This window comes from Zingiber officinale, chromosome 8B (genome assembly GCF_018446385.1).
Source record: "Zingiber officinale cultivar Zhangliang chromosome 8B, Zo_v1.1, whole genome shotgun sequence".
In the NCBI taxonomy this organism is placed as follows: domain Eukaryota; kingdom Viridiplantae; phylum Streptophyta; class Magnoliopsida; order Zingiberales; family Zingiberaceae; genus Zingiber; species Zingiber officinale.
This window is the reverse complement of record NC_056001.1, coordinates 1,677,670-1,821,848: the sequence shown is the minus strand read 5'-3', so window position 1 is coordinate 1,821,848 and position 144,179 is coordinate 1,677,670. Positions and strand designations below refer to the sequence as shown.

The window sequence follows — 144,179 nt, the reverse complement described above, 5'->3', positions numbered from 1 at the left end:
AAAAAATTGTATATGAAAAGTACCTATAAATAAAGTACTAATCACTGTTTTATAATTTTTTGAATTATAGGTACTTTTTTCAAAATACGTGTATGGCAATTACTTAGACTATAGTATTAAGTTAAAGTACGAGTAAAAAAATATTGAAAATATCAATACACATCTATCATATAAAATATATCAATATTAATCCTATATTAAAAGTTTTTATATAATATTATATTATATTGTTTGATATCAATACAAAATTTAATATTTGTTTATATTTCAATATATTCTAAAATATAAAGTTGTTTTTCTTATAAATTATATTTTTTAAATAGGGTTTTAAAGTTTTATATTAGACTTTAACTTTTAAATAATTAAATCAATCGGACCTAAATTCTTTTTATTTCTATTCATCTTGTAGCATTTGTTTTCTAATTAATAGGTAATTGATAATATAATTTTTTTTCTATTATAATTTTGATATAGACATATACTTAAATTTTTTATTTGAACGATATGAAATTGATATCAAATTTTTTTTGATAATTTTCATATGAAAAATTTAACTCACTCCTTATTGCTATCATGTGTAAGGATCTTAAATTTTCTGGAATTTCAGGGATCTTAGCAATATATCTATTCTTAAATTTTCTGGAATTTCAGGGATCTTAACAATATATCTTGTTCTTGAGAGTAGGTGATCTCAAATATATTTCAGTTAAGTCATATATGAAATGTTTATTTACCACCACAAATTATTAATGGAATATATAAATTGGTCATAGAAGATAAGTCCTGTATAGTATATAAGATTTTTCATATAAAATCAGATAATAAAATCTATTTCAATATCATACACCAAATTTTCAATATAATGTATTGATATGGTATCGGTGTAATATGTTTATATCAAAATTATAAAAAGAAACATATTATATATCCAGTTGACTATGTGGTGTTGGATTTTTGAAATTTAATATCAAATTCTAACACTAGATTTTAATTAATATCCTAATTAGAAAAATAAATAGGATTTAATTAAATTTTAAAATAATTAAAATTTAAATTCGATTAGTTAATAGGATTTAATTAAATTTTACGCACTCATGCCAACAATGTAATTCAATCGCTGAGTATATTAGTTCAAATTTAAAGTCTCAAATTTCATAATTTTCTTATTTTTTATTTAAAAACAAAAAAATAAAATAAACTTGTAATGATATTCATTGCTAAGCACTAAAATTTTAATTAATTTAATTGATAATTTATCAATTTGATTTATTTAATTTTTATACAAAGATGATAAAAAAATAAAAAATTTAATTTAATTGGTTGTTAATAATTACTCACTCCTAATCGTATTTACAAATTAAATTAAAAGTCAACTTGTAAATTGAGTTTATTGAGTGATGTTACCTATAAATTGCTTTCAACTTTTTTAATTTTTTTTTTTGGAATTTCAGGAATCTCAGCGACACAACTATTCTGAATTATGTTATTGAGAGTAGATAACCACAAACCCATTTCAGTCAAATTATATAGGAGATATTTGTTTGATATCACAAATTTTCCACTAATATATAAATTAGTTCTAGAAGATTAGGGCTCTTATGGTACAGTATATTAGATTTTTCATATGAAATCATGCATTGTTTTAAAAATTTTAGTATATGAAAATTTTATATCAATATCATAAAGAAAATATGATGTGTTATAAATTCATATACAAAATTTTAGTATTTAGAAAACTTTGATACTATATCAATATAATCCTATCTATATAAAAATTATAAAAAAAAATTTATATTTGTCTAATTACCCCACTAATTAATAGAGGTAAATAACATTTGACTAAAATTTAAAAAGACTGATAGAGGAAAGTAATGTTCGATTAAAACTGAAAAGATCGAATTTAAAAGTTTGATTAAGTTATTTGAAAATATTTTTAAAAAACAATACATCAATTTTTTCAGATTAATTTTAAATTTTTAATTCAATTAAACTAAATAAATCGGTATTATTAACCGGACCGAATAGGAACTTCATGACTATAATATTTAATTTTTGAAATCCAACATCAAAATACAACATTATAATATGGTGTTGATTCTAGCCGCTATCTTAATTAGAAAAATAGTAATTATATAAGAAATTTGTTTGGCATATCACTGTGGATATATATAAAAAAAAATAATAAATAATAATTTATTCAATTTTGATTTAAACAGTTTGATAATTCAATTTTGATTTAAACAAATTGAATTATAAATCATAAAAAACTTCCGGAGCCAGAATAGGGTTAATAAGTAGCACCTATAGCGACCATTAATATCTCATTATTAAAGAAAATGAGAAAAATGAGAAAATCTGATTTGACATTCACCTGTAAATTACTCTTCAAATTTCTTGAATTTTAAAACCATTCTTATGAATTATATTGCTCTTGAAAGTGGTTGTCCACAAACACATTTCAATCATGTTATATAGGAGATGTTTGTTCCTCGTCATAAATTTCCACCAAAATGTGTAAATTGATCATTGGGGTTAGAGCTCGCTTTGTACAGTGGATTGAATTTTAAATTTGATTAAATAAAATTAACTAATTGAACCGATCAATTTTAAAATTTAGTTTGGTTATTTTTTTTTTTAAATATAAATTATTTCAGATAATTGGGTTGAATTTTGAAACTTCTAATTAGGTTAAATCAAATAAATAGTATTATCAACTAAATCAAATTAAAATGACATGGTATTAATTTTATCCCATAATAGAAAATTTGATGATTATATAGTAAATTTATTTGCTATTTCGGTATTAGTATATACTGAAATGTAAAAAATATTAAATTTTATATCGATATTCAAAAATTGAGCACGTATAATAGTATATGGAAAATTTTGATATATTAAAGTTTTAATATTTTTCTTACCATTTAGAAGGCTAAGAATGTTTATGAAAATCTTGATTAAAAGGTATAAATTAAAAAAAAAATAATCCGGTTGATAAGTACTGAGCAACCATCCAAAACCTAATCAAAATAGAATAAATTAAAAAAAAAAATTAATTGAGTTGACTAATTTTTTAATAAAATTAAATAAACTAAAATTGATAAAATATTGATTAATTGATTTTTAATCAAATTAATTATTTTTTGTAATAAAAAATATATTTCTATCCAATTTTAACTTTTAATCATGATTTTAAAAATCTATAAGAAATTAAATTTGGAGGGAAAAAAATATATGTATAGAATGTATAGTACTTATTATAATTTTTTAAATGGTAGGTTTACTTAAAATAATTGAAAAAATGTTAAAAATTTCAATATATGCAGATATCATATTGTCTATATCAACAATATACTAAAAATATTTATATAGTAATATATCATATCAAATTTTTTAATTTTGTTATGAGATTTATTTTCTTTTATATTTTAATATATATTGAAATACTGAAATAAATTCTTTTAAAAGTTACATAATCACATCAATACCGAATCCGTCCTAAATAGGAACTCACTCATTATTCTTATGTAGTGTCATATCTGATATTTTGATGACTCAATAAAAATGTTCTTTTACACAGTTTTATTGTTATTTTTGCTTAAAAAATCATCCATATTGTAAAATATAATCTTACTTTAAATATTATCCATAATCATTTTGCTCGCATTTTAACTATAAAAGTGCAATACATATTGTTGTTATTTTTTTAAAAGATATTGCAACATGTAAGGTAAAATATGAAGTTAAATAACATTTAATATTATATAATATAATCAAATAAAAAATTAAATATTATCCATAATTATTTGAATATAACACATCTTGTTGTTTTGACTTTAAAAATATAAATTAAGTTTGTATAATCAAGATGTTCAATTATTTATTTTCAATAGATAGTATCATCAATCTATTTAATTTTTGTTATGATATGGTTGGTAGAAAATAATTACATCAATCCGTCCTAAATAGGAACTCACTCATTATTCTTATGTAGTGTCATATCTGATATTTTGATGACTCAATAAAAATGTTCTTTTATACAGTTTTATTATTGTTATTTTGCTTAAAAAATCATCCATATTGTAAAATATAATCTTACTTTAAATATTATTCATAATCATTTTGCTCGCATTTTAACTATAAAAGTGCAATACATATTGTTGTTATTTTTTTAAAAGATATTGCAACATGTAAGGTAAAATATGAAGTTAAATAACATTTAATATTATAAAATATAATCAAATAAAAAGTTAAATATTACCCATAATTATTTGAATATAACACATCTTGTTGTTTTGACTTTTAAAATATAAATTAAGTTTGTATAATCAAGATGTTCAATTTTTTTTTTTCAACAGATAGTATCATCAATCTATTTAATTTTTGTTACGATATGGTTGGTAGAAAATATGCTTTAATAAAATTCAACTTCGAAATAGATGTCATTATAACTTGTATGATCAATAAATTCAATAGACGGCATGAGACCTAGTTATCCATAGTTTTTCAAATAATTTAAAATGTTTGCGGCTCTTTTTGCTTCAATTGGTAAAGATTTTTTTAAAATTGATAACATTCCTATCAATGTTTGACTTGCTATTATATTTCAATATTTCTTCGTGAATCGTGAATTCTGTTTCGTTGTAATTAAAATTTTAATATTAAATGACATAATAAATTATAAAATTTTTAACCCCTCTAGAAAATGAGCTTGAAACCAGTGTCTCTTGGGCCTCACCTCAGATTCAGGAGACATTTAGGTAGTGTGAAGGTGCGAACTATTTTGCATAGCTTCAGGAGAGAATTCTCATACTGTTAGCGACATGCTTTCTAAAGGAAGGGTGAGTAGAAAGTAAAAACTAGCATATACAGATACTTATTTTGTTAGAGAAAGATGTTGAATGCATCTCAGATCCCTCTGTTCTAAAAGACAATTTTATAGATAGAAGATTCTTCAAAAAAGAAAAAAACAGGTAATATATTATGGTTTTCATCTTAATTATTTTTCTTTGATTGCTTAGGCCAGTAAGTAAAAGTTTTTGCTAGCAACTTACATATCCAATTCCGGAATAATTGGTGGCTTGATGACCAAGTTATCCTTGCCACGATGGAAGTTGATCTTACCCAAGGAAATCAACTTGTTTATATTATTTCTGACATAATGTTAACCATTGGGGATTTTTACAGAAATATCCAAATTTCATCCTTACACGAGGATATGAACGGTGGCAAAATGACGAGATAAATCTCTTAATCACTAGGGGGCTTGTTGGACGACTCTCTAATACCTCTAATGTCGGATTTGCTTATGAAGTACAAGGTGTTGTCGATTTTTTAACCAGCCATGGGGTTCGAGCCTTGTCAGGACGACGATACTCTACAAATAATTTACAAGTACTAGACTGGATCATCAAACCCCCACAACTGTTCATATCAATGCAACCAGCTGAAGTTAATAGTAGAAATCTAATGGATGGACGAATTTCGGTAAGCTTCGATAACTACAAAGCTTCTTCATCATCAAGGCCATTAAAATACAATCAAAATGATGAAGACACCATTCAAGCATTGACTGTACTAATTGAAAGAGAAAATGGTGTCCTCGAAGAAGTTGACATCCCAACAAATCCAAAAATTAAAGGAACATACTACCCATATTTATTGGTACATAAATTATCTCCATTTGCAATTTCACCTGCTAGAAAAACTGTTAGTGCTGCAGGACTGGATTTAGCTGCAAGTGAAGACTGTATCATCCAACCTCGAGGCCAAGGACTTATATCTACAAGCCTTAGTATGGGAATACCATGGGGAACTTTTGGTCGAATAACAACCAAATCAAGTGCAACATTCAGACTTGGTCTTGATATTGGGGCAGGTGTTATTGACTGTGATTACAGGGGGAGATCAAAATACTTGCTTTTAATCATTTTGATCAGTTTATTCACATTCATAGAAGAGATTGTGTTGCTCAACTCATCCTCGAGCATATCGCCATACCTGATGTATATGAAGTTCAAAACCTCACACCTACCAACCGTGGTGCAAAAGGTTTTGGATCTACAACTCATATTACTCAAGATATATCACGCAAGAAATCGGAAGCATGATGGGACACTTTAGGCGAACCAAGTGGTAAGTATGATTATTATATTAATTATGCAATTCCTAAACCACTTCAAGATTTGGAACTTCCTACACCCTCATGGGATGATGGACCACAAGAAATTCCACTGCAAATTGCCCCCCTCCCCTAAAATCATGGCCACTCTATTACCTAAAGAGCGCTATACCATTTTAGCACTTACTCATGAAAAGAATCATTGTCAAGGAAGTTTTAAGAAAGACCATGCAGGAGCTACAAGCCTAGGGGCCACTATACTCCGGTCCATGGACACTGCTCAAGATGACTCTGATGATGATTTCTTTCTTCAAATATAGTATATGACCTCTCTCACCCAACCAATGATTATGAATTACAATAATGAGGATTCTTATGAAAACTTAGAGGAAGATTTTATTAATCCATTCGCATCAGAAGGCGGTGGGGATGAATTGCTTGCAACTGATTACTAAATGGATTGCCTAAGTCTACAACGTCTATTAGAAACCCCTCAAGAACAAATCTATTCTACTAGTACTGTGATATCTCTCTATAATTCACCCCATGAGGCCGCTATGGGTCCCCCTAGGTATCCCCCAGTATCGGCAGTACGATCCACTCCTGGACCCTCATAGTCAATTTATTAGCAAAGACCAACTGGAACAAGATTTAAAAGAGACACAAGTAATGAAATGTGGACTTTCCTTCAGCGCAACAATAAACATGCGCTATATTCGTTATACCAGAACACCTGGGTATGTTTCATGATGTATTTTCCAGATGGGAATCAATTACAAAGAATTATGTAGCAAGTCAAGATTTTACGGATTTAAGAGACAAAATAGAGTTTATAGAAAATCTATTTGGTAAAATTGAGAAACTAATATGGATCCAATGGAGAATGTCTTATCCTATTGAATATGAGGCCCTTATAAACATCTCTAAAGGGCGAGAAGGAACACAAAATATTCTATCACAAATGTGTCGTGTATTTGTTGGTGCGATTAGCACTAACGGTTTAACTCAGGTTTTGATGAATGACAAATTAGGTTAAGTTAGGTTTGTCATTGTCTAACACTCTGATCGAGTGTGCAGGCGAAGTCCAGACAGGTAGACGAGCTGACCGGATGTCTAGCATGAAGCCCAGCTAGGTCAACGGGCCGACCGAATAGTTGGCACGAAGTCCAAATGGGTCGAAGGGCTGACCAGACATTTGGCACGAAGCCCAGCTAGGTCAACGGGCCGACCGGATAGCTGGCGAGAAGTCCAAGCGGGTCGACGGGCTGACCAGACACTTGGCACGAAGTCCAGCTAGGTCGACGGGCTGATCGGATAGCTGGCGAGAAGTCCAGATGGGTCGAAGGGCTGACCGGACGTCTGGCAGGTGAGTAAAGGTAAGTCACTGGAAGGAAGTGACTGTGAGAATGCATTCCCGGGAAGGGAACTTAGGCGCCGATCCGACTTAGAACCATTTCGGAACTCTAAGTCGAGATCTTGACTAGATTCCGGTCTCGGAAAGACGGAATCTAAGTCATATTCTTTATGTTGAATTTATAAATTGTGCTAATACATTGTGTTGCAGGATATTCATTATATATTTGCCTCGGACTAACCTTGTCTTGCAGGAAAAGGACTTTTTTGGAGAAAGGTTGTAGGGGCGCTCAAAAGGGATCCGGGCCCCTGGAGGCAAACTTTATCCTGATCGCGGCGTCGACACCTGGAACTCAATGGTTGGGACTGCTACGTCACACTAGGGCGCCCGGAAGGGATCCAGACGCCCCGAGCATCCTATAAAATGAGGGTCAAAGGCGGAGCTCAAGACAGAACTCAGAAAAACCAACCTGCTCACTTGTGCTCTTGCGATGCCGCGAAGATACTCCGACCACGCGCTACGTTTGTTGTTCCTCTTTTGTTGTCGATATTATTTTTAATTTACTTAGCATTCTTGTACTCAATTTGTATTCAAACTTTCGAATTGCTAGTAATTACCCATCGAAAGCACCCTCGTGTGCGGGCCTTGGAGTAGGAGTCGCCAAAGGCTCCGAACCAAGTAAATCCTTGTGTTCCCTTTGGCTTGTCTTTTGTCTTTCCGCTACGCTTACTCTTTACGAACGTTTTTCGATATTCACCCCCCTATCGATTCTTCACGATCCAACAGTATTCTCCTCAAAAGACCCTACTTCAAGATCAACAATAATTCAAGATCAGGCATACAGAGACTTAGAGAAATTATCTTGTGACAATATTAAAAATATCATCCAATATCTTAATGATTATATGAGGCTAGCATCCAAGACAGACCGATTATATACTGGACCAGAGCTTTCTAAAAAACTATGGCTCAAAATGCCTGGTGATCTAGGAAATAAGATAAAGACAACCTTTGATGAAAAATATACATGTCTTACTATTGACGTCTTTCCCAGAATACCATATGCTTATAAATTCCTAAAGAAGGAGTGCAAAGATGCTGCATTCAACAATCACTTAAAGATCTTTCTTTTTTTAGCCAAATTCCAATACCTGGCTATTATAATACTGAGAAGAAAAGAATGAGTATTAGGAAATCAAGGACTTATAAAGGGAAACCACATGACACTCATTCTCGTATCGAAAAGAAGAAACATCTGGTAAGAAATAAAAAATGCAAATGCTACTTATGTGGTCAAGAAGGACATTCTCAATTTTTTCAAAAATGGCTACCCTTTTTATATTTCTTTTTTCATTAGGACATTCTCTTGTAAAATGTCCTTCTTGACCACATAGGTAGCATTTGCATTTTTTTATTTCTTACCAAATGTTTCTTCTTCTCAATCCGAGCATGAGTGCTATGTGGTTTCCCTTTATAAGTTCTTGATTTCCGAATACCCATTCTTTTCTTCTCAGTATTATAATAGCTAGGTATTGAAATTTGGCTACAAAAAGAAAGATCTTTAAGTGATTGTTTGAATGTAGCATCTTTGCACTCCTGCTCTAGGAATTTATAAGCATATAGTATTCTGGGAAAGACGTCAATAGTAAGGCATGTATATTTTTCATCAAAGGCTGTCTTTATCTTATTTTCTAGATCACCAGGCATTTTGATCCATAATTTTTCAGAAAGCTCTGGTCCAGTATATAGTCGTTCTGTCTTGGATGCAAGTCTCATATAATCATTAAGATACTGGATGATATTTTTAATATTGTCACAAGATAATTTCTCTAAGTCTCTGTATGCCTGATCTTGAATTGTTGTTGATCCTGAAGTAGAGTCTTCTGAGGAGAATACACGGCGCATTTGTGATAGAATATTTTGTGTTCCTTCTCGCCCTTTAGAAATGTTTATAAGGGCCTCATATTCAATAGGATAAGACATTCCCCATTGGATCCATACTAGTTTCTCAATTTCGCCAAGTAGATTTTCTATAAACTCTATTTTGTCTCTTAAATCCGTAAAACCTTGACTTGCTACATAATTCTTTGTAACTGATTCCCATTTGGAAAATACATCATGAAACTTACCCAGGTGTTTTGGTATAATGAATATCGCACCTGTTTGTTGTTGCGCTGAAGGTAAAGTCCATATATCAATACTTGTGTCTCTTTAAATCTTGTTCTAGCTGGTCTTTACTCATAAATTGGTTGTGAGGGTCCAGGAGTGGATCATACTGCTGATTCAGGGGGATACCCAGGGGGACCCATAGCGGCCTCTTAGGGTGGATTATAGGGAGATATCACAGTACTAGTAGAATAGATTTGTTCTTGAGGGGTTTCTAATAGACACTGTAGACTTAGGTAGTTCATTTAGTAATCAGTTGCAAGCAATTCATCCCCACCACCTTCTGATGCGAATGGATTAATAAAATCTTCCTCTAAGTTTTCATAAGAATCCTCATTGTTGTAATTCATAATTATTGGTTGAGTGAGAGAGGTCATATACTATATTTGAAGAAAGAAATCATCATCAGAGTCATCTTGAGCAGTGTCCATAGACCGGAGTATAGTGGCCCTCGGCTTGTAGCTCTTGCATGGTCTTTCTCAAAACTTCCTTGACAATGTTTCTTTTCATGAGTAAGTGTTAAAATGGTATGGCGCTCTTTAGGTAATAGAGTGTCCATGATTTTTTTTTTTCGAGGAGAGGAGGGAATTTGCAATGGAATTTCTTATGGTTCATCATCCCACGATGGTGTAGGAAGTTCCAAATCTGGAAATGGGTTAGGAATTGCATAATAATCATACTTACCACTTGGTTCGCCTAAAATGTCCCATCGTGCTTCCGATTTCTTATGTAATAGGAGTTGTAGACCCAAAACTTTATGCACCATGGTTGGTAGGTGTGAGGTTTTGAACTTCATATACATCAGGTATGACGATATGATCAAAGATAAGTTGAGCAACACAATCTCCTCTATGAATGTGAATAAATTGACATTCACCGCTGATTTACCTCCTCCTAGGATCCCTGTGGGGCCAGGCCTAGGGGGCCGCTGGGCGGCGGGACCCGCCTTTGCACAGTGAATAAATTGATCAAAATGATTAAAGATAAGTATTTTGATCTCGCCCCTGTAATCACAGTCAATAACACTTGCCGCACTATCAAGACCAAGTCTGAATGTCTCACTTGATCTGGTTGCTATTCGACCATAAATTCCCCATGGTATTTCCATACGAAGGCCTGTAGATATAAGTCCTCGACCTCGAGGTTGGATGATACAGTCTTCACTTGCAGCTAAATCCAGTCTTGTAGCACTAGTAGTTTTTCTAGCAGGTGAAATTGCAAATGGAGATAATTTATATACCAATAAATATGGGTTGTCTGTTCCTTCGATTTTTGGATTTGTTGGGATGTCAACTTCTTTGAGGACAACATTTTCTATTTCAATTAGTATAGCTACTGCTTGAATGGTGTCTTCATCACTTTGAATCTCTTCATCATATTGATTGTATTATAATGGCCTTGATGATAAAGAAGCTTTGTAGTAACTGAAGCTTACCAAAATTCGTCCATCCATTAGATTTCTGCTATTAACTTCAGCTGGTTGCATTGATATGAATAGTTGTGGGGGTTTGATGATCTAGTCTAGTCCATGTAAATTATTTGTAGATTATTGTCGTCCTGATAAGGCTCAAACCCCATGGCTAGTTAAATAATCGACAACTGTCACGCCCCCAGAAGAGTCCCTGTCCGAGAAAATTTCGGCAGCATCTCCCCTGTACGGCGGACAATCAAAATTTTCTACAAGCACTAAATACTCAGCCACAGGCGGCTGGAATAATAACAGTAATGAAAATCAATCACCACGCAGTTTATATATATATATTCAGCCTCTGGCTGACACAACCACGCAGTAATAATACTCTGACTCGAAATCAACCCTACTCAACTACACTCGTAAAGCCCAAATCTGATTTTTTTCTTACCTCTTCTGCCGTTCAGGCAGGCATGTAGTAGAGTAAATCCAAATCATACGAAAAGTTCATCCAACGGAAAGATTCCATACAATATCCATATGTAAGTCCAAAACAAAACTAAAATAAAGTCTGATAGCGAAAAGCTAAAATGAAACAACTCAAAAACCAGCAGCGGAGTAGCACTACGTGCAGTGGGGACTAGCGACTGGAACTCCCTCCTGACAGCATCAACCTGAAAATAACAACAATGGAGGCGGGGTGAGTCCAACACTCAGTAGGTACAGTTGATATGCAAAGTAAAGAAACAACACCTAGCACTAATCATGCGTACAGTCTCCTGATAAGAAAGATAAGAATGCATCTGAAATAAACAGGAGAATACTGTACTAACCAGATCCTGAGTATAAGGTCAAACAGTCCGAGGGATAAGGTATCCTGTATGCATGTCAAACATAGGTATCCAAACAATATGCAGCATACACAAACACAAGCAATAAATGCATCATGCATATGATGCCAATGATGCGTCCTGGTCACCCCTGACGCCAGTCGATCATCTCACACACATAGTGAGGCCGAGTGGGTAGGGCTGTGACAACCGTGCACTCTGTCGTCACTACTCCTGATGAGTGACCGAGTGGACGGGATGCTGTCGGAGTACACCTATCCTCCTACCCCAAATCATAGATGGGGGAGCGTAATGCTCTCAACTCCCGGTACTCAAAGACGGGGAGGAATCCCTGCCGGATAACACGTTGTGTCACACTACCCATGAGCGGACCAACGGTGCCTAACAGAGTCCCTGCTGCAACACACACAGCCTGAATCGACCACTAACCCATGAGTGGTGGTGTGTGCAGATCCATGTAACTGGCGATGTGCTCAACAATAATGGAGCGGACTATCGCACAGCATGCAATCATGCAAATGGTGCATGGCACTAACCACAAGAATATCCTGACCTAATCCACATATATATAAAAATGCATCAAAGGTCAACGAATCCAAAACAATCCAAAGGTATACAGAAGGTATAAAACCTAGGTCCTGAACATGGTCAAGCATGGCATATCACTACCCCTATAAGGATGTATAAACAGGTAAAAATATACCTGAGATGCAAAACCAATCAATCAATCAAGCATGTAAGATTTGGGTAGTGATTAACCGAAACAGATAAGAAACACAATTAATGCAACATGTTAATTTAATTACTAAGCATATCAAATGACATAAGTCAAAAGTACCCGCCTCCAATAGGAATGTCCAAATCCGACATCGAGATACTCGTCTCGCGTCAAAATCCTGTATCCAATAAATACATTTTTATTTAGCTAAAATTTGAATGAATTGCTAAATAAACCCTTAAAACCATTTAGGGCAAAACCCTAAATAATAATCATCAACTTATCTAAATAAAGTCTAACGATAAATTAGGGTTAGTTACCTAATCCCCAATCCACCATTAGATCAATTCCAAACTACCTAATCCTATCTATCAATCAGCAACAACATGATTAAAGTAAAACCCTAAACCTTACCTCAGTTCACAATCCAAATGACTGCGGTGAAAGGTTGCTTGCTGCTGAAAAATCCTCCACACTACCAGGATCAAAATAAAATCCACAACAATAATTAAATACCCTATACTATCAATTAGGGCAGCACCCAATACTCTGTAAATCTGAGCCTCCAACCAAAAATACCTAAATTTCCTTACCTATCTTCTGAATTCCGGCAATCTAGGGCAAAGTGGCCGGCTGCCGGCAGTGCAAGGGCACAACTTTAGCAGGGCTCGGCTAGGGCAGAAGCTCTGCTCGACGATCGGAGGGAAAGCTCTAGGGCTGAGGAAGGCCGGCGGCAGCGCTGCTCCGGGCGGAGGGAGAGGCGATCGGCGCTGTGCCGAGACGCGGCAGAGAGGAAGAAGGGCACAGAGAAGTCGGACTTGGGAGAAAGGAGGAAGATGACCGGCGCTGCTCTGGGCGTCGCCGACGGCAGGGGCACCGGGGAAGGAGGTCGGCGTCGGGTGGCTAGGGCAAGCAGAGGAGAGGAGGAGAGCGGATGAGGGCAGGGGGGTTTCGGCGAGGAAGTGAGGAATAAAGGAAAAAGAATTAAAAGAAAAAGAATTTAAAAAGAAAAGTAAAAATCAACTTTTCCTCACTTAAATGGGGTAACCCAAACAGACTTTTCTGGGCCCCGTTTTTATCCCCGTTAACTCGTCCGTACGAGCTCCGAAAAATTCCCGAAAAATATCCAAAAATTCCAGAAAATTCCCTTATTAATTATCGTCATTTTTTTTCCCGGTATTTTACAACAACACTTTATACTTCATAAGTAAATCTGACATTAGGAGTATTAGAAAGTCAACCAACCAGCCTCCTAGTGATTAAGAGATTTGCCTCACCATTCTGCCACCGTTCATATCCTCATCTAAGGATGGAAATTTGGATATTTCTATAAAAATCCCCAATGGTTAGCATTATGTCAGGAATAACATAAACAAGCTGACATCCTTGTGTAAGATCAACTTCCATCGTGGCAAGGATAGCTTGGTCACCAAGCCATTGATTATCCCGGGAAATGACTATGGCCATGATGCCCTCTTCTTGTTGATGAAGAGCTTGTATGTGTAATTGTAAAACACCTAAATGGATATACTGCATATGGCTTCTTTGGAGGTGGTTGAAACTTTCTTCTTGAATAAAGCTTCTATCTAGCTAGCCTGGTAATAAGTACAACTTCCTCCGATCGATGAACATACACTCGGTAGTGTACATCATCGCGTTGAGAATGATATAGAGCTTCAGTAGGGACTATGACAGCTCGTTCATGCATTGATAAACGTAATTGTATATGGGGATCCAATTGTTGCTCCAAAGTGTACTGTGAGTCTGGTTGGCCAGTGAACTGCCTCCGTAATCTCCCGGTTGTTCGTTGGAGATTATACATTCGGCGTTGATTTCACCTATATTCTTATATCTGGTCTTCAAATAATGGTGTTGTAGCTGAAGTTGGCACTAGTGTTGATACAATCTACACATTCTCAATTTTTTCGACTTGGCCTATAATTGGTAGTCGGGCAACTTTGTTAGTCGACCTACTTGATAGTCGGGCACACAACGACTTGACACCCCTGCTCCAGTACTATACGACTTGCTCAACACTCAATCAATTTGGCACTTAGAGACTTAGATAAGTCACTACTCGACAGTCAAGTGACATCCCAACTTTGTACTCTGATTTTTACTATGTTCGGACAACCAAAGCTTGACCAAATCAACTTCACTGACAGCTTGAGATTACCAACTTAGGTCATCTGACAAACAAGACTAATTTTAATTCTATAATATCAAATTCAACATATTTTCTATATCTTCAACTAAATTGTCCAACACTAAATAACTGTCGGTACAAGGCATATGCCTAGGGTCTCAAATTGATTGGGACCTAATTTTTTTTATATTTTTTTACATTATTTATATTTATTTAAAAAAAGATTCACTTTAATTTTAGATTAATTTACTTTTTTAAAATTTTAGATTACTTCAATTTTATTTGTTAATTATATACTTTATTTTAAAAAATCTAAGTCACTTTTTTCGATTTTAATCTCGAAAATATGTATGCTCTCGTAATCATCCGTGATCTCGTAAAATTTCCCACTCTAGTCGATGTTTTTACATTTTTTTTTTCTCGTTTATCGATCTTGTGTCCTTCTCTCTATTAGTCAAGGGCAAAAAGATGATAACCCTCATCCCGAAAACTATCCCACACATTAAAACTAAGATAAATCATGAGACCATTTTAATCTAACAAAACGACCCTCTACGTTAGCAAAGTATTTTTTCCTTTTTTATTACACTACTATCAAAGGATGCTCTGTTTCTCTTCATTCTCTTTTCCTCAATTTTTGTTTTTTTAGATAAGAACAAAAATTAGAAAATTTTCATTCATTTATCTTTTATATTAATTTTTTATTATATAGATTAAAAAATGACTATCTTTAGTTTCTCCACCTATTTTTTAGATGAAATCTTTTTGACAGATAGCATGTTGGAACACTTTTTCAAATATGAAATATTATTTGATATTAATGATTTAGATTTATTTTTAAAATTAAATATTTTTAAAAATAATAAATTCAGAATTAAATACACTTAGATATATATTAAATTGTATAAAAAATATTTTTTGATTAAAATTAATAAAGTTTTTAATAATGTTTAAAGATTAAAAAATTTATATTTTATTGATTAAAAAATTTATTATCAAAACTTAAATATATAATTTTCTTAGTAATTTTACTACTAAAAATTATTATTATTATTTTAAAAAAAAAGACGACGGCCCTGCACTAAATTTCATTTATCAGCAAAGTACACTATCAAGCAATTGCAAAGTTTCATTAGTTTACCGGCTCCGTGTTCTATTTTTTTCTGTTTTTTGATTGCTTACTTGTCTGATATTGTAATTATATGGTAAAATATGAGTCACTCTCCCTCAGGATCTTCATCAATTTATCTTTACGTGGCAAAAAAAACGATTTCATTAGTGTAAATGGCCAAGACATAAGAGAGGTCAAACTCGGTCACGTCGAATTTCGACCCCAAGATTTTATGTGATAACACCCCATATCTTAACCATCTCACCGCCCCAAAGGAACTTCATCAATTTATCTTTAAATAAATACAAAAGAGTTAAATTATGGATAATTACTAACTATTAATACATGTAACAAGGCATGGGAAAAAAGTATGTTTTGATGTGCCGATTTTTAACTCCAAAAATCTCATATAACAACACCTCATATCTCAACTACTATAATATTATAAACACACCTGATACAGTAATTATGCTTCTAGCGGTAATCATCTAACATCCAATAACTAGAATGAAATTCTCTCATTTGTAGTTTAATTACGAGATTATTGTTTTCTATTATGCAAGCTGACAAATAGCCCAGCTTTGTCCGTTTCACATTTTCTCTGTTCGTACAGACATGCACGGTTAGTCGGTTGGAACTTAGCAGAATCCAGCTCAACACCAATTATAAAATCCAATTTATAATGAAGACCTAACCATGTTAATTATATATTAAATTCTTTAAATTGATAGAATTGATGACATGTTTTGTTGGGGTTTTTTTTTTAAAAAAAATTTGGACAGAATTGATCTTCAATTTTTTTACTTACTTAGTTGAACAGATGTATCTGACCCCAACTTAAAAAAATATTATTTTTCCTCTTTGAATTGACTTTTATTCCCTTGAATGTTTGACTTTTCCCTCCACTTGTCCATGCCCATCAATTTATCGTCATTCATTCTGTCTCAGTCGTTGTCTTACTCGATCTTTCCTACTAAATTCTCGCAATATTTTCAAGTTTACTATTTGCTATTTGAATTAACATTCAGAAAACTCAAAGTTTTACCATTCTCGTTTTAAATGGTTTGAATAATTATCATTTAGACTAATCATATCGACATAATTAGTTGGTAAACATTGAACAACGCCATTCTATATCGAAATATTAGAATATATAGTGAGTTGATAGAAGGATTGGAACAAATCAATAAGACTTATTGTAAGTCTATTTCTCATTTATTGATGATATTGAATAACTTTTGAAAAAGATACATTCAATGATATTATTTTGGTAAAAAATAATTAATGCTTCGAGATGTTATGGATGATTTATTATTATTATTATTTTTTCTAGAGTGCCAAATTCTATGTAAGCTAACTAACTTCACAAATTATTACAACCGTATATAGCAATTACATTGATATTTTCAAGGTCCCTCACTAAATGAACAAAAATATTTTCAGTCTCAAAGAGAACGAGTACAAGAGCGATAGACAGAATAGGATGTTTTGATCTTTTATTTTCATCAGTTAAGTAGAGCAGATGTATTAAAAAATTTAAGGAGCTGTTTTAAAAATTAAAAATTGTTAGCTTAGGGTTGAAAAAAGTTATTTTTTTAAAAGATTGATATATTTTGATTTTATGAGTATTAAAATACTATGAAATATTATTTTAACATTAGTGAATGATTTAGATAACAACTTAAAAGGCAACATATATATTTTATCTTAAGAGCATTTTTACTAATTTTTTTTTTAAAAAAAAATCCCTTTAGCGGCCACATTTCCATATTTAATAAAAAAACATCCTAATTTTAAAATTACAAAAAAGAGTATAAAAAATAATATTATTTCCTTCCTGCCCCTCTTGTCAACCTTCTAAATCTCACACTATTTTTTAATACATGAGTTTGATATTTTTCATATCATGATACGAAAAATATCAGGTTCAGATTATCCTAATATGAAAAATATCAGATCTACATTGAGTTTGACATGGAAAATATCAGGCTCAATATGTGATTATATCATACCTTAAAAACATTTTTAATAAAAAAAATAGAAATCATAAACTTCACTTTAAAATTTGAATTACCTTAATTGCTCTTTTACCTAAAGTAAACGAGCTAATGAATAAAAAAAACCCCTAAAATAACTAAATAGATAAGAATTACAATCTTTATATATTATTATTACTCTTATTATCTAAAAAATGATTTCTCAATTAAATCAAATCCTTAATTTCCAATTTAATTTTAATTAAAAAAGTGTGATTATCATAATTGACAGTGTAAAATTCCATAGTTCCTTTAATTCTTATTAAAAGAAAAAATAGACTTTTAACGCTCTACTTCTCTTTGACTTCGAGCGCTATGTGAACCATGCGGTTGGTAGGTAGCAACATTCAATAATAATAATAATAAAATAAATAAATAAATAATAATAATAATAATAATTCATAGTAAAAAAATTGAAATTGTCATCTCGCGACTCCTGTAGGACCAGTATGGCCCTTCAATATTTAAAAGGAGATAAATCAGCTTCTTCACCGAATAATAATAATAATAATAATAATTGATTTTACTGAAATTATTTGCTTATATCTATATAAACACAAACACAGTGCAGTCAGTTCCAACTATCTCCCTGTAAAAACCTTCCATCTGTCCTTTCTCATCCTTCATCTCGTCGAAGAATTGTTGAGATGAGAGGCATGACAGCGGCAACGGCGTTTAAACTCAGCCCTCATCGTCTCCTCGTCCTCTCCTCTTTGCTCTTGGCTCTGGGCTCCTTCTTGGACCTGAGATGCAGAGCGCAGACACAGAGACTGGTTGATTCTGAAGGTAATTAAATCACCGTTTCTCGATCAATGGTTCAGTTGAGGTTTTTTCAGATCTTAGTTTTGTTCGTCTCCTTGGGATTGATTAGAATGGTTCTGATGAATGCCATGGGTTCTTAAAGATAGACACTCCTTTTTCTTCTATTGCATATTTCTCTTCTTTTTCTGCGACACTTTAGGATTCTAATGCTTTCTTCTCTGTAAGCCATAAAGTGAAAAAAGATTTCCTTTTGTCTTTTGATGTGCGTTTCCTCGATTACTCTTCGATTTTTTTTTCGGCATAGTTCAAAAATATGTTGATATTTTAAGACTGTTTAATATAAAAACATCACTTGGACTTTTGGAAATAAGACAGTGGAGTCAACCTCTCAAAGAGTAAAATAAGGAATCACGTGTTACTCGGAGATGTCTGCACAAATCAATTATTTGATTTGGTGGCTGTTCATCCTTTTCAATTAAAAAGTAGACTTGGTCAATATCAAATGCTTGATGCATTTGATAACAAACAACAGCATGATCAGGTTTCAAAATCGGAGGCCATCATGATCTCAAATCTAGTTGAGTCTATCCTCTGAGGATTTTGACTCCACTGCGTAAGTGCTATTGCTGTCCTTATCTGTTCATACTAGTCTTGTGTCATAGCCAACTAAGCAATTTCAACTTATTGAATCAACTTCTCCAATTTATTTATTTGTTTAAATTTGCTCACGGCCGCTAGAACACATGACGAAGGTGGTCACTGGTCATGGAATCATGGCCGAACTGGTTGAGCGGCTACTAGCCGTGCAATTTGCCCTACTTAGCTTTATGTGTTGTTGGCCGTTAGCATTTCATTAGGAATAGTGGCAAGTAATTAGTGGTCTCTCTATTAGTTAAGCACACTTATCAAATTGGCTTATATTAATATACATTCTACTGTGACCTAATGGTGGACTAGTGTGTAGTGCCAATCTCTCATCTAATTTTAAATTTAAAATTTAAAATTTTAAATCTACACCAAACTCTGTCAATTATCTGCCAATTTTATGAGATTTAAATTAGCAAGGCATGGCTCTCAAGTGTTAAATGCTATAAATAACGCGTATGCTTGGAACAATTGTGGACCATTTGATTTACAGTTGAAGTTCTACGAACCATTGGTTCAAAGTTGAACAAGAACTGGAACTTCAGTGTGGACCCTTGCAGTAAGGCTCCAGGATGGGTAGACCCGGAGAACAAAACGGCAAACTATGCCAACAATGTCACTTGTGGCATGTGCAACACCACAACCAATGATTGTCATGTCACTTCCATGTAAGCAACTTCTTATTCTTGCCACTTTTACTTGCTTTTATTTCTCTTAATCACAATTAAGAGGAATTGAATGGAAAATTGTTAATGCATTGTGATTGTACGTAAATAATGAGATTTTGTCGATTGGTTGTTCTTAATAATTTGAGTGCCTTTTTGCAAGAACTAAACTTTTGTGAAGTGTATTGATTACTACTAAATTAAGTCAACGTAACTAAGAGCATGATACTGTTGCTAGCGCCTTCTTGGACATCCAAGTTAACTACATCTTGTTCGAAATGTAAACTGATTTGTTGGAACTAAACTTCTTGGAATCACAATTTGTTAGTAAATCAAGTTGGCTTGGAATCACAGCTTGTTGGAAATGCAAATTCACTTTTTGGAAATACAGCTTGTTGAAAACTCAAGTTGGCTTCATGGAAGTTGTAAATGCAAGTTGACTTCTTGGAAGTACACTTTTTTTTTTACTACAGTTTGTTGGAAACTCAATGAAATTACATCTTATTGGAAAATTTTCAATGTAAAAATAAGGGTCTAGATGGAAACTCAATGAATTTTACTTTTGTGTTTAAAGTAAAATTCCTCTTTCTCTTGTCCTCTAGATGGAAACTCAAGATTTTAGAATTAATTGTCAGCCAATAAACTTTGACAAAGACAAGATAAAAACTAGTTAACAAATTTGTTTATTTCTTTTGCAGCCTGCTGAAGGCGCAGAATTTGAATGGAGAGCTGCCGGCTGAGTTTGCCAACCTTACTTTCTTAGATACACTGTAAGTCACCAGTGATTAACTAATGCCTTGTTTTTGATGAATGATAAAGCCATAGCTCAGCTATTGTGTCTAGCAGAGATCTTGCAAGGAACTATCTGAATGGAACTATCCCAGTTAAATGGGGAACTCTTCGTCTCACTGATCTGTAATTTATATACTTTTACACTCTTCTTCCATTCCTTTTTCTGATTTGCATGAGGGTTCTTTTGCAACAAAAGATTTACAGGACTCTTTTGGGAAATCGGATATCTGGGAGAATCCCCGAAGAGATTGGAAATATCACGTCACTCACATCGCTGTATATTCCTTTGTCCTCCGCCATACTTTTCTTTTCTTCTATAATATTTTATGGTGCTAATTAAATAAACATATATAATTTGTGATAGGGTATTAGAAGCAAACTTACTAGAAGGTTCAATTCCTGAAGGCCTTGACAACCTCAGCAATTTGACTCGCTTGTAGGATGGATACATGCATTACATATATAATGATACACACAGTGTCATTTGATTCCTGCTTTTGTCTTCGTTGCAGATTTCTTTCATCAAATAATCTGACAGGGGAATTGCCAGAATCACTTGGAAATCTCCGCAACTTAAAAGACTTGTATGTTACATCTCTTGTATCTTATGGATATAGAAGTACCTTTTTGTGCTCAGAAACATGAAACTTTAGCTGATCAGGTTAAGCATTGAAATGGAACATCCATCTAGAAACTTAACAATGTACTTGTGTGACAAGATTTTGCCATTAGTGTTTCATAAATAGAAGCTTAGCAAGCTACACATTGCCCATTCATCAATAAACTTAATAAGTTTGTGTAGATTTTTGTCATTAGTATTAAACCTTATCAATTAAAACAAGTTACCATGGTAAATGGTGGAAGTATAGGTTTATGATTTATCTTCACAAATCAAACTGCATAAAGTATAGTTTATTTAAAGTGTTGAACACATAGCATTTTTGCTTGAGCCAATGATATTTAACAGTCTAGTTGTACTGCATGCTTAAACTTTTTTGCTTTTCATTTTCCAGTAGAATAGATGGCAACCCAATTTCTGGCAGAATACCAAGTTTCATTGGTAACTGGACAAATCTTCAACGCTTGTAAGTCGTCAACCACTGCCATTCTAGGCCAAATGTTAAATCATTATTAAATTTCGTTATGAACAAGTTGGATACTCGAACCATGTGTGCTAGTGACATGCAAGGGACGTCTATGGAAGGTCCTTTTCCTCGCAGCTTCTCCAGTCTGGTATCAATAACTGAGCTGTAAGAACAATTAGTTAGTATTTCAATCTGCTTGAAGTGGCTCCAAGACATATTTGAATTTTTTTTTTTTGCTGCAAATCCAGGAGGGTGACTGACTGGAAAGGGGGAGATGGACAGTTTCCTCAACTGCAGAATATGACTAACATGACCAAATTGTAAGTTAGCCACAAACTTTCACCAGTGAAGTAGCTTGTCTCTCTCTATGTATATATATACAGATCTTTGCTTTATTGACTGTTATTTTATATAGGGTTCTTAGGAACCTGTCAATATCCGGTGAAATTCCTTATTATATTGGAACGATGAAAAGTCTAAATACTTTGTAAGATTTTCTCTCATTGGAAGCTCTACCAGTTTCATTAGCAAGTTCAATAATCAACATGATGTTAATCTTGCTTTTACTTGCCAATTCAATTCCTCAGAGATTTAAGCTTTAACAACTTGACCGGGCAAATCCCAAGTAGCTTTGGTGAACTAAACTTAAACTATATGTAAGTGTAGCAGTTATAGATAGTATTTGTTGTTGAGTTACAACTCTGCACCAATAATAATATTGCAGATCTCACATCCATTTAATATGTTAGGTACCTGACCAATAACAAACTCAGTGGAAGCATTCCACAATGGGTTTTGACAAGCACTCAGAATTTGTATGTCTTTTCTCAGTTATATCTCTAATCCATCTGACTAGAAGAACTAACTTTTGCATGACAAACATCAAGCTAATAAGGTCTCCTATTTCAGGGATGTTTCTTATAATTCTTTTAATGTATCTCCACCAAGATCCTGCCAGCCACGAGATGGAGTGTGAGATTCAATAATTATCTATTAAACTGTTTATAGTTCTTAAAATTTGCACTACTAAGAATTTAAATTGTTGTATGCAGGAACTTGGTTTCAAGTTTTTCTACAAATGAAAACTCGTAAGCTTTCGATATTTGCTTATTGTTCTTTCCTCATAGGTCGAGAATGATAAGATTTATAGATAAACAAAAAGAGACTCATTATATATCCCATATGTGATTTGTCTTTTGACATAAGGCACAATTGTTAAATTTCCCTTTTGGGACTAAATCAAATTTATAATATTAATTCTTACCTTTTGCATTCAAACTAGATCATAGATGTTATGTTTAGCTTGTTAGACAAAGGAATCCCACAGAGATGACAGTAAAAAAACAACAACAATTCAGTGGTTGAGAAACAATGGTATAGCATCTGATGTTGGTGATGTTCTTCAAAAGAAACTTCAAGTTTGTGTAGATGTAGGGTTGAGCATCTATAACTTGAATCCGCCAATCGGGAGTGTAATTCCCACTCATCGGGAGATTCCCCATTTGGTGACAACATAATAAAAGGGAACTAAAAACCATATGAACAAAATAACTAAGAAATTTCAAAAATTTTATATATTTATTTATACAACTTTTACTACATTTATCATAAAATAAAATTGTATAAAACGAAAGATTAAATGAACAATTGAAAATACATTGAAATAAAAAAACAAACTAAAATATGCAGCTCGAAGCAACTCTATACACAAGTTGAAATTTATTATAATATCAAAATGATGTCTATGCCTGTAAAACTAGAGGTTAAGGAAAATAGACAATCAACACAAATTGATAAGTAATCAGAAAAGATAAACACAAATTGTGAAATCATCTTTATCCGGGTGTAATGGTTCTCTTTTCATTAAACTAATTCTACCTCATCCCTCACAACATCTTGATTTTTGTTCTTTTTTCAGCTAAGTAGGAACAATTTAATCAAAATGTGCAATCAGATTGTGGAATCTCACATCAAATGTTTCTGCTTTGAATGGTTATGCAGGATAGCCTCATGCTTAAGGAAGAATCTCCCTTGTTCAGGGAAATCAAAAAGTAGGTATACAAGCTTTTAAAAAGGATTACCAAAAATTTGAGATATAATTCAAGTTAATAAAGTCCATGACAAATATTGGCATTGATTTCGCATGATTCTATCTCCCATCATTTTGCAGATTGTGAACTGTTCATCAACTGTGGTGGTAAAAAAGTGACTATCAACGGGCATGAATACCAAGATGATTCATCTGGCAATTTTGATCACTCTACTTTTCGTGAGAGCAACAATGGAGCATGGGCATACAGCAATACTGGAGACTTTATAGGAGAAGATAAAACATCTTTTATTGCAGAGAATTCTTCAATCCTAAATATGAGTAATCCAGAATTATACACGACAGCTCGGCTTAGTCCTCTTTCCATGAAATACTATGGTCTATGCCTACAGAAAGGAAATTACACAGTGAGTCTCCATTTTGCTGAGATTATGCTCACTGATGACCAAACATATGCTAGTACCGGAAGACGTTTGTTTGATGTGTCAATCCAGGTGATTGAGTTTTTAGCCTATAATTAATTCTCCTTGTTCGTTTTTTCCCTACAAAATAGTTACGTTCATAATACTTAAACAGTACTATCCTTTGAATAGTCTTTTATGTGCTAATTCATCTATTAACCAGACAATACTCTAAACGAATGCAGGGTCAAAAAGTTCTGCAGGATTTCAACATAGCAAAAGAAGCTAATGGAACTGGCAAGGTGCATATCAGAAACTTCACTACTTTGGTTAATGACACACTCGAGATTCACTTTCAGTGGGGTGGCAAGGGAACAAACTCCATCCCTGTGAGGAATGTATATGGACCTCTTATCTCAGCCATTTCTATCACTCCGAGTAAGTCCTTTTGAAATGGTTTTTCGTTTTCCATTAATATCTTGCTCAATAATAAAAAATTATGTTGCTTCTTGAAGATTTTGAGGCTGATTGCAAGGATAAAAGCAAGCTATCTGTTGGGGTCATTGTGGGCATTGTTATAGCATCTTGTTTGGCACTTATTCTTGCCTTAAACATCATTTGGTTTTACTTCATCAGGAAAGATCCTCGAGACAATGGTAATCTATAGTTTTAATTTTCTATAAGCACGTCCCAAATTAAAGACCCTGCATTAATAGAAAAAATAGTCCATGGGTCTTTGCTTAGTGAAACACTAACGATCATGCAGAACTCAAAGGCCTCGAGCTGCAAACTGGCTACTTCACTTTGAAACAGATAAAAGCTGCTACTAGGAATTTTGATCCTGAAAATAAGATAGGTGAAGGCGGGTTTGGTCCCGTGTACAAGGTATAAATGCATTTGCAAATTGTATTTTTTTTATTAATCTGAATTGTGTCAAATGCATTGTTTTCTGTTGTGGTATTTCAACTTTAGATTATTTGCAATATCATGTTTTGTGGTTATTTTCAATTATGACTGTCTCAGGGTGTACTGCCAGAGGGTTCCATAATAGCTGTCAAGCAACTTTCTTCCAAATCTAGGCAAGGGAATCGTGAATTTGTCAATGAAATAGGAATGATATCAGCTTTACAACATCCAAATCTAGTGAAGCTCTATGGTTGTTGTATAGAAGGAAATCAATTGTTGCTTATCTACGAATACATGGAGAATAATTCTCTCGCTCGGGCTTTATTTGGTATGTGTTTATCTTGTTGCACAAATAGATTGCTGGAAAGTGCTCTTGGTTCCATCTCTAACATGTACTTCATAAATCATTTGCAAAAGATACAAGGCTAAACTTGGGTTTTAATAGGTCCGCTGAAATATCGCCTCAATCTGGAATGGCAAACAAGACGCAATATTTGCATAGGGATAGCGAGAGGATTGTCATATCTTCACGAGGAGTCAAGGCTAAAGATTGTTCATCGAGACATCAAGGCGACAAACATTCTGCTAGGTAAAGATCTCAATGCAAAAATTTCGGACTTTGGTTTGGCCAGACTTGATGAAGAAGAAAACACTCATATCAGCACAAGAATAGCAGGAACAATGTGAGTAGTATTATTGATTTATCATTGTTTTACTTTTTTTTTGAAAATGCATATTTGACTAATTAATCCAACATTTATCTAAATAGCATCATGTTCAAGATGAAATATCCGATGTATGCAATTAAATTAAGAAAATATGCATATCATATGTTGATAATGGACTTTAATGACATAGGTTCATTGAGAGAGTTACATTTTTGAGTTGTACATATTGCCCTGAATTAGAGTTTGCAGACTTTGAGTTGGATATATTGATCTGAATTGAGTTGTATATATTACATTTTTGAAATGACAGCATCATATTAACCTTATGTAAACTTTGTAACTCTTGCAGAGGTTACATGGCTCCAGAGTATGCAATGAGAGGTTACTTGACAGACAAAGCAGATGTGTACAGTTTTGGGGTGGTGACATTAGAAATTGTCAGTGGAATTAGCAACACTAATTATAGGCCCAAGGAAGAATTTGTCTATCTTCTTGATTGGGTAAGGAAATATTCCTTGTTCTTTTCATTGATGTGAGATCTTTCCTGAAATATTATTTCCTAATCGTAGCCAAATTTGCTCCGTAGGGTGATTTTGGTTGAAAAAATCTTCTTAGAATATTTTTCATATTTTAGAAAATAGACTTCAAAAGTTGAAAAGAGTAATAAAACAAATATTTAGAATCAGTCCCACATTAATATAAAATAATTGCAAGCTAATCCGTAATCAAACAGATTAGTTTGAACCAAACTATTTAGCAATAAATAAAATGATTTAGTGTTCAAACACTACACAAATATTTATTTCTTGCAATTTTTGGACAGACATGCTCCTAATTAGTCTCTCGTTTAATTTGCTTCGGTCAATTAGGCATCTAATTAACCATGGTTGCTGCTATATCAAACAATGTGTAAGCCAATGCAGTTATACACATCTTGTTTACTTGTTAACTTTTCCCTCCTCTGAGAAAATCGTTTCTATGCTGCTTTCTCATTATCATTTCCATTAAACTTGGGCTTCTTTTAATCTAGATTGTTTGATACATGTGTACAAATTCTAATTGGCATCTTCTCATTTCTGTTTCAAAATACGGATTTTTTTTGTTCACAAAAAAATAGACTGTTCTGTTATTGAATCTTACTGGATCTCAATAATCTATTCCATTCTGCAGGCATATGTTTTGCAAGAGCAGGGAAATTTGCTTGAATTAGTTGACCAAAGCCTTGGCTCCAACTACTCAAAGGAGGAAGCACTGCAAATGCTGGAACTGTCTCTTGTTTGCACCAACCCCTCCCCAACGCTCAGGCCTGCAATGTCATCTGTGATAAGCATGCTCGAAGGCAAGATGCCAGTGAAGGTCATGCTGACAAATCGAGCAGCTTCAACAGTTGAAAACGTGAGGTTCAAAGCTTTGGAGATGGTCTCCCATGACAGCCAATCACAGAGCTCTGTCGATGGCCCATCAATTGATTCCTCTATCTCAGCATCAAGTGGCAAGAACTCACAGGCAAAAACAAGCCACCCTCTGCTTAACGACACAGATTAGGGCAAAGAAATGATGTTCTCATTAGGATCACGTTCAAACAGTCATGTGAATGCAATCGTTTAAGTAAATTCAGCCCTAGAAACTGCTACTATAAAACTCAGTAAAGTCTGTAGACTGTTTAGCAAACCTACTTAAGTTTTTTATAGTATCGTTTCATTTGCAGTATTAATACAAAAGTGTTTGATTTTGTTGATGTCTGAACTGGCCATGAACAAGTCTTCACCACAAAATTTTACTCTTGCTTCACTTGGTTATGTGTGAAGTTTAGCTGCTTCAACTGGCAGCATTGAACTAATTGCAGTTTTATATTCTTCAAATTTAACTCCTTGCTCCTAGAAATGTGGTCTTAGTCTGAGTTTGTAAGGTTATGCGTTTGAAGGAAAACATCACAATTTCTGCTAGTTCCTATAAATTCTATGTATGATTGTAACTGAGTTTTCTAAGAATGTGGCTACTTCCTATAGCACTTGAATGGTGATTCTCTTAATGAACTTTATGCAATAATTTGTTTCAGGTGATTCTGAATGTAATTTATTTCATTTCAATTGTGCCCTTTAAATGTATATATAGCATTATATTTCAGAATATTTGTAAGTGTATTTAGACTGAATGCCTATTTATTTGTCCTTTTATTTTGAATTCCAATTTATATTTTCTTAATTAATAATGTATGAATTCAAGACAGTTTTAAACTGTATACTTCCTTGTCAAAGTTGAGCATTAAATTAAATTTGTTTAAAAATTATTTCATTTATCCTCTTTTAAGAATCTTATATAATTTAAAAATCATCAAAAAAAAAAAATCCTTCAGTGTTTCTAAATTATTATCTATTAATTCACTTAATAAAATAATAAAACGATGATTGTATTTTATGCACACACCATTTACTTTTTCAAAATATTCTAGTATTTCTCAAATGGTGTGTGCACTTCGAGACTTCGAAGTCAATTTTTCTCAAAGTGCAGTTTCCTTTTGTTTTTTTACTAGCACTACGTATTTAACCCTTTAGTCCGACTAATTACGTGGATTATATTTCATAAAAAATTTTTATGGATCATTCATAACAAATTTAAAAGTAGTTATAATAATTGATCTAACAACCCAAAACATCCTAGATTTATTATCCCTCTAAAAAAATATATCTTATAACTAAGAGAGAAAACTTAAAAGATTACATGAGCCTTAGTTGTCTCCCAAGTATTTATGGTTCAATTTCCAATTATGATGTATAACTATATGTAAATAACAATAATAAAAAATGATCTCATTTACAAAAATTAGCCCATATCTTCTATTAATATTATCAAGGCAACTCAACGCGCGTAAGATCGTTGAAGAAGTTTGTGAACCCAAAATTTAAATCATTATGGGCAAGAAATTTAAGGTTTTTATTTTAAAAATAATAATGAAATTTTAAAATTATTCTTTTCTCCCGCGCGTAATTGACTAATTGGCAATGTCAGTGGACCATAAAGATATTAAATAAAAATATAGAAATGTTTTTTTAATAACAAAGAGAATAAGTAAATTTTTATATTTTAATATATGCGATCATTTTTTTACATCATCACTATTTTCCGTTATTTTTTATCATAGTGATTATTTTATTTTATTTTATTTTATTTCCTTAAAATATACTAACTAGTGGAAGCTAGACTTTGTTTTTGGTCACAAGCAATATTGATCACAAAATTTGTTCTTTTTATTAGGCCTTGGATCCGCTACTGTTTGATCTGCTTATCGTCCTTCTGAATGAGTTATTCATTTGTTCACTATGTAACTGTTTTGTGATTAGATTTTTTTGACAAATCTACTGAATTTTGTCTATTTCGTTGCAATTAATGTTAAACTTATAGCTTTCCATTTTCCAAATTAAATCGTAGGGACAATATCCTAGCTATTATGATTGAATCAGTGGATTATTTAGTCACCTGAATGTATACAAATTAAAGCAGCAGCCTATTCCTCTTCCTAATACAAATAGACAAATAGATATTTACTTTTGGAGCTTTGCTTGGATAACTGGCTGTTCTCTTCTTGCTTCCTAAATTCCATTATTTCTCAGCAAAGCACACTATCAAGCACTTGCAAAGTTTCATTAGTTTATCGGCTCCATGTTCTGATTATATATATTTTTGTTGATTGCTCACATGCATGAAACAGTGGTTGTGCTAATCTATCATTTACCCTCCAATGACTGGAATGAATTCTCCCATTTGTAATTGTAGTTTAATTATGAGATTATTGTTTTCTATTATGCTCTTAATTTGTGTTAAACTTCTGTTCCACATTTTCTCTCTTCTCGTCCAGACATGCACTGTCAGTAGGGTGGAAATCAGCAGCATCCAGTTCAGCACTGTGTAACAAGATCAATGGGGAGGCATCTACCATCACTCAATGCCAAGACCTATCCATGTTATTAATTACAACACATGCAAAATTGTAATAATAATGATTGGTGATTTATTGATCCTCAAAGTTTTGACTAGTTGCAAACAATAAAAAAAACGCTTAGTAATTATCTTTTACAAATAATTAATTCTCATGTGTTGAGGTTTTAAACAATAAAAATATAAAACTCTTTTGATTTGATTTGTGCCCAAACAGAAACTACTAAGAAAGAAAAAAAAAATATATGCAAAACCGTGAGCAAAGAAGCCAACTTAATTATCTGGTTGGTTGGTGGTTAGCGGTCGGCTTACAGCTATTTGTGCTTTGAATGCATTCCAACTGAATGCTAGAGTCAAACAAATCTCTTTCCAACAGCAATGTACCATCAAAATTCCATATAGATACGGAAAAAAATCATACATTTAAAAGGATAAAAAATATTTTCATTGGTACCAAAACTTTTAACTTTTAAGTAGAGAGATATATGAATTCTTCCGGTTCTAATAAATGATGTTAGAGATATGATTGAAATCGGATGCCAAGTAGAGTAGTCTTAACGAAGTTAAGGGGAGGTCCGAAATATATCAAAAATAATTGGTGAGGCACAAAGTAAGTCAATAGTATTTCGAATGTTTACAAGAAAATTTAGAACAGATCAAAAATGATCGAATGTTTATAGAAAAGATAGGAGTAAGTCAAGAAAGATTTATTTATCCATCCAACTGCGCTGCAATCCAATCGCCTCCTGACAATTGATTTATTGTCTTATTTGATATCTCCTACTAGTTTCTTGCATTTTTCAAGTACGCTACGTGGTATTGGAGTTAATATTCAGAAATCTCAAATTCTTGCCATTGTAATTTTGAAATGGATCTTATGGAAATAATTAATAGGTAAGCATTGAGATATTAGAAATGTCCTTCCATCAACATCCAAGTCATTGAACAGGTCAAGGAAGACTAAAAGATGTTAACCCCAATTAAAGATGATGGTAAGAGTGGACCTTTAGAGAAGGATTGGAACAATGACATTTACCTTAGTGTCCCAATCTTCATAATAAATATATTTTCATCAATTAACTAAGATTATATTTAAATAAACTCAAGGAGTTTTTTTAAAAAAATAATTAATTGTTAGCTTACAATTGACTTCAGCATTGACTTCGGTAGGGTAATTTTTCTCAGGTATTTTTTAAAAAATGATAATTTTAAAATACTAGTTTATCAATATTAAATTACTCTAAAATATTATTTTAGGATTAGTGAATAACTTAGGTAGTAACTTAAAGGCAACAAATATATTTTATCCTAAGAGCATTTTCTAACAAAATAAATACTTTCCATATCAAGTTAGCCATTTAAAAACCTTTCATATCTCCCTTTAAATGCCTTCTATATCTGTCCAGAAATCGTTGAGATGAGCGCTATCTCCTCATCATGTGTTTAAAGATAGTCCTCACAGTAACTTGATGCAGTTGGAGGTAACTTTGAAGGAGAATATGAAAATAATAAGAGATTTAAAAAAAAGAAGGGATGCATTGGAAAATGGAGGCCGATCAAAATTAATCTTTTAAAAAGAGTAATATAGTCGGCCGGAGGGAGATTGGAGCAATAGTAATATGTAGGAATGATGATATAGTGATCGTTAGGGAGTTGATAAGTGAGGTGTATCTGATCCACTTCTCCTCCGTTAAAATCCTATTTGGTCGAGGTATACCAGAGGCTAGGGACGGAAGAAGAGAAAGTAACGGTAATGGAAATAGAATGATGGAAGCAAATGAGGTGTGAGAAATGAACTTACGACGAGTATGAAGAAACTCTTCTTCTATCTTGTTATAAAAAATTGTTTAGCAAATTTCATAATTAAAAATACTCATTCTCGTTGTAAAAATGGTAAAAGTTAAAATAAGATAAATCAACCTCTCAATTAAATAAATATATGAGATTTATTTTTTGGCTTATCTTAATTTCATTCGATTACTTTATTAAAAAAATTTAAACACAGAAAAATTTAATTTGACTTACTCGATATCGTCCTATCGTTGTTAAACCAAATAACAACATCAATATTGTTGCTCTTTAAAGAGCACAAGTGGAGAATATTTTGACAGACTATGTAAGACTATTATGTTTCTCTTCTGATCATTACTCGGTGTTAAATTCTTAAGCATTGAATGGTGACAATTGGTATGGTAATTTGATATTAGGGATGCTCCCTCATAACCATTTAATCTTATGATGAAAAAGAGGGAGGAGGGATCAAAATCGTTGAATTTGAACCATCAGAAACAATCTCCACGGTAGTCTGTAATATTAGACGTTCTTTTCACAGACATGTGGCGTATGGCAGAGAGACGCAGCTCATATTTATTAGAGATGGACGATGGTAATCATTGTGACAAAAGGTGAAATATTCGCTCCTAGTGTCTCCGTCGTACCCGACCCAAGATCATCACGAGGGAGGTAAATCGTAGCATCCGAGCGAGCATGTGACGGACATGGTGTAATACGGGGATAGGAGATTTATTCCCCAACTGCCCTGAGGATCGACCCTGCGACCTTATTGTGGCAACACCCGCCATATACCAACTCGGATGACCCGCGGGGTCTAGACGGTGGTAATCATACTTATATGTAAAAACGTGTCTATCACACTAAGCATTAATGGTGAATGATACATCCTATTCTCAAGATGTGAATATGGTAGTGGGGGAATGACATCAACCCCAGTCGGGCGACTAGTCAAGAAACCAAGCGTCCGATCGAGAAACGAGAAATACAAAAATACATAAATGTCTAATCAATCGAGCTTGTAGTTTTTTTCGACTATACTTAAAGGGAAGACTTGTGATATGACGAATAAGAGTGGACCCTTGAAGTTGGGGTCGACGTCAATAAAGTTGGTTGATGTGCGGTCAAAGACAAAGAGGAGTCAATAATTGAGGCCATCACGGTCATATGGTTCAACCCGGTGAACTAACCGATCGGACCCTTAGGTTGATACACCCGCCATATACCAACTCGGATGACCCGCGGGGTCTAGACGGTGGTAATCATACTTATATGTAAAAACGTGTCTATCACACTAAGCATTAATGGTGAATGATACATCCTATTCTCAAGATGTGAATATGGTAGTGGGGGAATGACATCAACCCCAGTCGGGCGACTAGTCAAGAAACCAAGCGTCCGATCGAGAAACGAGAAATACAAAAATACATAAATGTCTAATCAATCGAGCTTGTAGTTTTTTTCGACTATACTTAAAGGGAAGACTTGTGATATGACGAATAAGAGTGGACCCTTGAAGTTGGGGTCGACGTCAATAAAGTTGGTTGATGTGCGGTCAAAGACAAAGAGGAGTCAATAATTGAGGCCATCACGGTCATATGGTTCAACCCGGTGAACTAACCGATCGGACCCTTAGGTTGATTGGATCCGAAGTCCCCCCCCCCCCCCCATGAGGTCGAGCCGAGTCCTCAAAAAAGCCAAGACGAGTCCTCAACGAGACCGAGACGAGTCCTCAACGAGGCCAAGAAGAATTCTCAATGAGACTGAGCCCAGTCCTCAACGAGGCCAAAATGAGTCCTCAAAGAGGTTGAGCTGAGCCTTCAATGAGGCTGAGCCAAGTCCTCAACGAGGCTAAGTCGAATTCTCAACAAGGCCTAACCAAGCCCTTAAAGTGGTCCATAACGGTTAGCCGAGCCGAGTCCTTTCGAGAGCAAGGTCACATCAGGTGTTCGAGGGAGCTGAGCCAACATATTATCACAGTGCATTAATGACACATTAGCTCAACATTCCTTTTTACTGTCTTGTGTAACTGTTGTTAGAGAATTAGAGAAATATTTTCGCAAATTATACACAGGAAGCTTTTATCCTGGAAAGCGCAAAAATTGAGAGCCTATTCTAGGAAAGTTGTCAGAATACCATAATGACCGGTTCTATTTTGATAATATACCGAGATTCATGTAGAGAAGAAAAATATTACTATATAATGATGTCTCCACCTACATGTGCAAGTACGCAATGCTTCATTAAAAAAGCTCATTTCTTCACTATTATTATATGTTCATCTTCTTTACTATTATTTACTTGATTTGAACGTCGAAGTACCTCTATCAAGGATCCTTCCTTGGCCCAACCACTAGCATTTTTTGCTTCTAATTATTTTCTTTAGTGCACAGGTCCTATAGTGATGCCAGCTCATTGTTTTTAAAGTCTCCTTACCGTCAACATTGGCGTCACATAATAGCACGCAATCTCCGATTTAAGTAAGGTTCAACCAAGAAAGAAGAAAATAAATGCAAAACCGTGAGCCAATAAGCCAACTTGGTTGGTTGGTTGTTAGCTCAAAGCTACCTGCTTTGAATGCATCACCACTGAATGCATTCCATCTGCAGGTATATACGGTAATTTTGGTTGATCAGAATTTGGTAGTTAAAATTTTTTATCTTTCAATTAGAATATATACATATATATGCATGTAATTAATATACACATATAATATTACTAAAATATTCATATATACATTTACATGTATTAATTCTAACTGACTAAATTCTGACCATTTAGTATTATCTATAGATTTTTATTACGAATCAAACTCGTTAAATTGATAGAATTGATGTCATGATTTTTTTTGGATTTTTTTTAAATTTTATTTTAAAAATAGTTTCATTCATTGGTTGCATCTTCAATTTTTTATTTAATTAGTTGGACAGACATCAATATTATTTTTCCTCCATGAATTGACTTTTTGTTTTTTTTTTAATTCCCCTCCAACAGCGCTGCAGTCCAATCGCCTCTTGACAATTGATTTATGGGAAAATTTGGGTTCAGTCTAATAAATGTATTTATTAGTATAGTCACCGTTAAAAAATTTGCCCAAATAAAACTGTGTATAGTCACCGTTAAAAAAATCTTTATTTTCACTCCTTAATTAAATATATTTATCTAATTATTTTTAATATTTTTAGTATAAAAAATTTATAAATGAGTATAATTTTTCTTAAATTTAGTATATTAAACTAAAATTTAGTATATTTTTTTTATCAAATTGAGCACGATTCTTTTTCCATCTCAATTAGATGAAAAATATATTAGATTTTATTTAAATGATACTCAATTGGATAAAAATATACTAGATTTTTTTTAAATTGTGCTGAATTTAGGAAAAATTATATTAAGCAGAAAAAAATTCGTGCTTAATTTAATAAAAAATATACTCGATTATAGTTTAAAATGCTGAATTTAACAGTAATTATACTTGTTTTTAGACTATTTGTACCTAAAAATATGAGGACAATTTTGATAGAAAATATACTCGATTCTGGTATAAAGTGCTGACTTTAAGATAAATTATACTCATTTTAGTATATTTTCTATCAAATTGAGCATGATTCTTTTTTCATCTCAATTGAATGTAAAATTCACTAGATTTTTTTTAAATGGTGCTAAATTTAGTAAAAATTATATTAAACGGAAAAAAAGCGTGCTCAATTTAATAAAAAATATACTCAATTATAGTGTAAAGTGCTAAATTTAATAGGAATTATATTTGTTTTTATACTTTTATACCTAAAAAATATGAGGGACAATTTTAATAGAAAATATACTCAATTATAGTACAAAGTGTTGACTTTAAGAGGAATTATACTTATTTTTAGATCTTTTGTATCTAAAAAATTTGAGAGTCAATTATATAATCATATTTGCATGAGGAAATTCAAGCAAATAAAATTTTATACGTAAGAAGTAGAAATTTTTTTTTTTTTTTTTATGATTGGAGACTATATGTAAAGTTAAAGTTGATTGGAGATTTTTTTTGTATTTTACTTTATTGTCTTACTTGATATCTCCTACTAATTTCTTGCATTTTTCAAGTACGCTATGTGCTATTGGAGTTAATATTCAAAAACTCAAATTCTTGCCATTGTAATTTGAATTGGATCTTATCTAAATAATTAATAGGTAAACGATATTAGAAAAGTCCTTCCATCAACATCCAAGTCATTGAACAAGTCAAAGAAGACTAAAACATGTTAACCTCAGTTAAAGATGATGTTAAGAGTACTAGACCTTTAGAAAAGGATTGGAACAATGACATTTACCTTAGTGTCCCAATCTTCATGATAAATATATTTTCATCAATTAACTATGATTATATTTAAATGACTTCAAGAGTTTTTTTTGAATTGACAATTTTAAAATACTATTTTATTATTATTAAATTACTCTAAAATATTATTTTAGGATTAGTGAAAATTTAGGTAATAACTTAACAAGCAACAAATATATTTTATCCTGAGAGCATTTTACTAACAAAATATTTAAAAATCATAAATGATATTTTAAATTAATAAGATTTTAAATGATGATCCTATCCGAAAGCGTGAAGTTAAAAAACTGAGAGACAACGACTTTGCTAACCGAATGTAGACTTCGCTTCGCTTTGTAAAATAAACGGCATCAGTGTCGGGTCAAGGAAGAGGTTTTCAGTATTGACCCTCTGACGCTCAAGTCAATCACCGGAATGTGAAAAAAAACGGAGAAACAATAGAACTCAAGAATAACGCGTACTTCCGCCAGTAAAGAACCACCCTTTATATAGAGTCCTAGTGGGCAGTGTGCGTGTCTCTCGAGACATGGCACATGGGTACACTTTATCACATGTCCCATGAAAAGACCTTTTTAGGAAAGTACCTCTGACACCATATCTTAACAGGACATGTATATCCCTTACGCGACAGTAGAAGCTTCTGCCGTACGATCCACCTGTCGACCATGCATTGTGTCAATGACACTATCTCTCAAAAGAATGTCGAGCGATATTACAATTATCTCACTGCTTGGCCGAGCGGGATAGCTGCTCGGCCGGGACTCCCTCGCTATGTCGGCCTCTGTCGTTCTTATATGCTGTGACCGTATAGTAACATATCTTCCCCCGTTTAGACCAGCTATGCGAACTCCCTCGACATCCTGCCGCTCTATATTGAGTGTCGGTTGTCTTGCGTATCATCTTGATTCGGAATAGGGGTCGACTCGGACCCATCTCCTAACGGTCGGGGCCTGACCGTCCGATTGGCCATTGCAATGATCCTCTGTTCGATCCTTTGACACCGTTGACCAGGGGCGGAGCCACCCTTGGGCTAGGGTGGGCTCCAGCCCCACCTCCTTTTTTAGAAACATAATTAATAATTTTGATTTTTTTTAGGCATTAGCCCCATATAAACTCATTAATGGATCATTTCCATGCATGGACCAATTTTAAAATATCAAATTCAAAAATAAAATTTTAAATATCAAATTAGAATGATAAATTTATAAAAGTCATTATAAATATATTTATAAGTTAATAAATATATTAATTTTAACTTTTTTTTATCCTAAACATACTCGCAGTAAAGTTTCCTTTACTCGTCGTAACAAACGAGGAATTTACTATTCAAAAGTAATTTAATTTTTTATTTCTTATTTAACAAAATAAAATTCTATCGTTGAGAAAGAGCCAACGAGCATCAGCCGCTTGAGTGGTGGTCGACGAGGCAACGATCGATGATCACTCGTGAGTCAGCGCTACCTCGCCAAGTGACCAACAACCGCTTTGTGTGCAATCGCCCATGAAGCGACCACACGTGAGGCAAACACTGCCTCATCTGGTGACAAGCAACTGCTTCACTAGTGGTCGCACGAGAGGAGGTCGCTGCCTTGCTAAGTAATGAGCAACATAAGTATAGGTTTGTAAATATAATTTTTTCATGCTCTAGACAATCTTATTCAATGATAGTCAATTACTCAATTTATCCCGTTTGCTCACAATTCTTGATACTTCAACTATTAAAGTTCTTGATTTGTGTACTTTTAGCTTGATCGAAAGTCAATTGTTTGAATTATTTAAATTCTATATTTTCTAAATAATATATATATATATAATTTATCCCGTTTGCTCACAATATTTGTGTACTTTTAGCTTGATCGAAAGTCAATTATTTGAATTATTTAAATTCTATATTTTCTAAATGATATATATATATAAAATTTATCCCGTTTGCTCACAATATTTATGTACTTTTAGCTTGATCGAAAGTCAATTGTTTGAATTATTTAAATTCTATATTTTCTAAATGATATATATATATATATATATAAATATAAAACTGGAGTTAGTTAAACAAATTAATAACGATATAATAATGAGTTTGATTTTAAAAAGAATGAGCACAATTTTAATAGTATTTTCTCATGCTTTTAAATGTATTAAATATTAAATACTTATATTCCATATTTTAGGAAAATTAATATTCATATACTTTTTTGTTTTTTATATTTTTAAATTAATTAATTTATTATATTAATTATCGTCAACGATTAGTCCTACCTTAATTTAAATTCTGGCTACGCCCCTGTCGTTGACCACCTTAACTTTGATCTCCACCCTGACAATTGATCCTGTGCCAGATAGATCTTCCTCCATCACCGCATCAAATAATATTTTTTTTAAAAAATTGTTAAAAAAAAAATATGTATCGAATTGTATACATTTTGTCGATATTTGAATTGAACATGTCAAAAACAAAGGATAAATAAAAGAAAGAAAGAAAATGTTTTCTGATTCTATTTGCTTCAATCTATCTCTTCAATCTATCTGTCTAATGTTTAGGACAGCACTTATGTAAAAGTGAGTTTTTTTTATAAATTAAAGATTATTTTGAAGTAAAAAAGAAGCTAATGTATAGAATGTTTAGAAATAGAAGTTAAAAATTAATATAAGATAGAGTTGAAGTTTTTGATGAATAATTATTTTAAAATTTAATTTTTAGTTAAATGATAATAATATCATCAAATTATATTTTTAATTATTTAAATATAATTTTGATACACTATTTGTTTATATAATAATTATTATATTTTAAATATTATATCAAAATTATTACTTTTTATAATGAAAAATATATATATAAATAAAAGCAAAAACATGACAAAATTTATATAAATACAAAAAAAATCTGTAAAAAATCTAGAAATATAAATTATATAAAAAATATAAAATATCATTTAAAAAATAAATATCGCAGAAGTGGGGTAACAATTATGTTAAATGATAAATTTATTAAAATCATAAATGTGAATTTTTAATTTTAAATCATAAAAAGAAATAGAAGTAAAAAAAAACATCAAATTCTTGCTTCTAATTTTTAATCAAAAGTTACATAGGCTGAATCAGAAATTGACATTTACAGACACTCGAAAGTACTTTCATATAACTAGAATCTAAATAGATATTTATTAGAAGCTTTATCAAACACTCCCATAAGTGCATGCACTAACTAAAGTCAGTTCCAACAATCTCCCTATAAATACCTTCCATATACGCCCTTTCTCTTCCTCCGTCTCGTGACTCTCGTCTAGGAACGTTGTGATGAGCGCCATCACAGCGGAAACTCTGTTTAATGTTAGTCCTCATCGCCTCCTCATCCTCTCCTTGCTCCTGGGTTTGAGTTCCTTCTTGGACCTCAGATGCAGAGCGCAGACACAGTCACAGACACTGGTTGACTATGAAGGTATAAATCACCGCATTGCCTTCACTCTGATTTCTTCCTTTTTTAAAAAAAAAGTTTTTGGTTTAAGGATTTATTTGTGGTTTTTCAGATCTTAGCCTTGTTCTTCTCCTTCGGTTTGATTACAAGGGTTTTTGATTGTTAATGTCCGGAGTCTTAAATCAAGTAACTCAAGGTATATGTACGGCTCTGGACGGCACAAATCACACAAATCACTTTTTTTTTTCCGAATGTTCAGAGAAGGGTGCTAGCTAGGAGAATCTCATCATCATTGGAATTAATAAAAAAAAATATATATACAATAGATATATTTTTGAAACATAATTTTGTATAGTGTAATAATTTTTAAAATAAATTATTTTTATAAATGAGTCGAATTTATGCTAATTCTTTATATATTTGAATGCCACTATTAAGATTTTATGTTTATTAATAAATTTTAAGAAATATATTATGAGGTAGTGTTTAATATTGCTAGCTCTGTCTCAAACTTCTTCAAATGAATAGATAAGCACAAATCAATTATTTGCTTAGTGGTTGTTTAGGAATAAATCCATTTTATTGCAATTAAATACTTCACTTTTATACTAGTGATCGAATTAATAATTTGAACTTTTTGAATAACTTATCCAATTTATTAAATATGAAACTATTCTTTTCCCCAAAGTGAGAGTAACAAGAGTAAACCTTTTCCAATACTTATAATTATAAGAATGTAAAATTTGAAAGATAAACTCTTTCTATAGTGGGTCGTTATATGGCTTTGAATTTTGGTCTTTTGACCAAAATAAATAAACCAGTTCTAACGTCATTTATTTATTTATTTATTTATTTATGTGTTTTTTTTGACTGGTAAGTGGTGAGATGAATTTTCTAAATAATAAAGGCTCAAATTTCATCCGGATATATTACACAATTTGAAAAACTTGTGATGTAAGATGTAGAATTGGCCGTTTGGATTGTATTCATCGAATTGATCCTATCTTACTAAATAATTTTAGTAGATTTAATTAAAATTTATTTCTTAACTCATTTAAAGATGGATCTAAATGGACCAATCTATCTTGGGCCCCGATTCACACGGATCGACTTGTGATGGACTTGAGTTGACTCGTAGGTTGAGAAGAAAAAAAATTCAAAAGGATTTTTTTTAATAAGCAAAAATGAAAAAAAATTAATAAACTATATATAACCAAACACGTATTTAGAATGATTAGTCCTTCCATAATTTCTTCGTCTTCCATAAGTTCTTCAGATGAATCTCTAAAGATAATAAATACATTGAAACATATTTAATTATGGTTTCATGAAAGCATAAACCCACTGAATATGAAATTTAAATTTAAAATTTTTAATCCATGGTAGGGATGGCAACGGGGCGGGGCGGGGGCGGGTTTGCCATTCCCATCCCCGCCCCGTTTTCATTTTTTCGGGTTCGGGGATTCCCCGAACCCGAACCCACGGGTTCGGGGATTCCCCATCCCCGCCCCATTCTCAAATTTAGTATTTGAACCGAATTAGAGAACAACTTTGGTCACGACAAGTTATGAAACATGGGCTGAGCTTTCAGGTTCCTTGTGCATCAGCGAAATTGAATGAGAAGAGTACAAAATGATCTGAGTTGTTAGACCAAGTTTTTCCACTTAATTATTTGTTCCTTTTAAAGTAATTATACAATATGATTTATGAAAGTATTCCTAAACTGAAGAACATATATCATCATCATTCATCACCAACCATTAATATTAATATCAATATTAATAATATTATTAATAATAATATTTTCAAAATTTTTAATATTAATATTAACACTATTATTAATACTTTTTAAAAAAATCATATTATTATTTATTAATATTAATAATAATATATTCGGGGCGGGTTCGGGGATGGGGATAGTATTCCCATACCCGCCCCAAACCCGCCCCATCCCCGAAAAATCGGGGATCCCCATCCCCATTTCGGGTTTTCCCCGCGGGGCCCCAAACCCGCGGGGAAAATTGCCATCCCTAATCCATGGGATCATGGTGCTGCGGTAGAACATTCATGTTATCACCTAAGCACCACCGACCCAAGAGATAATCAATGAGGTTAACTGAAATTATTTTTATTTTTTAATTTAAAATTTTTAATTCTTTTTATCTATTTTTTTTTTAATTTTTTGATGGACTCATGGGTTAATCCACCTAAGATTAGAGATCCCGATCTACCAAGATTATGGGTCAGCTCGTCCCACCCCACCAAATGGTCTGTTGGCCATAAGCCGAGCACTCCACGATCCGTCTAATAGCTCTAGCTAAACGTCAAGATTCATCTATACTTTTTGATTTTTTTTTGATAATCGATAAAAAATTCTATTGACGGTATAGTCATCTTTACAATTAATCAGAATGTAAAATATTTAGATATTTAGATTAATAATTTTATAGTAAAAAATAATTATACCTCCTAGAGGTGTCTCTTACAGTTCGTCAATTAAAAATAACGCTCAGAGTATTATAAATTTCGCCGTTTTGTTTCAAATTAGCAAGCAATAGTTCTCAAGTGTTAAATGCTATAAATAAAACAATGGTGGACCATTTAATTTTCAGTTAAAGTTCTACAAACCATTGGCTCAAAGTTGAACAAGACCTGGAACTTCGATGTGGACCCTTGCAGTAACGTTACAGGATGGGTAGACCCAGAGAACAAAATGACAAACTACGCCAACAATGTCACTTGTGGCATGTGCGACACCACAACCAATACTTGTCATGTAACTTCCATGTGAGCAAGTTCTTCTTATTTCTTGTCACTTTTACTTGCTTTATATCTCTCGAGATAAAAACTATCATATCCAGCATGGGAATTCATGATAAGAGGTGCTTGTCGATACATGCTTTTATTTCATTGCCTCCTTTTGAGAGAAAATTAATGATGAGACTATTGATGATCATATAAATGCACAAAGATTTTGGGATTAATTGTGGCCAATCATCTTTGAGAAAGAAAAGAAAAAACCTACGTACGTACGTACGTAAGTTTTGGTTCTACAAAGTGTTAATTAATGTTCAATCCACAAATTTGTTTATTTCTTTTGCAGCATTCTTAAGGGGCAGAATTTGACTGGAGAGCTGCCGGCTGAGTTTGCCGACCTTACTTATTTGGACACGCTGTGAGTCACTGAAGTGATTAACTACTGAATGTCTTGTTGTTTTTGGTGAATGATAAATTTTAGCCAATAGCTCACTTGTGTCTAGCAGAGATCTGACAAGGAACTATCTGAATGGAACTATCCCAGCTAAATGGGGAACTCTTCGCCTCACCAATCTGTAATTTATATAGTTTCGCACTCTTCTTCCATTTCTTTTTTTGATATGCATGAGGGTTCTTTTGTAACAAAAGAGTTGCAGGTCTCTTTTGGGAAATCGAATATCTGGGCGCATCCCCGAAGAGCTGGGAAATATTACGACACTCAGATCGCTGTACATTCCTTTGTCCTGCGCCATAGTTTTCTTTTCTTCTATAATAGTTTATGGTACTAATTAAATAAACATGTATTACTTGCTATAGGACAATAGAAGCAAACTTACTAGAAGGCTCAATTCCTGAAGCCCTTGGCAACCTCAGTAATTTGACTGACTTGTAAGATGAATGCATGCATTGTTTGGCACTAGGTTTTCTATATATATATATATATATTTTTTGATTCCTGCTTTTGTGTTCGTTTCAGATTTCTTTCATCAAATAATTTGACAGGCGAATTACCAGAATCACTTGGCAATCTCCTGAACTTAGAGGACTTGTATGTTACATTGTATCTTATGGATATAGAAGTACTTTTTTCTGCTCAGAAATATTAATAAATATTAGCTGATCGAGTAAGTAGCATTGAACATTCGGTTGGAAATGAATATATTTTGTGGAATAATGACAAGAAGAAAATAGAAGAAGACTTTTGATGCTTTCTTTAATACAAAATGAGAGTTACAAATGAGACATATATAAATTCTTATTGACTACATTACATTAATTAAATCATATAAACTATTAATGATAATATTCTAGTAAATAGTCATATTTGACTTAAGACATTTCTAATAGTTAGAGCTCTAAATTAAATTTTTATAGTCCCTAATGTGTCACATCCACCTTAAAAAGTATAAAAACCTATATTCTCTCTATAATCAAAACACTTTCCTATTACTTTTTACGGGTCCTATATTACAAATCATATATCTTTATTATTATTTTTTTTCATTTAAAATTTCTATATAATTCCTATTTAATATTTTAATTAATTATAATCTTTAATTTAATTTATAATTTATAATTGATATACTAATTAACTTATGATTTTTTAATTTAATTTAATTTTTTATTTTCATTTAATATTTAATTAACTTATAAATTTTAATTTAATTATAGCCATTTAATTTTTATAATTTATAAAATGTATTTATTTTTAATATAATAATTTGCTGACAATTTTATAGAAAATTTATATCTATATATAAAAGAAAGAAAGAGAGAGTATAACTTTACTCATTACTTTATTATTAATTATTACTCATGAGAAAAATGATACGTTGAGAAAAAAATCTCAATGAAAAATTTAAGGATAGACACATAAATTCATGGGGTTCACAAAAAGTAAAACGGTGGACCATGAATTTATGTATCTATCATTAAACTTTTCCTTGAGATTTTTTCCTTGAACATATCATTGTTTTACTCATAAATTATAACCTCAAATCTCATCTCTATAATGATTCAAATATTTTTATTTAATTTTTTAAATTTTATAAATCTCTAAAAAATCTTGTATTGGAGGTGCTCTTATCATGCTAATCTTCTCATATATAGGTATGCTCTTGAAAATTACAGAGCCATTTATGTTTTCGAGAATATATTGTCATTCTCTTTAAATTCTCAATGAGTGCAGTAATTCCAATAGAGTCATTTATGTTCTTAAGAATTGCCATTCTCTTTACATTCTCAATCAGTGCATTAATTCCAACACATTCATCTACAAACTTAACAACATACGTCTGTGACAAGGTTTCTTCGTTAGCAATCATAAATAAAAGCCTAGCAAGCTACACATTCATGATCTAAAAACTTAATAAGTTAATGTGTAGATTTTTGTCATTAGTATTTAACCTTAATGATTAAAACAATTACCATGGCAAAAATGAAGTAATCCTTATTAATCCTGCAGTGTAAATGGTGGAAGTAAAGGTTTATGATTTATCTTCACAAGTTAAATTGCGTAAAGAAGTTTATGTACAGTGTCACACACATAACACGTTTGCTTGAGCCAATGAAATTTAACAGTCTCATTGTACTGCATGCTTAAACTTTTTGCTTTTCTTTTTCCAGTAGAATAGATGGCAACCCAATTTCTGGTAGAATCCCAAGTTTCATTGGTAACTGGACAAATCTTAAACACTTGTAAGTCGTCAATCATTGCTATTCTAGACCAAATGTTAATCATTATTAAATTTCGTTATGAACAAGTTGGATACTCAAACCATATGTACTAGTGACATGCAAGGGACGTCCATGGAAGGTTCTTTTCCTCGCAGCTTCTCCAGACTGGTATCAATAACTGAGCTGTAAGAGCAATTAGTTAGTATTTCAATCTGCTTGAAGTGGTTCTATGACATATTTGAAAATTTATTTATTGCAAATCCAGGAGGGTGACTGACTGGAAAGGCGGAGATGGACAGTTTCCTCCACTACAGAATATGACTCAAATGAGGAAATTGTAAGTAAGCCACAAAATATCATCAGTGAAGTAGCTTCTCTCTGTGTATTTCGGTACGCATATACATATCTTTGCTTTATTGACTGTTATTTCATATAGGGTTCTTAGGAACCTGTCAATATCCGGTGAAATTCCTGATTATATAAGAAGGATGACAAACCTAAAAATTTTGTAAGATTTTCTCTCATCAAAATCTCCACCATTTTTATTAGCAAGTTCAATAAACAACATGATGTTAATCTTGCTTTTACTTGCCAATTTAATTCCTCAGAGATTTAAGCTTTAACAACTTGACCGGGCAAATCCCAGGTAGCTTTAGTGAGCTACCAAATTTACGATATATGTAAGTGTAGAAGTTATAGCTACAATTTGTTGCTGAGTTGCAACTCTGCACCTGTAATGATATTACAGATCTCACATTCATTTAATATGTTTAGGTACCTGACAAATAACAAGCTCAGTGGAAGCATTCCATCATGGATTTTGACAAGTAACGATAATTTGTATGTCTTTTCTCTAGATCTCTAATCCATGACTAGAAGAACTATCTTTTGCTTGACAAACATCAAGCTTACAAGGTCTTCTATTTCAGGGATGTTTCTTATAATTCTTTTAATGTATCTCCACTACCATCCTGCCTGCCACGAGAAGGAGTGTAAGATTCCATAATTATCTATTAAACTGTTTATAGTTCTTAAAACTTGCACTACTAAGAATTTAACTTTTTGCATGCAGGAATTTAGTTTCAAGTTTTTCGTCTACAAATGACAACTCGTAAGCTTTAGATACTTGCTTCTTGTTCTTTCCTCATAGGTTGAGACGGATAAGGTTAGTGTGTAGATAAACAAAAAGAACTCATTATATATCCCATATGTGATTGTGTCTTCTAACATAGGACTTAATTGCTGAATTTTCTTTGATCCTGTCCGCAAGCTGAGTTACATGGGGGAACTGGTGACGATGGCGAGAATGTTGAGGGGGAAGGAACTCCAATGGTACCCACGGCCCTGCAAGCACTACCAACCAAGCACCCGGGAGTGTTATAGCGAGAACTAGGGAAAAAGTTCCTGGCACAAGTCCTCCGACGCTCAAGTCAGAAGCGACACCCAAGCGAGGAAAATGTAGAAAGAAGAGTAAACAATAGATGTGAGTTATGAGCGTGTGAGTGTACCTGGCCAACAGAGAAGACTTTCCTTTTTATACTTCTTTTCATAACCTTCGTCATCATCAAACGTCAGAGAATGTCAGGTGCTAAGGAATGTATCAAAATATTCCCTGACAGCTAGCTGTTACTCTGACAGACTGTTGTGATTCCCTGAGAACATTGTCCCCTGACGAGGAGCCGACCAAGGGTAGTTTGACCAATTAAGAAGTCGTTTGGGAACAAGGTTGGGACGGTGCCAGGAGAGGTGAGAGGACTGAGTCCTGGGGGTCCGGTCGGCTAAGAAGCTGACCGAGAATAGAGAGTTGAATTACATGGACCCATAGTTCCAAACTTTTATGGTCGCTTCCTCCTAACTTTTGACTGTCACATCATCTTGACTATTGCCTCCACCCTATCACTGGGGTCACCCACCATTTCCCATATCACAAGTGTTCCCTTTAAATCTAGTTGAAGGAGGTTCATGTCCGACTGATTAGATCATAGCCTGTTTACTGTCTCGCTATTTAGCCGAGCGGTGAGCTGCTCGCATGTTGTCGACTGGGCTTGATAGATTGTCGACGTCATAAAAAAAAGAACTTGTGATGGTGTGTCTCCTCGCCTCCTGCTGTCATAAATATAGCTCCTTCCCAATATTGCCAGGCTTCTGCTTATCGTATGTTTCCAGGCAATAATGTGTAACCCTCTGTAACGGTTCACCTACCGTTTGATCCAATGGTCTCAGGAGGTAGCTCTTCTTCCAATGAGATCGTAAGGTTTGTGTCTCTTGATCATTCTTTTTAAAAAGGGCCCTTCCCCTCAGGCTTTTAACACTCGTCTTTTCCCCATCCTCGTTGTGTCTTGTCTTTCTTTGGCGAATCTCCCAAGGTAATAGAGTCAAAATCTCATCTTCAGACCATGATTTAAGATATCCAACAGTTACAGTTAGAGGCAAAACACCAAACTCAGCTACTTGCTGAGAAGGAGGAATCCTTAGTAGAGGCATTTGCAGGCCCTGAATCTCCACCACTCGAACTAGAAGAAACTCGAGGTGCGTCTACTTGCTGCTCAGTCCAAAGTCTGAGCCGAGCTTGCCCTAAAGAAGAAAGCCTCTCGGGACTTAATCACATATATTAATAGGATGCCGATTCTGATGCCTTGCCGAGTAGATGAACCGTCCACATATATCTTCCAAGTCACGTCTGGCTCGGTGTTTTGGACCTCAATGACAAAATCAGCTAAGGCTTGGGCCTTGATTGTCGTCCACCGTTGATACTGTATGTCAAACTCGCTTAGCTCGGTAGTCCATTTGATCAGTCGTCCAGAAGCTTCTGGGTTAAGGAGGACTCTTCCAGTGCGCTATTAGTCATCACCACGATGGGATGTGAGAAAAAATATGGGCGAAGCCTTCGAGCGGCAAATACTAATGCGTATGCCAATTTTTCGAGACCAGTATAACGGGATTCTGCATCTTTTAATATATGACTAAAAAATTACATTGACTGTTATTTAGAGTCATTTTGCCATACCAACACCGAGGCAATAGCATGCTTTGTAGATGACAAATAAATCCAGAGTGGCTCTTTGGCATTAATCTTTGCCAGTACAAGTATAGAGGTAAGATATTTCTTAAGCTCTTCCAGCGCCCTATCGCACTTTGTGTCCCATTGGAACTTTGTTGCACGACGTAGTATCTTAAAGAACGGGTGACTTCGATCAGATGATTTGGAGATAAATCTTGATAATGCGGTGATCCATCTAGTCAGCCGTTGGGCCTCCTTCAAGTTGCGAGGTAGGGGCATGTCCTGATGCCTTTACTTTGCTCGGATTTACCTCGATTCCCTGTTTAGTTACGATATAACCAAGGAAGCGACCACTCTTCACTCCGAACAGACACTTGTTCATATTCAACTTTATTGCATATGCCCTCAGAGTTTGGCAAGTTTCTTCAATATCTGCGCAAAGATCAGTGACTCAGAGAGATTTATCAAGATGTCATCAACATATACCTCCATGTTGCGGTCGATCTACTGTCGAAACACCTTGTTAATCAATCTTTCATAAGTGGCGCCGACGTTCTTCAATCTGAACGACATAACGTTGTAGCAGTAGGTCCCGTCGGTCGTAATGAAACTGACCTTCTATTGATCTTCATAAGCGAGCGGCACTTGGTGGTAGCCCTGATACATGTCGAGCATGCAGATCAACTCACAGTCCGCCGTGGAGTCCACCATTTGATCTATTCGGGGCAAGGGATAGAAGTCCTTCGAGCAGGCTTTGCTTAAATCATGGAAGTCGATGCAGACTCGCCACTTATTATCTAGCTTAGAAACCAACACGACGTTGGCCAGCTAGCTCGAAAATTGTACCTCATGGATGTGACTGGCTTCTAGCAATTTCTCTATCTTCGCTCGGATGATCTGATTCTACTCCGAGCTAAAGTCCCTTTTTTTTTGCTTCACGGGCCTAGCGTCCAGTCGGACGTAAAGCTCGTGCTAAGCTACGCTAGGCGAGATGCTTGAGAGCTTGTGCGTTGACCAGGCAAACATGTCGTGATTTTGTCTAAGGCAGGCAACCGGCTCAACCTTCTTTTCATCTGTCAAATCAGAAGCGATAAATGTTGTGGATTCCGATCGTCAATGATGGATCTGAACTTACTCTTTCTCATCGTAGTCCAACGCCGGTTCTTCCATGATTGTGTTTACCTCCAGACGCTGAGTCTTTCGAGCGGCCTTTGCTTCTAACTTGACTATCTCGACATAGCACCGTTGAGTGGCCAGTTGATCGCTTTTGACTTCGCCTACTGCATTGTCCACCGAAAACTTAATCTTCTGGCAAAAGTTGGACATTACGACTCGGAACTCGTTCAGAGCCAGTCGACCCAATATTACATTATAGGTAGACGACGTGTCAACCACGATGAATTTGTGGTCCTTGTCCTCTTAAGGGGCTCTTCTTCGAGTGATATGGCCAACCAAGCCTGACCGATCAACAATACTTCATTGCCTGTAAACCCATATAGCAAGGTCGTCATGGGCTGCAACTCACTTTGGTCGATCTGCAACTGGTCAAAATCCTTGAAGATGATATTCACTGAGCTTCCTGTATTCACAAAAGTTCAGTGAATAATATAATTAGCTATCACCACTCGGATGATTAAGATGTCGTCGTGAAGGATCTCCACTCCCTGTAGGTCCCGGGGACCAAAATTGATCTCTGATCCCTCGACATTCTCTTTGCTACATCTCATAGCATGTATCTCCAGTCGTCGAGCATGCGACTTCCTCGCCCTTCTAGAATCACCTTCGGTTGGTCCCCCAGCGATCATTTTGATTTCACCCCAAGTGGTATTGCTTCGATTTTCCTCCTCCCGAGCTGAAGGTCTGGTCCGCTCAGCCGAAGCTCAGGCAGGACTTGTATTACTTCTCTATTGAGGCTGTTGCTAACGCTGCTCGAGCGCCATTCTTTCTTCCTTTTGCCGCTCGGTTGATCGGCGTCGATGATGCCGATCGGGAGATGGTGACCGACGGCGATATCCTAGAGGAGTTGGTTAGCTTGAAATTGGCGTTAAGTCGTAGCAGTCGTGTGTGTTATGTGTTGCCGACTAATGGAATAAGCAGAACAATGGTGTCCATGACTTGCCTTTCGAAGCATTTGGGTGACCCGCTGTGACGTGTTGCACATCATGGGCTCGAGGCTCCTGATACGGCTGCCCTGTTCCCACTCGGGGGCCCTTTGGCGATTGATGGCTACTCGTTGGTTGTTGCTCAAGGGCGACTACGGGTTCAATGGGCACCTCCTTCTTGTCGCTTGGGCCTCCTCCTTGGCTCCTCGTCCTTTGGGAGCCTCCGAATAAGTGAACGGAAGAATTGGCCTTCTGTAGGTCCCTGTGAGAAGGCGCTCACCAGTAACTCCTAGATGAACAAAAGGATGTTCATGACCACCTGATTGAACCTCTTGATATAGGATCTCAGTGCCTCCCTAGGCTCTTGTTTCAGAGTGAACAAGTTAACACTCGTCTTCTGCTAATGGAGGCTACTGACAAAATAATATAGGAACGTCGCTCGAAAATCCTTAAAGCTACGGATGGATTCGATTGCCATGCACTTAAACCACCTCTGTGCTGATCCAGAGAGAGTGGTGAGGAAAACCTAGCACTTCACTCCATTTGTGTACTGATGGAGCGTGGTCGCATTGTCAAACTTGGTCAAATGATCTTTCGGGTCTGTCGTTCCATTATACTCTCCAATCGTTAATGGCGTATAATGGCATGGTAGTGGGCCATCTAAGATCCCTTGTGAGAATTGCCTGTTGATTTGTTTGGGGGCATCATCAACTTTTGGTGCCTTTCCCTTTCGTCTGTTCCGGATAAGTGCATCATCCAATGAAGATCCTTGCTCTTTATTCGGTCAGCATTGTTCGTCCGAAGGGGTCTGAAACAACGCTCGGTGAAAGGGGATTGGCGTATTCGGCGCATCCCCATACGTACCGGTCAGCTTCTTGTTCTATCCTCGAATGAATATATTTTTCGCTCGGTCTCTGCATCAGGCCCGCTGTCCCGTCACCGACGCCGCAGGTTTATTTACTTGACGCTCGACCATCGTCCGCTGTTGCAACTCCACGATCTTGGCCGCTCGGACTTGTATCAGCATGTCTAGTTCCTCCGGTGTCAATGTTATTGTCGTGAGTCATCCAGTGTCCTCCATCCCCATGTCTCTGGATATAGGCTACGTTCTTACAAACGACACCAATATAATCCTGTCCAAAAATAGTGAAGAAGACTAGCTGAGGATGTGGCTCCTTAGTTGACCGTGTGAAGACTTTGTTCCGATCTGCAACACAAGAAATGTCAGTGCTGGGCAAGGGAAGGGGTCCCGGCATTGACCCTCCGATGCTTAAGTCAGTCGTCGGAATAATAGAAAGATGGTGGAGCAATAGTGAAAACACAAGCACTAATAATAGATAGCACATACCTCCGCCGGTGCATGAACCTCCCTTTTATATAGTGCTACAGTAGGCGACGTGCACGCTCCTCAATGCGCGGGTACGTTTTCCCAACCATCCTATGAAAGAACATGTCAAAAAGTGTCTCTGACACCATACCCTAATAAGGCATGTAAATTCCTGACATGACCTTAGAAGCTTCCATCGTATGATTTGTTTGTTGGCCATGCCCTATTGTCAGCAGCATTACTTTCCAAATGGATATTATGAGATATGGGAGGGGCCAACTGTTCGGCCGAGCAGGGTAACCGCTCAGTCGGGACTCCCTACCCAGTCGATCTCAACTGTTCTTCTTCATTGTAGTTTGGCTCGGTCAATTGTCTCTAGCTCGACTGGACATGAGCTCCGGTCGACTCGGTACTCACTTGGTCAATTGTGCGCCATATGATGTTCTGGGTATACTAATCCTGTCTGGACGAGCGATCCCCTCCATTGAGTTTTTTGGCCGATCAGACCAATCAGGCCCAATCGACAATTGAAGTCGACCTCCTCTCAGCCCACTTTTGGTGAGCCCGTTGATTCCTTGGCGTTGACTATTTTGACTTTAACCTCCACGTCTATTGTTATCTCCATCCTTAACCCGCACTTGATGGACCTCTTAACACCGTTTCATGTATCTTTAGCTGTGAGAGTTGAAAAACAAGTTTATACTACGAAGACTTTACTCCTTTGAAGATTAGATTAACAAAGTTATAGTCTCTTTTCAAGCTCATTGCCAACTTCAGTTCAAAGCATGAGCCAACTTCAGTTCAAAGCGTTGCATTATCAAAGTCTAGCTCTTATTTGTTGCACTAATGTTGCATCTCATTCATAATCATCTAATGTCCTATCAATTTTATTTTTTATTTGTGGGATATGATTTTCATATTCTGTTTAAAAAACTAGACACTGATTTTTCATTCTCTTTCCCAAGAAATAATAATCATAAGAGATAATAAGTATACATCTTATATAAGAGTTTTGTCCCGCATAAAGTATTATGTACTTAGGTACTTTATTAAAATCATCTACCTATATGTGTAGTGGTTCTCTTTTCATCAAAATATTTCTACCTCATCCCTCACAACATGTTGATTTTTTTTTTTTTTATAATTTTGTAAACTTTAGTTTGTAGCATTAAGCTTCATAAACTTCTATACTTCTATCAATCTTCAATTGTCCCCTTAACCTCTCGGCTTCAGTGTAGTCAATTTCCTTCAAATGTACGGGTGCACCGACTTTTTGAACTGCAAAAATCTGACCCACCCTACTTAGGACGAATATTTAATGCCATTTTGCTTTTCCAAAAAATTATTATATTTTACTTCTAAGTACCTCTATGTTCTCAATAGAACATGCAGTATCTTAGCCAAAGAGATTGTTTGACAAAAGTAGGTTAGAAATGTCTAACCTTCACCAGTAAAAAACATGGTTTGGATTCAAGAATTTGATGAAAACTTAAATGAAGGGGTCAAACTGATTAACTGAGGGGAAAAAAACTAGAATAATATAGGCAAAGTGCAAACAATTTAATGCAATTGTGTAATCTGATTGGGGAATCTCACACCAAACGTTTCTGCTTTGTATGGTTTTGCAGGGGACCTTCATGCTTAAGGAAGAATCTCCCTTGTTCAGGGAAATCAAGAAGTAGGTTTAGAAGCTTTTAAAGGATTGCCACAAAATTGAGATATATTTCAAGGCAATAGAGTAAGTGATAAATATTGGCTTTCATCTCACATGATTCTGTCTCTCATCGTTTTGCAGATTGTGAGTTGTTCATTAATTGTGGTGGTAGTAAAGTGATTGTCGATGGGCATGAGTACCAACAAGATTTATATGACACTGATGATTACTCTATCTATCGTGAGAGCAAAACTGGAGCATGGGCATGCAGCAGTACTGGAATCTTTCTAGGAAATGAGAACCTACAAAATTTTATTGCACGGAATTCATCAATCCTTAATATGAGCAATCCAGAATTGTACATGACAGCTCGACTTAGTCCTCTTTCCCTGAAATACTATGGTCTATGCCTACAGAAAGGAAATTACACAGTGAGTCTCCATTTTGCTGAGATTGTGCTCACTGATGACCAAACATATGCTAGTACAGGAAGACGTTTGTTTGATGTATCAATCCAGGTGATTGATTTTGTGGTCTATAGTTCATTCACAGTGTTGTTTTTTTCCAAAAGATAATTACATTCATAATACTTTAACAGTTCTATTCTTTGAAAAATCTTTTTTTTTGCTAATTCATCTATTAACCAGATAATACTCTAAATGAATACAGGGGCAAAAAATTCTCCAGAATTTCAACATTGCAAAAGAAGCTAATGGAACTGGCAAGGTGCTTATCAAAAACTTCAATATATTGGTTAATGACACACTCGAAATTCACTTTCAGTGGGGTGGCAAGGGAACAAACAGCATCCCTGTGAAAGGTGTATATGGACCTCTTGTCTCAGCCATTTCTATCACTCCGAGTAAGTCCTTTTGAAATGGTTTTTCGTTTTCCATTAATATCTTGCTTGATAATAATAAATTATGTTGATTCTTGTAGATTTTGAGGCTGATTGCAAGGATAAAAGTAAGCTATCTGTTGGGATTATTGTGGGCATCGTTATAGCATCTTGTTTTGTACTTATTATTGCCTTGAACATCATTTGGTTTTACTTCATCAGGAAAGATCCTCGAGACAATGGTAAGCTTTAGTTTTTAAGTTCTATAAGCATGTCCCGAAATTAAAGACTATGCATTAGAAGGAAATGTAGTTCATGGGTCTTTGCTTAGGGAAACACTAACGATCATGCAGAACTCAAAGGCCTCGAGCTGCAAACTGGCTACTTCACTCTGAAACAGATTAAAGTTGCTACTAGGAGTTTTGATCCTGAAAATAAGATAGGTGAAGGCGGGTTCGGTCCAGTGTACAAGGTATAAATGCATTTGCAAATTGGATTTTTTTTTATTAATCTACATTGTGACAAATGCATTGGTTTCTTTTGTAGTATTTCGACTTTAAATTATTTGTAATATCATGTTTAGTGGTTATTTTTAATTTTGACTGTCTCAGGGTATATTGTCCGATGGTTCCATGATAGCTGTCAAGCAACTTTCTGCCAAATCTAGGCAAGGGAACCGTGAATTTGTCAATGAAATAGGAATGATATCAGCTTTACAACATCCAAATCTAGTGAAGCTCTATGGTTGTTGTATAGAAGGAAATCAATTGTTGCTTATCTATGAATATATGGAGAATAATTCTCTTGCTCGTGCTTTATTTGGTATGTGCTTATCTAGTTGCACAAATAGATTGTTGGAAATGTGCTCTAGGTTCCATCTCTAACATTTACTTCATAAATCATTTGTGATTGATACATGGCTAAACTTGAGTTTTAATAGGTCCACCGAAATATTGCCTCAATCTAGAATGGCAAATAAGACGCAATATTTGCATAGGGATAGCGAGAGGATTGTCATATCTTCATGAGGAGTCAAGGTTGAAGATTATTCACCGAGACATCAAGGCAACAAACATTCTACTAGATAAAGACCTCAATGCAAAAATATCCGACTTTGGTTTGGCTAGACTTGATGAAGAAGAAAACAGTCATATCAGCACAAGAATAGCGGGGACAGTGTGAGTTGTATTATTGATTTATTCACAGTGTTACTTTTTTTTATGCATTGATATGCAATGCAATCTAATGTAAACTTTATAACTATTGCAGAGGTTACATGGCTCCAGAGTATGCAATGAGAGGTTACTTGACAGATAAAGCAGATGTATATAGTTTTGGTGTGGTGACACTAGAAATTGTCAGCGGAATGAGCAACGCTAATTATAAGCCCAAGAAGGAATTTGTTTATCTTCTTGATTTGGTAAGGAAGTTTTTCTTTTTCTTTTCATTGATGTGGGAACTTTTCTAATAGGTTGTCATTTCCTAATCATTAATGCAGGGAAAATCTTCTTATAATTAACATTTTTCATGGTTTAGAAAATAGACTAAAAAAGCTGAAAAGTGTAATTAACAAATATTTAGAATCAGTTTCTATATTAGTATAAAATAATTGTAAATTAATCCGTAATAAGACAAATTAGCCTGAACCATAGCATTTAGGAATATAGATAAAATGATTTAGCATTCAAACACTACAAATATTTTATATCTTACAAATTTTAGACAGACATGCTCTTAATTAATCTCTCGTTTAATTTGTATTGGTCACTTGTTTTTTTAATCAGGTATCCCATTCTTGCGAGTTAACTATTCCATTCTGCAGGCTTATGTTTTGCAAGAGCAGGGAAATTTGCTTGAATTAGTTGACCAAAGCCTTGGCTCCAACTACTCAAAGGAGGAAGCACTGCAAATGCTAGAACTGTCTCTTGTTTGCACCAACCCCTCCCCAACGCTCAGGCCTGCAATGTCATCTGTGATAAGCATGCTCGAAGGCAAGATGCCGGTGAAGGTCATGCCGGCAAATCGAGCAGCTTCTACAGTTGACAACGTGAGGTTCAAAGCTTTGGAGATGGTCTCCCATGACAACCAAACAGACAGCTCCATTGATGGCTCATGGAATGATTCCTTTATCTCAGCATCAAATGGCAATAACTCGCAGGCAAAAACAACCCACCTTCTGCTTCCCTAGTCAGATTAGAGCAAAGAAATGATGCTCGCATTGGGATTACGCTCGTGTGAATGCTTATAAAGAAATGTGTTATATCTTTATCCTGTAGAATAATTGCAATCATTTAAGTAAATTCAGCTATAGAGAACTGCAACTATAACACTCAGAAAAGCCTGTCCACTGTTTGGATACCTACTTAAGTTAATTTCTTATACTATCATTTCTCAGTATTAATACATAAGTGTTTGATTTTGTTGATGTCTGATTCATTCACTGGCTATGAACAAGTCTTCACCATAGGATTTTACTCTTTGCTTCACTTGGTTTAAGCAATCACCAGCTATAGCAACATACACAATGTTTAGCTCCCTCAACTTGCACAATTGAACTAATTGCAGTTTTCTGTTCTTCATATTTATCTCCTTGCTCTTAGAAATGTGGTCTCACTCTGAGTTTGTAAGATTATGCGTTTGAAGGAAAACTTGACAATTTATGCTACTTCCTATCAATTCTATGTATGATTGTAAGTGAGTTTTCTAATTAAGAATGTGGCTACTTCCTAACACACTCGAATCGGACCTCTATTTCGCTCATTTCCGCAAAAATGATTTTTTGGCTCTTGAATTGCCGCTGTTCTGTTGCGTAGCTGTAGCATCTGGGTTCAAGACTTGTTTTTGTCGTTTAAAAATTCAGTTTCCTCTTAGTATTGGTGGCAATTAGATCCGATCGGGTTGACCGAGCCGAGTATCATGAATGTTACGGCTTTTAATGGAGTTTTCTTGTTTGAGTTGGAGGTCAATGACTTTTTGAGAATGTTCGGATCGTTTCAGGGGAAGTGATAGCTAAGCTACTGGTGTGGTAATTATCATTCAAATGAATACTTTTTATCTTCTTTGAATGGTTTTCGTGTCTGAATTTGGATTGGATAGTTGGAGCATATAATTTTGCTTATATTCTTTTATGATATCTGAAAAGGAAGTATGCTTAGCTATCAGAAAGTAGGCGATTCATGTAGAAATGAGAAACTTAAGTGATATAGCAATCATCAAGGTAAATCTACACTATAGCATTCTATAACTCATGACAGAAAATACTCTAGGAACAAGTATCAGCATTAGGTAAAAAAGGATCAAAATTCAGATTGTTCTTCTTTCGGCCCTTTTCTCCTTAGACCAACTATGGTGCACCTATTCTCGAATCTAAAGTCAATTGAAGAACAAGTACGAGGCCGAGTTTTTTCTAGTAAATAAATTTGCAGTCATCCTTATTTGTTTATTTGACACTGAATAAAGATCACCAAGAGCAAGCCCATTTTGTTTCTGAAGTATGTTGGCCTTGTTCTACTTTTCTTTTTTCATGTTGGAAAACTGGGTTTTATTTACTTTACCAGGAATTTGATTATGTGTATGAAGCAAGTTCCTTTGTTTTTTTTTGATACACATGAAGATTTTGGTTCATGCTCTCCTACAAGAAACTAATCTTTCGGTCTGATTGATATCTTGCTGATCTTATGGAAAGGAAATCCAGATTCATTTGTTCACCAATTGTATCGAATGGTGCATTTAATCATAATTCACTTAGTGACTTTCAATTTTGTTTTCTGCCTTAATTAGGTTAAATACGTGCACTAAACTTTTACCCATTCAGTCGTGCCATGAATAATGAGACTGCCAGTTCTTTCTGAATTTTATATGAAAACATAGTGGATTTTCCTTGTGGGTCATGTTATTGATAGATCTGGGAGCCTTTTGTATTAAATAATTCCTGATATTGATTTTTTTATTGTTTTTCCCAATCCAAATAGTTAGAGGTTGGAACCATCAACATCATGCCTTAATTAGATAATGCTGAGCCTAGACAAAATATGTAGATTACTGGGGATGCCGAGTCCTGTCACTCGGATGGCTAATCCTCGATTGTGTAGGGGTCCTTGGAATACTGAAAGGGATGCTCGAGGGACCGATGACGACTCTTGAAGCTGAAGGGATGCTCGGGAGACTAAGCACTCTCTGGAATCTATTATGGCAGGAGCAAATTTTTAATAGATAAACATTGCGATATTATCGAAATAATTAATAGATAATATTTGTGTAGGCTCAAATTTTTGCCATTGTAATTTTGAATTGTTTTAATGATTATTGATCCGGTGATAAGGACGGGGGACCCTCGTTGGCGGAAGGTCAATGACACGTGGAGGTCAAAGGTCAAGAGATTCAAGCCTGAGACCGGCCGACCGGACTAAGCGGGTCGACCTACTGGGCGATGCAGGCCGGCCGGCCGTGAATCACCGAACCAAATGAAGACAACCCGACTAGGGGTCGGGTTTCCGATGCTCATAGGTAAAAAGGGTTTCAAGGTCGAACGGGAGGTCCGTTCGGCCGGTGGACAAGGCAGCACAGGCAAGAGCAATCTCATCCGAGTATATGACCGATGCAAAAGTGATGCCTGCCGAGCGGCCGACCCGCTCGGCCCGGGAACAGACATGGAGCGCAAGAGGACAAAGGAGGCAGGGGATAACATCATTCTCGAGACGTTTGCCGCCGACATGCAGCAGAGTTGGCGGCCAAGCCGTACACAAGATCATACGGTGGAAGCTTCCACCGTCACATCCGGGATATGCTTGGACGATTGCGGAATGACGGCAGAGGTACTTTTCTGACACAGGCTTGTTAAGGTATGTTTGGGGAAGCGTACACATGTCGGGAAGCGTGTCCGCGCTTCCCCGGGTCCTATATAAGGGCCCCCATACGTCGACGAAGGTATGCGAAAAAATCTGATCTATTGTAGCCACATTACGCTGCCTCTCCCGTTGTCTGACTTGAGCGTCGGAGGGTCATCGCCGGAACACCTCTCCTGGCTCGGCTTCTTTGCAGGTTCGCCGGAGAAACTACGACACCAGTTGGAGACAGTTAGCGTGTCACGTCCCCAGTGTCCGTCGACTCAGCGCTCGGACAGGATCAATTATCATTAGAACAATTTTATCCAATGGTAAACATTGAGATATTAGAACAATCCTTTCATGAACATCGAAATCATTGAACAAGTCAAACGAAAGAAGAGTAAAAGAATGAGAAAAGTAAGACAGATATGTTACCTCAATTGAAGATGATGTTGAGAGTGGCCCAGCATGTGGGTAATTGAAAAAGAACTCAATATTTTTAAAAAAATTATTAATTGTTAGCTTAGCATTGACTTATGCATTGACTTCTGTAGGGTGATTTCTCATCTATTTTTTAAAATATTGTTTAAAATGATATTTTTAAAATACTATTTTATTGATATTAAAATACTCTAAAATATTATTTTATGATTAGTGAATGATTTAGGTAGAAATTTAAAATGGAAAAATATATATATTATTTTAAGAGCATTTTACTGACAAAATATAAAGTATAAAGGGTATTTTAAAAATAATAAAAATTTAAACGGGATTTTTAAAATTAAATTATCTTAACAACAAATTGACCTAAAATCTTTAATAGCAAATTCAATTTCCTCCCCATTCCCTACCTAAAAAAAATTTTATTCACACTCTCTATATATGTAAATTTTTCTTTATTTCAACTCTCTAATACACATCAATTTACTTAATTGTCTTTATTTTTTAAGATATAAAAAGTCTAAAAGGGGTATAGTTTCTAGTAAGTGTAGCATATTTAAATTAAAATATAGTATATTTTCTATTAAATTAAGTATAACTCATTTTTCGCCTGATCAATCAATTGATATACTCGATACTAGTTAAATGAAACTTAATTTATAAGTAATTATACTTCATTTTAGACTTTTTACGTTTTGTACTTATAAAAATAATGAAGGATTCTCATCTAAATATAATGGTATAATTTTTCCTAAATTTAATCTCATTTAACTAGAATTGAGTATATCAATCGATTGATCATGCAGAAAAAGAGTCGTACTCAATTTAATAAAAAAATATACTATATTCTAATTTAAATGTAGTGAATTTAAGAGGAATTATATATCATTTTAAATTTTTTATTAAAAAAATAGGACAATTAAGTAAATAGGTGTATAAAAATTTAAGCAAATAAAAATTTATATACCGGTAGAGTGAGAATAATTTTTTTTACACATATAGGGAGTTTAGAATAATTTATCTTTCTCAGAGTTGCTCTTTCGCCTAAAATAATTAATTTCAATAGCAAGTCTAGGCCACCGGGCCAGGCCTAATTAAAGTAAACCATAATTGTAAAAGATACTACGCAATTAGACATATCATTATTTCTCCAATTGACATATTTCACATTATTTGATGGTATATATATATAAACAAATTAGCAGCGTTGTTAGAAGTATAATCTAGCCTAGTGAAGTCGAATTCTTTAATATATGAGTTTGACTCATTTATAATCGAGACGAGCTCGAGCTTTATTTAACAAATATATTCATGACTTACGAACTTATTCGAACTTTTATCAAGCATAACGAACTTAATAAATATAAATTATAAATTTAAATATTCTTTAAAACCTAAATTATATATTTAGAGAAAATTATAATATTCTTATTAAAATTTATAATTTTATTTTAATAAATAAATTTAATATATTTGTCAACATGTTTCATAAGTAGAGTATAAAATATATAAATTCAATATCAAAATTATTATTTTTTTATTTAAAAGTTGATTCATGAGCTTAACGAATATTTTCACAAGCTAACGAGCCAAATATTATGAAGTTTGAGCTTGGTTTGTTTATTTTAACAAGTCTCATTAAACAAACTCAAATGAACTTTTATCGAATCAAGTTTCGAATAACTCATGAGCAGCTTGACTCATTTACGCCCCTAAACATTGTGTCAATTATCTTCTCTAAAAAATTTTAACCTAAATTTTAAATAGAATAGCTAAAAATATTTACACTAAATATTCTATCTATTCTCTAAATTTTATATTTATAAATATGATTTATTTAAATTTAATATTTATGAATAGTACTCTAAATTTAAGGAATGAATCCTTAAATTTAGATAAGAAAACTAATAGATGTTCTAAAGTTAGTTGTAACAATCTCCCTGTAAAAACCTTCCATCAGTCCTTTCTCTTCCTCCTATCTCATCGAGGAATAGTTGAGATGAAAGTCATCACTGTGGCAACATTGTTTAAACTTAGGGCATCCACGAGAGCTCATTGGAAGTTTTCACTATCTACATGATCCTTATGTGGCTAAGGGAAGGAGCTCCCTCCCACTAGTTCCTTGGATTAAATGAAGAAGCAGCTTCATGATTATTGAGCCGCTTCTTCGATACATCTTCTCAAAATACTTGTATTCTTCCAAATGTTCAATATCATCATTTTTTTCTCTCACTCACAATACCCTCTAAATTTTTAAAATATTTCATTTACTTCACAACATCCTCCAAATTTCTCAAATTCCCAAAGTTCTCAAAATTTTCTGATAAATTCAAGTAACGTCGCCCCAGCTCTATTAGGTAGGTATCCACTGTAAGATTGGTCAGTCATGGGTAATCAATTTAGGATGTCTTCTCCTTATGTATTCTCTCCTACTCAACCATCAGTCATGCTTTCGAATGAATCAAGAAGAGTTATTATTGACCCATCTATATACAACAAAGAATCTCTGACGCCATCATTTATTCTAGCAAATCAGTGGCCATCACACTCATCACAAAAAGAGCTTGAAGTTAAACTGGAGAAAGATGATTTGAAATGAAGATTTTGGTCTCTCTATGAAGACGTGCTCTTTGTGAAGTCATGGACAACTATTAGCACCGATACGGTAATGACCAGAAGGATTAAATTTTTTTGAAACGTATAGCTGATTACTACAACAAGCATCGATCCACTGGATCTATGACGAGAAGCTATCAGTGGCTAAAATCACATTACTATAGGTTTGCACCTATGGTAAATAAATTTTCTGTAATCCATAATAATTTTTATACTTATCGTCAAAGCGGTTGGAGTGATGAGGATGTGTTGGAGAATACACTAAATATGTGGAAAGCCAACATAATAACAATTGTAGGACCGTTGCGGCCGGTTAAAAGGGGGGTTGGATAACCTATAAACACAAAAATAAAAATCAACCATTCTCGAACTCTTAAACTAACACTTGCATAAATAAAGTAAACAATAAAACATAAAGGAAGTAAAAGGCACATCGGGATTTACTTGGTTAAAACTGGGGAGGTTATTAATCCAAGAAAGATGAAGCACTAGTACCTCCTTCAGGCTGAGAAGCCTTTTACAGCGTTTAAGCACAGAAACAGAAGCTCAACTCTAAACTAAAGCACACAAGTGTTGGAATTACAATTCTTGAGTTCGTTAAAAAGCTTCTGGACCAAGGCTATATTTATAGCCTTGGTCGGGGCGCGTTCCGGGCGCCCTGGGGGGGATAAACTTTATCCCCCAACGTTCAGATCGAGTCAAAACTCGATCTGGTCAAAAGTCAACTCCGGGCGCCCTGGTATGGTTCGGGCGCCCCGATACGCTCCGGGCGCCTCGGGCGGGACAGTCAACTCCGTTGACTTTTTCAGCCCGGGTCTTCTGCTCCGGTTCTGTTCGCCTCAAACCGAGTCTTTCGCTTACTTGGGTGATCTCTGCCATCCGGAATAGGGCTCACCCGAACCCAACTTTCGATCTTCTCAAGCAGGCTTCCGCTCCAGCTTCTCGTCCCTCAGAATCGCATTGTGGTTCCTGCTCGTCTGCCTGTGTACTCGTCCGCAGTCCTCGTCCCTCAGTCACACTAAGTGTCGACCTTCTCGCTAGCTGCATCTCTTGCTCCTTGAGCAATCTTCCGCTCCGGCTTCTAGTCCCTCGGAACCACCACACGCTTCATTCTCGTCTGCCGGTGTACTCTTCCGCAGTGCCTCGTCCCTCGGACGCACCGCGTGCCGTCCTTCTCGCTAGCTGCGTCTTCCGCTCGGCTACCTGTACTCCTAAGCTCCTGCACACTTAGACACAAGGTTAGAAAAACACATGACCTAACTTAACTTATTGATCACACCAAAACAACCTTGGGGTTCCAACAACAATGACTTCAAATATATGCGTGTGTGGAGAGTTCTGAGAGAGTATGAGAAATATGTTCCACAATCAATTGGTCATTACTTAACAAGAAGGCAAGGACATCTGAATCAGAGAGGACTTCAACATCAAATCCAGGTACAAGTGTTGATGTGGATAATTCTGAAGTTTGCATTCGTCCGATATTGCAAAGTCAACAAAGAGGAAGGTCAAATCCAAAGTCAGAGAGTGCGACACAATGGAACAAAACATCGATAAAGATGATATGATATTAAAAAATATCAAATGAAAAAAATGGCTTTGCGGGAAGTCGTGATCTTTTATAAGGATTATGAAATTCTTATGAAGTTATTATTGAAATGACACTAGGACAACTTTATATATATGACAAAATGATTGAAAAAATTAAGTGGTCTAGTGTAGATGTGTTTAAGTTTTTTATATATATTATTATAATTTATGTCTTTTATTTGATGTATTGTAATATTTATGTATTTTTTAATTATTAATATTATTCTATGTTAGTAATTTATGGATTTAAATTTTATAAAAATTTAATTATATATAATGTAAAATATTAAGAAGTGATGAGAAATATATATAATGAAAATTAAAGTGTGAGACGCATGAAGAAAATGTTGAGAGTTTTTTTATAGTGGAAAGATGTGTGAAATTTTTCACTTTTGACGTGACACAGATATGACAACAAATGAGCTCTCCAAAAACTCCAACCATTGTAGATGTTCTTAGCTCTCATCGTTGTCTTCTCGTTCTCTGCTTTTTGCTCTTGGGTTTGAGTTCCTTCTTGGACCTGAGATGCATGATAGAAATTAGAGTTTTTTCTACTCATGAATTCCAAGAACAGATAAGAACTCAACCAAAGAAGACATCTAGAACAAGGATCTAGTTTCATCCGTAAATTTGGTATAATAATTAAATATGAAATATTATAATTATGAAGATCCAGAATGCTACGGAATTGTCATTGTTCTTTATGTAGAGCTCGCCGATCCGATAATCCTGTGGAAGAAAAAGAAGGAGAAGAAGGTTGGTCTTCCGGAGGAGTTAGGGTTGGCGGCATTGAATCCTCTTTGTCAATGAGAAATAAAGAGACGTCTCAAAATATGTCCTAATCATCTGAGGATCAATCCATTATATAGTACACATCTATTATGCTCATGGATGATAATGGATGCGAGTAATGGATTCTACATATATGTGATTCACATCAAATAATTCTAAAAGTCAATAACTTTAAATTAGATCACTTAAACGGATTCAGTCCCAGTAGCATATACAAATTATAATTAAGTCGACATAATAAAGATAAAATCCAACAATACAGAGTGCAGGCACAGAGAGACTGGTGGAACATGAAATCATCGCGCCGCCATCACTCAGATCTTTTCCTCTTCTTCTTTTTTAGTTTCTCATTCAAGGATTCAGTAGGGGTTTTCCAGATCTTAGTCTCCTTCTGCTTCTGTTTGATTATAAGGGTTTTGATGAATGCTATGGATTCTTGTTTATGTCCAGAGTCTTAAAGATAAACAGACACTCCCTTTCTTCTATTGCATATTTCTCTTCTATTCTGTGACATGTTGGGATTCTATTGCATTCCTAATTTTTTGACCCAACATTCTTTTTGTCAGCCCAAAAGTGAAAAAAAAAATGATGGATTCTTAGAAAATTTTTTTTTCCCTTTTTCTTTTGATGTGCGTTTGCTCGATTACACTTTGATTTTTTTTTTTCACATAGTTCAGAAATATGTTTAATATAAACCAATCACAGGAACTTTTGGTTGAAGGAATAATGACACACTACAAAAAAATTGGACATTAGGACCACAATAATAGCAGCGGTTGATGAAGCGGTTGTAACAGCAGATCCAATAGAATCGGTCAAGTGTAACCGCTCCTAAAACCGCTTCAATTGAGATTTTTTTGATGCGGTCGTCAAACCGTTGCTATTGGACACATATAGAACCGGTTATTAGAACCGCTCCTATAAGTTCCTTTTAGAAGCGGTTTAGAACCGCTCCTAAAAGGAACTTATGACCGCTCCTAAAGGGTACATACGAGATTAATAAAAAACCATGTTCGCATCTCATATTATTTTCACAATTCCAGCAAACCTTTCTATTTCGGCGACCCTCTTTGTTCCAGCGACCTTCTCTTTTCTATCGACCATCTATGTTCCAGTGATCCTCTCTATTATAGCGACACATCAGATTAATTGCACCCTAGCATCATCCTTCGACATCCACATCATAAATCGCCTTTGATTTTGTTTCTCGAGGTAATTTCTTGGTTTAGTTTTCGTATGGTGACAATGTTTTTATATGTTAATGGTGATAAAAATTATAATCGATTAGGGTTTAATTTGTGTTGGCCGGTAGATTTGTAAAATTTTCCAATGAATCCCTTAATTTGATTTTTTTTTTCTACGAGTTATCCGTATTATTTTTCAAGTTTATTATTGTAGTTTGCTTACAACGTGTCTATGATGATAAGCTTCATTTTTATATTTAGTAATTGTATTTATATATATGTTTGTTGAATTCTTGGAAATTTTATCTACGAAGTTTCTTTAATTTTTGATAAATCTTGCTTCAATGTTTTAACCTTTATAAATTATTGAACAGCATCAAATTATGCAGAAGCAATGGATGGCTGCGCCACATGGCAGTCTTGAGTATCGGGTGGGAATCCTATATTTTTTGCGTTATGCATTTGGTGATGCGGCTCCAGATGTCACGAGACCATGTCCTTGTTGCAAATGTATAAATTCATTGAGTCATGATCGTGAGACAGTACACGAACATCTGATGATAAATGGTATTTTACAAGATTATCGCATCTGGAATTTTCATGGAGAAAAACTAATTGTACAAGATCATGATAACAAAGAACTTCATTATTCAGTGCAACAAGTTTCTGAAGTAACTAGCCATGAACCGATGGTACAAGAAATGCTGCATGATGCATTTGGAATTCATGAAGGATCTACAAGTAATGAAAATTACATTGGAGCATCAACGAGTCATACACCGATGGAGTCTAATGTTAAAGATTTCTATCGACTAATTGAGGAAGGGAAACAACAGCTATATACCGGATGCACAGAGTTTTCTAAACTGTCGTTCCTTGTTGAGTTATTTCAACTGAAAGTGAATGGAAAATGGAGTGATAAGTCATTTACAGCATTGTTGGACTTCCTTCGTCGAGTACTTCCATCTGAAACTCAAGTGCCTAAGTCATTTTATGAAGCAAAGAAATTAATTTCTAGTTTAGGACTTCATTATGAAAAAATACATGATTGTTCAAATGATTGCATGATTTATTGGGGGGGAAATGAGAATGAACAGGCTTGCAAAGTGTGTAACCTTCCAAGATGGAAAAATTTGCAGAAATCATCAAGGAGATCGTATAAAGGTGGAAAAAAAAAATGTCTTGAAGTTAAAATTCCAGCCAAAGTCTTTTGGTATTTTCCATTGAAACCAAGATTGCAACGGTTATTCATGTCATCTAAGACGTCTGAAAATATGCAATGGCATTTCAAAAAACGTGTTTCAGATGGAAATCTAAGGCATCCAGCTGATTCTCGAGCATGGAAGGAATTTGATGAATGTCATTATGAATTTGCGTCTGATCCTAGAAACGTACGCTTGGGACTCGCCGCTGATGAGTTTAATCCATTTAAAAATCAAAGCACTTCACATAGTACTTGGCCTATTGTCCTGATGCCTTACAATTTGCCTTGGGAATGCATGAAGCCTTATTCTATTATTTTATCCACCCTTATTCCTGGTCCAAAAGCACCTGGCAATGATATCGATATATATTTGCGCCCCCTATTGACTGAATTGAAAGATTTATGGGAAAATGGAATTGCCACATTTGATGCTTGTGAAAAAAAAATGTTTCAAATGCGGGCTGCATTTTTCATTTGATTCAATTGTGGAAATGAAGTGAGTAAGTGTTATGTGCTAGTGATACGTGGACTTCTTTACTGGTTGGCCTTCTAAATCCACATGGGCATTGGATCGGTCAGCAGACCGATCCAGTGATACTATGGGTTTTCTGATTGGTCTGGTGACCGATCAGAAACCAAACAGTGGCTCACTGTAAGTTATCTGATCGGTCACCAGACCGATCAGGAAACAATCAGAGGCAAAGAAGGTAGGGGGATCGGTCTGGGGACCGATCCACCTATAGCCTGATCGGTCCACAGACCGATCAGGCTTCGAAGCCAACTCTCACAGAGAGAGTTGGCTGATCGGTCTGGGGACCGATCAACCTAGGGACTGATCGGTCCACAGACCGATCAGGCGACTCCCAGACCGATCAGGTTTGAGCCTGATCGGTCTAGGTCTAGAATATTAATCAAAATTCCATTGCCTTAACATAATTTACATTCCCTATTTTTTAAAATTATTTTAATAAATTAAATTAATTAAACAAAATATGAATATTAATACAATAAAAATAAGACTCCACCCAAATTTCACATTCCCGCACCCAAATTTCACATTCCCGCTATTAATTCCCTCCCCTCACATTACCTTAACATAATTTACATTCCCACTAAAGTCGCCTCGTCGCCTTCCACAGACCACAAACACACTCACCTTCATCCCATCGTCGACGAGCCTCCGACCTCCGCCTCTTCTAGTCACAGAGCCAGGAACCTCCGTCTCCTCCCAGGTACGCAGCTACCATAACCTCCGCCTCTTCCTTCCGCCGCTGTTTCCTTCATCCTCTGATTCCGATTTTTTATTATGTTGCTTAATATTGATTTTGGAAGCCTTCTATAGATTATTAGACCTATTTTCGAATCCTATCTGCTGTTAGAGTTTTTATACTTCAAACATTAGTTCGTGTTGACCTATTTTGGAAGCCTTCTACACTGGCAATGTTCTTGATACTTTTTTATGGAATTTGAGAAGTATACAAATATCCTTGTAGCACTCTTTATTAGCGTTTTGCAGTTACATTTATCAGGTTTGATGTAGTTCGTGTTGTTAGAGCTTCTGTTTTAGTTTTTTCCCCTTATTTTGTGATATAGTTTGAAAGAAATATATGGTGTACAAGGTCTAAAGTTTCCACGTCATTGATGATACTTGAGCCAATCATTTAGATGTTCTCAATTATGTTATCTTTCGGTCCCTTTGAATCTTCATCAAATCAGATTAATTTTGTATAACTTTTATATTGGTAAATATCACTAAAGAAGGCAGCATGATGAACAACATAGTTCTGTTTTCGTTAGTGTTTCTTTAGTGTTGTCGTCACCAACTCTATTTATGCTATTGTTTATAGTGATTTTCAGCTCAAGTAGGTCTTCAACCACTTCAACTAGATTAAATTTTTTTTGACAGAAATCTTTTCTTACAGCTACTAGAGTTATGCATTTTGACTAATACAATTCATTCCTTGTGTTTTTTTAATGCGGAACATTGTTTCTCTTTTGTTATTGATATCTAAGTTAATTATCTAGATGTTTTTTTAATGCAGAAAATTTGTTCTCTTTTGTTATTATGCTTGAACATTTTATGACAATTTCAGATTTTACACTTCAAACTTCATTCATATTTCTATATTGTGATTTGTAGGTAACTTTTGAAAATGGCAAACAAAAGAATGCGAAAGCTAATACAAAATAGCCAAAGACGATCTACGAGAGAAGAATCGAGTAATAGAGGAGTTGATCATGAAAATGAATCACAAGATACAACATCTCATTCACCATTAGAGCTACAAAATGAGGAGGTTAATGAGCAAGGTGAAAAATGTTTTTGGATATGAATAGAAAATTATTTTTTGCAACACTAAGTGAAAATTATATTTTTCAGATGAAAATGAGATCATGTCTTCATCCCAAGCTCAGAAAAGAAAACGTGGCAAGACTATTATGAGAGATATTCATGCATTACATCCCGATCATATGCTGGTAGTGAAATTCAATGAAAGGGGACAGCCTTACGGTGATCTACAACCGACTCTTGCAAATTTTATTGGGACTATTGCACGGAATGGAGTTGTGTTGCCCCTGAGCTTTTTAAATTGGAGAAAAATGCCGACAAATCGCTTGAATGATGCATGGAAACTTGTTACTGTAAGTTTACAAGATCATAATTTCAATTATGAATTTAAATCATGTATATATTTTATTTTATATTTATAGGCACGTTTCTGTATCTCCAATTGCCATAGAAGAGTTATAATGCAAATGATGGGGGCTGCGTGGAGAAGGTGGAGGACCGAAGTGAAAGCTACATCTTATGATTCAAATACTCCACTAGAAGAGCTTGTTGCAATACAACCCATTCCTCATGGCTTGACACTTCAAACATGGGAAGTTTTATGTAACTATTGGAAGTCTACCGAGGTACAACTAGTATTAATAGTTTTTTATATATGTTATAGATGTTATAATTTCCTTATAAATTTTTGTGCCAGAAAACTTCAAAAATCAATAGAGAAAATGCGAACAAAAAGAAAGGGACTCATGCACAAGGACGCACTAATATTCCATCATTGGAATATAAATTTGTAAGAATCAAAATTATTTCTTTTCTTTCTTACAATTAGTTTCGCACTGCTTATTTACTGTTTTACACTTTTATGCTCTTATCCTTGAAGTTCCAAGGTTTTATGAGATTCTAGAAATTGATTACAAGCAATGTAATGTATATAGTTAGTTTTTGAAGAATTTATATAAATAGAATTTATTATTGTAAGTTGTTATTACTGTAATTTATATAATTACAACCAATGTAATTTATTACTGTTTTATTTTCTTTCTATAAGTTGTTATGCAAATAGAAGAATTTATGCTATTAATATTTGGTGCTAAATGTGGATTTGTTATCCTGTTAGTCTCAAGAAAATGGAAGAAAACCGAGTCGTATTGAAATACAACAATTGAGTCGAAGAAGTAGAAAGAAAGGAGGCGCCCTTATTGATGACTAGGCAATACGAATTGAGGTAATAATATATTTCACTTTTTAAGTCGACTTTTAAATATATTTTTATTCTATTAACAATTTATTTTCTTGTTAGAATTTACTTAAAGAGACTGTGGATCGTCACCTTCAAGATAAACATGAAGGAACACAACCAATAGAAGTCCACGAGGAGGCATTTCGGTAATAATATTTTTTTAATTTCATTTCATTTTTGAACAAGCCTGGAATGTCTATATTGCTCCTTGAGATATTAAACTACAGACTACTTCCTCTATACAGGTGCTACAATGAGATATCCTTTACCATGGTCTCTCTAAAATTCTAAAAAAGTTGTTTATTCCTTATAGAACTTAACTTGGATATTTCATGGTTCATATTGAGTTTTGTTGATGATGGAAATCTTGTAGATCTGCAATATCATATCTCACAACCTTGACTAGATAAGCATTGAACGAGTTAAAGTAGTTTATGAAGACCATGTATAGCTGCTTTGTGCCTTGATCTTGTCTAAATTTCTATTTCATCCTGTATTGTATTTTTTTTCCAACTACTAAAGTCGCAAGGGTATTCATCATTCTTTATAGCTATATAGTCTTTTATGTCTTTTTCCCTTCTATGTCTTTGCATTATTTGAAGTTTGCATTTTTTTGAAGGTTGCTATTGAAGGTTGGAGCAAATGCCTTTTGTCGCTTGAAGCAAATGTCTTTTGATGCTTTATTGGCGGAGAAAACTTGTTATTGAAGTTTCTATATATTTTGGGAATTAAAGAAAGGATTGTATTAGTGGTATAGTGTGGTGTTAAATGTATGTTATGAATATTTTGAACTTAAATATAAATATGACTTGTTTATTTGGTAATCCAAATTGTGTTATGAATATAAATTAGATTTGTGCAGTGAAATATTAATATTATCAATTGATTTAAATTGAGCATTCATTTTGGAAATCTATAGGTACAATATGATATAAAAGCATTTTTAAATATGGTAATTCTGTATATTTAGAGGCGGTTTAAAACTGCTCCTATAGATAGTGTCACTGTTATATAATAAACTTATAGGATCGGTTACAACCGCATCTAAACGACTATTTTCTGAAATAGTTTACAACCGCCTCTAATAAATCATCCTTCTGTGTCGGTTTTAGACCACTTCTAAAACGTCATTTTTAAATTGCAAAGTAAGTTATAAGACCGATTTTAACTGTTTGTAAAAGTTTACCTTCGGAATCGGTTACTAACCGCTCCTAAAGGTCCACCTTAAGGCGACCCATATTGATCTATATACGCGGTTACTACCCGCTCCTAAAGGCCCACCGTAAGACCGCTGCTATTGATAAGCATTAGAAGCGGTTTATAAGTTTAAACCACCGGTCAGTATTACCGTTTCGGTTGCATTTAGCGTCGCCAACACCTGCACCGGTTACAAAACCGGTGCAATAGGATTAGCAGCGGTCGTAAACCGCTGGTATAGGCCTTGAAAAACCGCTGCTAAACCCTTATTTTTTTGTAGTGACATTGGCGTCGCCCCCACCCCCACGGATTGGTTGCTCAAATAAATTCGAGCTCAATTTAGATATGAAATTCCTATACAAAGGATTGTTCTATAATTTATCTGTCCATATCTAGTCAAAAGACACAGTAGACTACGATACTGGAACATGAGTCGATGAATATTATCATCGAGATAATGTACCGCTAATAAGACTTTATCAATAATTTTTTAGATATATATTACAAGATAATGTTTAATATTGCTAATTCTATCTCAAACTTCTTCAAATGAATAGATTATTTGATTAAGTGGTTGTTTAGGAATAAATCCATCTTTTTCCAGTTAAATATATGACCTGGTCATATATCATAAAAGCTGATCACTTTGCAAAGAAAAATGATATTTACATGGAAAGAATAAAAAAAAAAATCAGGAATAGATACGTGATGGACTATAAAAAGTGAAAATGCTGAGCTAAGTTTATATGTATCTTAGCTCCTTGATGAAATTTCAGAACTTGTTACTAGAAGATATTAAAAGGCAGCAATTGTTGCACTTACATATCTAGATATACCTTCCGAATTGAATCATGTGATTGAGCTAATGTTTGTTTTCCCAAGTAAATGCATAATTGTGCCTCCCCCAAGAAAATCCATTTAAAGGAATTTCAATGAACAAACAATCACAAGGGACCAACATATAAGGAAAAGGTAGTATAGCAAGTAAAAAACCATATGTGCAATCCATATTTAATGAATCAATAAATAGATAAATCGCCAAGTGATATAGGAATTCATTAAATTAGCAAAGAAGATAAAATTATAAAAGATGAATGAGACAATGAGATATAGAGACTTATCCTGTTAGTGAAAATTCCTTGAGATTACCAATGGAAACTCCAAATTGTTCAATAGGAAATAAGTTTCGGCCAACAGCGAGTCATTCTGTGTAAAACTTGCAACCGCTATGTGCCAAGATCATTGTTAATTCCTCTACTTGAGACGTAGACATACTTCCGTAGGATTGGATACAGTGGTGTAGCTAGGATTTTTAACCGATAGGGGTAAATTCAATAAAGTTAAAAAATTAATACAACACTAAATCGAATTATGTAACTCTAAAAACTTGAAAATGCTTAAAAATATAAGATAAAAATTTTCAAAATTCCAAACATTAGTTGAAGTCGATTTTCACAATCCAAAAGTTTAAATTTTGAATTTAAAGAGCTGAAAACCAAATTTAAAAATTTCAACCTTAGCCCTTGGTTTTAGTAGAAACAACAATCCATCGATCCCAAGAGTTTATCTATGATTCAAAGTCGAAAAATCATTTATTATCTTGTTTCCTCATAAAATTTATCATTCCTACATATGAGACATTCTGATCTAAACAACCATCCTATGAGCAACATAATAAAATAAAGTGTATACTTATAACTATCCTTAATTAATGAAACATGAAAAAAAAAGGAACAACCTACTTTTCTTGTTCTTGTTGTGATTGACAGACAAAAGGGAAAATGAACTGCTTGTAAAGGGCTGACGCTAGAAAATCAAATAAAATGCAGGCTGCTACTTTTGAAAAAAATAAAAAAGTAAATGATCTTGTCTGAAATTAGTGAAGAGCTAACTGGGAATGTGACTTTGAGGTTGACCCTGTGAAGACTTCGCTACACTCCGCTCCAGTGAAAACTTCGCTACATTCCGCTCTTAAAAGTAGCAAAGTACCTGGCCAGGGAAGGGGTCTGGCGCTGACCCTCCAACGCTCATGTCAGTCATCGAAATAGTAGTACACCAGAGCAACAAAGGTGTAGACGATAATCACACGTACCTATGCCGATGCATGAACCCCCTAATAGCGTACGTGCATGCTTCCCAATGCACGGACACGCTTTTCCAATTGTCCCATAAAAAGATAAGTCAGAAAAGCATCCCTGACACTTCTCCTTAACAAGGCGTGTAAATCCCTGACATGACAGTAGAAGTTTCCGCTGTATGATTTGCCTATTGACCATGCCTAATTGTTAGTGGCACTAATTTCTAGAAAGATATGATGCGCTGAGCAAGGGGTCTCACTGTTTACACGAGCGGGGGAGTCGCTCGCCGGGATTCCCTTCCTGGTCGTTCAAGGTTGTTCTTCTCCAAGGTTGTTCGGCTTAACAGGTTGTTGATACTTCTTGTAAAACTTAAGCCGCATGAATTCTAGATAATCAAAATAAGAATTTGAATAGGAAAAATAAGAACATGTGAGTATGTATCTTCGTTTCATCAAAAACATGTCATAAGAAAAATAAGTACATAAATAAATACGACAAGGAACTTGATTGAAGAGTTATCTCTGTCTTTAGCGTCATTCAGAAATAATCCCTGTGGAGGAAGATGCAGCGGAAAGAAAAGAAAGGTCTTCCAAGGAGCTTAGGAGTGACGTCGCCGAAAAGCTTTAGGTCAATGGGGAACCAAAAGCTCTGTCAAAAATTTCATCCTAAACCCTTGGAGACCAACCCTATATATAGTGGACATCTATTATCAACCCAAAGATAATAATAGATGTGAGACTGTAAGTCCATATATATACTGAATATATATTATCATCATATAGATAATAATACATGCGGGACTATAGGTTCTATACATACAAGTTCTACATCCAACAACCGAAACCTAATAAACATAAGTTAGAACACTTTAATAGGTTCGGTTTGTACTCATATGCACAACTTACAATTAAGCCCACCAATTAGAGATAATAACCAACAGTTGTTCCTCATCAGCCGGACAGGTGATCCGATCAGCTTGGTCCTCACTCAGTCATCACAATAGCGAACATCTGTTCTTCTCTCTTTAGTCGTCCAGTTGTCGTGGCGCTACCTGTCGTCCGACCGGAGAAGCGATCTGATCGGATAAGCCTTCGGGCGGCACCTTGATCTTGGACCTCCCTTTCGTTGAGTGGGTGATCATGCCCGACTGGACCTTTCACGCCGATCGGCCTTTTGCGGCCCGCTCGGCCAACCTTGGTGACCTGGTGATTCTATTCCTTTGACCGCCTTGACTTTGACGTCCAATGTTGGTTGTTTTCCCCACTTTTGACTCGTCCTTGGTGGACCCCTTTTACCACTGCATTAGTGAAGACATGGAGGAAGAAGCAAAAGACAGCTTTACCTTCTTCATTAGCAATCTCGACTAGCTTAATGAACTCGACAACGACATAAATAGAGCAAAGCAAGACAAAATAGGTTTATTCTTACAATGCCAACAAAATCCTAGGAAACATGAGAAGAGCAAGAAGATGCAAGGGCTGCTCTTGTTGTTAGAAGAGGGTAGCTGTTGATAGATGTTGTGTTTCCTACTTGTCGGAGAAGAGAAAGGAGAAGAAAATAGAGCTCTTATGTTCGAGAAGTGGAGAGAAAAAATTACAGGTTTACTGCAGTAGGAGAAATGAAGGAAATAGGGAAGAAGAGAAAGCGAAAAATAAAAGAGAGAGATGAGCAAAGGCATGGTGTTGGAGTATGGCATGGTGGAGGTTGTTGCGTGTGTAGGGAGAAAAAATGAAAGAGAAGTTTCCTTAAAAATACTTTAATTCATTTTTAACCGATCGAGCTCGTTTAAATCTTAAACTTTGTTCGGCGATAACTTAGTTAAATCAACTCCAAATCAATCCCGATTTGAATCAACATAATTTTTATCTCCACGCCTATTTGTTGGATTTAGTTTGAATCCAATCCGATTTTAATTTAACGCTTTTACTTCGTGTTATACGATTTAATTCATCTGTTTATTGTCATATATTCTATTTTTTAAAATTCAATACTTAACATTCCTTAATGTTCCAAGTTGTAATATTTCCTAGTAAAAGTGGTACCAATTGATAACTTAGGTCGAAAACTTTCCAAATATATGATCAATTTTAGTTTTCTAACCATGAGATGATGAATCAGTATGTCAAATTGACTGGCCCCCACGGGCTGGATCAGCTGGTAAGTGGCCTGGAGTTTGCTCAAATGGTCGCAGGGTCGAAGGTCGCCAGTTGCACACAAGAATAAAATCTTGGTCTGCTGGCCTAAAATTCCTGAGACCCCCAGTCCACTTACCCGCCCAGTTTAACCGTGATTTACTCCCTCTGAAATCCTGTGGGGCCGGGCTCAGGGGGCCGCTGGGGTGGCGGTTCCACCTTTTTGCTCAAGTATGTCAAATTGACTGTAAGAGTTTGATATTATTTTTTTTAAATAAATCTACGAGGTGGTCGCACCCCCTCGTCCCTATGTGGCTACACCACTGACAGGATACTATATCAAAATCTACTAAATACTTCAAAACCATAATCTGTAATGTCCTATTCAATAAGAGCTTCAACTTGTTTCAAAGAACTTTAATAGCTTCAGCAAAATGTCAACAAGAGCCATTCATCTTCTTTCATCATGACGTAGGGAAATTTGCTATGTTGTCTGCAGTTGTTGATAGATATAATTGTCAGGATGATATGGAAATATTTTTAAGCAAATCTCTTCAACACCTCTGCCTTCAGAAAAATTGCTTCAAGATCTTTACCCTTAGCATTATCTTTTCCCTCGCCATTTAGCTTAAAGGCGAATAACTTCTATTGTGCCTCATCCATGCTGTATAAAGTTGGGATGGTAAAATAATATCCCTTTAGTTCTCCGGAAGCAATGAATCAGAACTGTCCAAAAGAGTAGTTTTGAGCTGACTTGCTAAACAAACGGATCCTTCCAAGCTACCGGTGAGTCAAGAATAAGGTCGGGCACCTGGGTGGGAGTAACACCAAATACCATCAAATATAAAAAAAATTATACCGATATAAAATATTTTCCTCGTTTATTAATGATCTTGGTAAAGTTTACTGTTTTCAAAACAAGGTGCATAATAACATTAAAAAATTGGATGTCATTTCAGCAAAGCCTAATATTGATAGGCACCAAGGTTTCAAGTCATGCATTGCTTACCATGATAAGATGGATCCTCAAGGTTTTCATTGGATACGAATGGCTACTTGTGGAGTATCACTGGTGGCAGGATTCAGGACGACAAGATCCAGATAACGCCAACAGTGTCACTTGTGGCATGTGTGACACCACAGCTAATACTTGTCATTTAAATCTACACCAAACCCTGTCAATTTTATGACATTTAAATTAGTAAGGCATGGTTCTCAGGTGTTACATGTGGAACAATTGTGGTTCATTCAATTTAGAGTTGAAGTTCTACTAACCTACGATTGGCTCAAAGTCGAACAAGAACTGGAACCTCGATGTGGACCTTACAGAAACGCTCCAGGATGGATAGACCCAGAGAACAATGATACCGACTATTCCAATAATGTCACTTGTGGAATGTTCAACACCACAACCAATCCTGGTCATGTCACTTTCATGTGAGCATGCAACTTCTTATTTCTGGTCACTTGTTTTATATCTCGAGACAAAAATTCTCATATCCAGTATAGGAATTCATAATAATTAAGGGATACTTGTCTCCGGGATATGATGGAAAGATATTAAGTTATCACTATTCATAGTTTGATTTCCAATTATGTATGTATAAGAATTGGTTTTTATTAATTAAGGGATGTTGGACTTCTGAGTCGTCCATCGTAAGCTCTTCCAGATGTACTCTAATTAACGACTGATGGGAAACTTTAATTTTATGAAATTGAGTTGGTCGTTTGAGGTTTGACATTATCTGATCTGAATAATCATTATTTTTTTTTATCACCATTAAGAGTATCAAATGCAAAAGTTGTTGTTGGACCATGATAGTATGTAAATAACGAGATTTCTCAATTTACCTGTTCTTAATATTTTGAACGCCATTGTTTTTGGCATGAAATATTAATTTTTGTGAAGTGTGCGGATTACTAATTTGAGTTAACTAAGAGCATGACATTGAAATTGGCAAATTGACATAAGACGACTGTACTTCCCTCTAGCATCCTTATTATTATGTTAGGTCAATATTAAAAAGGTAAATCATAGATGATTATTAATTTTTAGAATAATGACTAGCGTATGAGAGAGATATTTACCTTGACTATGTCAAAATTTAAATCCCAAATTTTAAGTTGACTGGACCGTCCCGAGAGAAAGAGTAAGTAAGTTATATATTATAGGGTAGAAGATATTAAATATTTTTTGAAAAGTTGAATTTTCAAAAATAAAAATTTCTAAACAATTGATTTATTGTCTTATTTAATATCTCTACTAAATTCTTACATTTTTCAGTTAACTATGTGCTATTGGAGTTAATATTCATAAAACTCAAATCTTGTCATTTTAATTTTCAAATGTTCGAATAATTATCATCTAGAATAATCTTATTGAAATAATTAATAGGTAAACATTGAGATATTAAAAAAAAGTCCTTCTATCAACATCCATGTCGTAGAACAAGACGAAGATGAATAAAAGATGTTAACCTCAATTAAAGATGATGTTAAGAGTGGACAAATCATGTGGGTCGAAAAAGAAGGATTGGAACAGTGAAATTACCTTAATGCCCCAATCTTCAATTCTTCACAATAAATATATTTTCATCAAGGAACTAAGATTATATTTAAATAAATTCAAGGAGTTTTTTTAATAAAAAAAATTATTAATTGTTAGCTTAGCATTGACATCAGCATAGACTTTCTCAGATATTTTTTACAATTGATAATTTTAAAATACTATTTCATTAATATTAAATTACTATAAAATATTATTCAGGATTACTGAATAGTTTAGATAATAACTTAAAGGGAAACTAATATATTTTATCCTAAGAGCATTTTCCTAACAAAATAAAATTCATAAATGATATTTTAAAATTAATAAGATTTTAAACGGTAATTTTTTTTAATTGAAACAAAGCAAATATAAACTTTATAATGTGTGTATTTTTATTTTAAATTTTATTTATTAAAAAATTATAAATTATAAATATTAAAATTGAATAAAGTTGAAATTTACATAAAATATATATATTATTATTATTTATTTTAAATAATAATTTTTTAAATTAGGTAAATAAAATTAAAATTTAATTTATTTAAGGTAGAATAAAAATAAAAATAAATATGTGGATAATAACATCCATAAATAAGGTTAAAGTGCATGTGGAAAGAATGAATATATTAATATAATAAGTATGTATCAATCCTATGTTTTTTTTTTTTTTCCGAATTGGTGGTATTATAATTTATAACCAATCCGGATGCTCTGTCTGTCCTTTCTCTTTCCCCGTCTCGTCTAGGAATCGTTGAGATGAGCGCCATCGCAGCGGCAACTCTGTTGAAACTTAGCCCTCATCGTCTCCTCTTCCTCTCCTCTTTGCTCTTGGGTTTGAGTTACTTCTTGGACCTCAGATGCAGAGCGCAGACACAGACACTGGCTGACCATGAAGGTAAATCACTGCACTGCCTTCACTTTGATTTCTTCTTCTTCTTTTTTTTTTTTTTTTGGTTTTTCGTTTAAGGACTTACTTGAGGTTTTTCAAAGCTTAGCCTTGTTCTTCTCCTTCCTTCGGTTTTTGATTGTCAATGTCCGGAGTCTATAAGATAAAGACTCCTTTTCTTCTTCTGCATATTTCTCACTTTTTCTGTGACATTTTGGTATTCTAATGCTTTCCCTAATTTTTTGATCCAACGTTCTCTGAAAGCCCTCAAAGTGAAAAAATGATGGATTTATCGAAAAAAAATTTCCCTTTTTCTTTTGATGTGTGTTTCCTCGATCAGTACACTTCGATTTTTTTCCCGGATAGTTCAAAAATATGTTAATATTTTCAAACTGTTTAATATAAAAAAAATAACTTGGACTTTTATACAGTGGCGTCAACATCTGTGTCTTTCCAAATACTAAAAGGAATCGCGTTACCCGAGATGTAGGCACGGCTCTGGCCTATATAATATAAAATAATATAACATAGATATATTTTTGAAACATAATATTGAATAGTCTAATAATTTTTAAAATAAATTGTCTTTATAAATGAGTCCATTTATGATAACTCTTTATGTGTTTGAGCTTATATTGTGTCACTATTAAGACTTTATCTTTATTAATAAATTTTAAGATATATATTACGAGGTAGTGTTTAATAAGGGCAGTGACCAAAAATCTTTTGTTGACCTTTGGATAACTTACCAGTTCAGCTTTTTTTTTTTATTATTATTATCATTTATTTTTAGTTGGGACTATGTATCTAACTTATTTCTACTCATTGATGTCAGTCATAATAGTGATTATATTATGGACCGGTATCGGTGAGAAGTAGGAACTGAAGAGAAGATAAGAAGAACAAATTATTGTTTTCTAGATTTTTTTTAAAAAAAAATATTTAATAATCGAAGATAATTTTTTAAATAGCTAAATACATATTTTTAAAGACGTCAGACAAATAAAAGAAATAAATCATAATATAAACTACAATTTTTAATGTATAAAGAAAAGAAAGAAATTCTAAAAGAAAAGAAAATTATTAACACACTCACAATTTTAAAATTTCTAAATGGACTCAAAAAAATATAAAAAATAAAAATTACCAAAAATACTTAAAATATCAAAAATACCTTGAATATCAAAAATATGAAAATTATCAAAAAAAAATAATAATAAAAATTTGTGGATCCTCTTGCATTGGTAGTCCTAGGTTGAAAGTGTTGGATCAAGTGGATCGGTTAGAAGGGGTGAATAGCCTGCAAAACAAGTTAGAACCTTCTCTTGCTTTCTAACTTAGCAAGGACACACAATTAATTAATAATAAACAATACCATAAAAAAGTAAACTAAGGAGGCAGGATTTATTTGGTTACAACATTAGTGATTGTTAATTCAAGCAGTTGAAAGCACTAAAAGAAAGCTCCTTCTTTGATAACAGTCGAAGGTGAAGAGGCCCCATATAGCGGTTAGAAGTTCAGAAATGAAGTACAGAAATTGAATATTTAGTGTGTTGTTGAACTCCTAGCTCGAGGGTGTTATTTATAGTGTTCTGGTCACAAGTGACGGTTGATACTTGGCATTGGAGGCGCCTTGGATGACGCCTACAATGTCATCCAAGGCGCGCCCATGTGGATAAAAATTTATCCACGTTGTAACAGCTACGCAATGTCTTTGCGGCATTGAAGGCGCCTCAGCTACTGTTCATCGGAGGCACCTCCAGTCCATCGAAAGCGCCTCAAGCCTCATTTGCGGCAGCTCATCTGCTATGCATCCGAGGTGCCTCCAGTCCAATCTGAGGCGCCTTGAGCACTGTCGAATGGTTAATCTCAGCATTGACCATTCTTTTTCTTGTGCTTGCTTGGGTGATGTTCGGTTCGTCTAGAGTTGAGGTCACCTGTATCCCATTCCGATCTTCTCCTCGAGTAAGCTTCCTTCTTGTTTTCTCGTTCCTCGGACACTCCACGCTTGTCCTTCTTGCTCCACCATGTACTCTTCCACAATTCCTCGTCCCTTGGATGCACTAAACCTGTTAACTCGCTTTCTATGTCATTCTTCTAGCTCGTTACGTCTTCCGTTTGATTTCCTAAGTCCCTGCACAATTAAACACAAGACATCAAAAACATTGGGCCTAACTTAATTCGGTTGATCATATCAAAATTATTCCGGGATACTTACAAAAAGAACTCATCCTCGAGTTTATAGCATTTTCAGGTGGTTGCCCAGGAAGAAGATCATCTGGTACCAAATCGGTAAAATCCACTAGCAATTGTTGGGCTTTGGGAATTCTCGTTGATCCGTTGACGAGCACGATATCGTGGATGATGATTTTACCCATTTTCACATCCCTCAAGCACTTCTTGTATTCAACAATTGGTATCATTAGAGGATTTGATTCTTTATTTTGTTCTTGATCAGATTCCTCAGTAAGATGAACTAGGTCATCACCATTATTTTCTTCCTCTATTAATTCTAGATCATCACATGTCCTCTATGCACGCTGCCAACAAAAAGTTTAGAAGAAGCTAGACTAGGAAGAGGTGGTCTAGCCATCTTAGAATTAATGTAATATGCGGGATGAGGAGGCAAATTTGACCTCGGAACAAGGCCAATTTGCTGGTGGATATCTTCCATAGTTGGTACTCCATAAGGAAGATCTTTTGGAATAATTCAGCATAGTCTAAAAATATTTGTTGCACCTCGCCAATTCCGTCATCATTGTATATCAGTTCGCAAATCTCTTCGGTCTTGCCTTCTAGGTCTTTCTCAGATGGTCTACAATCAATTGCTTGATATAATTTGATAAAAGGTTCAAAATTACCTTGCTGGATAGAGAACATGAATTCAGAACGAATAAAAGATCATCATCAAACACTTCGTCCGCTCCATAATCATCATATACTAGCTCGCTAATCACCTCGGTCTCATCTCTCACATCTTTCTCAATCAACAAATTCTCACGAATGATTAAAGTCTTAGGGTATCACCATAAAGTAGCTTGTCAACTTCTTCTTCTGAATCACCTTCAAATCTGTCAAGGTCATCTTGGGCATCGAGGCTATCATTCTCCATGAAAAAACTTAATCGTCCTTGGAATGAAGTTTAAGTACACCCAAAAGGAAGAAAGTGATCTTTCATCTTTTTTTCATCTTCTCCCAATCCTTAATCTTGGTTTTGCCTTATCGGTCTCGTGAGCGCCGCAAGTGCTCTCACCATGCCGATTCTTGACCCTTGAGTCTGATGGCAATCAACTTCAGCTTCATTCGATCTAGAACTTACTTATAGTCGAGGGTCCGCTCCACTTTGTTGATCCAATCAATAAAATTCTTTGTTTGTGACTTACCAAAAAATTCAGGTAGATCAACTCGACATCCAATGTCTCCATGTTGATTCTCTATATCACATATCTCACGATCTTCAAGATTTTGTATCGCTGCCGCTACACGCTGGGTTAAACTTGACTCTGTAAATCCTCAATCTCGTCTTGGGTGCTACGAGGTGCAAGGCTTCCTCAACCGGAACCTACTTGGCATGATCACGACAATGACGATATTTTATTAGATCTGATGTTTGACTTTTTCATTTAGAATCTGCAAGCTCTGACTGACGCTGGTAGGATAGTAAATATCCCACGAGTTGACGAGAAGGGAGAATCAAGGAGAAGGTAAGAAGAGAAAACCATCGTCCTCTAGATTTTTTGAAAAAGGGACATTTTATTTATTAACCAATGATAATTCGTCAAACAACTAAAGACATATTTATATAAACTTTCCCTAAGATCCAAATAAAGGAAATAAATCATAATATATAGACTAGAATTTCTATCTAATAAAGAAAGGGAAAAAATTCTAAAAGAAAGGGAAAATTATTAATATATTCATAATCTTAAAATTCCTAAACAGACTCAAAATATAAAAAAACAAAAAAACAAAAATTACAAAAAAATATCAAAAATACTTTGAATGCTAAAAATGTGAAAATGGTAAAAAATAATAATAAAATTTGCGGATCCAATTGCATCACTAATCCTGGGTGACTGACTCGACCCTATGAAAATTTACTACCTGTTATCAGGATAAATTGAGAAGCGCTCACATATAACCAGGGGTGGATCCAGGATTTTAGGTTTTGGGGCCACATATTAAATGACAGGGCGGTTGGATTATCCTCCCATTGGAAAATCTACAAGAACTTTGTTAAAAAAAATATGGCTACAATTAATAAACCAACTTAAATGTAGACAGGTAGTTAAAGAAAGATTTTTGAGTCATCTAATATACAAAAGGGCTACTACATCTCCAAAAGTTACCCATAACTACAAGGGTAATCTACATGCTTTTCCTTAGAATGTGTGATCTTCGAATATGAGAGGTTCAATTCACAACTAGAAACTTCGGAACAAATCGAAACATCTTTAAAAACAAGGCGTTAAGATAACCCATGTATGGTGACTATTAATATTCTTAAATGACTTCTAGATTAAAAAAAAAAGATATAGTTAATATTAGTTGCACTCTCTAATCAAGAATAGATCAAGAGATGACTACTCAAGGTATTTGCAATATATGACTAACTATAATTTGAGTAGAAATAAAAAAGATCAATGAAGATTGAGATCCCATCAACAACTAAAAGATAAAAGTGATATTGTCCATAGCAAAGGCCAAGTCCAAAAATGATCCATCTAGATAATTTCAAATAAATGCTTAACTGAGCATAACACCAAGAGCATATGTCATTCCATTCCTACACTATTAGTTTATTGCCTCAGTGTAAACACGCAAGTAAATAGCACCTCTTCAAGTAAGAAGGCACAACATCTTGTATGCATCCATGAAGCGTGAGTTGAAGTGAACAAAAAATATATCTGCTTAAAAAGCTCTATTTTTACTCTTAGAACCTGTAAATGTCCATGATCAATGAGGATCGGGCAAGGATTCAGTAAGATCATCGCTAGAAATCACGGGGAAGACCTTCGCATCCTTGCCAACATTGCACCGTAAATAAATCGATACCAATTAGATGGCTGCTGGAAAGAGCTCATGCAAGCCCAAAGACAACACCGTCCACATGCGCTATCAAATTGATTTGTTCAAGAAGTCACAAGGCAGAAACTGTTGCGAGCAAAGAGGGTGATCAAGAAAAATTCTGATTTATGGGTCTCGAACCTGCGGGAGGAAGAGAGGGCAAGGGATTCAGGGATGGAAGCGTTGATGAAGAAGGCGTGGATGAGACTCTAGTATGCGGTGAGCGGTGGGTAGTCAAGGCCCCAATAGGAGAGGTTTTTTGTGACGGTGTTGCGATACCACTCAATGGTCGACGTGCAGAGAGTGATCTTCATCCAGTGCCTCTGGGCCTCATAGTCCCCGTACATGGGTGGTGTTCCTTGGCCAAAAAATCGAAACTTTATGGGAGGAATAAATCTAAATTTCAGGTTCCTTGCTTGCCGTGGAGTGCGGAGGGAGGAGGGCAAAGGGCATAGTTGAGGAAGAGACGAACGTTTAAGGTTTGTCCATGTAAATCCGGCCCTGCAGAGGACGACCTATCAATCCAATGTTGTTAGATGAACCATCAATTAAGCGAAATCCAGTTCACTTTAAACAAATATAGTATTGCCATCTTCACATGCTATTGTCATCTCCATCATTTCCGACATGCATGGATACCTAAACCAAAGCACTAAGTGCTACAAGTTTCATACTTGCACGAAGAAATGATAAGATCCTTTAATGGATCTATTCAAATAAATCCTTTAACTTTATTTCCTTTAAATTTTAGACCTTTTCTTTTCTCTTCTAGATAAGTTTTAATAAGACATTTTCTCTTGAAAATGTATTTTTATTTTATTTTTCTTTTAAATATTTTCTTTTGAAAAAGTAGTTTAGGTCTCTATTTAAAGAGACGTTATGTAATTTTGGAAGATAAGTAATTTTCCTTTTAATTAATCAATTTCGTTTGATTATTGGAGGTCGATCCCCTCGAAGCGATCACCCTATCCCCCTTTTCCCTTTCTCTTTCGATTTTTTCACGTGATAGGCCCCCGGGTTCCTATCAACTTGGTATCAGAGCACGTTCACTTCATCTTCGCCCTATATTATCTTGCAGCAACTTCAACAAGCGCATGGTCTTGACCCAACTTCAAGAGAAGAAAATTCACTCTGACATGACGACCGGAGGATCTCATCCTGACGCCAAATAGGCTCTGGAATTTGAAGCTAAGCACGAGACAAGGATGGATAAGCTCGAAAAAACTATGTCATCGTTGGTCACAATAGTGCAAGAATTGAAGGATCGTTTAGAAGCAGATTCCAGCTCAAGCATACTAATCAAAAGGGGAATAAATCAGCAGTCTCAACGACAATAATATGACCAAGGAGCAAACTCAAATGAAGATCGAGAGCACAACCATCTGTTGGAACCCCGAGGTTGTTTTGGTGTGATCAACAAGTTAAGTTAGGTCCTGCGTTGTTTCTAACCTTGTGTCTAAGTGTGCAGGAGCTTAGGAGCACAGGTACTCGAGCGGAAGACGCAGCTAGCGAGAAGGACGGCACGCGGTGCGTCCGAGGGACGAGGTGCTGCGGAAGAGTACACCGGCGGACGAGAAGGAAGTGCGCGCGGTGGTTCCGAGGTACGAAAGCCGGAGCGGAAGATTGCTCGGGGAGCAAGAGACGCAGCTAGCACGAAGGTCGGCACGGGGTGCGACCGAGGGACAAGTCTCAGATGGAAGTACCTGGTGGACGAGAAGGGACACGCTGCAATTCCGAGGGACGAGAAGCCGAGGAAGCACGCTCGAGAAGACCGGAAGATGGGTTCGGGTGAGTCCTATTCCGGATGTCGAGATCACCAAGCAAGCGGAGCCGGAAGACCGGACCGAGGCGAGTTGAACCGGAGAAGAGAGCACGGACCAAAAGTCATCAGGGTTGACTTTCCAGGCGCCCGGAGCTGTCCGGCGCCTGTCCGGGCGCCGGAGCCGTCCGGGCGCCAAGTGATTTTTCCGGATCGAGCTTTGACTCGATCCAACCATTGGGGGATAAATTTTACCCCCTCCGGAATCCTTCCAGGCGCCCCGACCAAGGCTATAAATATAGCCTTGGTCCAGAAGCTTTTCAACAATCACGATCATTCTATTTCCAAATACTTGTATGCTTTAGTTGTAGTTAAGCTTCTCTTTTCTGTGCCTAAATGCTGTAAGAGGCTTCTCCGCCTGAAGGAGTTTTTGAGCTTAATCTTCCTTGGATTAACAACCACATCGGTTGTAACCAAGTAAACATCTGATGCCTCGTCTTTTCTTTTATGCTTTTATTTATCTGCTTAATTCATTTTACAAGTGTTAGCTTAATCGTTCGAGGAAGGGTTGTTTGTTTTTAATTGATAGGTTATTTACCAACCCTTCTAGCCGGCCCAACGGTCCTACACACGTATGAAGGTGGAATTTCCTCGCTGGGAGAACAACGATCCGATTGGATGGATTTCAAGGGCTGAAAAATATTTTCGCTTCCACAGTACATCGGACAATGCAAAGGTAGAACTAGCATCTATAAACCTCGAAGGTGATGCCATCCAATGGTATGACTGGCTTGAAGCATGCCATGGGCCTCCAAAATGGGAGGAATTCAAAGAAGAACTCATCAATCGATTTGGTCGCTCCGGTTATGAGAATGTTGATGGAGAATTGGCCAAAATTCGACAGACTTCAACCGTACTAGAGTACCAAGGACGATTCGAGCGACTCTTTAATCAAACTCGTGATTGGTCAGAAAAGCAACTATTGGGCACTTTTATTGAAGGACTTTACCTTGATATACGACGAGAAGTAAAAATGAATCAACCCCGCACCATGAAGGCTGCCTTATCCTTTGCACGACTACAAGAAGAGAAGATCAATGAGGAAGGAAGAAGAAATAACAAGGTAATTCATGAAAACCCATCACATTATTCAACACCCCGTAGATTGACAAAAGAAGAGATCAAGGAAAGGATGACAAAGGGATTATGCTGACATTGCGATGAAAAAAGGCACCGTGGTCATCAATGCATGCAAAAGAGGATACTAATGATTGAACCAATAGAGAACTATAAGGAAGAAGATGATTTTGATGAAGGTGAAACATAAGATAATATCAACGAAGTACAAGATGACTCCATAGCAATATTAGTACATGCCTTAGAAGGATTACAAACTCCGCAAACAATGAAGGTAAAAGGATTCATTAAAAAGCAACCGATAATGATACTTATAAATTCAGGAAGCACCAACAATTTTCTAGACTCAACCTTAGCAAGAAGGCTTAAACAAAAAATAGAGCGAGCATCTACATTTGATGTTAAGGTGGCGGATGGAAGATCACTTACAAGTCCAGGAAAATGCGAAGGTATTAAAATTTTCTTACCAAATTATGAATTAATCACAAATCTCTTTCTTCTACCCCTGGATCGATGTAATGTTGTACTTGGAGCACAATGGTTGAGAACATTAGGAGACATAATATGGAATTTCTCTCAACTAACAATGCGCTTCCAAGATCAAGGAAAAGAAGTTTGCATCAGAGGCAAGAGACAAGATACTATCACATCAATCAGTAGTTATCAGGCAAAGCGGTTATTAAAAAAAGATTGCTCTATTTTTCTCATGCAACTCTCGATAAAAAAGGATCCTAAAGGTATCTCATATACCCCTCCAGAATTAGAGGCACTTCTTTCAAAATTTTCTATGATATTTGTTGAGCCAAAGGGACTTCTTCCATCACATTCACATGATCATCGTATACCTCTAATACCGGGGAGTGTACCAACAAATGTTAGGCCTTATCGCTACCCTTACATACAGAATGAGGTAATTGAGAAGATGGTACAAGAGATGCTTCAAGCTGGTATTGTTCGTCCAAGTGTAAGCCCGTATTCTTCTCCAGTACTGTTTGTGCGAAAGAAAGACGGAAGCTGGCGAATGTGTGTAGATTATCGGGCACTCAATAAAATTACAGTGAAAGATAAGTACCCCATCCCCATCATTGATAAATTCCTTGATGAATTAGGAGGTTCCTCATTCTTCTTAAAATTAAATCTTCGCTCAGGCTTTCATCAGATAAGGATCTATTAGACGGACATTCCAAAAACAATCTTTCGGACTCATGATGGTCATTATGAATTTTTAGTCATGCCTTTCGATTTAACTAATTCACCTTCTACATTCCAAAGTTTGATGAACGATATCTTCAGGCCTTATCTCCGCAAGTTTGTTTTGATTTTCTTTGATGATAACCTTGTTTATAGTTCATCATTCGAAGATCATTTGCATCACCTTTATAAAGTACTCACTCTTTTACGTGAGCATTCTCTTTTTGTGAAAAGACTTGTTGCTTATCGCTTGGAGTTTCCACACGATTCTAAAATACACCCTGTATTTCATGTGTCTTGTTTAAAGAAGAAATTAGGCGATAAATTTACTCCTCAGCAACACCTTCCTGAAGTGAATTTAGATGGTGAAGTTAAATTTCAACCTTATGCTATTTTAGAAAGGAGACTTGTGAAGAAAAACAATCAAGTAACGGTTGAGCTATTAATTCAATGGGACAATTTTTCTATTGATGATACAACATGGGAACTATATGATACCATTCAAGAAAAATTTTCAGAGTTTATTGATAAACAACCTTGAGGACAAGGTTGTTTTGAAGGGCGGTGGAATGATAAGATCCTTTAATGGATCTATTCAAATAAATCCTTTAACTTTATTTCCTTTAAGTTTTAGACTTTTTCTTTTCTCTTCTAGATAAGTTTTAATAAGACATTTTCTCTGGAAAATGTATTTTTATTTTTTTTTTCTTTTAAACATTTTCTTTTGAAAAGGTAGTTTAGGTCTCTATTTAAAGAGACGTTATGTAATTTTGGAAGACAAGTAATTTCCCTTTTAATTAATCAATTTCGTTTGATTATTGGAGGCCGATCCCCTCGAAGCAATCACCCTATCCCCCTTTTTCCTTTCTCTTTCGATTTTTTCACGTGATAGGCCCCCGGGTTCCTATCAAGAAATGAGCTCTAGGTCTAAGGCCTTTGTCACTTCTGTTTAATCTTTATCATTAAACTAATTTATTATTGTGATCACATGGGTTCCTAGATTCACGAGACATAGAAGCAGCCCCTAGGGCTTGATGCAATACTAAGCAGTAGGATAGACTTACCTGCAATGACAGTTTAATTCTCATACAGAGTCATTCATATGTCTATGGTATTGGAACTAGTTGTGATATTAAGCCGTCCGTCAAAACTCATAATGCTTTCTGAATTTATCTTTATAGTCGATAAAAAATGTCTGTGAAATCAAATTGATCTTTAGGATTAGTCAGATCTACAAGTAGAATACTTGAATTATAATAAAAAACAACATAAAAGCATGGTCTTTCTTCCTAAAGTTTACTGTTTTAGTATTTTCGAAGCAGGTACCTAGCATTAAAAAATTGGATGTCATATCAGCGAAGTGTAAGATTGAGAGTCACAGATTTTCCTTCTTTCGGATGGAAAAGATCCCTTGGGAAAGGTAAGAAAAATGAAAGAAAAAATAAAAATAATCTCTTGGAAAAAAAAAGGAAGACCAAGGAAAAAACTATTGAAGCAGAGGATGTCCACTCCAAGGGGCTGCAAGAGGTGAGCTCGCAGATGCGAGCTGTAAAAATATAAAAAAGTTTATTATAATTTATTTTTTTTTAAAATAAATAATTTATTTTAAAATATTTTTTATTTCTGTCTTTCTAAATTATACACTATTTAAAATAATAAAAATGAATCCCTAGGTTTTCATTGAATACGTAAGGCTATTGCATCGAGTTACACAAGGTCGGGGTAACTTATCTAGAAGGCTTTGGATAACCGCATCCTGCTATTTAAATATTTCAACATTTTTTATTTTTGTAAGAAATGAATTAGGTCGTAAATTCATTTATAATCATTTCAAATAATAGAAAACCCTTAAAAGAAAACTAAGAAAATGTTTTCTATTGTTTTAATTGTCCCTTTTATAAATGTCCCAAGGTTATGTGTTGTCCTACCGTTAGCATTTCACTAGGAACAATGCCAAGTAATAATTGGTGGCCTCTCTAATAATAGTTATTCAAGCTTATCAAATTGGCTTATAGTAATAATATATGTTCTGCTGTGACCTGGTGGACTTGTTTTAATGTTAATCTCTCATTTGTTTTCAAATTTTAACTCTACACTGAAGTTTGTCAAATATTTGCCAATTTTATGGGATTTAAATTAGCAAGTCAATTGTGGATCATTTAATATACAGTTAGAGTTCTACGAAGGATTGGCTCAAAGTTGAACTGGAACTTCGGTAGGAACCCTTGTGGAAGGGCTCCAATACAGCAAGACCCAGATAACGGGAATTTGGTCAACAATGTCACTTGTGGCCTATGTAACAACACAACCAATACTTGTCAAGTGACTTCCATGTAAGCAACTTCCGATTTCTGGTCACTTTTACTTAGAGGTGATATACTATATTGTAATGAAAATTTTATATCATACTATATGCTGATCGAAAAATTTGATTTTTGAAAAATATATATCGATATCGTACCAAAATTTTTAGTACGGTTAAATTTCATACTATTCATATCAAAATTATTCGGTATTTTGATATTTTCGATATACCACAATTATAAAAAAATATTTATCATAAATCACTAGTGGTGTTGGATTTCGAAAAGTAACACCACTGTTGTTGGTTTTCAAAAATCAAGTGGCGCTGGATTTCGAAATCCAACATACAATGGTGTTAGTTTGTAAAATTCAACACCACTAAATAATTTATAAAAAAAATATTTGATATTTTAGTATACTGAAAAATAATAATTCTTATAGTGATATTGATATCAAAAAATTCAGTATGATATAATATTGTACTAAAATTTTATTGAAATTTTTTGTATGAATGATATATATCGATATGGTATATACGATATATCAAAATTATAGGTATTTTAACCATCTCTATTTTTACTTGCTTTAATATCTCTCGAGATAAAAACTATCTTATCTAGCATGGGAATTCATGATTAAGGGGTGCTTGTCATCATGCTTTTATTCATGGCCTCATTGGAATTAATGATAAGACTATTAATAATATAAATGTACAAATTGGCTCCTTTTCTAATAGCTCAAGATTGTGTGACTAATTGTCGGCCAATCAACTTTAACAAAGACAATAAAAAACCTCGGTAACTTTTGGTTCCACCTAGTGTTAATTAAAGTTCAATTGACAAATTTGTTTATTTCTTTTTCAGCCTTCTTAAGGGGCAGAATTTGACTGGAGAGCTGCCGGCTGAGTTTGCCAACCTTACTTCCTTGAACACACTGTGAGTCACTGCAGTAATTAACTAATGCCTTGTTTTTTTCTGAATGATAAAGCCATAGCTCACTTGTATTTAGCAGAGATCTTACAAGGAACTATCTGAATGGAACTATCCCAGTTAAATGGGGAACCCTTCGCCTCACCAATCTGTAATTTATATACCTTTACACTCTTCTTCCATTTCTTTTTCTGATATGCATGAGGGTTCTTTTGTAACAAAAGATTTACAGGTCTCTTTCGGGAAATCGGATATCTGGGAGCATCCCTGAAGAGCTTGGAAATATTGCATCACTCACAGAGCTGTACATTCCTTTGTCCTCCGCCATAATTTTCTTTTCTTCTATAATATTTTATGGTACTAATTAAATAAACATATATTACTTGTGATAGGGTATTAGAAGCAAACTTTCTAGAAGGCTCAATTCCTGAATCCCTTGGCAAGCTCAGTAATTTGACTCGCTTGTAAGATGGATACACGCACTCTGTCACTAGTTTTGATCTATATATATATTCAATGTAACTTGATTCGTGCTTTTGTGTTCGTTACAGATTGCTTTCATCAAATAATCTGACAGGGGAATTACCAGAATCACTTGGCAATCTCCACAACTTAAAAGACTTGTATGTTACATCTCGTGTATCTTATCGATATAGAAGTATTTTTTTTCTGCTAAAAAACATGAAACTCTAGCTGAGCAAGTTAAGCATTGAACATTCATCTGCAAACTTAACAACATACTTGTGTGACAATATTTTGTCATAAGTATTCATAAATAAAAGCCTAGCAAGCTACACATTAATTGCACATTCATCTACAAACTTAATAAGTTAATGTGTAGATTTTTGTCATTAGTATTCAACCTTATTGATTAAAACAAGTTACCATGGTAAATATGAAGCAATCCTCCTTATTCCTGCAGTATAAACAAGTTACCATGGTTTATGATTTATCTTCATAAATCAATCTGCATAAAGGAGTTTATTTGAAGTGTCAAACAGAGCATTTTTGCTTGAGCCAATGAAATTTAACAGTCTAGTTGCACTGCATGCTTAAACCTTTTGCTTTTCTTTTCCCAGTAGAATAGATGGGAATCCAATTTCTGGCAGAATACCAAGTTTCATTGGTAACTGGACAAATCTTAAACGCTTGTAAGTCGTTAATCACTGCTATTCTAGACCAAATGTTAATCATTATTAAATTTCATTATGAACAAGTTGGATACTCGAACCATGTGTGCTAGTGACATGCAAGGGACGTCTATGGAAGGTTCTTTTCCTCGCAACTTCTCTGGACTGGAATCAATTACTGAACTGTAAGAACAATTAGTTAGTATTTCAATCTGCTTGAAGTGGTTTAAGACATATTTGAAATTTATTTGCTGCAAATCCAGGAGGGTGACTGACTGGAAAGGGGGAGATGGACAGTTTCCTCAACTGCAGAATATGACTCAAATGAAGGAATTGTAAGTTAGCCACCAAATATCATCAGTGAAGTAGCTTCTATTTGAATGTATATTGGTATAAATATACATATCTTTGCTTTATTGACTGTTATTTCATATAGGGTTCTTAGGAACCTGTCAATATCCGGTGAAATTCCTGATTATATTGGAACAATGAAAAGTCTAAAAACTTTGTAAGATTTTCTCTCATTGGAAGCTCTACCGGTTTCATTAACAAGTTCAATAATCAACATGATGTTAATCTTGCTTTTACTTGCCAAATTAATTCCTCAGAGATTTAAGCTTTAACAACTTGACCGGGCAAATCCCAAATAGCTTTGACCCACGAGGAAAGTTACGATTTATGTAAGTGTAGCAGTTATAGACACTATTTGTCGTTGTGTTACATCTCTGCACCAGTAATAATTTTGCAGATCTCACATCCATTTAATATGTTCAGGTATCTGACCAATAACAAGCTCAGTGGAAGTATTCCATCATGGATTTTGTCAAGCAGGAAAAATTTGTATGTCTGCTCTCAGTTAGATCACTAATCCATCTGACTAGAAGAATGAACTTTTGCATGACAAACATCAAGCTTATAAGGTCTTCTATTGCAGGGATGTCTCTTATAATTCTTTTAATGGATCTCCACCAACATCCTGCCAGCCACGAGATGGAGTGTAAGATTCAATAATTATCTATTAAACTGTTTATAGCTCTTAAAACTTGTTCCACTAAGAATTTAACTTTTGGTATGCAGAAACCTGGTTTCAAGTTTTTCTACAAATGAAAACTTGTAAGCTTTCGATACTTGCTTCTTGCTTTTTCCTCATAGGTTGAGAAGAATAAGATTTAGCGTATAGATAAACAAAAAGAGACTCATTATATATCCCATTTGTGATTTGTCTTCTGACATATGGCATAATTGCTAAATTTCCCTTATGGAACTAAATCGTATTTATAATATTAATTCTTACCTTTTGGCCTCAAACTAGATTATAGATGTTATGTTTAGGTTGTTAGACAAAGCAGGAATCCCAAAGAGATGACAGAAATACAACAAAAATTCAGCGGTTGAGAAACTTTGATATTGCAACCTCTATGTTGGTGATGTTCTTCAAAAGAATACTTTAATTAAATTGTTTATACTTCCGAACTGAATTGTTGTGTGTTCCCACCTGCGCGCGTGTGTGAGTATAACTGTGTATGTAGTGAAGTTAGTTTATCAATTATATGTTTTTTATCTTATTGTCCTTTTGTTCATTGCAAAACCCTAAACTTTAAGCTATGATACTTTCGATATTATTTCAACAAATTTTTTGCTTAGATAGTAGTTTTATTGTATCTTGAAAAGATATGTGTTTGCTCTTGATAAAGAGTTAATGTTGGGATAAACACCGAATTCGATGCTATTATGTGAGGGAAAGAGTTGCCCGAGAATTTTTTTTATAATATTAGAAAGATGTTGCTAAAACATAGGATAACCTATCTTCTGAATCAATGTGTTATGATAAAAAGAGATGTAGAAACACAAAGTGACCATCTAGGTAAAAAAACATTGTTTTAACAAGTAATTGGTTTGGTTGCTGGCCAACTTTGTGGTTTGGACAGGGGACTTACTTGCATACCAATAGGCCCAAACGGTCTATCTAGGCATTTTAGGCGGTCTAGGTGAGGTAGACCAATAATAGACAGCTCCTATTTTTTTTTTTAAAAAAGATCCATTTGTTAGAATCGTTTCATTTGGATAATCAAAAGTTAAAACTCCAATATAATCAATAGCTCCTACCTCACACCTTTGTTTGATCGGCACCCCTTTGCTGCCCCTCCAACTTGGAACTTCTCTTATGGTATAAATCCTACATCAGAGGTGCTCCTTTCCTCTAAATGTGTGGGTGTATCAACTTTTTGACACTACTTAGCATGAATGTTTAATGGTTCAGCTTTTCCAGAAATGTATTATATTTTATTTCTAAGTACCTTTGTGCTCTCAATGAAACATGCAGTGCCGTAGGCAAAGAGATAGATTGACAAAAGTTATGGTTAGAAATGTCTAAACTTCACCAATGAAACACATGCTTTTGATTTGAGAATAATAAACTTAAATAAAGGGGTCAAACTGAGATAAAAAAGAAGAATATGGGCTAAGTGCGAACAATTTAATCGAATTGTGCAATTGAATTGTGGAATCTCACACCAAAGGTTTATGCTTTGTATGGTTTTACAGGATACTCTCATGCTTAAGGAAGAATCTCCCTTGCTCAGGGAAATCAAGAAGTAGGTATATGAGCTTTTAAAGGATTGCCATAAAATTGAGATATAATTCAAGTTAATAGAGTTAATGATAAATATTGGCATTGATTTCACATGATTCTTATCTCCCATCATTTTGCAGATTGTGAGTTATTCATTAACTGTGGTGGTAAGAAAGTGACTATTGACAGGCATGAATACCAAGATGATTCATTTGACAGAATGGATCACTCAACCTATCGTGAGAGCAACAATGGAGCATGGGCATACAGCAATACTGGTGATTTTATCGGAAATGAGGACACATCTTTTATTGCACATAATTCTTCAATCCTGAATATGAGTAATCCTGAATTATACACGACAGCTCGGCTTAGTCCTCTTTCCATGAAATACTATGGTCTATGCCTACAGAAAGGGAGCTACACAGTGAGACTCCATTTTGCTGAGATTATGTTCACTGATGACCAAACATATGCTAGTGTGGGAAGACGTTTGTTTGATGTATCAATCCAGGTGATTGATTTTTTGGCCTATAATTAATTCTTGTTGTTTTTTCTTACAAGATATTCACAATACTTTAACAATCCTTTTCTTTGAAAAGTCTTTGATGTGTTAACTCATCGATTAACCAGATAGATAATACTCTAAACGTCGCAGGGCCAAAAAGTTCTGCAGGATTTCAACATTGCAAAAGAAGCTCATGGAACTGGCAAGGTGCTTATTAAAAACTTCACTACTTGGGTTAACGACACACTGGAGATTCACTTTCAGTGGGGTGGCAAGGGAACAAACAGCATCCCTGTGAGAGGTGTATACGGACCTCTGATCTCAGCCATTTCTATCACTCCGAGTAAGTTTTTTGAAATCATATTTGATTTTCCATTAATATCTTGCTTGATAATAATAAATTATGTTGCGTTTTGTAGATTTTAAGGCAGATTGCAAGGATAAAAGCAAGCTATCTGTTGGGGTCATTGTGGGCATTGTTGTAACATCTTGTTTGGTACTCATTCTTGCCTTAAACATCATTTGGTTTTACTTCATCATGAAAGACCCTCAAGACAATGGTAAGCTATAGTTTTAATTTTCTATAAGCATGTCCCGAATTAAAGACTCGCATTAAAAGAAAGAGTTGTTCATGGGATCTTTGCTTAGTTAAACACTAACGATCATGCAGAATTCAAAGGCCTCGAGCTGCAAACTGGTTACTTCACCCTGAAACAGATTAAAGCTGCTACTAGGAATTTTGATCCTGAAAATAAGATAGGTGAAGGCGGGTTTGGTCCAGTGTACAAGGTATAAATATATTTGCAAATTGGACTTTTTTTATTAATCTAAATTGTGACAAATGCATTGGTTTCTCTTGTAGTATTTCAACTTTAAATTATTTGCAATATCATGTTTAGTGGTTATTTTTAATTTTGACTGTCTCAGGGTGTAGTGTCAGATGGTTCCATGATAGCTGTCAAGCAACTTTCTTCCAAATCTAGACAAGGGAACCGTGAATTTGTCAATGAAATAGGAATGATATCAGCTTTACAACATCCAAATCTAGTGAAGCTCTATGGTTGTTGTATAGAAGCAAATCAATTATTGCTTATCTACGAATACATGGAGAATAATTCTCTCGCTCGTGCTTTATTTGGTATGTGTTTATTTAGTTGCACAAATAGATTGCTGGAAATGTGCTCTTGGTTCCGTCTATAACATTTACTTCACAAATCATTTGTAAAAGATGCAAGGTTAAACCTGGGTTTTAATAGGTCCACCGAAATATCGTCTCAATCTAGAATGGCAAACAAGACGCAATATTTGCATAGGGATAGCGAGAGGATTGTCATATTTTCACGAGGAGTCAAGGCTGAAGATTGTTCACCGAGACATCAAGGCGACAAACATTCTACTAGATAAAGATCTCAATGCAAAAATTTCGGACTTTGGTTTGGCCAAACTTGATGAAGAAGAAAACACTCATATCAGCACAAGAATAGCAGGGACAATGTGCGTTGTATTATTGATTTATTCGTACTATTACTTTTCTTAAAATGCATATTTGAAGAACTAATCCAACATTTATCTAACTAGGATCTTGCTCAAGATGAAATATCCAATGTATGCAATTAAATTAAGAAAATACACATATCATATGTTGATAATGGAATTTAATGGCATAGGTCTATTGAGAGAGTTACATTTTTGAAATGAAGGTATCATATTGAGTTGTTATTATTGTTCTGAATTAGCAAAGGCACTATTTGTGCAATTCAACCGGATGTAAACTTTGTGACTCTTGCAGAGGTTACATGGCTCCAGAGTATGCAATGAGAGGTCGCTTGACATACAAAGCAGATGTATATAGTTTTGGGGTGGTGACACTAGAACTTGTCAGTGGAATGAGCAATAACACTAATTATAGGCCTGAGGAGGAATTTGTTTATCTTCTTGATTGGGTAAGGAGAAGTATTTCATTTTCTTTTCATTGATGTGAGATCTTTTCTGATAGATCACTAATTCCTAGTCATAACCAAATTTGCTCTGTATGATGAGTTTGGTTAAAAAATCTTATTAGAACACTTTCAGATTTTTAGAAAAAGACTTCAAAAGTTGAAAAGAGACCGAAAACAAATATTTAGATTTATTTGTTCAAGGATTAGTTTGAACCAAACTATTTAGGAACAAATAAAGTGATTTAGTGTTCAATCACTATACAAATATTTTATTTCTTGCAATTTTTGGACAGACATGCTCGTAATTAGTTTCTCGTTTAATTTGCACTGGTCAATTAAACATCTAATTAACCATGGTTGTAGGTATCAAACAATGTGCAAGTCAATGCAGTTATACAGATCTTGCTTACTTTCTAACTTTTCCCTCTTTTTAGAAAACTGCGTTGTCATTTTCATTTCCATTAAAGTTGGGCTCCTTTTCATCTAAATTGTTTGATACATGAGTACAAATTCTAACTGGAATCTTCTCATTTCTTTTTCAAACCAAGGAAAAAAAATCTACCAAGCAATAGACTGTTCTGTTATTGAATCTTACTGGATCTCAATAATCTATTCCATTCTGCAGGCTTATGTTTTGCAAGAGCAGGAAAATTTGCTTGAATTAGTTGACCAAAGCCTTGGCTCCAACTACTCTAAGGAGGAAGCACTGCAAATGTTGGAACTGTCTCTTGTTTGCACCAACCCTTCCCCAACCCTCAGGCCTGCAATGTCATCTGTGGTAAGCATGCTTGAAGGCAAGATGCCGGTGAAGGTCATGCCGGCAAATCGAGCAGCTTCAACGGCCGACAACGTGAGGTTCAAAACTTTGGAGATGGTCTCCCATGACAGCCAAACATAGAGCTCCGTCGTAGGCCCATCATTGATTCCTCTATCTCAGCATCAAGTGGCAAGAACTCACAGGCAAAAACAAGTCACCCTCTGCTTCACTACGCAGATTAGGGTGAAGAAATGATGCTTTCATAAGGATCACGTTCAAACACTCATGTAAATGCTTATAAAGAAATGTGTTATTTTTTATCTTGAAGAATAATTGCAATCGTTTAAGTAAATTCAGCCCTAGAAACTGCAACTATAAAACTCAGTAAAGTCTGTACACTGTTTAGCAAACCTACTTATGTTTTTTATAGTATCATTTCATTCTCAGTATTAATACAGAAGTGTTTGATTTTGTTGATGTCTGTTTCATTCACTGGCAATGAACAAGTCTTCACTACAGGAATTTACTCTTGTTTCACTTGGTTTAAGCAATCACCAGCTATAGCAACATATGTGATATTTAGTTATTTTGTGTTGGCCTGGGACGGGCTGACGAAGGTGTTGGAGCCAAGCGAATTGTTTTTTACCACCATATGTGATATTTAGCTTCACAATTTCTGCTAGTTTCTATCAATTCTATGTATGATTGTAACTGGGTTTTCTAAGAAGGTGGCTGCTTCCTACAACACTTGAATGGCTAAAACTTTTACCCTTTTAGTCGTGCCATGAAAAATGAGACTGCAAGATCTTTCTGATAATATATCTGATTCAACCACTTGAATTTTATATTGATTACATAGTGAATTTCCTTGTGGGTCATGCTTTTTTTTTTTTTTGGTGTGACTGGATATCCAGTTCTAGTTCTTGTGAGTTTAATAATTAATAGATAATATTTGTGTAGGCTCAAGTTTTTGCCATTGTAATTTTGAATTGTCTTAATGATTATCATTTAGAACAATCTTACCGAAATAATTAATAGATAAACATTGAGATATTAGAACAATCCTTTCATGAACATCGAATTCATTGAACAAGTCAAACAAAATAAGAGAAAACGAATGAGAAAGGTAAAACAGATATGTTACCTCAATTAAAGATGATGTTGAGAGTGGTAAAGCATGTGGGTCATAGATTGGAAAAGAATTCAAGAGAGATTTTTTTTTTTAAAAAATATTAATTGTTACTTGTTAGCTTAGCATTGACTTAGGCATTGACTTCTTTAGGGTAATTTCTCATGTATTTTTTAAAATATTGTTAAAATGATATTTTTAAAATACTATTTTATTGATATTAAAATACTCTAAAATATTGTTAAAATGATATTTTTAAAATACTATTTTATTGATATTAAAATACTCTAAAATATTGTTTTATGATTAGTGAATGATTTAGGTAGTAATTTAAAAAGGTAAAATATATATTTTATTTTAGGAGCATTTTACTAACAAAATATAAATTATAAAGGTCATTTTAAAATTAATAAATATTTAAAAGGTATTTTGAAAAATTGAATTACCTTAATTACTTTTTCACCTAAAATAATTTTAGTAGGCAGGTCTGGGCCCACCGGACAAGGCTTATTTAAAGTAAACTATAAATCTGAAAGATAGTAATTGACATAGGACACATTATTTTATGGAAATGGGGATGGATTTATTCTTCACGGTTGCATTCTACCCTAAAGATGTAGAATATTTATGTTGTCCTCCAATGTCCAAATATTCACTATTAGATGCTTAAATATAGTATATTTATAGATTTTTTTTTAAATAGGACGTACAATTAAAGGATGTTGGACTTATAAATTGTCCATCATGTACGCTTCCTGATTTATCATAATGATCGATAGAAAAATTCTATGAAATCACATCGATCATCCAAGACTAGTCAATAAACCTAATTAAGATCGATACACTTGTCACAGAGAGAGTGTTTAAACATATAATAAGTTTAAAAATCCTGAAAATAGAAGTAGGGCTGAACTTTAATTTTAATTTTTCTGATAGTAACTAAATCAAAATAAAAAACTAAATCTATCTTTTTAAAACAATAAAAATATATACATATTCGATAAAATTCATAACTGAATCAAACCAAATCAAATACTTAATTTGAATTTAATCTTAATAAAAAAATTATTGCAACTAGGTTAGAATCAGGACAGTAAACGAGCCAAGTTGGCTCGAGTCGAGTCAAGCTTTGTAGTGTTAAATTTTATTTGATAAGATAATCAAACCAAGTCAAGATGAACTTAAAATGATTTAAATTATGGTTGTTCAAACTTGAGCAATTTAGATGTTATCAAACTCTCAATTCAATTGAAAATTTTATAGTTTTAACCTTGTTCGATTGATTATTAAAATCAATAAGTTGTCTAATTGTTCATTTTAAAAGTTTTTATTTATTTATCATATTAATAAGGATTTTATCGATGAACATGGTTCATGAATTTTATTCGTAAATATTATTTATGAAAAGTTCGCAATCCTTATTAATGAATATTAATGAGGTAAACACATATATGTTCATTTAATTTGATAGTCGACCCCATCTAGTAGGATAAGACTTGGTTGTTGTTGTTGTTTAATTTGATGAGTTGTTTAAGTTTGTTCATTTAATTGACTATTTATATGTGTTACGGTGAATAAGTTGGAACCCCCAAAGTGGGGTTCGACCTTAAGAAAGTCTGCTAATATGATGGTCAAAGTCAAGAAGAGGTCAACTCTAGGGTTATATTGGTATCATGCTAAAATAAGTCCAGTGTCATTGCCAAATGCTCTAGCCGATCGAACCAAAGGGCTAATTGGACACGCTAGACACATCGCTCGGTTGGACTAGACTCTATGTTCAAGTATAGTGGCCAAGTACAAGATGAGCCCCCAGCATAAAGTTCGACTAGAAATATTGTCCGAGAGGATGCCAAATCCCTAACATAAACCTGGTCGGACTTAGTGCTGGTCAGATCCATGGGGCTTAGCTCCCCGGTTCACAGAGGCAGGGCTCCCAGTCTACAGCTAGTCGGCCCCAGCGCCGGTCAGACTTATGGGGCCCTACTCCCTACTTCAATGCAAGGTTCTCATCATAAACCCAGTCGGACTCCTTATAAAGGAGACAACATTATCAGAGAATCGTAACAACCTGTTTGAGAATATTTCACCATTCTCTGACATACTCCATCGCCTGACATACTCTGATACTAGATATTTTCTGCCGCCTCATTAATGCGGAGGTTATGAAAGGTGGTACAAAAGGAGGGTCCTCTCCGTTGGCTAGGTACGTTCTTTACAACATCATTACAAGCACACGCACACAAGAATCTAGACTGTTGTTCTATTATTTATTGTCTTCTCCATTTCGCTTGGTTGCTATTATGACTTGAGCGTCAGAGGGTCTGCGCCAAGGACTCCCTCCCTGGTACTCGCACTAATATTCCCATTGGCTCTGTCTGTGGTGTGCATAGGTCTGTAGCTCCTAGCTTCAGGTTCGCTCAACCACGTTTCTCCGGATTAGAGTCTTCGCATGGTCAACATCCAAGCCACCTCGACACCCCCTATCCAGCGCACCATCTCCCTTGCTCTTACATAGGATCAAATTTTATGCCGTCTGTGGGAAACTTCGCTTGAATCTGAAATGTGGAGATGGAAGAGGCTGGACGACTCACCATCGTCGCCTTATCACAAGAAGACTTTGAGTTGCTGATAATAGCCTAAACGCAGAAGTTAGCACATCAACAACAGTGAGTAGCTGGATGTCCTTTATGGAACAACCCTGTTGCGTTAATAACGGGTCCTCACACCGAATGAGGGACCCGAGTGGAAAGCCCAATGGGATTCCAATCAATTCCTCCGCCAACGGCTGGCTTCGTGCAAGTGCCTGCATACCCGACCAACTTTCCACCTGTGCCACCATCATTGCTCGCAAATCACCAAGTGTTGTTTCACACACCATGAGAGGGTATAGGTTGAGCGGAGAGGCCCCAAGGATCTTCCTCTAGAGACACACCTACTTGGGATGTATCGAAGGGAAATGCCCGAATCGCTAGTCGTTCACCCGAATGGAGGAGCATGTCGTGCTCCACGGAAATATTGGAAGACAAACTACCTCGCCACTACCGATCGCTGATGATCAAGGAATACGGAGGGACAATCGACCCGGAGGATCATCTGCTTAAATTTGAAAACACAGTCATCCTTCATCAATACACGGATGATGTTAAGTGCTAAGTGTTCTTACCACTCTTTCCGACTCAGCACAAAGATGGTTCAACCGACTCCCGGCTGAGTCCATTTGCTGCTTCAAAGACTTTCATAAAGCCTTCCTGCACCAATTTTACCAGTAGCAGGAGGTACCAAAAGATCAGCCTGAGTCTGTTTATGCTCAAGCAAGGGGCCAAGGAATCCCTCCAGGCATATATCAAGAAATTCAACCAAGTGGCGCTAAATGCTCCATCTACCACCCTTGAAATACTATAATAAGTGCTTTCTCCCAAGGTCCTTTAGAAGGAGAATTTTTTCGAGCTCTTGTCAAAAAGCCGCCAAAAGACTTCGATGATTTGTTGGGGAAAGCAGTCAAATACATTAACATGGAGGAAACATAGGTCGATCGAAAAAGGGAGGCGACTATCTTAGTTCTAATCGGCCAAGCCAATCAGAAACTACCACCACCTCCGGAACTCCCCAGAAACTCCCGTCTGAATCTTTCGCTCGGGAAGAAAGGGTAGTGTGGGAAGTAGATCAATCACTGCTTGAAAGACATAGATATTTTTGTGACTACCATCAATCTCCTCATCATGCCACCGGTGAGTACCATCAATATGTTAAGAGGCTCTGCCAAATGACAGAATCAGGGGAAGCGAACAAAAGATCACCCTCACTCTCCTCCTGAAGGTCCCCTTCGATAACATAGCAAGAAGAGCTGATGCTCAAACCAAACATCTGATCGGCATTTTCACGTAAAGTTTGGCCAATATCTATAAAATGGTCGCTCGACTAGTATCTCCAAAACAGCCCTTTGGTCGGCATCTCTAAATTAAACGGCCACTCGGTCGGTAAGTCTGAATTTAACTTTTACGATTTTAATTCAAAATATATCCTCCTGTTTCTAGCAAACCAAAAAGTTCTGATTGGGTAGATATTTGAGTCATACACCATGCCTCCACTCTCTAAGGCATACATGTCATACACCATACCTCCGCTCTCCAAGGCGTTCGGGTCATACATCGTGCCTCTTCAGCTCTCCAAGGCACGGGGTCATACACCGTGCTTTGCTCTCCAAGATATTTGGATCATACATTGTGTTTCATCTCTCCAAGGCATTCGTATCATGTACCATATCTTTTCATCTCTCCAAAGCATACGGGTCATACACCGTGCCTTCACTCTCCAAGGCATTCAGGTCATACACCGTGCCTTGGCTTTCCAAACCATTCAGGTCATACACTGTGCCTCCACAACTCTCCAAGGCATACGAGTCATACACCGTGCCTCCATTCTCCAAGGAATTCGGATAATACACCGTGTCTCTTCAACTCTCCAAGGCATACGAGTCATACACCATGCCTCTACTTCCAAGGTATCCAGGTAATACATCGTGTCTCCTCAGCTCTCTAAGGCATTCGGGTCATACACCATGCCTACAACACCAAGTTCCAGACTCTCGATCCGCTCGGTCAAGTTATAAGCGAGCCTATTCTTGTGTCTGTCCCAGACTCTTGTACCGCTCGACCAAGTTATAAGCGAGTTTGCTCTTGCGCCCAAATTCCATACTCTTATGCTGCTCAGCCGAGTTATAAGCGAACTTGCCCTCATGCTTGTCCTAGACTCTTGAGCCGCTCGACCGAGTTATAAGTGAGCTTACTCTCGTGCCTAAATTTTAGACTCTTGTGTTGCTCGGCCGAATTATAAGTGAGTCTGCTCTCACATCTTCCCAAGACTCTCTTGGTGCTCGTTCGAGTTATAAACGAGCTTGCTCTCGTGCCCAAATTTTAGACTTTCGTACCGCTCGGCCAAGTTAAAAGCAAGCTTGTTCTCGCACCTAAGTCCCAGACTCTTGAACCGCTCGGCCGAGTTATAAGTGAGCATGCTCTCGCGCCTGTTCCAGACTCTTGAGCTATTCGATCGAGTTATAAGTGAGCTTACCCTAGCACTTAAATTTCAAACTCTCGTGTCGCTCGATTGAGTTATAAGCAAGCTTGCTCTCATGCCCAAATTCTAGACTTTCGTGCCTCTTGGTCAAGTTATAAGCAAGCCTACCCTCGTGCATGTATTAGACTCTCGAGTCGTTCGACCGAGTTATAAGCGAGCCTGCACTTGCGCTTGTCCCAGACTCTCATGCTGCTCAGCCGAGTTATCAGCGAGCCTGCTCTCATGCCCAAGTTCGAGACTCTCAAACCTCTCAGCCAAGTTATAAGTGAGTCTTCCCTTGCGCCTGTCCCAGACTCTCAAGCAGTTCAGCAGAGTTATAAGCGCGCTTGCTCTTGCGCCCAAATTTCGGACTCTCATGTTGCTCGACCAAATTATAAGCAAGCTTGCTCTTGTGCCCAAATTCTAGACTCTCGTGCCTCTCGGTTGAGTTATAAGCGAGCTTGCTCTTGTGCCGCTCGGTTGAGTTATAAGCGAGGAGCTTGCTTTCGCACCCAAGTCCTAGACTCTTGAGCCGCTCAACCGAGTTATAAGTGAGTCTGCCCTCGCACCTGTCCCAGACTCTCGAGTCATTCAATCGAGTTATAAGTGAATTTTCCCTCACGTCCAAATTTTAGACTCTGGTGCTGCTCGGCCGAGTTATAAGCAAGCTTGCTCTCACACCCAGATTCAGACTCTCGTGTCACTCGGCCGAGTTATAAGCGAGCTTGCCCTCGTGCCCAAATGTCAGACTATCATGTCGCTCGGCCGAGTTATAAGTGAGTCTGTCCTTGAGCTTGTCCTTAATTTTACCACAACTGTGAACTATTCGAATGAGCAACACTCCCAACATGAAACTCGACCGACAAAACTAGGACCGAGCATCCAAGCCAATGACACTAAAGAACATAAGTATCTAGTTAGTTGAGCTAGCATTCTCCTTCGACAAGACTTGAAGGGGAGGCTAGTGTTATGACGAGTAAGGTGGGACCCCCGAAGTGGGGTTCGACCTCAAGAAAATTGGTTGATGTGGTGGTCAAAGTCAAGAAGGGGTCAACTCTCGGGTTATATCAGTGTCATGTCGAAATAAGTCTAGTGCCATTGTCAAGTGCTTTAGCCGATCAGACCAAAGGGCCGATTGGACATGCTAGGCATATCGCTTGGCTGAACTAGACTCTATGTTCAAGTATAATGACCAAGTACAAGATGAATCCCCAGCATAAGGTCCGACTAGAAATATTGTCCGGGCGGATGCAAAATCCCTAACATAAACCAGGTCTAACTTAGCACCGGTAGGATCCACGGGGCTTAGCTCCCTGCTTCACAAAGCCAGGGCTCTCAATCTATAGCCGATTGGCCCTAGCACCAGTCAGACTTACAGGGCTCTACTCCCTACTTCAATGCAAGGTTCTCAGCATAAACTCGATTGACCCTAGAGCCGGTGGGATATTAGGGGCTCAACTCTCCACTTCTCCGGAGTATGACTCCCAGTATATTTCCAATCGGACTCCTTATAGGAGATAACATTATAAGAGAATCATAATAACCTATCAAAGAATATTCCACCATTCTCTGACATACTCCATCGCCCGACATACTCTGACACTAGACATTCTCTGTCTTCTCATTAATGCGAATGTTATGAGAGGTGGTACAAAAGGGATCCTCTCCGTTAGCCAGATACACTCTTTACAACGTCATTACACGCGCTCACACACAAGTATCTAGACTATTGTTCGACTGTTCATCGTCTTCTCCATTTTGCTCGGTTGCTGTTATGACTTGAGCGTCGGAGGGCCTACGCTAGGACCCCCTCCCTGATTCTCGCTCTAACGTTCCCGCTGGCTCTGTCTGTGGTGTGTACAGGTCTACAACTCCTAGCTCCAGGTTTGCTCAACCATCTTTCTATATATTAGAGTATTTGCACGGTTGACATCTAAACCTCCTCGATGCCCCCTAACTAATACGTCATCTGTCTCGCTTTCAAACAGAATCAATATGTATTAAACGAACATAGTTCATATTAAATTGAATATCAAATATGATTCATTTATCATCCTAATTAAAATACTTTGGAGTTACTATGTTGGTGTAAGCTAGTAGATAGAGGCAGAGCAACATTCAATTATAATAATAAATAATAATTGATTTTAATGTGTTGAGTTAAGTTATAAGTTAAGTTATTTTTCTTTTTTAATTTATTCTAATCGTAGTGAAAAATTTTTATACGAGAAAATTGATCATCTTTCAAATTAGTCGATTTCAATGATTGAATACTATATTATAAAAAAACACGATAAGACACTTTCTCAATTAATTAGGTATTCATAAATGGATTCAATAATTGAATCGATCATTTTCAGGATAAATAAAAGAATATGTCTTGAATTATATATATATTTGCTGATTTTCTAAAACGTACAAAAAAAAAAAAGAGGATAAATCAAGTTGAGATTCTATTTGCTTCATTCTATAAAAACATAGTGAAGTTAGTTGGAACAAATAACAATCTCCCTATAAAAACCTTCCATCTGTCCTTTCTCTTCCTCCGTCTTTTCGAGGAATAGTGGAGATGAGAGCCATCGCTGCAGCAACATTGTTTAAACTTAACCCTCATCGTCTCCTCGTTCTCTCCTCTTTGCTCTTGGCTTTGAGTTCCTTCTTGGACCAGAGATGCAGAGTGCAGGCACAGGGACTGGTGAAACATGAAGGTAAATCACCGCGCCGCCTTCACTCTGTTCTTTTCCTAGATCTTCTTCTTTTTAGTTTCTCGTTCAAGGATTCGGTAGAGGTTTTCCAGATTTTAGTCTTGTTCTTCTCCTTCTGTTTGATCATAAGGATTTTTACGAATGCTATGGATTCTTGTTTATGTCCAGAGTCTTAAAGATAAACAAACACTCCCTTTCTTCTATTGCATATTTCTCTTCTTTTCTGTGACATGTTGGGATTCTAATGCTTTCCCTAATTTTTTGACCAACATTCTTTCTGTTAGCCCCAAAGTGAAAAAAATAAATGATGTGAATTCTTAGAAAAATTATTTCCTTTTTTCTCTCGATTACACTTCGATTTATTTATTTATTTTCGCATAGTTCAGAAATATGTTGATTGTTGGTGCAACATTCCTCAGGTCAAGGTTAACCTGGTTGACCAAGCTTGAGTCTTGGTTTGGATTTCGATGTTTGACAATGCAAGGTTGATTGAAGAAGAGTCAAGTAGGTCAAGGATGACCGGATACTTGACTGGGAAGTCCTAACTGGGATGTTAGGCAGGAGGAAAATCCTGGTGAGTGAAGCCAGGCGAAAGACCTAGTGAGTGAAGCTAGGCAATTGGGAAGTCCTAGTGAGTGAAGCTAGGCAGGAGGAAAATCCTGGTGAGTGAAGCCAGGTGAAAGACCTAGTGAGTGAAGTAGGCAATTGGGAAGTCCTAGTGAGTGAAGCTAGGCAGGAGAAAAATCCTGGTGAGTGAAGCCAGGTGAAAGACCTAGTGAGTGAAGCTAGGCAATTGGGAAAGTCCTGGTGAGTGAAGCCAGGCAAGAGAAATTCAGATGGGTCAAGGTTGATCAGACATCTGGTGAGAGTCCAAGTAGGTCAAAGGGATTGACCGGATACTTGGCACGAGGAAGAAAAGTCCAAGTAGGTCTTAGGGAGTGACCGGATACTTGGCAAGAAGAGAAAAGTCCAAGTGGGTCAAAGGGATTGACCAGACACTTGGTGAGAGAGTCCTAGTTGGTCAAGGGTGACCGGATGCTAGGTCTTATGTACCAACAAGTCATGGTTGACTAGATGTTGGTTTAGGGGGCTTTGGGCTTGGTTTTGGGCAAAAACCAAGATCTGGATTGATCAGCCGATTGATCCAGCAGGTTTGGATTGATCCGTGGATTGATCCAGCAGGTTTGGATTGATCCGTGGATCGATCCAGCAGATCTGGATCGATCCACCGATCGATCCGGTGAGTCCCCGCGAACAGAACCCCTTTGGATCGATCCGTGGATCGATCCAGAGGTCCCAATCGATCAGTGGATCGATTGGGACGCTGCTGCTTCGCGCGATAAGCGCTGGATCGATCCGTGGATCGATCCAGAAGTTTTTCCAGAGCACAGAGGCGCTCTGGATCGATCCGTGGATCGATCCAAAGCCTCCCCGATCGATTGGGAGCATTCCAATCGATCGGGATTCGACCGTTAGCGTCGATTTAAGCCGCAGGCGTTCATTTCCTTCGGCATCCCTTCACCGATTCAACTCAGATCTTCACCAGCTCCTCCACAACTCTTCTCAAGCTCGAGATTGCCAGTTCTTGAAGGTTCTTGGAGGCTCTTCCAAGTCAAGAGGCGGATCAAAGCAAGAAGAAGAAACTAGGGTTAGGGTTTGTGCTTTCATTGTAAGTTTGTAAGCTTGTATTTCTTTACTACCCTTTCTTCTTCTTGTATTAAGTCTTGTAGGGCTTCTCCGCCCTTGGTAGTTACCATAAAGGAGAGTTTCTTTAGTGGAGGGTGTGTGCGTAGGTGTGGATCCTTGGACTAGTCACCTCTTGTGAGGTGGATACCAAGTAAACCAACCGTGTTAGCGTTGTGTGATTGTTTCTTTGTATTTCCGCTGCATATCCTTCAAGAAACAGGCAACGAAACACACCGAGCAAGCGACGAGTTATTCACCCCCCCCCCCTCTAGCTATTTTTGGTCCTAACATTTGATATTTCCAGACTGTTTAATATAAAACAATAGCTTGGACTATTGGTTGAGGGAATAATGACAATAGCGTCAACATCTGCTTCTGGTGTCCTACAAAGAGTCAAATAAGGGATCATGTTACTTGGGGATCTATTACATTGACTAAGACATAAAGGATGCATGCCACAAATGACACAAATCATTTTTGAATGTTAGAAATTAGGAGTGATGATTAGGGGCACTGTTACTAGTGTAATAGAGTAATATAAAATAGACATATTTTTAAAAAATAATTTGATAGGGTGTGAGATTAACTCAAATTTAATTTCCCGTGACGTTTCCGGAGGGATTGGATTGCGCGGCCCTAACAGTCACACCCTCTGGTCGCGATGCTGTGTGTTGGGTTTTTTTTTTAATTAAAATTAAACTTAAATTTATTATCTCAATAAACTTCTAATTATGATAAGGATAATCTAATGAGACTTAATTAAATATTAATAAAATATATAATTAATTATATATTTAATAAATTTTATTTATTTACTTATCTCTTATTATTATTTTTTATGAATAAAATCAATCCCTAACTTAAACAAATAACTATATATATTTCTTAAAATTCTAATAGAATTATCCCATTAAAATGTATAAAAATATATTTAAAACTCTAATAAAATTTTATATATTCCTAAAACCTTTCTCGGTCATTGCGACTGTGATTTCTTTTATTTTTTTGTTTAATTAATTTTTTATTTTTTAAATATGTATTTTTATAAATAAACTATTATTAATAATAGTTATAAACTATTAAAAATTATTTAAAAATGTTCAAATAATTTTTAAAATTAATAAATACTTTAAAATAATTTTAAAATTAAATATAAATTTAAAATAATTCAAAATTTAAAAAATATAATCCTTTAACATATCACATAATTTTTTTAAATTAAAAATTTACAAATACATAAAAAAATAGTTTAAAATTTCCAAGTAATTTTATAATTATTTTTAGTCTTTCAAATTATTTAATAATTTTAAATTTAGTTTTAAATTTTGAGAAAATAATTATTATAAAAATTTAATAGCCATTTTCTTGTAAGATAATATTGAACTATAAACTCAACATCTTAAAATATAAAACATATTTAATAATAAAATATTAATAAAATTAATATACATTTATATTTAAAATTTAAAGAAAAATCGTATTGTATATGTAACCAAAAATCTTTGGTTACATAATATATGGATTTGAATTCTATATGTAACTGAAACCGTATTGTATATATGAATTTGAATTTTGATATGTAACCAAAAGTCTTTTGTCGACCTTAGCATAATAAACAAGTTCTAACGTTCACTTTAAACAAGCATATTATTGCATCTTCACATGTTGTTGTCATCTCCATCATTCCGGACATGCATAGATACCCAATGGCAGAGCCAGCCCCGGTGATTTACCCGGACTGATTCCAGGTTATGAGCAATGGCCGCCAACTCTGACGCCTTCGTCTCAAGCTAATTTCTCTTTTTCTCGTATTTTCCATTTGTTTTCCACTGTAAATTCGAGATTGGGCATCGTCGGCCTCCGGGCTACAGCCCGGGTAAATCATAACCTGGCTCCGCCCTCGTAGATACCTAAACTACATAACCAATGAAAATAAAAGCACTGACTGCCACAGGTTTTATACTTGCAGGAAGAAATGAGCTGTTTGGTCTGAGATCCTTTCTCACTTCTGCAAAGTGTAGGACTTATAGCTAATCACCAAGATTTCTAGTTATGCACTGCTTAAAATAATAAGATAGATCTCCAAGGTTTCCTAGGACAGAAAATGCTTCTGCATGGAGTATCACAAGGGGCAGTGAGGTTGGGGGTAACTTGCCTAGAAGGCTCTAAGGATATTGTATTTGACCTTTTCAATTATTTTTTTATTTTTAGAAGAAAAATTGAAAAAGCGTTTTCTATTGTTTTAAATGTCCATTTTATAAAATTTCTAAAGTTAATATCGTTAGCATTTCACTAGGAATAGTGCCTAGTAATGAATAATTGGCGGTCTCTCTAATATTAGTTATTCAAGCTTATTAAATTGGCTTATAGTAATAATATATGCTCTACTGTGACCTGAATCCTGACGGTGGACTTGTTTTTAATGTTAATCTCTCATTTATTTTTAAAATTTAACTCTACATTAAACCGTCAATTATTAGCTTGTTTTATGAGATTTAAATTAGCAAGGCATGGTTAACGTGTATTACAGTTGAAGTTCTACGAACCATTGGCAAAAAGTTGAACTGGAACTTCAATGCGGACGACCCTTGCAGTCAAGCTTCAGGATGGGTAGGACCAGAGAACAATGCGGCAAACTACGGCAACAATGTCACTTGTGGCATGTGCAACACCACAACCAATGCTTGTCATGTCATTTTCATGTGAGCAAATTCTTATTTCTTGTCACTTTTACTTGCTTTATATCTCTCAAGAAAAAAAAATATCATATCCAGCATAGGAATTCATGATTAAGGGATGCTTGTCTCCATGCTATCTTAATCACAATTAAGAGGATCTAATGGAAAATTGTCGTTGGATCGTCATGGTATGTGAATAACGAAATCTCTGGATTTAGCCATTCAATACTTTAAGCGCCTTTTTGCATGAAATATCAACTTTTGTGAAGTGTATTAATTACTAATTTGAGTTAACTAAGAGCATGACACTTGAGAGTAAGTAGATTATAGTCTTATACAAGGTTTAAAATATGTGCCGAGCCGATTAAAATGGGTGAAATATTTCATTCCGATCGTCGACCGGTATAACTGGACACTAGGCACCAGGCCCAGTGGCAATCATGGAGGCGTCATATGTTGGCGAACACAATATGTTGCCGGAGATTTACGGGGTATTAGCTGAATTTAAATTACACTGAACTAAATTCACTTATCTGTTAAGATGACTTGAGCAGATAATCTCAGGCTGCCAGCGAGAGCTGATTTCTGTCAAATGCTAAAGGCAGTCTGCACAGTGGCGACAGAGCGGGCTGAGAGGCTGGGCGGGCAGGTCAGCTGAGCAGGAAGTTCGTGCAGGAGGAGCAGTCGGGCGGGTAGAGCGGCTGACCGGGACATGGAGCCAAGCGGTCAAGTGAATAGTGTGAGTCACAAACAGGGCACAGAGTCTGATCGGGCAGAGTAGCCGTCTGATCAGAGAGGCCGACCAAGCAATACGATCGGACGAGCAGAAAGGCGAGCAAACAGAGAGAGACCGACCGGGAAGTAAGGCCGAACAAGTTCAACCAGACAGAGTGCCGATAGGGCGAGTAAGCCGGTTGAGCTAATGGCTAGTCGAGTTAACAGACAGGTCGAGCGAACAGACCGACCGAGCGAGACTAGCAAAACAGAGCGAGCAGCGGACTGAGGCCTACAAATGACGCAGTTTCCTTGAAACAGATTCACCCCACATCTGGCAATGCTTCGAGGTTTACTCGGGTCATATGTTTCCTAAGATATAATGGTTAACCGTGATTCCACCAAGTACTGGTGGTCACGGCAAACTAAGTGGTACCTGAACTATCACGGGCACTCCGTCGAACAAAAGTTGCACGACGGAGGAGGAGGGAACATAGGTGAAGAGCTTCTGCTGCTTTTCTATGCGTGTAACCTTTTTCTTGTAGTCGTAGCCTCCTTATATAAGAACTTAAGACTAAAAGGCAATGTTAATGATCGTTTAAAGATCATTATTCGCCAGCTGTGAAACGCCAACGTTTCACTCGGCTGCATTAATCTTTCTTTAATGCATTTGTTACACAAGAAGCAAAAATGTTTACGTGGCAAAATGTTGATTGTTCTGCTTGGGCAAATGCCCGACTGGTTCGGCATTCAGCGCGCGCAAGTCGTGCCCGCACACGAGTCAACAAGGTTCAATACAATCTAGGCCCTGGATTTGCACTCCCTGTGCACCCACACGTGAGAGAGAGTCTCTTCCTATGCATTTGTTCACATCCTCAATGCATGTGAATTAATATAAATCAAACAACATGCCATGAAACTCCCAATGTAGAACTAAAATCTTATTCACAATGGAGTCTCTTTTCTCTTCCACCTCTTCTCCATTCACATCACTTATATCCTACATCATGTAACCCCTGCCATCACCGCAGAAGGGTCTTGCGACACTTGGGGTTGCACCGGAGACAGAGCCGACCTAGGGGCTATTAAGGTGGGGCCAGCGCACAAGGCCCCACCTCTAGCAAGGCCCCTTTTTTATTAAAATTTTATATATATTTTTAGTAAAAGCTAATAAAATATATTCATTAGAAAAAAAAAAAAAAGATGTAATTCTAAATTTTAAAATATTATGGATTAAACGTGCCACCTAAAAAAGAAAAAAATCCGCACGAGAGTATACGAGTCCTTTCCTATTTCTATTTCCCTAAACCTTAATCTTTCGGAATCCACTTTTGTTCACCCTCAAACTCTTTGCCCACACCGATAGCCATCGTCTAGCATCGCCGTTGTCGCATTATCACGTCACCGCCCTCGCCCATCGATACTACTCAATAGTGCACACACTTAAACCCTTCGATTTAAATGAAATTTTTTTACTTGAATTAAAGGGGGATTTTTGTTTGCACCGAGTCCTTTAAAGTCTAGGGTCTGCCCTGTCTAGAGGGGTCGTGCGACCCCAATGGTTGCGTTAGATGTAGGGATGACAATTTCCTCTAAATTTGATAGGGAATTTGATATCTGCCCCAAATGGAGGAGGATATAATTTATGGAAAGAATTTTTAGACCCGATTATAGCAATCGGGTATTCGGGTTTGGGTATGGAGGTAGATGTGATAAAATCCTACCCATACCCTACCGAATACCCAATATATATACATGGACCTGCCCTCGTGGCAGGTCCATGTATTTTTTTTCCTAAAATCACTGTGTCTTCCTCGTTGAATCACTCCTCACCGCTAGACGCTTGACTCCTGCCCGCCTAGTGCTTGTCGTGCCTACCGTGCTCGCCTACTTTCGACCGCCCCCCGCTCGGCACCTAGCCACCTGTCCACTACCAGCGGCCTCCGGCCACTTGGTCCGACCCAAACTACAACCTAAGGGGAACGTGAACGTAGCCAATTGCAGTCGGATTCCGGTCGTGATCCGGCGCGATCATGGTGAGAATCCAGTCGCTACCGGACCCTGGCTGGTTCGTGGCCGAATTGTAGCCGGAATCCAACCGCAATTGGTCTCGATCTGGTAGGACGCAATCTAGCCAGAATTCCATCATGATATGGTCGGAACTTGGCCTCGATCCAGCTGGGGTCTGGCGTGGGGAGATCCACCAGCATAACTCGTGGCAAGGCGAAGAAGACACAAGAAAATTTTGGATTTTAGAAAAAAAAAAATACATAGACCTGGATACCTGGATAAGTATGAGGATAAATATGAAGTTAAATACCCGATTCGTATGAGGATGGTTATGGGGATGAGTATGAAGGATATGAAATCCGATCCAAATCTGATCTATTGTCATCCCTAACCCGCGCGACCCCACCGACCATGCGTACGACCCCAATAGCCACGTCAAATGGGTCGCGCGACCTTGTCTGCTGGAGTGAGGTCGTGCTGTCAGGTTTTTAATTAAAATTATGAGTTTTTTTATAATTAAAACTGAACTTAGTTTGGTTATATCAATCAACTCCTAGCTATTTATAGGGATAATCCAAAAAGACTTAATTATTCTCTAATAAAATTATCTAATTAATTATATATTTTATTTATTTTAATTCTAAAAATATATAATAAATTATTTATTTATCACCTAGTTATGTTATTATTTTTTTAATAGATCCAATCAATCCTTAAATAAATAGTCAAATATATTTCTTAAAATACTAATCGAATTATCCCATTAAAATATATAAAAAAATATTTAAAATTCTAAAATTTTTTACATATTCCTAAAATCCTTCTCATGGACGGTGGCGCCACGATGCCTCTGCGGGTCACCGCAACCGCGATGTTTTTTAGTTTTTTAGTTTTTTAGTTTTTTATTTAGTAAATTTTTTATTTTTAAATATGTATTTTTTATAAATAAAATATATTTGATAATATTTATAAAATATTAAAAAATATTTAAATTTTTTAAAAAAATTAATAAATATTTATAATATAATTTTAAAATTAAATATAAATTTAAAATAATCTATAATTTTAAAAAAATATAATTCTTAAACATTTTAGATAAATTTTTTAAAATTAAAAATTTACAAATACATTAACAAAATAATTTAATATTTTCAAATGATTTTATAATTTTAAATTTTGAGAATTACTTATTTTTAAAATAATTTTTATAAAAATTTGATAGTCGTTATCTTATTACAAAATTTTAAAATATAAATTCAATATCTCAAAATATAAAATATATTTAATAATCAAATATTAATAAAATTAATATATATTTATATTTAAAATATAAAAATACATCGAAACTATATCGACACTGCACTATGCAATACCGAAATCGTATCGTTCCAATCCAGATCGAAACCTTAGCATGAGTCAAAATTTTTAACCTTCTTATATACTATAGGTAGGACAGACTAAATAACTTTTGAGAAGATGAATTTTCAAAAATATCATTTCGAGAATCTTGCCACTTTTTCTGATAAATTCCCTTGATTTCTCTAGGAAAAACTAGTGTGGGACCCTAGTTTAATTAGTATGTTGAATAAAATTAGTGAAGAACTTGGCATGAATTACTTATATTTTTAACATAGAATTTCACTAACTATGGATTCATTTAATTGAATCTTAGATGGAAACCAAAATACTTCTAAAGATCAATCTTATAACCTTCTTTTTCAAAGTACAAGTTGGCAAAAGGCAATTGTGCTCGCGCCCAACACACCGTCAATTTGTCCCATAATTAACACTAAGAAGATAAATCATGGATGACTACTAGTCCTTAAAATAGTAACTGACGCAATGTAGGATCTTTTTCAAAGTACAAGTTGCATTAACAAGTGGTATAGTAATTCATTTATCTCGACACATGTACTGTAGAAAGTTCATGATTTCTAATAACTCTATATTTAAGGATTAATGGTCAGCCAATCAACTTAACAAAAGCTTATTTCTTTGACGAATTTGGTTCCACGTAATGTTAATGTTCAGTTGACAAATTTGCATATTTCTTTTGCAGCCAACTGAACGGGCAGAATTTGACTGGAGAGCTGCCGGCTGAGTTTGCCGACCTTCCTTACTTAGCTACGCTGTGAGAGTGATTAACTACTGAATACCTTGTTGTTTTTGGTGAATGATAAATTTTAGCTAATAGCTCTCTTGTGTCTAGCAGAGATCTGTCAAGGAACTATCTGAATGGAACTATCCCAGCTAAATGGGGAACACTTCCCCTCTTCGCTCTGTAATTCATATACTTTTACACTCTTCTTCCATTTCTTTTTCCATTATGCATGAGAGTTCTTTTGTAACAAAAGATTTACAGATCTCTTTGGGGAAATCGGATATCTGGGAACATCCCCAAAGAGCTTGGAAATATCACAACGCTCGAATCTCTGTACATTCCTTTCTCCTGCTCCATAGTTTTCTCTTTTTCTATACTATTTTGTGGTCCTAATTAAATAAACATATATAACTTGCGATAGGAAATTAGAAGCAAACTGTCTAGAAGGCCCGATTCCTGAAGCCCTTGGCAACCTCAGTAATTTAACTGCCTTGTAAGATGCATACATGTACTATTTGTCACTAGTTTTGATATATTTATTTATTTATTTATGCATCCAATGTAATTTGAATATTCCTGCTTTTGAGTTCGTTACAGATTTCTTTCATCAAATAATCTGACAGGGGAATTACCAGAATCGCTTGGCAATCTCCGGAAGTTAAAATACTTGTATGTTACATCTCTTGTATCTTATCAATATAGAAGTTTTTTTTTTCTCAGAAATATTAAATATTAGCTGAGTAAGTAAGTTAATGTGTAGATTTTTGTCATTAGTATTTAACCTTATTGATTAAAACAAGTTACCATGTTAAAAATGAAGTAGTGATCCTCATTATTCCTGCAGTGTAAATCGTGGAAATAAAGGTTTATGATTTATCTTCACAAGTTAAGCTGCGTAAAGAAGTTCATGTAAAGTGTCAAACACATAACATGTTTGCTTGAGCCGATGAAATTTAACAGTCTAGTTGTACTGCATGCTTAAACTTTCTGCTTTTCTTTTTCTAGTACAATAGATGGCAACCCAATTTCTGGCAGAATACCAAGTTTCATTGGTAACTGGATAAAACTTGTTCTCTTGTAAGTGGTCGATCACTGCTACTCTAGACCAAATGTTAATCATTAATAAATTTCCTTATGAACAAGTTGGATACTTGAACCATGTGCGCTAGTGACATGCAAGGGACATCTATGGAAGGTCCATTTCCTGATAGCTTCTCCAGACTGGTATCAGTAACTGAGCTGTAAGAGCAATTAGTTAGTATTTCAATCTGCTTGAAGTGGTTCTATATGTATATGACATATTTGAAAATTTATTTGCTGCAAATCCAGGAGGGTGACTGACTGGAAAGGCGGAGATGGACAGTTCCCTCCATTGCAACATATGAGTCTAATGAGGAAATTGTAAGTAAGCCACAAAATATCATCAGTGAAGTAGCTTCTCTCTCTGTGTATTTTGGTAGGCATATACATATCTTTGCTTTATTGACTGTTATTTATATAGGGTTCTTAGGAACTTGTCAATATCTGGTAAAATTCCTGATTATATTGGAACGATGGCAAATCTTAGTGTTTTGTAAGATTTTCTCTCATTGGAAGCTCCGCCATTTTTATTAGCAAGTTCAATAAACAACATGATATTAATCTTGCTTTTACTTGTCAATTTAATTCCTCAGAGATTTAAGCTTTAACAACTTGACCGGGCAAATCCCAAACAACTTTGGTTCACTAACAAAGTTACAGTTTATGTAAGTGTAACAGTTATAGATACTATTTGTCGTTGAGTTACAACTCTGAACCAGTAATAATAATATTGTAGATCTCACATTCATTTAATATGTTTAGGTACCTGACCAATAACAAGCTCAGTGGAAGCATTCCATCATGGATTTCAACAAGTACAGAATGTTTGTATGTCTTCTCTCAGTTAGATCTTTACTCCATCTGACTAGAAGAAGTACTATTTTTTGCATGACAAACATCAAGCTTATAAGCTCTTCTATTTCAGGGATGTTTCTTATAATTCTTTTAATGGATCTGCACCAAAATTCTGTCAGCAAGATAGAGTGTAAGATTCAATAATTATTTATTAAACTGTTTATAGTAGTTAAAACTTGCACCACTAAGAATTAAACTTTTTGCACGCGCGCAGGAACTTTGTTTCAAGTTTTTCGACTACAAATGACAACTCGTAAGCTTTAGATACTTATTTTACAGTTTTTATTTCAAATTAAATCAAACCAAAATTAAATTGATAATTATAATTTGTCTTCAAGTTTAATTTAAATGGTTTTGGTTTGGATTTTTCTAACTGAAATACTTTAGTTTGGTGTCAAATTAATTTGGATTCATGCCTAGAAGGTCGACAATAGAAACTATACATCTTCTTAGACAATTAATTGAAAAATATCGAGAGCAAAAACAAGATCTATACATGGTATTCATTGACTTAGAAAAAGCTTATGATAGAGTCCCAAGAGAAATTATATAAAGAATTTTAGAAAAGAGAGGTGTTAGCGTAACATATATTGAACTAATTAAGGATATGTATGAAGATGTAACGACCAGAGTAAAGACTTCAGGCGGAGTAACTGAAATATTTCCAATAAAGATAGGGTTACATCAAAAATTAGCTCTAAGTCCCTATCTTTTTTTCACTAATTATGGATGAACTCGTGAGTTCAAGACACAGTACCGTGGTGCATGTTGTTTACTGATGATATTATTTTGGTAGATGAAACACGTGAAGGAGTAAATGCTAAACTAGAATCTTGGAGGGAAACACTAGAAATGAAAGATATTAAGCTTAGTAGATTAAAGGCAGAATATATAAAATTTAAATTTAGCAATATTATAAATAATGAAATAATTGTTACGATAGGAGAGGACGAGTTTCACGGGACCGAGAGATTTAAATATTTAGGATCATTTTTGCAAAACGATGGAGGGATTGAGAGAGATGTCTTACATAGAATACAAGCAGGATAAGTGAAATAGAAGGGAGCGTCGAGTGTTTTATGTGACCGCAAAACACTTCTTAAACTTAAAGGTAAGTTCTATAAAACCGCAGTTAGACCTGCTATGTTATATGGAGTTGAATGTTGGGCTATGACTTGAGCACATGAGCAGAAGATGAGAGTTGCAAAGATGAGGATGTTAAGGTGGATGTGTGAACATACGAGGATGGACAAAATAAGAAATGAGAGCATTGGAGAGAAAGTCGGAGTCTGCCCTCTCAGACGCACTATTTGATGTATACTGCTCAACGGCTTCGGCTAAAGAGCTGTGGAAATCTTTGGATAAAAAATACAACTCCGAAGATTCTGGTTTAGAAAAGTATACTGTGACAAAATTCCTAAACTTCAAAATGGTTGAAGGCAAATCTGTGGTTGAGCAGACACATGAATTCCAAGTTCAAATTCATGGTCTCGCTGAAGGAGATATGTCATTACCCGAAAAATTTCAGGTCTTGTCTATCATCGAAAAATTGCCTCCGAGTTGGGAAGATTTTGGCATGAACATAGGAGAGGTAAAATCTCTCTAGAAGATTTGATGATTGCCTTAAATATCGAAGAAGAACATCAGAAGCAACATAAAGATGATGATAAAAGAATGCCTATGGATTTTATTCCAAAGGCAAACATAGTAGTCTCGTCTGATAAGAAAAAATTCAAAAATCAGAAAATGAAGAATAAGATGAAACCCAAACCAAAGGTTCAAAAGAAAAATGGAACCAAGCCGTGCTGGGCATGTGGACAAGTTGGACATTATGCCAAATTCTGCCCTAAGCAAAAGGATAAGAAGAAAAACCAGAGCAATATGTCTAACACCAAGGCACAAGCAAATGTTGTGACTGCTAGTGACGACACCAGCGATAGGTTTGTTACCTTCAAACCCGAACTAAACTTGATCTATCAACCCAATGAATGGTTAGTTGATACAGGTGCTAATGTGCACTGTTGTGCTGATCGCTCTGCCTTCCTTACTTATCAGGTAATTGAAGGCACTTCCGTGACCATGGGGAACCATTCTGCAGCCAGGGTATTTGGGATAGGACAAGTTAACATGAGGTTCACCTCTGGAAAAGTCCTGTCACTGCATGAGGTGCATCATGTTCCAGCGGTCCGTCGGAATTTGATTAGCGGGTCAAAGTTAGTCCGCGCTAGTTATGAGCTGAACTTTAAATGTAATAAAGTTGTAATATTACATTTAGGAACATTTATTGGAAAAGGTTACCTTAATGAAGGTTTATTTAAACTCAATGTAGAAAATGCTACTTTAAATAAATCTACTGATATTGGTTGTTCATATAAAATTGAGTCTTATGATATATGGCATGACAGATTAGGACATGTCAATTTTAATACCATAAAAAGGATGATAAATCTAGACATGATTCCTAAGCATGCTATAAATGATAAGAAAAATTGTGAAGTTTGTGTGCAATATAAACAACCCCGTAAACCCTTCAAATCAGTTGATAGAAATTCTGATATTTTAGAATTAATTCATACTGACTGTTGTGAGTTTAACGGTGTAATAACGAGAGACCATAAAAGGTATTTCATTACCTTCATTGATGATCACTCTCGTTATTGTTATGTTTATTTGCTGAAAACTAAGGATGGAGCTTTAGATAAATTTATGGTTTTTAAATCTGAAGTTGAGAATCAAACAAATAAAACTATTAAGAGGTTAAGGTTTGATAGGGGTGGAGAGTTTACCTCGAACCTGTTTCAAAAATTTTGTCAAGATGCAGGTATAATTCACGAGGTAACTGCTCCATATAGTACTCAATCCAACGGTATAGCAGAACGAAAAAATCGAACCCTTGAATATATGATTAATTCCATGTTAGGCAGTTCTGGGTTACCCAACTTCATGTAAGGGGAAGCTCTATATACTGCATGCCATGTGTTAAATAGAGTCCCCATGAGGTCTAGGGATAAAAGCCCATATGAGCTTTGGAAAGGCTGGAGGACAAGTTTGAAATACTTTAAAATGTGGGGGTGCCTTGCAAAGGTACTAGTACCTGAACACAGAAGGAAAAAAACTTGGTCCAAAGACCGTAGATGGTATATTCTTGGGTTATGCTCAAAATAGTATTGCATATAGGTTTCTGATTATTAAATCTGAAATTTCTAGAATAGACGCAAATAATATTGTAGAACTTCGCGATGCTACATTTTTTGAGGATATATTTCCTATGAAGACAAGAACACCTCAATCTATATCTGGTATTCCTACTAGAGATAAGCATGTTGCCGTAGAGGTACCATTATCCGTGGTAAGTACACCTTCCTCAAGTCACTCTAGACTAGATGAATCTAGTGAGTGTACAGAATTGAGAAGGAGCAAGAGGCAACGTGTGTCTATGGATTTAGGCCAGGATTTTATCACCTATAATATAGAAGGTGACCCTGTGACATATAGAGATGCTATGACTTCTCTTGAAGCTAAACACTGGAAAGAGGCCATTAAAAGTGAAATGGACTCTATTATCTCTAATGTCACTTGGGAGTTGGTAGATTTACCTCTTGGGTGTACCACTATATAATGTAAATGGGTGTTTAAGAGAAAACTAAAACCTGATGGGTTAGTAGATAAATTCAAAGCCCGCCTAGTTGCTAAGGGATTCAAACAGAAAGAAGGGATTGACTATTTTGACACTTATTCTCCTGTTACTAGAATTACTATAATCCGAGTGTTAATAGCATTGGCATCTATATATCATCTTGAGGTCCATCAAATGGATGTCAAAACGACATTCCTTAATGGAGATCTTGAAGAAGAGATATATATGGATCAACTTGAGGGACATGTAGTTTCTGGAAATGAGAATAAAGTCTGTAGGTTAGTCAAATCTCTTTATGGTTTGAAGCAAGCCCCAAAGCAGTGGCACGAAAAATTTGATAGAGCTATGCTATCGTTTGGCTTTGAAATGAATGACTCTGATAAATGTGTGTATGCTAAAATGAAAGGTGATAATTGTATTATCTTATGTTTATATGTAGATGATATTCTACTTTTTGGTTCTAACCTTTCTATTATTAATGAGACTAAGGCCCTCTTAAGTGGTAAGTTTGATATGAAGGATATGGGTTGTGCTGACATGATTTTAGGGCTGAAGTTGACTCGTTCAATTGATGGAATAGCAATTTCTCAGTCACTCTATGTTGAGAGAGTATTAGAGAAATATGGCTATATCCAAGTTAAATTTGTCGTCACACCCTATGATCCTTCAAAAACTCTCCACAAGAATAAGAGTGGTGTGGCAGTGTCTCAATTAAGATACTCACAAATAATAGGTAGTCTAATGTATTTAGCAAATTGTTCTAGACCTGATATTTTTTTTGCTATAACAAAATTGAGCAGGTTTACCAGCTGTCCGGTCAGAACGTATTGGGATGCATTAGACAGAGTACTCAGATACCTAAAAGGCACTATATCCTTGGCCTTGTGGTATGGGAGATTCCCTGCAATCCTGGAGGGATATAGTGATGCTAGTTGGATAGCTGACACTCTGAGTGTAAAGGCATTACTGGTTATGTTTTTACACTTGGAGGCGGTGCAGTTGCTTGGAGGTCTGTTAAATAGACGATTATAACTCGTTCTACATCTGAGGCAGAATTGTGTGCTTTGGATACTACAGTAACTGAAGCTAATTGGCTTAAGCACCTACTTTTTGAAATTCCCTTGATGATGAAGTCAATACCTTCTATTTCAGTACACTGTGATAATCAAACAACAATAGCTCAGATTAGAAGCTCAAAGTATAACCAGAAACAGAAGAGACATGTACAAATAAGATTAAAGTCTATTCGTGAGCTAATGTCTCTTGGAGTGGTGTCATTGGACTTTGTAAGTTCAAAGGACAATATTGCTAATCCACTCACTAAAGGACTTGATCATGAGAAAATCAAGAGATCCAGTAAGGGAATGGGACTGAGGCCTATCCTGGTTTCACCTATAGCGGCAACCCAACCTATTTGATTGGAGATCCCAAGAAGTAGGTTCAATGTGGTATAAACAAGTTATAAGGGTGAACCGTAAGCATCAAATTGATTGAGATGTAATCTCATAGTCTCTTCCCTAGATTGATGCTTGACTGCTAGTAAGGATGAGCTTAGGAGCTCTTAATGAGTTCAAGGTCTTAATGACAGGATGCTCGCAGTACATCCTTGGAGAACTTACCTATGTAAGTGTAACTGTGTGGCCGCAGTATGGGGGGTCTAGGCAACTCTCCTTAGCACTTATGAAACAAGATTGGGTGGCATAACCGTAATGCACCAACCCAGAAGGATTCAACCGTCGCCCGTGATGAGTTGTTACCAATTGATTTTCACATATAAAAGTTTTAAGTTCAAGACTGAGTTCACTTCAAACCTATGTGAATAAGATTGGTGTACTTAGGTGAAAATTCAAACCGGAAGGTATTTTCACTAAAAGCTCATTGCAACCAAGCCTCAGGACAAGTCTCTGTTTTTCGACCAAAATAATTCGAATTAGTGGGGGATTGTTGAGTTTTGTGTTTAATTCAAATTATTTTTCTTAGTTTTAGTTGTTATGGTAATACATATATGAATGCATTTAGTCCCACATTGCTAAGCTAAGAAGGTTGGAAGACCTTATATATGGATCTCTTCCATCCTTGCTTAACAAAGTTAAGGGGACCTACACGCATGCGCGGGCCGAGCCCAAATCAGGTGGTTTCGAGGGGTTCGAGCCGGAAATCCATAAACCGGGCGTGACGCACGCGATCATCGCGCGCAGGGGGGGTGCAAATCCCCAACTCGTTGTTGGGTTCGGAGCGCAGCGGAAGACATAAAATGAATTATGGATCTTTCGTGGTACATATAGTTTTGCACAAAATTATATAAAACATACCTCGAGTCCTTGATAGGTGTGAATAATATCATGGACAAATAAGACAGATAAGAGCCCCACGTGTGACTCCTCTAGCGGTATCCACGCGCACTAGATTACGAACTTGACACGATCCGTTAGGTGCTAGCCTCTTGGATCGACAAAGCCTTGGAAGCACTACGATCTCTTTCGAACGAAGAAGAAGTTGACGAGGGAAACTCGGAGAGAATAATTCTACTTTGCATCTTTCCGAGGATGACTACTTATAGCCTCCAAGGAATACGAAGAGTTAAGTTCTCAATAAATTCATCATTTATGATCTTCATTAATTAGGAAGATGAAGAGTTATAGGCTCCATAAATTCTTCATTTATAATCTTCATTATGATAACTCTTCAAATTCTTCATTAATTATCATTATGATGACTCTTCGAATTCTCCATTAATCATCATGATTATGGCTATTCGAATTCTCTCTTCTTTATATCAAATAAATCCATATTTGATCTTGATCTCGACTAGCTTCCGATACCATTGTTCATGTCTACGTGCTATGCGTGCAACACTCTAGGTTTTATACACGAAGGTAGTGTAAATCCATACACTGACTAAGGTAACCGTCTAGCAACAGTTTTTAGCCACCCAACGCGATAAAATTAATATCAGTCATAAACTGTAAACCACTATGAACCGATTACTGTGTAATTCAATCTCTTCATCTAAAGTCTACATCCCAATTAATTCGATACATTATACATCATTACCAAATTAATTGTTTTACTTGATTTCCAAGATATAATAGACTCCTCTTGAATAATAAATCATTCCTCTCATGGCCATGGATTTTGAGTCACTAATATCTCCATCAAGTGGCCAGGATGTTAATTCCTAATCCAAGAGAGCAATGAATCCTCTATTGACTCAACACTATTCTCTCTACGTTTTGTCATACACCCAACTACCGTATTAATCACAATCCGATTAAAGACTGCTTTTAACGACGTCAAAGCACATAACTCCACGCATAGAATAAATGAATGTCTCAAGTCAAAAGATCAGTTACACTTGTTCATAAGAAGAATAACCAATGATATTTAATATGTTATCTCCTCTTGAGCGGGTCGTGTCCAGTGTACCTCTAAACTCAAGGCACCCCCAAGTACAACTTGGATATCCATCCCTCCGGTCTATCTTGACCTAGTCATACTCAGCGTTGATCTAAATATCCATGTCCCCTCTAGATATCTATCCGATCAAGGACTGTTTTCAGATTAATATACCGATTAATCTGTGGGACTTTATCATTAATCATATACGTACAGAAAAGTAAATAATTAATGATAAATTCTTGCCTTTATTAAATAATTATCCACAAAATACATAAGGAGTGTCTTGGCACATAAGTGCACACACTAACAATCTCCACTTGCACTATTGCCAAACACTATGGACTCTCAGTCCTAGGCTCCTCACATGGGTCTCATGTTTCTGTAGAGGTAAGGCCTTTGTGAGTGGGTCTGCAATATTCTTACTGGTATCTACTCTGCTAACCAACACATCACCCCTCTGAACAATCTCCCTAAGGAGGTGATACTTCCTTAGTACATGCTTGGATCGTTGGTGAGATCTTGGCTCCTTTGCCTGCGCTCTGGCCGCATTATTGTCACAGTATAGCACAACTGGATCAACAATACTAGGAACCACTTCAAACTCCGCTATGAAGTTCTTGATCCACACAGGTTCCTTTGCTACCTCTGAAGCTGCTATATACTCGGACTCAGCTGTTGAATATGCAACTGTCTCCTGCTTGGAACTCCTCCAGCAAACAGCTGCACCATTCAGACAAAACACATATCCTTGTTGCGACTTCAGATCATCCTGATCTGTCTAAAAACTTGCGTCAGTATATCCTCTGACGACTAATTCCTCGTCTACTCCAAAAACTAAGAATATGTTCTTTGTTCTTCTAAGATACTTGAGGATAGTCTTTACCGCAGTCCAATGACCCTCTCCAGGATCTGACTGATATCTATTCGTCATGCTTAATGCATACGAGACATCTGGTTGAGTACATATCATAGCATACATTATGAACCCTATGACCGAAGCATAAGGTATCTTGTCCATTCTACTTATTTCCTCTTGTGTTCCTGGACACATAGCTTTGGAAAGATGCGCACCATGTGACACTGGTAAATATCCTCTTTTGGAGTTCTGCATACAAAATCTATTCAGCATTTTATCAATGTATACATCTTGACTTAACCCTAGTAACCTGCTTTGTCTATCTCGGTATATTCTAATACCTAAGACATAGGTTGCATCTCCAAGATCTTTCATTGAGAAACACTCTCCCAACCAAGTCTTGGTAGATTCTAGACTAGGTATGTCATTGCCTATAAGAAGTATATCATCAACGTACAACACTAGGAACGTAATCTTGCTCTCACTAACCTTCTTGTAAACGCAAGGTTCTTCTGGATTCTTGACGAAAGAAAAATCTTTAATGGCTTCGTCAAATTACAGATTCCAACTCCGAGATGCTTGCTTTAGTCCATAAATGGACTTCTTGAGCTTACATACTTTATTGGTGTTCTCGGATTTTATAAAACCGGAAGGTTGTACCATATATACTTCCTCTTGTAACTTTCCATTTAGGAAAGCAGTTTTAACATCCATTTGCCAAATCTCGTAGTCCTTGTAAGCCGCTATAGCTAGCAAAATTCTAATGGACTTAAGCATTGCAATGGGCGAAAATGTTTCATCATAGTCAATTCCATGACGTTGATTGAAACCCTTTGCCACAAGCCTAGCTTTATAGGTACTGATGTTCCCATCCATGTCAATCTTTTTCTTGAAGATCCATTTGCACCCTATGGGTTTTACCCCAACTGGCACATCAACCAACTCCCAAACTTGGTTGGTGTACATGGAATCCATTTCAGATTTCATGGCTTCCAGCCATTTCTCAGAATCATTTGAAGCAACTACTTCTTCGTAAGTCGACGGTTCATCATCTTCGATGAGTAACACTTCCTCATCTTGGGTTACCAACCAACCATATTTGTTTGGCTCTCGGTGTATTCTTGTAGACTTACGTGGATCTCGCGTTTCTTGAGCAGTTTCGGATGAAGGAGACACTTGTACTTGTGACACTGTCTCATTATCCAACTGTTCATCTTTCAACCTGTTTGTAGGGTCTATAATTTCTTCAAGACTTACTTTACTCCCACTACTTTCTTTAGAAATAAATTTCTTTTCCAAGAAAGTAGCATATCGAGCAACAATAACTTTGTGCTCACTTGGTAGATAAAAATAATATCTCATTATAGCTTTGGGATAACCTACAAATGTACATTTTATGGATCTTGCTACAAGCTTATTAGAATTTTCAATCTTCACATAAGCATCACAACCCCATATCTTAAGATAAGACAAATTTAGTTTCTTTCCAAACCATAATTCATAAGAAGTCTTATCTACAGTCTTGGTTGGAACTCGGTTAAGTGTGTGTGTTGTTGTTTCTCAGGCATAGCCCCAAAATGACATTGGAAGACTTGCATGACTCATTATTGATCTAACCATATCCATGAGTGTACGATTTCTCCTTTCTGAAACACCATTCCACTCCGGCGTTCTAGGAGGTGTAAGTTGGGAAATTATCCCACACTCCTTTAGGTAATCAATGAACTCTTGGCTTAGATGCTGGCCACCTCGATCACTCCAAAGGGCCTTAATCTTCTTGCCATGTTGATTTTCTACCTCATTCTTGAACTCCTTAAACTTGTCTAGAGTTTCAGACTTATGTCTCATTAAGTAGACATATCCATATCTACTTAAATCGTCAGTAAAAGTCACGAAGTAGGTATATGCTCCTCTAGCCTGAACTTGCAATGGCCCACAAACATCACTATGGATGAGTTCTAGTGGTTCCTTTGCCCGTTCACCTATCTTGGTGAATGACTTCTTGGTCATTTTGCCTTGTAAACATGCTTCACATGTATCTATGGGCTCTAATTCAAAAGAGTCCAAATACTCATTACTGAGTAATCTAGCGATGCGCTTCTGGGTTATATGATCAAGTCTACAGTGCCAGAGATATGTTAAGATTGAGTCATGTAATTTTTGTTTCTTACTTTCAATACAATAGATCGGTTTATCTAAGTTAAGAACATAAAGACCGTTATTCAATGAATCATTCCCATAGAATATATTATTCAAATAAAAGAAACATAACTTGTCCTTGAATTGAAATACAAATCCCTTGGTGTCTAAACTTGACACCGAAATGATATTCTTTGAGAAACTAGGAACAAAATAACAGTTTTCTAAATTCAAAACAAGTCCACTAGGCAAATTTATTGAATAGGTTCCTACAGCTAACGCAGCAACTCTCGCTCCATTAGCTACTTGTAGGTCCATTTCACCCTTGGACAACCGTCTAAAGTCACTTAGACCCTGGATGTTCACACAAGTGTGAGAACTACTTCCAGAATCTATGACACATGATGAAGAAACAGAAAGATTGCACTCTATCATAAAGATACCTGAAGCATCAGCTCCACTGGCATTCTTCTTCATGAAAATATAGCAGTTTTTCTTCCAGTGACTTTTCTTGCCACAATGGAAGCACATGGCCTCCTTCTCATCAGATTGGGGTACCTGCATCCCTTTCTTAAGCTTCTTTTGAGCTTGATATTTAGGATTCTTCACTGCATTAGCCTTGGGATTAAAGTTCCCGGTGCTTGGGCGCTTGTTGGTCTTTCTGACCATCATTGCATGCAATGAAGGATTTACCTTCATATCCTTCTCAGCAATTTTCAGCATTACCATCAAATCAGTCAAACTCTTGTCCATGTTGTTCATGTTGAAGTTCAACACAAACTGAGAAAATGATGGAGGTAGTGATGACAGGATTAGGTCAACAGCCAAGTCCTGGTCTAACTTGGAACCTAAGCTCTCGAGCCTCTCTATGTACCCGATCATCTTGAGTACATGAGACCCAACTTGATTTCCTTCCTCCAGCATGGTACGAAATAGTGCTCAAGAGGTTTCATACATCTCTACTCTCGCACTCTCTTGGAAGAGCTCACGCAAGTACTGATCAATCTCCCTAACACTAATGTTCTCATGTTGTCTCTGCAACTCGAGAGATATAGAAGACAACATGATGCATTGCACATCCAGTGCATCTTCCATATATTGAGAATAATATGACTGATCTTCGTTTGAAGCATTGGGTGTAGGCTCTTTCAGTGGTTCATCTTCGAGCACGTAAATTTTTCTCTCGTGTCTCAAGACGATTTTCAGTTTCCTATACCAATCAAGGTAGTTGGAACCGAGGAGGATATTCTCTTTCTCGAGAATGCTTCGCAGTGATAAGGTACTTGTGTTTGCCATCTAAAATTTAAAGCAGAGTTTTAGTATTTGTGGAATATATTTAATAAAGGTCTTTTATAACTCCTATTATTTTATTCAAGTCCAACAGCCCTCACTGTTAGAATCTGGAATTGGTTGGTAACAATTCCTAATAGGACCGAAACCCTGAATCATATAGAATGCACACAGCTGAGTTGTACCTACATGCTATATTCATCAAGTAGGCCTTAACTTGCCAATCGCAAATCTATGTGACTTTCGGTATATTCTTGTTGAGCCTTATATTCTCAACACTTGCCCCTCAAATCAGTTAACCTTAGCTGAGCTAAACAAGTCAACGAATTTGAGTTAAGTCAACCCACTAATAATTATGATAAATTATAGATGTTTTGATACAAGCCCACAGCTGAGCTGTACCGACTTTATGTAAAAACTCTAACTATCATCATAGTTATTAGTGGAGGGCTTTTAACAAATCTTGACTTTAATATATTTAAGAGATTTTATAATTATTAAAAATATTTCACCATAATTAACTTCTTGTGCATTTGCACATTCTCATTACGAGATTTATCTCCATTAATCCTCTTAGTCTTTTAAGACAAATAAGTCTCGGAGATATTAACATGTTAATCTACTTATGCCATAAGTAATTTATATCTAAATTACAACACGTATTACTTTACAGGTTTTAGACAAAATTCATTTCTATCATGAAATGTTACGGCATATATTTTGCAATGAAGAAATTAAGATTTCTTTGAAATCTCTTGAAACACTGATTCTTCAAATAAATTTTGAAGAATCGGCTCCGTACTATATGATCCAACCACGAACCTGGCTCTGATACCACTGTTGGGTTCGGAGCGCAGCGGAAGACATAAAATGAATCATGGATATTTCGTGGTACATATAGTTTTGCACAAAATTATATAAAACATACATCGAGTCCTCGATAGGTGTGAATAATATCACGGACAACTAAGACAGATAAGAGCCCCACGTGTGACTCCTCTAGCGGTATCCACGCGCACTAGATTACGAACTTGACACGATCCGTTAGGTGCTAGCCTCTTGGATCGACAAAGCCTTGGAAGCACTACGATCTCTTTCGAACGAAGAAGAAGTTGACGAGGGAAACTCGGAGAGAATAATTCTACTTTGCATCTTTCCGAGGATGACTACTTATAGCCTCCAAGGAATACGAAGAGTTAAGTTCTCAATAAATTCATCATTTATGATCTTCATTAATTAGGAAGATGAAGAGTTATAGGCTCCATAAATTCTTCATTTATAATCTTCATTATGATAACTCTTCAAATTCTTCATTAATTATCATTATGATGACTCTTCGAATTCTCCATTAATCATCATGATTATGGCTATTCGAATTCTCTCTTCTTTGTATCAAATAAATCCATATTTGATCTTGATCTCGACTAGCTTCCGATACCATTGTTCATGTCTACGTGCTATGCGTGCAACACTCTAGGTTTTATACACGAAGGTAGTGTAAATCCATACACTGACTAAGGTAACCGTCTAGCAACAGTTTTTAGCCACCCAACGCGATAAAATTAATATCAGTCATAAACTGTAAACCACTATGAACCGATTACTGTGTAATTCAATCTCTTCATCTAAAGTCTACATCCCAATTAATTCGATACATTATACATCATTACCAAATTAATTGTTTTACTTGATTTCCAAGATATAATAGACTCCTCTTGAATGATAAATCATTCCTCCCATGGCCATGGATTTTGAGTCACTAATATCTCCATCAAGCGGCCAGAATGTTAATTCCTAATCCAAGAGAGCAATGAATCATCTATTGACTCAACACTATTCTCTCTACGTTTTGTCATACACCCAACTACCGTATTAATCACAATCCGATTAAAGACTGCTTTTAACGGCGTCAAAGCACATAACTCCACGCATAGAATAAATGAATGTCTCAAATCAAAAGATCAGTTACACTCGTTCATAAGAGGAATAACCAATGATATTTAATATGTGATCTCTTCTTGAGCGGGTCGTGTCCAGTGTACCTCTAAACTCAAGGCACCCCCAAGTACAACTTGGATATCCATCCCTCCGGTCTATCTCGACCTAGTCATACTCAGCGTTGATCTAGATATCCATGTCCCCTCTAGATATCTATCCGATCAAGGATTGTTTTCAGATTAATATACCGATTAATCTGTGGGACTTTATCATTAATCATATACATACAGAAAAGTAAATAATTAATGATAAATTCTTGCCTTTATTAAATAATTATCCACAAAATACATAAGGAGTGTCTTGGCACATAAGTGCACACACTATCACTAGTGGGCCTCACGCTTGCTGGCGGCCTGGTTTGTTTTTGCTAGTCTTTGGTTTGGTTTGGTTCTGTCCCGGAATCGACGCACCTGGTCAGGTTTGGTTCTGTCCCGCGCGTGAGGAAGCGACGCACTTCGAACCAACGCTTTGGTTCGCTGGTGAAGCAGTATCCCGCGGAATCGACGCTTTTGTTCGCTGGCGAAGCAGTGCTTACTGCTTCGAAGTGAATAAATACTGCACCTTTGTTCCTCGTTTAGTAGCACTCTCAAGCAGTATGCTTTCTCTCCTTCCCTCTCTGTGTATGCGTGCACTGTCTTCTTCTTTTTCGAGAGTGTTTCCTTGTCCTGAGGCTTGGTTTCCGCGATCTGAGGTTGAGTCCGAGTGTGACGTTCGTCTTGGATGCACCTATGGACGACGCGAGTGGTTGTCGGATCTTGGGAGAATTTTGCCGGAGAGCCTCTGCACCGTGAGCGACAATAAATTCTCTAAAGACAGTCGACACGCCGACGCTTCAACCAGAAGATATCAATTTCTAAATCTTACTCTTTTATTTACCTGTTTATTGCATGCTTACTATTTTGGTACAATTTATTACTGTGTTAGTACTCTTAATAAACAACACTTACTTAGCATGAATGTTTCTATTTAGCTTTTCCAAAAGTGTATTATATTTCATATCTAAGCAACTCTGGGTTCTCAATGAAACATGCATTGTGGTAGCCAAAGAGATTGATTGACAAAAGTAATGATTAGAAATGTCTAAACTTCACCCGTGAAATTCATGCTTTTGATTCAAGAATGATATACTTAAATGAAAGGAAAAAAAAAAGAGAAAAATATAGGCTAAGTGCGAACAATTTTTATGGAATTGTGCAATTGGATTGTGGAATCTCACACCAAACGTTTCTGCTTTGTATGGTTTTTCAGGATACCCTCGTGCTTAAGGAAGAATCTTCCGTGTTCAAGGAAATCAAAAAGTAGGTATATAAGCTTTTAAAAGGATTACCACAAATTGAGATATAATTCAAGTCCATAGATTTCACATGATTCTATCTCTCATATCATTGTGCAGATTGTGAGTTGTTCATTAACTGTGGCGGTAGTAAAGTGACTATCGACGGGCATGAGTACCAAGAAGATTTATATGCCACTGAGGATTACTCTACCTTTCATGAGAGCAACTCTGGTGCATGGGCATGCAGTAGTACTGGAGACTTTATCGGAAATCAGAAAAGAGGTTCTTTTATTGCGGAGAATTCTTCAATCCTAAATATGAGTAATCCAGAATTATACATGACAGCTCGGCTTAGTCCTCTTTCCATGAAATACTATGGCCTATGCCTACAGAAAGGAAGCTACACAGTGAGACTCCATTTTGCTGAGATTATGTTCACTGATGACCAAACATATGCTAGTGTGGGAAGACGTTTGTTTGATGTATCAATCCAGGTGATTGATTTTTTGGCCTATAATTAGTTCTTGTTGTTTTTTCTTACAAGATATTCATAATACTTTAACAATCCTTTTCTTTGAAAAGTCTTTGATGTGCTAATTCATTGATTAACTCTAAACGTTGCAGGGCCAAAAAGTTCTGCAGGATTTCAACATTGCAAAAGAAGCTCATGGAACTGGCAAGGTGCTTATTAAAAACTTCACTACTTGGGTTAACGACACACTGGAGATTCACTTTCAGTGGGGTGGCAAGGGAACAAACAGCATCCCTGTGAGAGGTGTATACGGACCTCTGATCTCAGCCATTTCTATCACTCCGAGTAAGTTTTTTGAAATCATATTTGATTTTCCATTAATATCTTGCTTGATAATAATAAATTATGTTGCGTTTTGTAGATTTTAAGGCAGATTGCAAGGATAAAAGCAAGCTATCTGTTGGGGTCATTGTGGGCATTGTTGTAGCATCTTGTTTGGTACTCATTCTTGCCTTAAACATCATTTGGTTTTACTTCATCATGAAAGACCCTCAAGACAATGGTAAGCTATAGTTTTAATTTTCTATAAGCATGTCCCAAATTAAAGACTCGCATTAAAAGAAAAAGTTGTTCATGGGATCTTTGCTTAGTTAAACACTAACGATCATGCAGAATTCAAAGGCCTCGAGCTGCAAACTGGCTACTTCACCCTGAAACAGATTAAAGCTGCTACTAGGAATTTTGATCCTGAAAATAAGATAGGTGAAGGCGGGTTTGGTCCAGTGTACAAGGTATAAATATATTTGCAAATTGGACTTTTTTTATTAATCTAAATTGTGACAAATGCATTGGTTTCTCTTGTAGTATTTCAACTTTAAATTATTTGCAATATCATGTTTAGTGGTTATTTTTAATTTTGACTGTCTCAGGGTGTACTGTCAGATGGTTCCATGATAGCTGTCAAGCAACTTTCTTCCAAATCTAGACAAGGGAACCGTGAATTTGTCAATGAAATAGGAATGATATCAGCTTTACAACATCCAAATCTAGTGAAGCTCTATGGTTGTTGTATAGAAGCAAATCAATTATTGCTTATCTACGAATACATGGAGAATAATTCTCTCGCTCGTGCTTTATTTGGTATGTGTTTATTTAGTTGCACAAATAGATTGCTGGAAATGTGCTCTTGGTTCCGTCTATAACATTTACTTCACAAATCATTTGTAAAAGATGCAAGGTTAAACCTGAGTTTTAATAGGTCCACCGAAATATCGTCTCAATCTAGAATGGCAAACAAGACGCAATATTTGCATAGGGATAGCGAGAGGATTGTCATATCTTCACGAGGAGTCAAGGCTGAAGATTGTTCACCGAGACATCAAGGCGACAAACATTCTACTAGATAAAGATCTCAATGCAAAAATTTCGGACTTTGGTTTGGCCAAACTTGATGAAGAAGAAAACACTCATATCAGCACAAGAATAGCAGGGACAATGTGCGTTGTATTATTGATTTATTCGTACTATTACTTTTCTTAAAATGCATATTTGAAGAACTAATCCAACATTTATCTAACTAGGATCTTGCTCAAGATGAAATATCCAATGTATGCAATTAAATTAAGAAAATACACATATCATATGTTGATAATGGAATTTAATGACATAGGTCTATTGAGAGAGTTACATTTTTGAAATGAAGGCATCATATTGAGTTGTTATTATTGTTCTGAATTAGCAAAGGCACTATTTGTGCAATTCAACCGGATGTAAACTTTGTGACTCTTGCAGAGGTTACATGGCTCCAGAGTATGCAATGAGAGGTCGCTTGACATACAAAGCAGATGTATATAGTTTTGGGATGGTGACACTAGAACTTGTCAGTGGAATGAGCAATAACACTAATTATAGGCCTGAGGAGGAATTTGTTTATCTTCTTGATTGGGTAAGGAGAGGTATTTCATTTTCTTTTCATTGATGTGAGATCTTTTATGATTGATCACTAATTCCTAGTCATAACAAAATTTGCTCTGTATGACGAGTTTGGTTAAAAAATCTTATTAGAACACTTTCAGATTTTTAGAAAAAGACTTCAAAAGTTGAAAAGAGACCGAAAACAAATATTTAGAATTATTTATTTGTTCAAGGATTAGTTTGAACCAAACTATTTAGGAACAAATAAAGTGATTTAGTGTTCAATCACTATACAAATATTTTATTTCTTGCAATTTTTGGACAGACATGCTCGTAATTAGTTTCTCGTTTAATTTGCACTGGTCAATTAAACATCTAATTAACCATGGTTGTAGGTATCAAACAATGTGCAAGTCAATGCAGTTATACAGATCTTGCTTACTTTTTAACTTTTCCCTCATTTTAGAAAACTGCATTGTCATTTTCGTTTCCATTAAAGTTGGGCTCCTTTTCATCTAAATTGTTTGATACATGAGTACAAATTCTAACTGGAATCTTCTCATTTCTTTTTCAAACCAAGGAAAAAAAATCTACTAAGCAATAGACTGTTCTGTTATTGAATCTTACTGGACCTCAATAATGTATTCCATTCTGCAGGCTTATGTTTTGCAAGAGCAGGAAAATTTGCTTGAATTAGTTGACCAAAGCCTTGGCTCCAACTACTCAAAGGAGGAAGCACTGCAAATGTTGGAACTGTCTCTTGTTTGTACCAACCCTTCCCCAACCCTCAGGCCTGCAATGTCATCTGTGGTAAGCATGCTTGAAGGCAAGATGCCGGTGAAGGTCATGCCGGCAAATCGAGCAGCTTCAACGGTCGACAACGTGAGGTTCAAAACTTTGGAGATGGTCTCCCATGACAGCCAAACATAGAGCTCCGTCGTAGGCCTATCGATTAATTCCTCTATCTCAGCATCAAGTGGCAAGAACTCACAGGCAAAAACAAGTCACCCTCTGCTTCACTACGCAGATTAGGGCGAAGAAATGATGCTTTCATAAGGATCACGTTCAAACACTCATGTAAATGCTTATAAAGAAGTGTGTTATTTTTTACCCTGAAGAATAATTGCAATCGTTTAAGTAAATTCAGCCCTAGAAACTGCAACTATAAAACTCAGTAAAGTCTGTACACTGTTTAGCAAACCTACTTATGTTTTTTATAGTATCATTTCATTCTCAGTATTAATACAGAAGTGTTTGATTTTGTTGATGTCTGTTTCATTCACTGGCAATGAACAAGTCTTCACCACAGGAATTTACTCTTGTTTCACTTGGTTTAAGCAATCACCAGCTATAGCAACATATGCGATATTTAGTTTTTTTGTGTTGGCCTGGGACGGGCTGACGAAGGTGTTGGAGCCGAGCGAATTGTTTTTTACCACCATATGTGATATTTAGCTTCACAATTTCTGCTAGTTTCTATCAATTCTATGTATGATAGTAACTGGGTTTTCTAAGAAGGTGGCTACTTCCTACAACATTTGAATGGCTAAAACTTTTACCCTTTTAGTTGTGCCATGAATAAGGAGACTGCTAGATCTTTCTGATAATATATCTGATTCAACCACTTGAATTTCCTTGTGGGTCATGCTTTTTTTTTTTTTTTTGGTGTAACTGGATATCCAGTTCTAGTTCTTGTGAGTTTAATAATTAATAGATAATATTTGTGTAGGCTCAAGTTTTTGCCATTGTAATTTTGAATTGTCTTCATGATTATCATTTAGAACAATCTTACCGAAATAATTAATAGATAAACATTGAGATATTAGAACAATCCTTTCATGAACATCGAATTCATTGAACAAGTCAAACAAAATAAGAGAAAACGAATGAGAAAGGTAAAACAGATATGTTACCTCAATTAAAGATGATGTCGAGAGTGGAGTGAGTGGTCAAGCATGTGGGTCAGAGATTGGAAAAGAATTGAAGAGAGCTTTTTTTAAAAAAAAAAATAAATTAATTGTTACTTGTTAGCTTAGCATTGACTTAGGAATTGACTTCTTTAGGGTAATTTCTCATGTACTTTTTAAATATTGTTAAAAATGATATTTTTAAAATACTATTTTATTGATATTAAAATACTCTAAAATATTGTTTTATGATTAGTGAATGATTTAGGCAGTAATTTAAAAAGATAAAATATATATTTTATTTTAGGAGCATTTTACTAACAAAATATAAATTATAAAGGTCATTTTAAAATTAATTAAAATTTAAAAGGTATTTTAAAAAATTGAATTAACTTAATTACTTTTTCACCTAAAATAATTTTAGTAGGCAGGTCTGGGTCCACATATAATATATTTATAGATTTTTTTTTTTCAAATAGGACACGTAACTAAAAGATGCTAGGTTTATATGCTGCCCGTCATGTGCACTTCCTAATTTATCATGATGATCAATGAAAAAATTCTATGGAATCGAACCGATTATTCCAAACTAATCAACAAAGTTAATTAATATCGATATGCTGGTTACAGAGAGAGTGATTTTTATATGAGAGTGATTTTTATACATATAATAAGTTTAAAAATCCTAAAAATAGAACTAAACATGGTTAAACTTTAATTTTAATTTTTCTGATAGTAACTAAATCAAAAAAGAAAAACTAAATCTATATTTTTAAAACAATAAAAATATATGCATATTCGATAAAATTCATAACTGAATGAAACCAAATCAAATACTTAATTTCAATTTAATCTTAATTAAAAAAATATTGCAACTAGGTTAGAATTAGGACAGTAAATGAGCAAAGTTGGCTCGAGTCAAAACTTTGTAGTGTTGAATTTTATTTGATAAGATAATCAAAATCAAATTAAGGCGAACTTAAAATGATTTAAATCATTGTTGTTCAAGCTCGAGCATAGTCGATTTAAATACTACAGAACTCTCAATTCAATTGAAAATTTTATAGTTCTAAACAAGTTTGATTGATTATTAAATTTGATAAGTTGTTTATTTGTTTATTTTAAAAGTTTTTATTTATTTACCATATTAATAAGGATTTTATCGATGGACATGGTTCACGAATTTTATTCGTAAATATTATTTATGAACATTATTCACGAAAAGTTCACAATCCTTATTAATGAATATTAATGAGGTAAACACATATATGTTCATTTAATTTGATAGTCGACCCCATCTAGTAGGATACGACTTGGTTGTTATTGTTGTTGTTGTTTTCATTTAATTTGATCAGTTATTTAAGTTTGTTCATTTAATTGACTATTTATATGTGTTACGGCGAGTAAGGTGGAACCCCCTAAGTGGGGTTCGACCTTAAGAAAGTCGGCTAATATGACAGTCAAAATCAAGAAGAGATCAACTCTCGGGTTGTATTCGTATCATGCCGAAATAAGTCCAATGTCACCGCCAAGTGCTCTAGCTGATCGGACCAAAGGGCCAATCGGACATGCTAGACACATCACTCGGTTGGACTAGACTCTATGTTCAAGTATAACGATCAAGTACAAGATGAGCCCCCGGCATAAAGTCCGACTAGAAATATTGTCCGAGCGGATGCCAAATCCCTAACATAAACACAACCGGACTTAGCGCCGGTCGGATCCACAGGGCTTAGCTCCCCGGTTCACAGAGGCAGGGCTCCCAGTCTACAGCTAGTCAGCCCCAGCGTCGGTCAGACTTACGGAGCCCTACTCCCTACTTCAATGCAAGGTTCTCATCATAAACCCAGTCAGACTCCTTATAGGAGACAACATTGTCAGATAATCGTAACAACCTGTTTGAGAATATTCCACCATTCTCTGACATACTCCATCGCCCGACATATTCTGATACTAGAAATTCTTTGCCGCCTCATTAATGTGGAGGTTATGAGAGGTGGTACAAAAGGAGGGTCCTCTCCATTGGCTAGGTACGCTCTTTACAAACATCATTACAAACACACGCACACAAGCATCTAGACTGTTGTTCTACTATTTATTGTCTTCTCTATTTCGCTTGGTTGTTGTTCTGACTTGAGCGTTAGAGGGTCTGCGCTAGGGACCCCCTCCCTAGTACTCTTACTAATATTCCCATTGGCTCTGTTTGTGGTGTGCATAGGTCTGTAGCTCCTAGCTTCAGGTTCGCTCAACCACGTTTCTCTGGATTAGAGTCTTTGCATGGTTGACATCCAAGCCACCTCGACACCCTCTATCCATTGCACCATCTCCCTCACTCTTAGACAGGATCAAATTTTACGCCGCTTGTGGGAAACTTTGCCTGAATCTAAAATGCGGAGATGGAAGAGGCTGGACGACTTACTATCGTTGCCTTATCACAAGAAGACTTTGAGTTGCTAATAACGACCTAAACGTAGAAGTTAGCACATCAACAACAGTGAGTAGCCGGATGCCCTTTATGGAACAACCCTGTTGCGTTAATAATGGGTCCTCACACTGAATGAGGGACCCGAGTGGAAAGCCCAATGAGATTCCAACCAATTCCTCCACCAACGACTGGCTTCGTGCATGCGCCTGCATACCCGACTAACCTTCCACCCGTGCCACCATCATTGCTCACATATCACCAAGTGTTGTTTCACACATCATGCAAGGGTATAGGCCGAGCGGAGAGACCCAAGGATCTTCCTCTAGAGACACACCTACTTGGGATGTATTGAAGGGAACTGCCCGAATCGCTAGTCGTTCGCCCGAACGGAGGAGCATGTCGTGCTCCACGAAAATATTGGAAGACAAACTACCTCGCCACTACCGATCGCTGATGATCAGGGAATACGGAGGGGCAATCGACCCGAAGGATCATCTGTTTAAATTTGAAAACACAATCATCCTTCATCAATACATGGATGATGTTAAGTGCCGAGTGTACTTACCACTCTTTCCGACTCAGCAAAAAGATGGTTCAACCGACTCCCAACTGAGTCCATTTGCTGCTTCAAAGACTTTTGTAAAGCCTTCCTGCACCAATTTTACCAGTAGCAGGAGGTACCAAAAGATCTACCTGAGTCTGTTCATGCTCAAGCAAGGGGCCAAGGAATCCCTCCAGGCATATATCAAGCAATTTAACCAAGTGGCGTTAAATGTTCCGTCTACCACCCCTGATATACTATAATAAGTGTTTTATCTCAAGGTCCTTTAGAAGGAGAATTTTTTCGAACCCTTGTCAAAAAGCCGCCAAAAGACTTTGATGATCTGTTGGGGAAAGTAGTCAAATACATTAACGTGAAGGAAACCCAGGTCGATCGGAAAAGGGAGGCGACTATCTCAGTTCTGATCGACCAAGCCAATCGGAAACTACCACCACCTTCGGAACTCCCCAGAAACTCCCGTCTGAATCTTTCGCTAGTCCGGGAAGCAAGGGCAATGTGGGAATTAGTAGATCAATCACTGCTTGAAAGACATAGATATTTTTGTGACTACCATCAATCTCCTCATCATACCACCGGTGAGTACCATCAATATGTTAAGAGGCTCCGCCGAATGACTGAATCAGGGGAAGCGAACAAAAGATCACCATCACTCTCCTCCCGAAGGTGCCCTTCGAGAACATAGTAAGAAGAGTTGATGCTCAGACCAAACATCTGATCGGCATCTTCACATAAAGTTTGGCCAATATCTACAAAATGGTCGCTCGCCTAGTATCTCCAAAACGGCCCTTCGGCCGACATCTCTAAATTAAACGGTCACTCGGCTAGTAAGTCTGAGTTTAACTTTTACGATTTCAATTCAAAATATATCCTCCTATTTCTAGCAAACCAAAAAAGTTCTAATTGGGTAGACATTCGAGTCATACATCATGCCTCCACTCTCTAAGGCATACAGGTCATACATCGTGCCTCCGCTCTCCAAGGTATTTGGGTCATACACCGTGCCTCTTCAGCTCTCCAAGGCACGGGCCATACACTGTCCTCCGCTCTCCAAGGCATTTGGGTCATACATTGTGTCTCATCTCTCCAAGGCATTCGGATCATGTACCATATGTGTTCATCTCTCCAAAGCATACAGGTCATACACCGTGCCTTCACTCTCCAAGGCATTTGGGTTATACACCGTGCCTTGGCTTTCCAAACAATTCAGGTCATACACTGTGCCTCCTTAACTCTCCAAGACATACGAGTCATACATCGTGCCTCCGTTCTCCAAGGCATTCGGGTAAACACCGTGTCTCCAATTAGCTCTCTAAGACATTCGGGTCATACATCGTGCCTACAACACCATGTTTTAGACTTTCGATCTGCTCGGTCAAGTTATAAGCGAGCATATTCTCATGTCTGTCCCAGACTCTTGTACCGCTCGGTCGAGTTATAAGCGAGCTTGATCTTGCGCCCAAATTCCAGACTCTCGTGTTGCTCAACCGAGTTATAAGTGAACTTGCCCTCATGCCTATCCTAGACTCTCAAGTCGCTCGACCAAGTTATAAGTGAGCTTACTCTCATGCCCAAATTTTAGACTCTTGTGTTGCTCGGTCGAATTATAAACGAGTTTGCTCCCACATCTTCCCCAGACTCTCATGGTGCTCGACCGAGTTATAAATGAGCTTGCTCTCGTGCCCAAATTTTAGACTCTCGTACCGCTTGGCCAAGTTATAAGAAAGCATGTTCTTGCGCCTAAGTCCCAGACTCTTGAACTGCTTGGCCGAGTTATAAGTGAGCATGCCCTCGCGCTTGTTCCAGACTCTCGAGCCATTCGACCGAATTATAAGTGAGCTTACCCTAGCATCCAAATTCCAAACTCTCGTGTCGCTCGGCTGAGTTATAAACGAGTTTGCTCTCGTGCCCATATTCTAGACTTTTGTGTCGCTCGGCCAAGTTATAAGCAAACCTACCCTCGTGCCTGTCCCAGACTCTCGAGTCGTTCGACCGAGTTATAAGCGAGCCTGCACTCGCGCTTCTCCTAGACTCTCATGCTGCTCAGCCGAGTTATCAGCGAGCCTGCTCTCATGCCCAAGTCCTAGACTCTCAAACCTCTCGGCCAAGTTATAAGTGAGTCTGCCCTTGCGCCTATCCTATACTCTCAAGCAGTTCGGCAGAGTTATAAGCGAGCTTGCTCTTGCACTCAAATTCCAGACTCTCATGTTGCTAGACCAAATTATAAGCAAGCTTGCTCTTGTGCTCAAATTCTAGACTCTCGTGCCTCTCGATCGAGTTATAAGCGAGTTTTCTCTTGTGCAGCTCGGTTGAGTTATAAGCGAGCTTGCTTTTGCACCCAAGTCCTAGACTCTTTAGTCGTTCAACCGAGTTATAAGCGAGTCTTCCCTCGCACCTGTCCCAAACTCTCGAGCCATTCGATTGAGTTATAAGTGAATTTTCACTCGCGCCCAAATTCTAGACTCTGGTGCTGCTTGGCTGAGTTATAAGCAAGCTTGCTCTCGCACCTAGATTCAGACTCTCGTGCCACTCGATCGAGTTATAAGTAAGCTTGCCCTCGTGCCCAAATATCAGACTCTCGTGTCGCTCGGCAGAGTTATAAGCGAGTCTATCCTTGCGCTTGTCCTTAATTTTACCACAACTGTGAACTATTCGAATGGGCAATGCTCCCAACATGAAACTCGACTAGCAAAACTAGGACCGAGCATCCAAGCCAATGACACTAAAGAACATAAGTGTCTAGTCAGTTGAGCTTGCAGTCTCCTTCAACTATACTTGAAGGGGAGGCCAGTGTTATGACGAGTAAGGTGGGACCCCCGAAGTGGGGTTCGACCTCAAGAAAGTTGGCTGATGTGGTGGTCAAAGTCAAGAAGGGGGCAACTCTCGGGTTATATCAATGTCATGTCGAAATGAGTCCAGTGCCACTGTTGAGTGCTTTAGCCGATCGGACCAAAGGGTCGATCAGACATGCTAGGCATATCGCTCGACTGAACTGGACTCTATGTTCAAGTATAACGACCAAGTATAAGATGAATCCCCAGCATAAAATCCGACTAGAAATATTGTCCAGGCGGATGCAAAATCCCTAACATAAACCCGGTCGGACTTAGTGTCGGTAGGATCCATGGGGCTTAGCTCCCCACTTCATAAAGGCAGGGCTCTCAGTCTACAGCCGATCGACCCTAGTACCAGTCGGACTTACGGGGCCCTACTCCCTACTTCAATGCAAGGTTCTCAGCATAAACCCGATTGGCTCTAGAGTCGGTCGAATATTAGGGGCTCAACTCTCCACTTCTCCGGAGTATGGCTCCCAATATATTTCCAATCGGACTCTTTATAGGAGACAACATTATAAGAGAATCATAATAACCTATGAAAGAATATTCCACCATTCTCTGACATACTTCATCGCCCGACATACTCTGACACTAGACATTCTCTGTCGTCTCATTAATACGAAGGTTATGAGAAGCGGTACAAAAGGGATCCTCTCCGTTAGCCAGATACGCTCTTTACAACATCATTACACGCGCTCACACACAAGTATCTAGACTGTTGTTCTACTGTTCATCGTCTTCTCCATTTCGCTCGGTTGCTGTTCTGACTTGAGTGACGGAGGGTTTGCACCAGGGACCCCTTTCCTGATTCTCGCTCTAACGTTCCCGCTGATTCTGTCTGTGGTGTGCACAAGTCTATAGCTCCTAGCTCCAGGTTTGCTCAACCACGTTTCTCTAGATTAGAGTCTTTGCACGATCGACATCCAAGCCTCCTCAAGGCCCCCTATTATAGTTCATATTAAATTGAATATCAAATTTGATTCATTTATCATCCTAATTAAAATACTTTGGAGTTACTATGTTATGTTAGTGTAAGCTAGTAGGCAATAATAAATAATAATTGAGTTTAATGTGTTGGGGTTAAGTTATAAGTTATGTTATTTTTATTTTTTAATTTTCGTGCCCATCCCTGACTATGAAAAATTTTGAAAGGTTGGATAGAAAAAAGGATAAAGTCTTTTTTTTCTCTGTGTTTGCTCTTTATAAAGAGTTAATATTGGGAGAAACGCCGAGTTCGAAATTATTAGGTGAGGGAAAGAGTTGTCAGAGATTTTTTTTTTTTTTTTGTAATATTAGTGATCCTATCTTAATGCTGAGAAGATGGCGTGCTGATTTAGATGGATGATTTGTTGACGAATAATTGATTCTCCAACTAGGATGAAACTCCTCAACGATCCTACGCACAATCAGACGATCCAACGAAGCGTTAG

At 35.9% G+C, this 144,179-nt stretch overlaps 5 protein-coding genes across 11 annotated transcripts; all 5 read left to right on the top strand.

The window, feature by feature from the left end:
- The first annotated feature begins 18,496 nt into the window (after positions 1-18,496).
- On the top strand, positions 18,497-27,795 carry LOC122017349 (probable LRR receptor-like serine/threonine-protein kinase At1g53440). Of its 2 annotated transcripts, none has more exons than XM_042574933.1 (24): positions 18,497-18,697; positions 19,812-19,986; positions 20,682-20,753; positions 20,830-20,898; positions 20,980-21,051; positions 21,140-21,211; positions 21,288-21,359; positions 21,789-21,860; positions 21,954-22,025; positions 22,109-22,180; positions 22,276-22,347; positions 22,448-22,516; positions 22,610-22,675; positions 22,770-22,832; positions 22,913-22,948; positions 23,862-23,911; positions 24,031-24,404; positions 24,557-24,749; positions 24,827-24,967; positions 25,078-25,196; positions 25,335-25,545; positions 25,663-25,900; positions 26,235-26,385; positions 27,056-27,795. In XM_042574933.1, the coding sequence occupies exons 1-24, from the start codon at positions 18,559-18,561 to the stop codon at positions 27,428-27,430; spliced, it is 3,045 nt and encodes a 1,014-aa protein (XP_042430867.1). In that variant the 5' UTR covers positions 18,497-18,558; the 3' UTR covers positions 27,431-27,795. The 2 variants fall into 2 exon arrangements, with proteins under 2 accessions (XP_042430867.1, XP_042430868.1); XM_042574934.1 differs by lacking the exon at positions 18,497-18,697 and adding an exon at positions 19,160-19,286 and having other exon boundaries at positions 27,056-27,794.
- An 11,424-nt stretch (positions 27,796-39,219) lies between these two features.
- On the top strand, positions 39,220-56,137 carry LOC122017348 (probable LRR receptor-like serine/threonine-protein kinase At1g53430). Its single transcript, XM_042574931.1, has 24 exons — positions 39,220-39,381; positions 41,970-42,144; positions 42,461-42,532; positions 42,621-42,689; positions 42,771-42,842; positions 42,931-43,002; positions 43,091-43,162; positions 44,740-44,811; positions 44,904-44,975; positions 45,056-45,127; positions 45,227-45,298; positions 45,399-45,470; positions 45,565-45,630; positions 45,720-45,782; positions 45,863-45,901; positions 52,849-52,898; positions 53,016-53,392; positions 53,544-53,736; positions 53,814-53,954; positions 54,066-54,184; positions 54,324-54,534; positions 54,653-54,890; positions 54,982-55,132; positions 55,535-56,137. Exons 1-24 carry the CDS (start codon positions 39,240-39,242, stop codon positions 55,898-55,900), a joined length of 3,048 nt encoding a protein of 1,015 aa, XP_042430865.1. The 5' UTR covers positions 39,220-39,239; the 3' UTR covers positions 55,901-56,137.
- Positions 56,138-65,559: 9,422 nt separating this feature from the next.
- LOC122015605 lies at positions 65,560-66,843 on the top strand. Its single transcript, XM_042572589.1, has one exon. It carries the CDS (start codon positions 65,560-65,562, stop codon positions 66,841-66,843), a length of 1,284 nt encoding a protein of 427 aa, XP_042428523.1.
- An 11,705-nt stretch (positions 66,844-78,548) lies between these two features.
- On the top strand, positions 78,549-98,507 carry LOC122017352 (probable LRR receptor-like serine/threonine-protein kinase At1g53440). 5 transcript variants are annotated; one of them, XM_042574938.1, is made up of 24 exons: positions 78,550-78,745; positions 90,061-90,223; positions 91,058-91,129; positions 91,206-91,274; positions 91,356-91,427; positions 91,516-91,587; positions 91,675-91,746; positions 92,206-92,274; positions 92,367-92,438; positions 92,517-92,588; positions 92,690-92,761; positions 92,862-92,933; positions 93,028-93,093; positions 93,188-93,250; positions 93,331-93,366; positions 94,798-94,847; positions 94,966-95,339; positions 95,484-95,676; positions 95,753-95,893; positions 96,004-96,122; positions 96,261-96,471; positions 96,590-96,827; positions 97,123-97,276; positions 97,899-98,507. In XM_042574938.1, exons 1-24 carry the CDS (start codon positions 78,607-78,609, stop codon positions 98,169-98,171), a joined length of 2,934 nt encoding a protein of 977 aa, XP_042430872.1. In that variant the 5' UTR covers positions 78,550-78,606; the 3' UTR covers positions 98,172-98,507. The 5 variants fall into 5 exon arrangements, with proteins under 5 accessions (XP_042430875.1, XP_042430872.1, XP_042430871.1 ...); XM_042574937.1 differs by having other exon boundaries at positions 92,203-92,274; XM_042574939.1 differs by having other exon boundaries at positions 92,203-92,274; positions 94,798-94,851; positions 95,015-95,339.
- Positions 98,508-106,761: 8,254 nt separating this feature from the next.
- Positions 106,762-136,288, top strand: LOC122017351 (probable LRR receptor-like serine/threonine-protein kinase At1g53430). Of its 2 annotated transcripts, XM_042574935.1 has the most exons (24): positions 106,763-106,919; positions 111,133-111,304; positions 116,064-116,135; positions 116,217-116,285; positions 116,367-116,438; positions 116,527-116,598; positions 116,703-116,774; positions 117,111-117,182; positions 117,275-117,346; positions 117,435-117,506; positions 117,607-117,678; positions 117,779-117,850; positions 117,948-118,013; positions 118,111-118,170; positions 118,255-118,293; positions 132,608-132,657; positions 132,753-133,129; positions 133,260-133,452; positions 133,529-133,669; positions 133,780-133,898; positions 134,037-134,247; positions 134,366-134,603; positions 134,899-135,052; positions 135,679-136,288. In XM_042574935.1, exons 1-24 carry the CDS (start codon positions 106,781-106,783, stop codon positions 135,949-135,951), a joined length of 2,949 nt encoding a protein of 982 aa, XP_042430869.1. In that variant the 5' UTR covers positions 106,763-106,780; the 3' UTR covers positions 135,952-136,288. The 2 variants fall into 2 exon arrangements, with proteins under 2 accessions (XP_042430870.1, XP_042430869.1); XM_042574936.1 differs by lacking the exon at positions 134,899-135,052 and having other exon boundaries at positions 106,762-106,919; positions 135,679-135,858.
- Positions 136,289-144,179: the final 7,891 nt, after the last annotated feature.

Excerpts from the sequence above, each read along its gene's own strand:
- LOC122017351 (XM_042574935.1), top strand. The coding sequence starts at position 106,781 with ATGAGAGCCATCGCTGCAGCAACATTGTTTAAACTTAACCCTCATCGT. Across the intron at positions 117,679-117,778 it reads ATGGCAAATCTTAGTGTTTT|AGATTTAAGCTTTAACAACT; the intron begins GTAAGATTTTCT and ends TTAATTCCTCAG. Across the intron at positions 118,014-118,110 it reads TCAACAAGTACAGAATGTTT|GGATGTTTCTTATAATTCTT; the intron begins GTATGTCTTCTC and ends CTTCTATTTCAG.
- LOC122017352 (XM_042574937.1), top strand. The coding sequence starts at position 78,607 with ATGAGCGCCATCGCAGCGGCAACTCTGTTGAAACTTAGCCCTCATCGT. Across the intron at positions 93,094-93,187 it reads TTGTCAAGCAGGAAAAATTT|GGATGTCTCTTATAATTCTT; the intron begins GTATGTCTGCTC and ends CTTCTATTGCAG. Across the intron at positions 93,251-93,330 it reads TGCCAGCCACGAGATGGAGT|AAACCTGGTTTCAAGTTTTT; the intron begins GTAAGATTCAAT and ends TTTGGTATGCAG.
- LOC122017348 (XM_042574931.1), top strand. The coding sequence starts at position 39,240 with ATGAGCGCCATCACAGCGGAAACTCTGTTTAATGTTAGTCCTCATCGC. Across the intron at positions 42,533-42,620 it reads CTTACTTATTTGGACACGCT|AGATCTGACAAGGAACTATC; the intron begins GTGAGTCACTGA and ends TGTGTCTAGCAG. Across the intron at positions 53,393-53,543 it reads TGTTTGATGTATCAATCCAG|GGGCAAAAAATTCTCCAGAA; the intron begins GTGATTGATTTT and ends AAATGAATACAG.
- LOC122017349 (XM_042574933.1), top strand. The coding sequence starts at position 18,559 with ATGAGAGGCATGACAGCGGCAACGGCGTTTAAACTCAGCCCTCATCGT. Across the intron at positions 22,026-22,108 it reads CTGGTATCAATAACTGAGCT|GAGGGTGACTGACTGGAAAG; the intron begins GTAAGAACAATT and ends CTGCAAATCCAG. Across the intron at positions 24,405-24,556 it reads TGTTTGATGTGTCAATCCAG|GGTCAAAAAGTTCTGCAGGA; the intron begins GTGATTGAGTTT and ends AAACGAATGCAG.
- LOC122015605 (XM_042572589.1), top strand. The coding sequence starts at position 65,560 with ATGGCTGCGCCACATGGCAGTCTTGAGTATCGGGTGGGAATCCTATAT.